Raw genomic sequence first — 131093 nt, forward strand, 5'->3', positions numbered from 1 at the left:
AGGCCCTGGGGACTGTTTTACAACTGATTATTTTCAGGGATTTTATTTCCCATTATAAAGATGCTGGAGTTCAGTCCTAACCAAGCAGTTAATTTTCAGTTACTGGTTGTATGACTGCTTTTCTCTACATGTCCAAAAGCGTAATATATTGCAGGCTGAGCATGCCTGCAAAGAAAAATACAATATCCAAAGGAGCTGTGACAGTGCCCTTGCATCAGTAAGTAAATGATGATACAAGACTCCCACTAAATAGATATGTTTCTTGTACAGGCCAGTGATGAGATGGAACTTGCTGTATGCCAGAAATACTTGCCCATGTGGAGGGATGTGCCTTGCTGTCCAGCCATGGACATCCCCATCCTCCCTGGTGCTTGTCAGAGCACCTCCCTGCCTATGAAATGTGGATTAAGCAGGACCTCCAGCACAAATGCCCTGGTTCAAGCACAGCAGTGGGAGATGGCTTATTGAGGAGAGCTGCACAGCATTACTAGCCCAGGCACAACATTTTTTTTTCTTGCTGCAGAAGACACTCCAAATAGGAAAGCAAAGGATGCAGACTTAAATACCCTTTTCTCAGACACCACCTATCTTGGAAGCCCTTCTTCCTTTAATGGTGGTTTGCATTAACAAATATGAGGTATCAGCTTAGTTTTCCTCACTTCATTTCTTGGCAAAGGGTAAACCACAGGGCTTTGCACTTCCAGGGTGTTTTCTCTTCCTTCATGTGGCAGAGTAAGCAACGTGCTACTGAATGAGTTGTTTGAAGTGAAATTCTGTGCTTATAAACTGCCCTTGCGTTCCTCAAAGACATTCAGTGGCTGCACAACACACCTTGTTATAGCCATACCTGACAACAAAATGACAGAAGGTGACATTTTTGACAATGACTTGTCAAAAAAAAAAAAAAAGTGGTCATAAAAAGATCACAGGTTTTGTCTGAAGTATATATCTCTGGGAAAAAGCTCCTTTTTGGTGCAAGACATTTTGAAGAAGTCTTTAAGTAGCAGCATCTTCATGATCTGCGTTGGGAGGCTCTGAACTCCAGATGTTGCTACAGGATCCCTTTGCCCAGCTAGGAGCTTCCGTACCTAGTAAATCCTAACTTTCTCCTTAAAAAGAGTTGGGAGTTTTGCAATGTACAGATTACATTGCATTTCCTGCCAAAAGTATAGACTTTAAGTTAGGTTTCAAAAGCCAATCCTCCGCAACTATTCTCCTTACCTTTCTTCAGTGCCTATTTTATCTTTTCTTAGTGTTCTGAGTTTTCACCTGAATGCATTTTGTTTATCTTAATAAAAGGCAGTTTAAATAAATGGTCCTGTTTCATCCATTGCTATGGTACCCATCAGGGAGATCAATAAATGAAGCAAATCTTACTAGAAATAAGAAGGCCAAGGAAAAAAATGTAGGTGAGTTTTGTAGTATCATTCACTCAGATAATGGCAGTCTGCAGTAATGTAGGCAAGAACAACAGTATCGACTTGTAATCCATTATGAACCAAGGTGTTAGCTTTGTTGCGTGGTCTTGTTTTCATTTTTTAAGACTTCCCGGTGGCTTTTAGTACTTTACATCTTCATTAAGGATTGCAAAAGCAAAGATCTTTGCTTACATTTAAAATACTTCCCCAGTGCTGTGATGAAGCACAGTCACTTGCTAATGGATTTCTGAATGCCATTTTCATTATAATATTTTTATAAGACCCCTCTCTTCCTCTATTATTACATTTGCTTTTGTAAAATGGTTGAGACTGCTCATCATGTACTTTAGGTCCTTTAAATATTGTTCCTGTTTACCATTATGGGAGGGAGTTGGTGTTTTATTTATATAAGAATAAAGCCATAATCCAGTTTGTATTTGGCAGCTAAGTGCGTTTATGCAGCACCTACATTTATCCCCAGGATGGATAATAGGCCATCCTCCTTCAGTATGAATCAGTCAGGCAGTTAACTTTAAACTATATACATGTAATATTGGCTGAAGCATTAGTCAATGCAGTCTTTATATTTGTAAGTGTCCAGGAATTCCATAATGCCATGAAAGTAAACTCAGCTGCATAGGATAAGTGGTGTTATTTAGGGGAGACGAAGTATCGACAGCTTGACCATCTCAAGCGTGACTGCGTAGTCTGTCTATGAGCAAAGGGAGGATGGAGTGAGTGCTGCAGTGGCCCTGCCCGTGTAGAGACACCTGCTAAGAGGTGGCTCCTGTCTGGAGCAGCTGCTGATGGCTAAGCAGCTGCTAAGCTGCAGTTGTCTTAGTTAAGGAAATTTTGGGTTGCTCCCTGTCCCCAGGTGTGAAGGTCTCATACTCAGACCTCCTTGCTGGTCTGGAGGCCTTGGTATAGAAGCTGCCCTTTATTTAATGAATTAACCCCATAGGCCTGACTACAGTCCAGCAGGACTCCACCAGCCCAAAAGCCCTTCCTGGGGCTGCTTTGCTCCAGTGTCTTTAGGCAGCCCTGCAACTCGCAGGATGGGGGCTGACAGTCCAAACCTCTCTGATCCACGCAACGGCCAGGAGGTGGGAACAACTCCTCCACCTCTGCTGGTGACTTGGCAAGGAGACATCTGACTTCTTGGTGGCTCCTCTAAGGTGTCATAGAATCATAGAATGCTTTGGGTTGGAAGGGACCTCTAGAGACCATCCAGCCCAACCCCCCTGCAGTGAGCAGGGACAGCTTTAACCAGATCAGGGTGCTCACAGCCCCGTCCAACCTGACCTGGAATGTTTCCAGGGATGGGGCATCTGCCACCTCTCTGGGCAACCTGTGCCAGTGTTTCACCACCCTCACTGTAAAAAATTTCTTTCTTATGTCTAGTCTAAATTTATTCTTCTTTAGTTTAAATCCATTATTCCTTGTTCTGTCACAACAGGCCTTGCTAAAAAGATTCTCCCCATCCTTCCTGTAAGCTCCCTTTAAGCATGGAAAGGCTGCAATAAGGTCTCCCCGCAGCCTTCTCTTCTCCAGGCTGAACAACCCCAACTCTCTCAGCCTGGCCTCATAGGAGAGGGGCTCCAGCCCTCGGATCATTTTTGTGGCCCTCTTCTGGACCCGCTCCAACAGGTCCATGTCCTTCTTGTGCTGAGGGCTCCAGAGCTGGATGCAGTACTCCAGATGAGGTCAACATTCCCCTTTTTCCAGTCAGCAGTCCACTACCCCTCTCTTCACTTGAAAATACAGTGTTAGATTCTCTCCTGATCTATATCAAAATGAAGTGGGAAGGCAATCATTCTGGTTATAACACTAATATGTCAACAGCAGGCTCTCTGTCACCGTCCTCTATTGCAGTCATCTTTCTTGACTTAATTTCATGGAAGGCAGAGCTGACTTTTGTTCCCTGGATATAGTTCTCCAAGTTTATGTCAATAGAGAAGCGCTTGTACTTCAAGTAAGAATAATCTAAAATGAATGTGGTTCCTGGCTGCACAGAATACTGAGCAACCCTATGAAGAATGACTGTTGTAAATATCAGTAATGTTGAGTTAAGATACAGTGTTATTACAGAGTTTTTGCGACATATTTTTACTAGTGTTTTTCAGTTATTCCTGCCCTAGTATGTCAACAAGCTGACTTAGTGGTTCAGGATTTGCTCCAATGGGTAGAATTCAAGGAAAGAGAAGCAATTCTTGAGCTTGATGAGCGTTATATTCTGCCTTAATGCATCTTTCAACTGATCTGTCAGAAATGTTTCAGACCTATTAATCCTGAAAATCTTCTTTCAGTTCATCTGTATGATTTGCGCTGATAGCTCTCCTCTCTTGGAGCAATGATAATAATGCTTTATAGAACTCCTGCATAGTTAAAAGCAGATGCTACCCTTATGAGGGTGACGAATCCCACATGTTGAATGTGCCAAAGCAAGGACAAAAGGCCCAGAACCTTGAGCCCAAGGGCTGCTCATAGGCAAAAGGAGACTGAAAAACAGCAACAGAGGCTGTCTGATGACAGCACTGGTAGCACTTCCTTTCTAACAGTCTCCGCTTGCATTATCTGTTGAAGCTGATTCTTTTTATGAAGGGATGGGGGTGGAGAGGTTTGACTGGTATACTGTCTCCAGGAGTTTTTATGGCAGCTAGGACGATGAGCATAGGGTTCAGCTAGAGCTGGTTAGGTGCCATTGCAATGCAAACAAACTGAATGCAACCCCGAGCAATTCCAGGTGGGGAATCCCGGTGCCAGCTCCAAAGGGTGGGTGGTGGGCATCATGAGCACAGTGAACCTGGAAGCTGAAGGGACCTGGAAAATACCCGATCAGTGCAATGTTACCAATCTGCTGAGCAAGTGAAAGAAATGAAGAGGGCAGAAAGGCAGGGGGAGACAAAGTACACACTAGAAGGCTGATTTTTCTTATGCTAAATATTGCCCACCTTGTTGAACTCTCATTCCTACTGTGATCTGATCTGGTCTTTTGTTTGTTTGATATTCCCGTCGTGTCGTGTGTTGCGTCTCCCCCCCCCCCCCCCCCCCCCCTTCTTCATACACTTCTGTCCAACTTGTGCTACTTGACCATTTGTAGACACCTTGAACTTGATGTAGTCCCACTGAGGCAGTTGGCTTCATCCTAGACATCAGAGAACTGGAAAGCACTGCGTATTTTGAAGGCATTTTCCTCCTGTGTTCTTGATGGGAGGATGATTTTCTGATGTTTGACAAAAGCCAGTTGGTTCTTAACCTGGAATTCAAGGCTAAGACACATTTCAAAAGCATTACTGAGATACTAAGTGTCCAGACCAGAGACAAAGACAATAGAGCATTAGAAGCAGCAGAGCTAGAAAATTCATATTTACTGAAAGTGGTGCTGGCTTTTAGTAGCTCTGGATGTGTGGGAATGTGTTCTGGTGAGACAGCATGAGAGGAGATTGGAATTCAAACTGTTCATCTTTAGGTTGGCCAGCTCAGACTGGGTCAAGATTTATTTGCTGATGTAAATAGCTTCTAGAAAGAGACAGAAAGGTATTAGCATCTGTCAGCACTGGTAAATTGTATAAATGAGTTGTGGGTGCAACAATTTATAATGGTTTTTGACTGCAGTCTGTTGTTCTTCAGCAGAAAGAGTAAGAATAGAGACTAAATGACCGTCGGTGCATGCCAAGGACTTTATAAGACCCGGATGGGCTTGAGACTCATAACTCTGATGCTTACTCCAGAGCCAGAGCTGGAGGAGATCTCATAGACCTGTGGTGCCAGGTCTCCCCAGACAGGCAGCGATTCTCACCTCCACAAGCTGCCTTTGTTTCCAAACTCTTCCTGCCAATGGATTTCGTTGGAGAATCTGCCCTTATTTCCATAAAATGTAGCTGGCTCCTTTATAAAAGTCAAATGTAATTTATGACAGGGCAGAACAGGCTGTTCAGATGAGCTAGGCAAGCTGGACCATGTCCCACGCAATACACAACTGCCTGTGTTTTTTATTAACCACACCAGAATGCCTTCTTTACCAGTTTAATAAGCACATGTTAGTTAAACAGACATAATTCTTGAGGCACTGTAGGAAGTAAAAATGTAAAAGTATCTTTTTGCCAAGCATTTGTTCCAAAGAAATCTGCTGTTCAATAAAGACTGCCTGTTCTTGGCTCTTCTGCTGCCTCCAGACTGGCTCAGAGGCGTGTGTATGTGTTTGGCAGAGGGGAGAGCAGTTTCTTCAAAAGCTGGTGTGGCCGTAGGTCAGTTCATTCCGTGTGGGGAGCCAGAGCCAGGATGGAAGCGTTGGTGTGACATTTTTGCTACAAAGCCATGCTATACCTATTTCAACAGTTAGTCTGTAAACATCTTGGAGCTGGTGGTATTGCACAAACCGTAGGCATGACTCTTCTGCCTCAGTAGTCTCACAAGCAGTGCCATAGCCATGGGCGACCTGATTTCAGTGACAGCAGGGAATGAAGTGGCTCCATGTCTTCCCCTCTCTGGAGGGGATGGAGCTGCTCAGACTTGCAGCAGTAATCCTGTCGTGAGACAGGAATGCGTGCTACAGCAGCCTGGCCTAATAGCGGGGTTAATGCCCGCTTTGTGGCATTCCCTTTTCCCTTCCTTCCTCCTGCACCTGCCTCTGTAAATTCCTGCTCCAGCGAAGAATTGTCAAGATTAGAGCCTTTGTTTAGAGCACTCAGATGCAAATCTTTTCTTTGCAAAGTTGAGCGCCTAACTTACTGTCCTCAAAAGGGTAGTTATTTTGTGTTTGTCTTATAATACCACCTAGAGGCCTTAGTTGACTTTGGGTTGATAAATGCTCAGCTTTTTCTGAAAATTGCAGTCTTTAAGGCTTTTCTTTAACTGGATGCTCCAGAAATGAAAGCCACAGGAAGATGAGTCACACAGGAGTTGTGGTGTTTTCTTCCCAGCAGACATCAGAGCAGTTTCACCAGTATTACCGAGCTGTGCAAACTTCTCAGAACAGGGATTACTTTTTCTGCAGGGATTGCTTTTTCTGCAGTGGCGACTTCCCAAATGTTCTGGTCCAGATGTGACTGACTTCAAAAATAAGAGGCAACATGGCCATTGCACCGCTCTGGCTACTCCTCCTGTATGGTTCAGAGTCAAAGACTTTGTGAAGGCAATCTACCCAAGTATTAAGTTTGAGGGTATCTCATGTAAGTATCAGAAAACCTAAATGGAGAATGAAAATGTGCCAAAGTGGTGGATCAAGATGTACAGAAGAGTATGGAGCACTCTTCTAGAGAGTACTCTTGCAGGGTAGCCAGCAGCAGAAAGTGGGACCGTTCCCTACCGTGCCACGGGGGAGTCACCTGCTTAGCTGATGCTGTGGTTTCAGCCCTCAACTGTAGCTCTTTCACGCCAGGGCACCATGGTGCCATGCTCAGGCTCAAGCGGCTCCTGTAGAAATGAGCTCCCTTCTGGTATTTCTTCTTAATGTGTTAGGAAGTGGGACAGGTTTTCTGTAAGCAGTGAGGAATGGTGCTCTCCTATTCTACCTGTGATTCCTTGAGCTGGCATGCTTTGTTTTGAAGTGTGAGAATAACTGTAACACTTGATTTACTCAAAGGTCTTGTTTTTAATACACACACCTGCTTTTCACCAAGAGGAAAGAAGTTTTTTACTCTGTGCTCTAAACCCATGCCTAAAATTAGACCTCAACTCCCCATACTCCACGAAACAAACAAAAAAAAATCTACAGTCAGTACAGAAAATGGAATTAAATTGTTAACAAACAATACAAGGGCTCTTAGATAATACAAACAGTAATACTAACTTTAAAAAAAAAATACTGTCTTTAACAGAATATTGTCTTAACTACCTCTAACGGGCTCTGGTGTTTAGTTGTACATCTTCCAGCTCCTGCAACAAGATGGGCAGGGCTACTATTAATAACGGCAGTGGAAGGAATATGTTGGGTCTCACAGGGAAAACGATTATGTGCTCACATACCAAAGACTGCATCAAGCATACAGGTAAGGTAAGACAAGCCAGGCTTGCTGTGGGAGCAAACTTGCAAGTGCTTCACAGTTGGGTAATGCTTCATGTTATATTTCTGGATGCTGTTTCCTAAGTTTTAGCATATTAAAACCCAGGGGGAGGAGGGACAGGAGGCAGGTAGGAATAGTCTTGAGCTTCCCCCCAGTGTGAGTGATCACTGAAGATGAATTTTTCAGAGCTGCTGCCTGGAGGGGTTGGTAGCCAGAGGAGGGGGCTCACTACAATGTGGACACCCCACCAGAGGTGATGGAAACACTTTGCCAGTGGGCTCCACCATCAACTGTGGGGCTGGAGAGGAATCTGAAGCTTGGAAATAATAGGATCCACTGCAGCTGGGCAATGGGTCCTAGTCTTATGGACCCCAGTGACCCTCTTTGACTGCCAGATCACCTGTTTTCCCAGCCGCTTTCCCCGCCTCTTTCCATACTCTCTTCTGTAAGTGACTCTCACTCCCACCCACTCCATCTCCTCCTTCTTACCACAGCCTCAGTGTACGCCATCTCCTCTCGCCATGTGTCCCCTCATCCTCCTGAGGCAAAAAGGCTGTTGCTGCCCATCTCCAGGTTGCTCCATCTCAGGTGATGCAGAGGCCACCCTCTCCAGGATGCTCCTGCCCCATCTCTCCCAGCCTTCTGCTTCGGCAAAACCAAACTGTGTGGTCAAGAGGTCTCCTGACCACCACAGGGATCCCTGGCTGGATTTTTAGAGCTGTCAGAAGGTGGTGAGGTGCTACAGCTTCCCAAACAAGTGGCAATAAATTCTTTTGGTTTTTTGGTTTTGGTTTTTTTTTTTTTTCCTTAAGGTACCCAAAATCAGTGGCAGTGTAACCTCTGAAACAATCCCAAAATTTGGCTTTAGCCAGAAACTTGCCACTGAATTCTTTAGTCCATATCATTATATTTTTGCAAATGCTATAAACAAAAGCAAACCAGTCCTTATAATGATATTTATGTGACACCAGACCTGCTTTACAGTTAGTCTGAAACCCTTTACAGTAGGTACAGAAGTGTTTTGATTCACATGCATTTGTATATAAATACATAGTGCTGTATCTTTGTAGGGAGTATCCAAAAATTAGTCAATTATAGTTGTGTTTTTTTTTTTTCCCAATTGTTCTATGGCCCTCTAATTGAGGACAGCCTTCTTTAAAGAAATGTTCACATACACCACCCACCAAACAAACCTTTTTCAGTGCCTGTAGCCTTCAGCATTACATATGAGATCATTCACTAAACAGTTTAAAGACTGGGTTTTGTCAATTTTCAGAGGCATTTAGCATCAGCACAGCCCATTGGTGTCAACACCTTGGGATTGAGGCCTTAAATGAAAACAACCAAGGAAAGAAAGACTGTGTCTTCAGTTTCTTTATTTGAAGTATAACATTTTTAAGATCAAAGCTAACCTATTCTGTGTGAACTCCTCTACAGAATCTCAGCTCAGGAATGCAAAAGCAGGATTATTATTTTATTTTTTAAGTATCTCAGCAGGATTTCTGTGCATCTTCTTGAAGTGCCTTATACTGCAGAACAGCCTGAGCTCCTGTTCCGGCACCTTTTCTCTAATGCTTTGTTGAGTGCTGCTGTACGCAGCCTGGGATGATTCAGGGTTTAATGTTTGGTCCTTTCCCCACGGAGTTGCAGGGGTGGTGGGAAAGGCTTCCTCAGGGAGCCACGGCGCGAGTGGTGCGGTGGGCAGCGCAGGCAGCATCGCGGCGCACTGCCTGCAACCGCCAGCCATTCTGGTGGGCTGCGTGATGCCGAATGCACAGTGGCACGCACAAGGGGCGTTGGTTGAAAGTCTGGTCCCCAGAGTGCGCTCACTCACTCTTCCCAGAGCTGCAATACTGGCTCAGAAATACTGCTTGGGTCACACTTTGCATATGCATTTTCTCTAAGTGTTTTCATCTTATGAAGAGATGCTTTGTATAGCCAATGCAAATTGCATATCCATCTTCCTCCAGGAACAGAAGGAGAAAATAGAATAAGGCATTGGGTGTTTGCTTTGGCTTCTAGCGCAAAGTGTAAGTGGCTACCATAGCAATGTGAAGCAGATTTTAATATTGCCTGTTGTTTAGCAGATAATCAACAATGGCAAACGTTGCTGTTTCATGTACAAGGCAGCATGAGGAGCTGATGAAAGTAGGAGATGGAGACATCTTAGATGATGGCAGTGGTAAGCTCTGCTGTAAACATTGAGCTAGATGCTCAAAGTAGCTTGAGCCTTACTTAGGTAACAGCTTTTCAGTCCCTGCAGAGCAGGGATGCAGCTCAGAGGCCGCAGCTGCAAGTCTGAATGAGACAGTGAAGGCAAAAGTATCCAGCACAAATCAGATCACAAGCATCTCATTCGGAGTTTCTCAGCTGAATGCATTTGGGGGGGGAAATAATACAAGATGGCTATGCTGGAGGCTGCAGTGGCACTGCTACATTATTCAGATGAGCGGCTTGCAGAATTTCTTGGCTCCTTTCTACCTTTTATCCTTGGGAATAGCGTTCTCGATGAACCTTTTGGTTTATTAATGTTCATCATTATCTAAATTGCTTTTTGTCTTTCAGTTATCACTGCCTTTTCTTGTAGGCGGTGTTCACAGGAACTTCTTCCAGGGAGAGAAAAATGATGATTAACCCTTTGTTTGCCTTTCCATCTTCTCTTGATTTTAATAAGACAGGAAAGGCAAAAATCTGAGACATCTGTTGTTTCTTTCAGCCATTTCCACAGAGACATTAGATAGTATTTCAAGCACTCAACTGACAAAACAACTCACCTTGTGAGAACACTCCTATTTATTATACTGTTGCATTGCACTAGTTTTGTACAATGTAGGGAATATTTTTTTTTGTGAGACTTCCTCTGTTTTTTGCATTAAAGCAGTATTTTCACATAGTTTTATGGTATTTTATTATATATGAGTAATGATATTCTTGATATTAGAATGGGAAGGAAGTTAGTTAAAAAGAATACAATTATTCCAAATAATATTCTGATCAGACCCAGAGATGTGGTTAATGCATGATTTGCCATCTACTTTAACTAACGAGCCTTAACATACAATCAGTGTACAAATACAGACCATTGGCAGAGTAAGAATAAGATATATACCACTTCTGTTGATAGAGGTAGTGAGAAGATAATATATACTACTTGTGGCGATAGAAATAGTATATATTCTCATCCAAGGAGTAGAGTAAACTTCACTTTGTTAAAATGGGGTGAACAAGAATAATTTTAAGGCCAAGGTGGTTACCAAAAACTAATTTTAGTGTGGCAAGCAGGATTTTTAACCCCAGTGTTCACTCTAAGGAGATCTTGTATGGCCTGTTTCGATAGGGAAGACACAGTGGAGTGGTCTATTGGCTAAAACACTCCATGGGGCCTGGCTGGGCAGTCATGGGTGGGTGTGCTGCCCCACGAGGTCTTTCTCCATTTTCATTATCTGTCATTCTCAGTTTCAGACTCTAGCGGGAACTCACAACCTCTTGCTGTATATTTTAAATGCCTGTAACACTGAGAAGCTACAGGGCAAACCCCAGCTCCAGGTGAGCCATGCCGCAAGTTCATTGGGGTGGCTGAGGGCTCGCAGGAACGAGTTGCTCTGTGTAGGCTCCAAGAGCAGGGAGTCATCTTAAATGTTAACAAACACTTCGGGCCAAATTCAGTCCCAGTACAACTCCACTGCAAACAGTTTTTTCTCTTCTCCTTTATGAACTTCTTGGAATTTCTTGTGCAAGATTCATTACCCAATTTTTTAATCTCTGTTTATAGTGTTGCCAGTAACAGCGCTTGAGTGACCTGTAGGAGCTGCCCTGTGGTACAGCAGATCAGCAAAATGAAGAGTGCTGCAAAGGATATATTTCTTTGGTACCTGATGATGAACAGCTGGGCAAGTGGGAGAAGTTCATCTGATATTTTTATGGAAGTAAATTTGCTTACTACTTGGTCCCTTCTGCCTTGTTGAAGGACTTCCAGAAATGCTGGTTAACCTGGTGAGAATCCTTATGGCGACTCTGAGCTTTGTCTCTGTCCCTAAATTCTTACAAAGATCCAATTTTCTACTGGCATGAATTGATAGAGCTCCACAGCATACAATAATGCTATGGTGATTTTTATCAGCAAAATACCTGGCATAATTATCTTAGTGTAGCAACTGTGGTCAAGTGGTGTAATGTAATCCAACACCATCTAAAGAATGCATGTGACAGCTTTGTTTTGCAAGAAGGGAGGAGAAGGACTTGCTGGAAAGGAGAGCCCAAATGCCCTTTAATTCAAGGAACTAGCATCTGACCCTAATTATGTAGTGAAAATGGAGGTAGTGCAAGCACCAGAAAATGGACAAGTCTGGAACAGGAACAAAAGCATCAACTGCTGTTGAGCTGTATGCAAAGTTCAACACAGAGAGAGAGAGAGAGACAAAGTGGCTCCAGTTGCACATAAATACTTGATGGAAAGTGTGTTGAGGAAGCAGGGCAATGGGTTATTTCTCATAAACTGCAAAATTGCTTAATATAAGTGAAATGAATTGCCCTTCCTGTAGAAATTAATTATGAAGGCAACTTTACAGAACAGCATAATAAAGATGTAGGCAAAATAACAGTGGCATTGAATTCAAAAGCTATGCATAATGAATGGTCTATTAACATTCCTATGATCAGTTCCAAGAGACCTTGACTGTTGCATAGTAACATACTTAAGTTTCTAACTAACTGATTTTATTATTTAATTTGACATGATGTTAGTTGTTTATCAAAGAACAAGGTCTAAAATAGCACTGTGAGCTCCAGGAATAACTTACCTCAGAATAACTTCTTGTATTTGGTGATGCTTCATTAGATTTCAGTGTGTTCTTTCCCTAAGATTTCTCCCATGATAAACATCTGTCCACACTGAAATCTGATTATGTCTGTGTTTCATAAGGAAATCATGAACACAGAGATACTTGATCCTACATGGCTAAGATTTATTTTTTTTCACCCAATCTGATAGAACATCCCTTCTTCCAAGGAAAAAAAAAAGGCTTCCTTGCTATTGTCATTTGTCATCACGTAACACATTGCAATTGTTTAAAGATATCAGAGTAGGGACTATTGGGAGTAAATGTTGTTAAAGTATTTGCAGATGAGCAATATGCAGACCAGATACCTGTTAATAGGCAATTTATGAAATTTACAGAGTGCTGATAAGACTGTGTGGAGTAAATTCTCCTACAGTGGGGAACATCAGATTCTCTTTCAAGCAGATATGTTCACATGCAGTCTTACCAGCTCATCCCTCCTCTTTGCAGAATACCATAGAAGAAAGAGCACCCAACCAGAGGCATCAGTGGAGGGAGACTGTCTTTCACAGACTGGTTGAGGTTGGAAGGAACATCTGGGGGTCATCTTGTCCATCCTCCCTGCTCAAGCAGGGCCACCTAGAACCAGTTGCCTGTGACCATACCCAGATGGCTTTTGAGTATCTCCAAGGATGGAGATTCCACAACCTCTCTAGGCAACCTGTGCCAGTGCTTGGCCACCCTCACAGTGAAAAAGTGTTTCCTGGTGTTCAGAGGGAACCTCCTGTGTTCCAGTTTGTGCCTGTTGCCTCTTGTCCTGTCACTAGACACCACTGGAAGAAGTCTGGCTTCATCCTCTTTGCACCCTCCCTTCAGGTATTTATACACATTGATGAGGTCCCCCCAGGCCTTCTCTTCTGCAGGCCAAACAGTCCCAGCTCTCCCAGCCTTCCCTCATGTGTGAGGTACTCCAGTCCCCTAATTGCCTCACAGGCCCTTGGCTGAACTCTCTCTTTTGTATGTAAAAAAAACCCCAAACCAATAACACTTCAGAATCAATAACTGATTGCCAAACTGTGCAAAATTTTCCATCTGAAACCAAGGGAATTAATTTGGGAACTGTAAGAGGGACTGCCAGCTCTTGGGCTGCAGAGCTGTTACTGGCAGAGCTACTGTAGTTTGTGTTTTTAATGACTCAGGTCACTGGTGTAACATCTACAGCAAAAAAATACATTACAACTGCTTTAAAGAAGTGATATGGTGCCTCAGTCAGCGGCCTATTCCTCCCTTCAAACTGGACAAAACAACTCTTGGATATTCAGAGGGAATACAGCAATGTAGTTTCTAAGAAGAAACAGGACACATGAAAATATTTCTTGCAAGGACATTCCCCTACAAACCCTCTTCTCCGCTCTGGCAGCCCATTTTATCCAAAGAGCTACAGAATAAACCAGAGCAGAACCCTAGAGGAGCACATACCAGCCACTGTAACAACTGGTGAAGCACACCCTCCCCAGTGTGATACTGGTGGAACCGGGTCCCCCACCTTAGGAAAGAGGTCTGGAGAGCAACTCAGTTTCTAGCTTTCCAAGAGCGTGATATTTGTCTCTGCCAGGCTGGAAGCAAAGGATATCTCATATTTTGCTGGTAGGAACATACTGAATCACTTCTGAGCTATTTGTTATCTCTAAATATGTGTCCTTGCATGCGTTGGCAGGTGCTCACATCTCAGCTGGTGAAACCCACCACCTGTCTCTGCTTGCAGACAGAGGAAGCACCTATTTCAACCAAATTATATGAGGTGAGCATCCATAAAGTACGATGTACTGCTATGAAGGGCGGGTAGATATAATTTGCCTAGTTATATTTTACAGTTGCAAATTTCATATGCAGGGTTGTTAATTATGGTATAATTAGAGCATTTTAAAATGCCATGTTAAATACTTAATCTTCTTCTGATTTATTCTCCAATCAGTTTGTGCCTTTTTTTGTACAAATAGACATGTTTGCCATCCTAGATGGGGACAACTAGAAAAGACCATGCCAGTGTCTCTAATCAAATGGTTAAGTTTTTCAAATGAATCCATATTATCTGGGGTTTTTATTTTTAATCATACTTACACTCCAGTTTGAATGTGTGTTGATTAGTTAGTTGTCATCTTAGGGAAACAAGAAGTGCTTATATTTACCCAGATATATTATGCTAGTCATTATTCAGCACTGATTGGTTTGATGGAAAAATATACATTACCTCAGCAGATAAGCTGCTTAGTCTTATTCGTGTTAATTATATACTCAAATAGCTATTGCCATTTCATTTTTTTTTTTAAAGTTTATTAATAGTTGTTTATCTGTGCAGGGATTATGTACTTTATTCTTCCTTGTCCCTCCTTTCCCCCCACTCAGAACATGTCTGCTCTGAAAGTGGTAAACATCTGGCTGTAGTCATGCCCTGAGGGTAACTTCAAGCCTGTAGTCACAGCTGTTTCCACAAGGCAGCTCTCCTCAACAGGAGGATGACGAATCCTCAAGAGTTAATTTAGGCTTTGCAGGGACTGGTGGATGCCACTGCTTCAGAAGAGAACGCTCTTCCCTCCCAGCCAGAGGAGGTCCACTGCTCCCTTCTTTGCCATTTGCTGTTGGGGTTTTATTTACATGAGAGGTAAGATTGTCTTTGCGTCCATTAAAAGGTCTGAGTAACTTTTAGCCCAAATGAGGAATAGGAATATGCGCATCCTAGCATGGATAACAACTATATCAAATTTCTGACTGTAGTGACCATTTGATAAGGTACCAGACTCTTCAATTCTGCATGCACAATTATGTGCGGTGTTCTGTTAAATAGCTAATTTATGAGAAAAAAAAAAAAATATTCTATAAAGATGAATAGATAAGGTTCACAATCTACTGTCTCTAGATGATTTCAGTCCAAAACCACTCATTCACAAGATCATTGTTTCGAATTCCTAGCTCTTCACTCTAAATTCTAAGAATTTAGGAGTTATGTGAATAATCACTAGCATTTGCTTCGGTTTGTCATTTTGCGATATTTTGAACTTGCAGAGTCCATCTGTGCGAATACTCATCAAAGTCCAATCCAAGAGCAGAACAGGCATAAAGCACGTTCTTCACCGTGAAAAAAAAATTGCAAAAATTATATGCAAGCTAGTTATTAGTAAAATTCTGCACAGGTACAACAGTCCGAGTTACACACAGGTGTTGGGAACAGTTTGTTTTCATCAGCTTCAAGCATTAGTGAAAACAACAGGGGGTGTCCAACATCCCACTGAGCTCTATCCCAAGGGAAGACAAAGAAAGTTAAACCTCTCAGTATATTTATTTATCTTCCATTTTCTATATGATTTTCCTATTTTATATGGTTGTTGGCTACTGTGAAATTGAGAATATCAGCCAGATTCTCATCCATTGCAGCTCCGAGTTCTTTGTCACTTGTTTTTCTCTTACTTTTTGATATGGCCCCAGCTGCACGGTTTCCTTCATGCTGTCTGCTGTGAATATCTTTTCCTACTCACCTCAGCATCTATTCCTGTAGGTATTACAAAGGAATGTCTCCAGAGCAGAGGATACAGTGAAAACAATGATTCCTTTAATTTTTTGCTATTTTAGTAGCTCCTTACAACTAAACTATGAACATTTTTCTTGTTCCACCCTGTGCACTGGTTATTTGACTGCAGATGTATTCTGATGCAGATGGGTGTGATGTTTATAAAGATCTCTCATAAGACTGAAGCCACTTTAATAATGGATATTGATCTTAGGCAAATTCTGAATGCGCTTTTTCCCCCCCTTTAGCTTTTGTTCATCTTTATTATGTTTGTTTGTGAGGATACTGGTAACCTCTGATCATAAAAAGTGCAGGAATGCTACATCAGTTTTAACAAGCAACATAAGTAATATAAGGTTTAACAAGTAAGTATTTGTATTGTTTGTCTGCACACAGCTTAAACAGACGGGGGACAGCCCTGGTGAAAAGGCATACATGTATATATATTAAATATGTCAAGAGCAGTCACAAGTCAGCAAAAAGCTGCAGTCGGCAAAATGAAAATTTGGAAACATTCCAAAAGATGGTGAGGAAATGCCTCCCAAAATATTATCAAAAACTGATAGTAGCAGGAAGAAATGAGCAATGAAAGTCCCAAACTATCTTGTGATTATTTCACATATGGCCACAAAAGAAACTGCCTCTCTGGGAATGGCATCATTGTTTGTAAGTGCCTAGCTCTTTGGCACCGCCCCTCCTATTCTCCCTGGGTGCAAACATAAGACCTGATATGTTGTTAAATCAGCAGGCTCAGGGACAGGCTTGTGAGTGGTCTGTCTGCAAGAGTTTGAGCCTATCTTCCTTATCACCTGCTCTTTCACTTGCATATTGGCACCAACTCTTCTGGAAATCCTACGGAAGAAATGACCAGCTGCACCGCGCGGGGCAGCTGCCGGCGGGTGAGAGGCAGCGCACAGAGCCCGACAGGCAAATGGAAGGGTGGCAGCCACGTTTTGTTTTGAAGGTAACACCTGGAGCTGCTGCCCTCCACTACTGTTGCGCAGAGATGCTGCCCTGGATGCTGCACCTAGGTTGTGACCCTTCGTTTATGGGTGCCGCTCTGCATTCACTCCAGGAGCTGCAGAGCCGTGCCTAGACCCCATTTCCACGGGTGAGCCTACACGGGCCTGTCCAGCGCTCAGGGAGCAGCAGACGCAAAGAATAAATCTGTCCTGCTGCAAGGAGAATAACAACAACAAAAGGGTTTGAACAAATGTGCCAGAATGTTATTTCCAATAGAGCTTATAAACATAATCATCTGTGAACAACAGGGGGTGGGAGCAGAGACATGGGAAGACTGAATCATCCCTCAAAACACAGGGCTCTGCAAACCCAAGTATCTGGTTTGGATTACTATGCAGAGAGATTCAGCGGGAAGAGGTATTGCTGTTCAGCTCTAGTTTTCTCTCCCATCCTTCTCAGAGCTTAGTCAGAGTCCATCACCAGCTCCTGGGTACACGTGGACCTGCCTGGAGATGTAAAATTGCCCGCAAAGAGTTGGAAAGGTTACAGGGGAGGCCTCTTGTGAAGTTTGCCTTGGTGTGGATGATGGGAACTGGAGACAGGGAGGGGTGGGAGTGGTACCTTTGCTCTCGGTCCTGTCACCTACACAGATTATCAGAAGCGCAGACTCTTACAGGTCACCTAGACCTGACAGAAACTTCTGAAGGTTTCATCTTCCCACTTCTTTATAGCTTACTCCAGTGCTTCCACTAATAAAACATTTTTTAACACCTAACCTGTCTCCTCTCTTACAGTTTAAACCCTGCACTAATTATCCATTCTCCTCTTCAGTGGTTACTGGGGACAGTTTATTAACAACTTTGTGATAGTCCTTCACTGATATCAAGACCTTCATTGTTCTTTCCCTGGGTTTTCTCTACAGAAAAGAATCCCCGCAAACACATCCTTTATTTCTTCTTGCTGGCCCAGGTTACATTTAGAACTGATCACTCTCATCGCAGGCTCTCTGCAGACTCTCCCCAACAGGTCTGTGTTTCTATTCGGCACATGGTAGTGGGAGCTGGCATGCTATTCTGTCTGATGTCTCACCAGAGCCAAGCACAGCAGGAAGAAACCGCAGTGTGTCTTATGTACTTATTCAGTTTCCAGATTTTGTCTTTTTTCACAGCCACATATTACCTTCATTTACTCAAACTTCCAGAAATGATGCACTTATTGTACTGATGCATTTGATTATCACTTTTTATGTGTAGCATAAGAGAGCATTGTGTAGAATGATACCCAGCTGAAATCATTGCTCCACTTGGGCAAGAGCTGAATTTCAATCCCACTTTCTACAGTGCTTCCTGCCTTCCCCATGTCTGTCTTCAATTTTCCTACCAAGTATCATTTGTGATTCTCATAACTTTGCACAGTCTGCGAAAAAGCTGTCCCAGGTCTTGGAAGAACAGGCACATATGGGTGAAACCTAAAGATATGGTGAATCAATCTGTATTTTCCTTGCAGAAGGACATGGATTATCCATGACATGCCATCCACTGACATGGATTATCCAGCAGAAAGTGATTCTGTCCTTGATTTTTTTTCCCAACACTGGTACCGACTGTGTACCAGACAAGTTTTCAGATACCTTTAGTCTTAGCCTTCCCATTTAACAAAGATAAAACAGTTTTCTTGAAATGCTATCACTAGAAGCTGGTTAGGTATGTTCAAAGTACAACATTGCTTTTCTTTGATAGAGGAAGCAATTGATACTCGATCCCTATTTAAACATTGTAAAATCCCATGTCGGGTGCTTGTATTGCCTGCTCAGGCCTTTTATGATCTTAACGGTTTACGGCACCAGCTATCAAATCGCAATGTAGACATTATACTACATAGAAACAGGCATTAGGGACTAACTCTTATTTAAAATAACCCTGAAACAATGAACTGAATTCACGATCCAGGGAAACATTTCTGGGGATGCTAAATCCTTAGAGCACAGGGGGATCCATTAGCAAATTTAGTAACGGAGTTAATTTTTCTGTTGTCTGCTAGCTTAGAAAAAGAAAAGCAACACTTGATTAACAATTGATTAATATCTTTGAGGAATAATGTTGTAGTTGCACCCACCCTACTACTGCAACCAAAAGGGTCTGCGACAAGGACGTCCTTGGTTTAAATGCTTACTTTTCAAGGTATTGTAACTCGATGTAGGTCTAAGTAAATAATAACAATAAGAATAATGATGAAGCCGCAATATAGAAATCATGGAAGGGAATTCTTTTGTCAGGGCCATACTACTTTAATTTGAATAAATAAATAAAATAATGGAAGAATCGGCTTACTGTCTCTGCAGATATCAAAGAGATTTTATGCCCTGTTCTGGCTGCGTACAACAGACAGAACATTGTTGCAAGATGAAGATGTCCGGTGTCTTGGCACGGTGCAGGGGTAAGCAACCCTACAATGACTCTTTTGAAAATCCTGTTATTGCGCTGCATGAAAGAAATTGGTTTGGAAACGGAGGGGGCTGATATTAGCAATGGGAAGAGGGGCTTGGAAGGAGACCTGCGGCTGAAGGGAAGCCAACAGGCAGCCCAAGAAAGCACACTAAGAAGTAAAACACTGGCAAAGCTGCTCTGCCTTAAAGTGGGGACTATTAGAAACCAAGGTCAGCCCAGAACTCTAAGGACCTAAATAGGACCTCTGTGTTCCTTCAAATGGAGGCATTTATTGATGTGTGACTTTATTTGTAGTTTTTACGTTCAGCTTCTGGTTACAGACACAGATTCTGGTTGACTCTTCCACTAGGCTGAAAAGCCTTGAAGTATTGAGGATTTTCTCCTGTGAAATTAACATAATCAAATAATTTGTTTCCTTATTGCTCAATTAAAAAAAAAATCAAAGGTTTGAGGTCTCTCATTGCAAAGCAGTCTCCTCAAACCTTAGGTCATTTTTTTTTCTCTCCTGCTTTCTCCACAAATGTCTCTGTACCATCTTTTGAAGAACTGGATACAGTAACTTTATTTCGGTCCTGTCAGTGTCATAGAAGAAATTTTTTCTCTGCTGTCAGCGTACATCCCATTCTTTTGCTGCAGCACCTTACTGGCAGCACATATGTAATTACTTGCACTTTGCCTCCCACTTCCTTTACAGAGCCTTCGCTTTCCAAGACGATTTCCCATTCTTCGCATATGACTCCACCTCTAGGAGCATGAATTTCTAACTTTGTATTTGGTACAGTTAAATGCGTTTTGTGCTGACTAGTTCAAGATAAGTTGACTAGCTTATGAACTTTGCCTTACGTGAGCCTACCGTGCTTATGAGACACCAGTATAGCTCACATGGATCTCCTGGCTTCTTTCCAGGGCGCTACACGTGTTATTAACTACTTCTAGGACAGATAATGCTGTAAAGCATCAATATGGAGTCTCTTCAGGTTCTAGCTGTTTACTAGGTCAAGACGAGAAGACTAGAGGATGCAGGCTGGGGGAAGGAGGCAGGAGGACTGAGCAACTCTTTTTAGTGAGGTCTTTCTCCTTTCCTTCCCAGGTATTTCTAACTAATGTTGCTATGTCTGTGGCAACGCTGTGTTTTCTGACCTGCCTGCCACGGTGAACGATGGGCGTTTGCCAAAGGAGGGAGGGAGGCGCAGGAATTGTACCTTTGCCCATACAAATCTGAAGGCAGCTGCCTCTCAGCTGACCGCCACTGAAGCTCAGCAAAAAACAGAGGCAGAAACAAATTCCGCAGTGCACTCAGTGTCAGCCTTGGGATAAGCCGGGTAAGGTAACCATTTTAATAGAGAGATCATCACTGGATCCCCTCCTTTTTCACGCAGGGATCACCAGAGAACAGCAGCGAGAAGAACCGTGTTCTTCTGAGATGAACAGAGGGGTCCCTGCCAAAGCCCTCCGGCCTTATGTTGTTCCAAAGTTGCAATTAAGTGCTGGACACTGGAACTGGCGCGCAGTTGTTTCCCTCGAATCCTTGCAAACAGTAATGCGACCCTCCAGTTCTTTTTTCTTTAAAAACCTTTTAGCTTGCTTTGTACCAGGGTACTCAAATAGCAGTTTTATGTCCTCCCACCACTCCTCCGGTCAGCGCACGGACCCTAACCGGCAAGCCGCCCCACACAAATTGCGCAGAGGGGTTATTAAGAATGCAGGCACCCGCGGCCGTGCGGGGAGCGGTGCGGGAGGGCGGTTCCCGGCTGGCGGGGACCCGAGGGGACCCCTGCCCGGCGGGCTGGAGGCAAGGCCGGCCGCGGCCCGGCGTGGTGCGTGATGGCGGCCGCTGCCCCGACCAGGCCCAGGGGGTTCCGAGGACCCCTGCGTCCTCCGGCCGCTGCTGGGGGGTCCCCTCCTGCCCCCTCGCCAACAACCAGAGCGGCCCTGCAAGCGCGGGGCGCGGGCGGGGGGGCCCCGGGGCCCCGAGCCGGCGTGCGGGCGGGCCGCCCCCGCCTGCCAGCCGGTGCCCGCCCGGGGCCGGGGTGCCGGCGTGCCCGCACCCTCGCACATGCTCACTGGGACGCCGCGGGAGTCTGGGCATGTGCAGAGCGGAGCGGGCCGCTCGCCGCGCCCGCCGCGCCCCGGGGCTGCGGCCGCCGCCGCCCGCCCGCCCGCCGCAGGTGAAGCCGCGCTAGGTGTGGCGGAGCGGGGCCGCCGGCGGGGCAGGATGAACAGCTCGGACGAGGAGAAGCAGCTGGAGCTGCTCGCCAGCCTGAAGGACCAAGGTAGGGGCGGGCGGCGCCGCCGCCGCCTCCGGCGCTGGGGAGAGCGGCTCCCCCGCCGCTGCGGGCCCGGGCTCGGCCGGCGGGAGGCGGCGGGAGGCGAGGGCTCGGCGGCGGCCGGGGCGGGCGCGGCCTGCGGGGGCGGCTGCGGCCTGGGCGTCCCCCGGCCCGGTCGGGTGCCCTCTGGTTCCCAGGCCCCTTTCTCTGCCCACGCAGAGAAGGAAAAAAAAACCCCAAAACACCTTAGCAGGATAAATCGGGGGAGTGAAGCGCTGCGGCTGGCCCCCTTGCCGGTGCCCGTCCCAGCTGCCTCGCCGCGCCTCCCCGCAGGTGCTCGCGGCGGGCGCTGGGTGAGCGCGGGCGTCGCGGCGGCCGATGGCGGGCTGGGGCGAGGGCCGGAGCCTGAGGCGTCGCAGCACATGGGCCGGCGCTGCTGGCGCTGCTGGCGCTGCTGTCAACCCAGACCTTCCCGCCCGGCATTCATTCCGCCGGCGTGCTGGTGACGGGTGCACGGCTCAAGGCTGGCCTTGATCCCCCGGCCGGCGGTACCGGTGAGCCGGGATGTCTGGCCGTCTCCAAGCGGTGAACGGCCATCTGCCTTGCTGTCGCTCTGTGGAGCTGAGCTTCGCATGGAGCTCCTGGCTGAGCCTAAGCTGGCGTCACGTCCCGTCTCCCGCTCTGCGTTGCCGAATCCGACACTAACCCAAGCCATTAAACACCCTCCATCCCGCGCCCCGTCGCTGTGCAAACTTCCCGCCGATAGCCTGGGGCTCGCCCTGATATGCCATAAGTTTCTGTAGAGCCTTTGTAGTTCCAGTGTAAATGAAAGGAAGCGCTTCTCCTGGGCTGGTTTGGTTCCCTGTGTGAGTCACTCGGTGCTTTTGTGGAAAAGTCCAGTACTCCAGTTTTGTAGATGTTCAGCATCATGAGTGCATAGTTTGGCTCAGAAACTAAAACATTGTAATATCTCATCTTTTGTAAGAAGGGGCATGGAAAAGAGCTTGGATGCTCAAAAGGCAGCGCATTTTTTAACTCCCCTGGTCAGTCTATCCCCAAGGCAGGTTGGTCCAGCAAAGTTTCTGCCTTGGTTAAATAGGTAGGCAACGTTTGAAGAACCAGCATTACCAGCTCTTTGAATTGTGGACATCTGCTTGTGAGCATGCATCAAGTGATCAGTGTACCTGTCCTGTAAGGCACTGTTCTTGGTGGATGTTCGTCCCCAAACGTAGGAGTTGTAGTATGTTGTTGTGAGGCTAAGAAATGTTTTTGTAATTGTATGGCTGGTGAGAAAGTTGTTTTACATGGGCAAGAAGTTATCCAGTGGAGAACTTTTGAAAATACTCTTCTATATGCTGTTTTGTATCTAAAACAATGCAAAATTATGGTAGAACACCACAGTTAAATTAGTAGTTAATTATGTTAATTGACAATTCTGAGGTGCCCAAAGTAAAGAGTCCAAGTGATGAAAAGGTAATGAGATGCATAAAATTATCCTAACAGTAATGACCTAAATATTGTTACTGTAGGTAAGTAAATTTGCCTTCTCTTTATATACTGTAAGTTTGAATATATAGTTTCTCCTCCGTTCTTATTGATAACAAAACAAGACTATTTTAGATACTAACAACTTGCCTCAAGTAATTTTAGGATGCTCTGTTAAACAGAGGCATCATGAAAAGAGGAGGAAAAAAAAGTCTCCTCTTTTTCCTCTTTACTGCTTCCAGATGTAGATAGCAGTAGTACTTTGGGCATAAATGCAGTTGGTGGAAGGGTCAGCTGTCGCTGAATATTTGGGGTAATGGGTGTACATACTTTTCGGGAGTTCTATCGTTATTGCGTTCAAAGTGGCATATGGCTTCAGATTACTGTAACGTTATGGTCTGTAGTCAGATTTCTGAAAAACACCCTTTGATTTGAAGGGGTTTCAGAGAACATTTGTTCAGTAGCCCTTGCTTGGTTACTCTTTCAGCACGTGTTTTTCTAGTCTTGAGAAACTTGCCTGACACCAGGTAACTAAACTGTCTGAGAAGTGATCCAAAAGGTGTAGGGGGGAAGTCCACCTACCAAACAGCAGCCTACATGGCTGATAGCTGTCATGTTTCAACTACTGCTTATACTTTCCCTAAACAAGGTCAGTAGATTGAACCTGAGGTACGCGTTTCATAGCTGCACGGTCAATTCTCAGTGGCAGCTGTGATGCTGACTGGTATCTGGGCAAATTCCCTTGGCTGTTTGGCAGAGCTCTGAATGGCGACAGGGACTCTGAAGCTGACGGTGTGCAAGATAAGCTTATCTTTCACCCATGCTGAATTTTCCAAGTCCTGTGTGTTAGGCTCAGATACCTGATACTGATCATTCTTCAGCTTGCTCCATTACCAAGTTGAAGGTGAGCATCACGAAGAAACACGATCTCTGTATTGATGATATTTAGGACTTAGAAGTATTGTTTGAGTTTTAATCCTGTGAATACCTTTCTGAGGTGGCTTGGTTAGATAAAGCAGATCTTGTATGAATATTAGTATTACCTAACTGTACTCTGAAGTGATATTTCCAGCAGTGGACATTTCTGTTCAACTGGCCCTTATAATCCCTATGGGTAAGACTTAAGATTGAAACAAAACAAAATCAAGTGGGCAAAACCTTGCGTTATTAATGGTTGGTTGTAGAACCCGAGGAACCGTAGCAAACCGGCTAACAGCTGCATGGTGGCAGGGGTTGGTTACCTGCCTGGAAGATTGCCTTGTTTGTCTTTGCCTTTATTGACACTGCTGGTACTTTGCCCTTAAAGACAGAGTCATCTTCCGCTGTGGTCACTTCTTTGTTCAGTTGAAGACAGGAGTCAGCAAGCAAAACATCTGGAGTTATAACCAAAACATCTGGAGTTGTAAACTAGTTAAAATTACACTTCAGCTGCCACTGTCATAGTCACATTTCTGGTCACTTTGCTAAATTACAGTGGTTAACAACGTTTAGTGTACGTGTAGTTAACAGTAGTTTATATTGCCTGGATTTTCTTCATCAGTTTTAAAGGTCTTAGCTTGCTCTCAGTTTTTTGACTGGATTCAATGAAATGTGATAATTTCCAGTCTCTAGTCCCAAGAGTTTTTTTTTTTTTTAAAAAAAGATCTATTTGATGTCTTAAAAAAAAAAGTGCCAGAAACTTTGAATAAGGGAATACCGTGTTATCTTCTAAAGAACAGACTGCCAATCTGGCATATCTCAGAGTAGTACTTTTCAAGTATATGCTATTGACAAGCTCTTAATGTGATTTGACAAATTTATTCTCCTTTGTGGCAGAGGGGTAATTTTTATGGCCAGAGGAATTCCTTTGTTTAGGGTAGGATATCTTGCTGGCTGCTGCATTCCCCTCTGTAGTCATCTGCTCTATAGGTTATTTTTTCCCCCCATGTACTTGTGTGTGTGAGTGTTCACACACAGCAGTCATCATTCCCCAGCAGAACCCATCCTGCTTGAATGTTTTCTTCATTTATTAGAGTTTAAAAATGTTTCCCACTTTAGCTTCTTGTGTTGAACCGTATCTGTTTTTCAGAAACTTGTGAAGGCAAATCTTTCAGTGTGAGCTTAGTGGTTGGGCTTTATCAGGCAGTGGGGTATTTAATTTCCCTGTCCAGTTTCCAGGAAGCTGTAAGGTTGCAGCATACAGATTTAGGGTCTCATTGAAAAAATTCTTTGTACACACTTTTGCAGGTTTGAGTAAAATCAAAGCGTGTGAGAACACAGATGCAGGATCTGATGTACAGTATTTGTACTTAAGGCTTACCTTTTTATACTTACACACATGATTTTTATTTGTTTATTTTTTTTAAGGACTGTTTGGTAATTGAATCTTGTATGCATCAGCTAGTGCAACTGATATGTGACCAAAAGCTTGGTTGGGCCATGTAAGCTTTAGGCCTAATAATAGGCAATAGACTCAAGATTTGGAGTCACTGTAAAGTAATGGGTATAATGCCATCACATACATTCACCTTTACACAAGCCCATAAGGGCTTATTCCTCAGCTCCATCTCTCCTTCGTGGAGGCCCAGGGGATGTTAAAAATGCTGCCCAGGCATCAGTTTGAGGTAGTTCACACATGGCTGGTGCTGCTGGTGCCATACCCTGTCCTGTTGAAACAGAGATTGCCTGGGTTTAGCAAAAGGAATCTCTGAGCCTAAAATGGGCAACAAGAGAAAAACTGAGCCCTTTTGACTGTTTTTTGTACTCTTGACAGCATTTCACAGGTCTTGTGCACACTGTGCTTGTAGGGAGACCGCTGCTATTTGAGAGGTGGTTTGTACAACAGACTTGGTCTGACTCTTGCTATTCCAAGTACGCTGGGATGAGGAGGGTGGTGGCAGCCGTCCCATTAAAGCTTCTGGTGCAGTGTTGCTGTCAGGGGTAATTCTCTCTCTAATGATATATCCGAACCTGCAGAAAGCCAGGTGTTAGTTTACTTCTACCAACAAAAAATTACTTCCTTAGGATAGCTTGTTTCATCTGGAGCAAAGGACTTCTTGCACTGTAAGCTCTTTCTCTTGCCTGTACCAGCAAAGACATGCCTGGTAGTCTAGAAGAATAAATAGTGGAATGACACTTGCTTCCTTTGACAGCTCTACTTACTTTTTGATTAAATAAGTAGGTTTGAAATGCTGAAGTGGCATTGCTCATTAATTTGGCATGGAAGGGCTCTTGATCTACTTGAAGGCCACCCTGGTTTACAATATAAAAGCTGAAGTATATGCATGTAGCATTTTTAAGGTTGTTTTTTTAATTTGTATTTTTAATATACAGCTTTAGAAAAGGGGTTGATGAATTTTTTAATAAAAAGGGTAGGAAGAGTCTCACCACCTCACTCTGTGTAAATGAAGGTGTCTTTTCTGTTGTTCACCATGAATTATAGTCATTATATAATTTTACCCTTATGACCTTGTTTTACTAATAAGTGCTTTTTAGCCATAATAAGTATCTAATATATAAAACATCTAATTTAGATAATGCATATCTTCTGTTAGCAAATCCAGGTTCAGGAGACACAGGTTCACAACTAAAAATCAAAAGACCAAGATATAATTAAAAGAGCTTCTGTATACAAAGTTACCTGCTTAATTTAATACAGAGAAAGTGCATTGATACATGTTGACAGGACAGTCCCTTCTGGCCAACTGAGCCGAGGAGTGAGTAGGTGGTGAATGAGCATGGTCAAGTTATGAAGGAACATGCTGTGTTCACTCATGTTGGCTATTTTGCGGTTTGACTGTTGTACAGTAAGAGCAGGGTTGGCTGGGAATATATTTTGGGTGGGTTAAGAGCTATAGCCCAAAATATTCTTTTCTCCTTTTTCCAGCTTTTTTCTCTCCTTAGTCTTGAAGTGGTAGTGTTGCCCTCATACTGCATGAAGATAGCCTGAAGCAAAGAAACGTGATTTGTATCCTGATAGACTGCTTATATAATACTGCTGTACAGCAGGAATAATTCTATTAAGTATAACTGTAAGTTAGCGTCAGACAGCGACAGTATCTCAAGAGGTCTCATACGTATTTGTTATAGTTCTTCAGGATTCGCTGGAGGCTAATGAGTACAACGTAGGCATTTTACTATCAATATATGCTACAGTATTGATTCTTTGAGAAAATTATGTATCATTCTGGAATTTTAGTAGCACCTTTAGTAAAGCATCTTCACTTGTTTGTTTCATTCATCACTAATTTATTGGAAAGAGCTATCTTTATTCAAGGGTAACTTATATATAGCATGATCTGATTGAGTCAAGGTGAGATGTAAGAAGTTTTGAGATGCTCAGGTACCGTTGTCGTGTATGTTGTGTGAGAACCTTCGTAGGTTAAGGAGAAAAAAATAGTTCTGTCTCTCAGAGAAGGTTAAAGGATGTCCTCGTACAACAGGATTATGGCTTGACAATCTATAAATGAGTGATAACGGTACCTCCTAACCTACCAAAGGGGTTTTAAGGCTCAGTGATCTATATGAGATCTGGAACATGTAAAGTGTTGCCTAGCGCTGCTGGTATTAATTGTTCTAGGGTAGTTTTAGAGCAAAGAGATCACTGTCAGCTTTATGCCGTTTAGTGTGTCAGTGAAAGTTATGTAGAATCTTGACTTTTTTTGAGGTGGCCTCAAAACTTCAGTGTACATAAAACACTTGAAAAATTTTGTATAAAAACTTCCCAATACCGCCGCCCCTAATGTTCAAAAAAAGAAAAAAAATCCACCAACTTTCCAGTCACACTTCATAACTTCTAAGTCAACTTCTGCCTTTGCAGAGAATCTGATATACAGCAGAAAATGTGTGTAGTCTTCTTTTTAGTTATTATTTCTGTTTCCAGGCCTGATAAAACCAGCAGTTTCTTTGTTAGATTTAGTGTTTAATAAATCCTTATCCAAAAATCTGAATGATGGGATCTATATGGGAGCATCATCTAGAGGTTGCCATCCATGAAGAACAATCTTATTTTAAGATACCAGATCTTTACTACATATTAGCTGCATTGAAGGAAGAACTAATAGTTTTGCAATGACAATAAGGGGGTGGGCACGGTAAAAAGGCACTGAAGAAAGGTGCTGTGTGAGCGCAGCATGGAGTAGCTGGTGATTTTGTGTTTGCATTCCATGACGAATGTGCGGTGGATTGCCCTCCACAGTAAAAGAGGGAAAGGCTGCCCTGAACAGTTTAATTTCCAGTCTCACACAGGTGAGCCCTTACTGGGGATTGCTGGAGCGTTGTGTAAGTTCGTATCCTTGTTTTTTGGTAACTTGTTCTGGTATCCATGTCTTAAGGGCTGATGATTCAGAGTTTTCAGTTCACAGAGCATGTGAGGAGAGCTGTCAAGGGTGGGGCAAATCTATATTTAAATTTTTCAGTCATTTATGAAGTATTGAATAGCAAGTATGAGTTTGCCTTAAAGGCGAGCAAACACTAGCAGTTTTCAAGTATGAAGAAGCTTGAATTGTATCTGTTGATACAGTTTTCATTCCTTTTCTTGCATCTGGATGCTACAAATTTCTTCCCTTGTTTTCCTAAAGGCTTAGAAGTGGAACAGTGATCAAGAGGCATAGCTTTTACGTTCTTATGTAGGAAATATTGCTGCACTTTAGGTGCCCTTTCTTAGAGCAACTGCATCAGCGTGGTTTCTTCCCTGCTCATCTACCTTTGTTTTTTTCTGCTTCTTGAGCATGGGAGGTGGGTAGGGGTCTCAGGTAGGTAAGGAGAAGTGGGGACAAAGTAAAGGGATGAATTTGAGGTTTTTACATCTGAGGTACTTTGGTGCTGCTGCTGAGAGTAATAGGCATGCTGAAAACAAGCAGAACAGTGATGCTGTGGACCTAGCTTTCAGGAGTGAGGTGAATTAGTTTTATTTCAACAGCTTTTTAAACACTGGGGAGGGGGGAGATGAGCGATGCCACAAGAGTTCAGAGTGTAACTTTATTTGTAAGAGCTAGTAGGTTTTCAGGTGGCTAATCTACCAGACTCTACATATTTATGTCTTCAGATGTAAGGTAAGACATGTTAAGTTTAAGATGAAACTCCAACATCTCTGCTATCATCAGCTGAAAACTATATATTCATACCCTTTATCCAGTTTTAATTAAGTTGGCTTGAAATAACACCTGTATGCTAGTGTAGCTTCTATTAGGTACAAGAAAAATATTTGAGGAGATACTGAGGGGCTGCAATAAGATGTAGAGTAATGTCAACAGCCCTCTCATTTTATTCTTTTAGTATGCATCTTAAAGACTGAAAAATGTTTCTTTAAGGTTGGGAGGTGTGTTTGGCTTCTTTCTAGTGACAGTAAAATTTCTATGGTCTCAAAGGGACCCTATGGGACACACTGAAAGAACAATAGAATTGGGAAGTTGGGGGAATGATGGCATGTCCCTAAAGTAGTCAAATAAAAAGTTTAAGAAGGGCACACAAAAATACACAGTAAACTGGAAGCTTAATTGGTAGCTGATCGATTGTTTCTGCATATTATTTACTGGTTTGAAACAATGGACTTCCAGCATCCTGGAGGTTGATGCCTTCCCTGCTGATCCCTGCAGCTGAGCTCTTGTGTGATCTTGGGTAAATCATACCATCTTTTCATGTCTCCACTGTGGAGTTTAAAGAAAGGAGTCTCTCATAGGACTCTTGTTGGAAGAAAATGTTAATAAATAAATAAATAAATAAAGGTGCTCAGCTACTCTGGAGGTACATACGTGTAGCAGTATTGCATTAACCATGCTTTCTAGCATTGATCTGTAACCTGAGCCAGTGTGGGTTTAAAATGGTGACTGCAAGCCAGTACATTCACCTTGTAATTTTTGAACTCAATCAATAAGGTTGTTTAACTCTCCATTGATCAAAAATTGATTGTTTTGGGGGCCACCATCTTTTTCAGACACTTTCCAATTACTTCAATTCTAAAAGGATATCCAGTTCATCCATAGGCTATTAATGAAGTTTATGACCCATGTTATTTAAGAAGTCTATGTAGATAGCCAGAAGAGCTTTAAAATGAATGAAATGGAGAACTAATTTGAGTAAAGGAGGTGCTGCAATATTAACTTCTTACTTTTTTCTTTTTTTCTTGTATAGCTATTGGTGAATATGAAGAGCTTAGAGCAGAGAATAAGAAAACGAAAGAGGAGGTTTGTATCTATTGATTATTTCTTTAATACTGAAATGCTAAATATCAGAATATCCTATTGTCTGTGGGAGGTTCTTGTCTGCTTTTGTGAGCTCAGCCGATTACATACAACAGTGTCACTCATAAGTACTACTTGTATACCTATATGTATTAAGTAGCAATGAATGCAACTCCCAACAGCTACTCTAGCTGTCCCACTCCAGAAAAGTTGCTATAAATTTATATATGTATATATATTTTAAATGATTGCTGCTATAGCCAGTTTGCATATGGTTACAATGTGAGCGTAGACCAACTCAAGTGTTTAGATATTCTTAGGAAAACTTGTTTCTCTTTGATCTAAATCTTGTTTTATTACAACTTGGTTTGCACAGTGGAACGTGCTGAAAAGAAAATAGACAACTCCTCCCCTCACCCAGCTCTTCTGAAAATTCAGAATGTAGGAATATGATTTCTGGAGGTATTTGAAGTCTTTCTTCCCGCCACATCCCCCCCCCCCCCCCCCAAAAAAAAAACCCCAACTTTTAATAGGAGAGCAAGATGTCTTATCTCAACTTGCAGAATGGTACTGCAGCATAGAACAGATTTGCAGCATATCACATATCCTTCTGTGAAATCTGTGTGCCTGTCCAACTTGAAAAGAGGCTTTGAACGTATGAGCTGAACTTCATACATTACTGCAGGCTTCATTTTTTACTGTTCAGAGATACTCGAGTAAGAAATAATGACCGCTTTCTAGGTTGTTCATTGTAATTATGATATGTTGTGTTCCTAGTAGTGAAATGAAGCACATTCAGTAAAGCAGCTCTTCCCACCTGGGACTCTTGTTCATTCAACACACCTGCTTTCTGTGAGGAAGCCAACAGGAACAGAGAACTCTCGGAGATTTGATGGCAGTGTTGGGTTGCGTAAATACGTGTCAATGTGCAAAAGGTTTTTAGCAGATACCCGCCAAAAGAAACTGTGGCCAGTAAAAGCCTCTTACCAGTTCTAGATGGTGAGGAAGGCAGAGAAGTCAGTGCTACACTGTATTGTAAACAGAAAAGTCTCCTTTCTCCAGTATTAGCGAGCTGAAGATGCAAGAAACATGTTAGTTTTCAAATAATTTAGCTTTTTGTGAAGTCATTTCTGAAGGGTTGCGTTTAGTCCAGTTGTTACAAACGTTGCAATTCAAGGCTGTATTGGGAAGACCTTGTCCTTAACTACTTTCTCATTATTAAGGAAAACTTGAAGCTTATCTTTACATTATGCTTCAGCAATGATTATGTGTATTTCCACGGACCTCAGCATATTGTGCTTCACTCCCTCTTACCCACTGACCTTCTTGTCTTTTTTACTGTGCTTGTTGCTGTATTCCCGTTCTGCTGTCCTACACCAGAGCCTCAGATATACCAGGAAATCTGTCCTCTTATTTTTGCTATTCGGAAGACTGTGGCAGTTCATCTCCTAGTGCTCAGAAGAAAAGGAAGATGAAACTGAATTAGACCAAGAGTCCGTGTAGCCCGGTATCCCATCTCTGGCAACAACAGAGAGGGAGAAGTGTAACAGCATGTGTAACAGCTCCACGGAGTACTCCTCTAGTCTCCAAACCACTTGCAGCCTGGGGACTTCCTCAGCTGCATGTGGTTTCCATGTGTGCTGCCCTCCACAGCTCTCTCGCTTGAATTTATCCGCTCTCCTCCCCCAAAAGCCCACGCTGATTGTTGGCTTCCATCATACGTGAGTAGTTCCACACCAGGACTGTTGACTGCATGAAAAATGGGCTCCCCAGCTTTGCCCTGAACCCAGGTCCTGCTAGCTTTGGAGTTTCTTCAACAAAGCTTTGTTTAGGTTGGGGAGTGGGGCGAATGAGGAGGCTTTACTTGAGCTGCATTTTTGTTTAGAAAATTCTTTTCTGCAAAGGCAATTCCAAAGAAAACTTTTGTTGCCAAAATTGAGGTGAAATGAGATGTTCTGAGATTGTTTCTTGCCTTCTGCTCTTCTTTCTTCCTTGCTTCTCTCTCTCACAAGACTTCTTTCCTATAACTGCATATCTCTAGCCGCTTCTGTGTGTTTCTTCTGAAGGTTGATATGATGTTTTTCAGAATACTTGCATAACAACTGAAAATCCTTCAACCCTGAGCATATGGGGATTACATCCCCAGTCGGGCAAATTAGTGAAGCATGTGCTCAGGGTTGGAGGATTTTCAGTTGTTATGCAAGTATTCTCCATCCAAGAACCTCCATCCTGCAAATTGGTGTGCTTGTGTAAGCAGTCCTGCTTAATTGTTTAAGTGCTTGGACTCAAGTGGTTAAGTGTGAGGCCCTAAGTGCATTTCTGCTACAAAAAAAAGAATCTGCTGATACAGGGTTCATGGTTATGTTTGCTTACAGTGCCAATACTGGAAGAAACTATTCCTCGTGTTATTGCAGGGCTGGGTGATCCTGAAAGCTCGTTAGCGTGTCTCTAACTTGGTATCTTAGTTTATGCTTTGCAGGATCAAACCGGATATTGGAGAAGTATAGCACAGGCTATTTCTGCCTGTGGGTCTGGAAAGTTGTGAGTGACTTCTGTGCCAGTTTCTGCCACTGTCTGTCAGTATGAGTGTAAGCAAATGGCTTCCTCTGTATCAATTGTGGTCACATAAATGCATCGATAAGAGGAAGAGAAGAGAGAATTAATTTTTTTAGAAAAAGATTTGCAGATTATTTGTGGAAAGTACCACACAGGAGTTAGATAGTAGTCTGTATGTATGTGCTTTTGACACACTCAGTGGAATTTTTTTCTAAGTCACCAGTACACTTGTATGGCTCTGAAACATGAGCTGTGTCATGGAGAAATGATCCTAGTTTATATTAGAAACATGGAACTTGGTGCGTAACAGGCAGCTAACTGTAAGATGTAATTTTAATTTTTGAAAATTTATGCTCTTTGTTCCGTATTTTTTCTTAGGATTAGAAAGTAAATTGACTTTTATGTATGTTACTTTGTTCAAAGCACTGCTGTTTAAAAGGATGCTAATAGCCATGAAAATTCAGGAGCGAAATATAAGATCTTTGATCCGCAGTGTCTCTTCCTCATTGCCTTTCTAAACTGTCAATTTGGAGACCTCTGGTGGGGTCTCTGACAAAATTGGTGCAGGCATATTTTTTTATTAGTATTTTTAAATACTTTCAAAAATGGGAGCCAAATGACATTGGCAGATTTCTTCTCTTAGGTCATCCTTTTAATGCAAGTAGCTGACTAAACATGCATACCAGTCCCCCCAAAATAGATAACTAACGTTCAGTTGCACGCAAGCGTAGATAACTTAATATGCGGTTCTGACGTATTCAGAGTCAGATCATGAATAAATATTTGACTACTTGCTAATCAGACAGAAATGACTCTGAACGCTGGTTTTGACAGTGTTTTGTCATGCTGCCAAGTAGGGGAAAAAAAAAAGCAAGACAGCTTTCCAAAACAGTAGGTGTAATACTGTATCTCTGATATATCATTCATGATGTTTGCTCTGTTAAAGCACACGTATAGGGTGGATTATATGTTTTGTCACCAAATGGGAATGGAGAAGGTATTCTGCCTTGATGACATCCTCATTCTTTCTGTAGTAGAATATAGCAAATGTCATAGGATGCTTTTGAGAGCTGTACCAAACTCATAATTTTAGAACAAGCATTAAATCTGCATAAATTTCACAATCTGTGTAAATGGGAATGAGTGTATCTTGTGTTGCCTAGCAATGGCTTAATTGACTATATGGCCACTACGTGAACTTCTTGCATCTTAATATCTGGACTGAACAATCTCCTTCTTGTTTTTGCCCTTTGAAGGCCTTTACTGAAGTCACTAGGAGCTTATGTGCAAAGTAGTTGGCAAAAAAGAAGCCTGTTAGCGTAGACAAGAAACCCAGGCCTCCCTGGAATCAGTGGCATAGAGTCATTAGGCTGGTGGGAGCGGGTGTGCGGAGACCTGCGTATCCAGAGGCTTCCAGGTGGTTGTGTGCATCGACTTCCCAGCATCACGTTGTAGTGTTAGGTTTCCGTGATGGCATGGTGCTATCCTGGTATTGTGCTGACTTCAAGTACAGGCCAAGTTCACGTACTGCTATTCACCTTGCTATATATGCAATATTTGGTTGAACACTGATCTTTGACACATACGTGATTTACTTGTAAGTAGTCCACATACCAGTTTTCTGTGCTGGAAATGAAAGTGTTGCCTCGTATCTTGTGTACCTAGAAGGCAAAACTCTGAAATTGAGTGGGATTGGCAAAGCTCCTGAACTTGCTCCTGCAAAGATGAAAAATCATAAGGAGTTGTTCACAAAATGAATTTTGGAAATGGAACTGTTATTTGTTTCTAAAAATACAGATGCAATGTCTTTTTATTGCCAAGAAATTATCATTGACTCCTGTAGCTAGTTCAGGACTGGAGTGGGAATATTGTCTATTACCTTTGGTTTTTATTGGGATAACAGTGCTGTAAATATTAGATTAAAAATACAGTAAATAAAATGGTTTAAATTCTTACTTTCCTCTGCAGAGAAGCTGGAACTTTTAACAAAATAAAGTTAAAAACAGAAAAATGACTGATAATCCAGGAGTTACCGACTTTTTTTTTTTTTTTTTCATTTGAGGGTACTCTTGAGTGTGGAGCTATCTGTTAATACTGACAAGAGGAGACTTCGTAAATACTTGAAAGCTGTTTATCCTTAACAAGTGCATGCACTTGAATGTGAAAAGTGAACTGAGGATTTTATAGTAATGTTATGCTATTTGCCTTTTAACATTTAGGATTAGTGATATTCTTGTCAATTAACAATTCTACTGTATATGCCTCAAATTGCTTTTTTGAAAAGTGAGGTGGTTGTGAATTTTGAAGGTTTCCGTGCAGCTTTTAGAGAGCAGCTAACACTTATAAATTTTGATATTTTTAAACTTTCCTGTTTTAAAGGTAAGGTCAATTTATTTTAAGGGGTGACAATGTCTTTTATTATGAAACTGAATTGCTTTACATGAATATTTTGTTTGCATAACTTTCCAGTTTGAAACACTGCAAGTAGTTAAAGACAATCTCAACTTTTCCTAATTCTTAGCTAAATTGGAGACAAACTAGGTTTTTTTGGTAGGACTTGTAACAGCTCTGCTTGCAAGGGTTTGATTGCAAGACAAAAGGCAAAGTGCTTTCCATTGATCATTTCAGCAACAGCAACAATCTCCCGCTCTCCTTTTCTTCCTGCTCTTTCATTCTGAAGCACAGTAGCAGCGAAAGGAAAATACTCAGAAAGCTGCAACTGGGAGCAGGAATTGCTCTGCAGAGACCCAAACCTACAGACCCTGATTGTGCAGAGAAACATGCGTAGCTATCAGGAGAATAGTCAGCTTGCCGTGGTCCAAATGGAGCTCTCTCTGCAAATAGCACTCAAGGTGAAGTGGAATAGGTCATTTAACTTCTCCTTGTGCTGCACAGGGAAAGCTGTTATGCCTTACAGCATGTTGCTAGAGGATTTCAAAAGGAGCTTTTCCTACCATTGGGATAGGGAGTGTACCGCATCCTCTCCATCAAGATTTCCATCAGTAGGAAAGTGTCTTGTTGACTTCCACAGGCAACAGATCAGATCCTTGAAACGCTAATCTTCCTGGTTTTTAAACTGAGCATTAAAAGTGCTTGCTCACTTAATGTGCAGTGGGCTGAAAGCTTGCAGCATGCAGAAAAATCCGTGGGTGAAGTATGCCAGTGTGGTTACAGTGTCTCTCTTGTAAAATACGGAGAGGCAGCAGCTCACGCTGATCCCCCTTTTGCAGCACAGCTGTGCTCTGCAGGAACAATCAGAAATTCTTTCTGCGTCTTTTACTGCCTTCTGTTCTTAGACTGCACTTCTGTCAGTAAGGTAAGGCAAATTTTTGCTGAGGAAACTGAGAGGGAGGGCAGCAAGCAGCAAGATAGATGTAGAGATTCCCCTTCCCCACCTCTCCCGTGCAAGATTCTCTAACCAGCTTCTTTGTTAACAGGGCCAGATGAAACAGTGAGTCCTCATCTGGTGCCGCTTGCTCGCCATGTCTTGCTCCTTCTGCAGCTCTTCCTTGTTCCAGAGACCTTTACAGCAGCCAGCAACCGACCTGTCCCCCATACTCGGCTGCTGTCCTTTGCCTCATCACCCCAGTGCTACAAGAAGAGAGATTGCTTGTTGAATGCAGCTCCTTTTGCTCCTACAGATAGCCATCAGCAGCGGCTTCCAAAGCCTGCGTGGAGGCTGCCCCTGAGGTGACACCGATGGCATCTTCTCCTTGCCCAAGAGCAGATCCTTCTTTGGGCCTCATCCAAGGTCCTCCGGAGCTCGTAGAAGGGCTCTGTTGAATTTGGCTGCCTTTGAATCAGGCTCTCCCCCTTCTTTTTACTTAACAGCAGGCTCCCTTCCCAGTTAACTCAAAGGGGGTCCTCGTGGAAAAACTGAAAATCGAGCAAAATAATTTCAGGGTTTTTTTCCCAGTTCTGTGCCAATGACCGGTATCCTTGTAATTACAGTTACACTGTCAGGAGCTCAGCCACACAGATCTCTTCCAGAAGTTAACTCACAGTCTTATGTTGATTTATTACTGTGAACATACACAGCCGCATGTGAGGAAGGATGTCTGGTACGCCGTGTGTGTAAGACACGTTGTGTGCCAGTTGTACTTCCCCCTGTGTCATGTGTTTTTCACAGTGTGGTTAATCACTGACTGCATCTCTTGTGAAGTTTCCTCATTTCTTTGAGTTCTCTCATTTGCTTATAGAAGGGGTTTTCTTAGAGATTTAACATCTGTTTTATTCTTTCTCTTTGAAGACACCTTTCCATCATAAGGTCGGTGATTGCAGCCCCGTGTAGTATTAGCATTAACCCCAAAATTAATAAAACTGGGGTGATGGGAAAGACTCAAAGTACAAAACTGTGTGTCTTCCCCTCTTCAAGGCTGAAGCTTTGCTCGTGATGTTATAAAACTGAACAGTATGTCTGTGTTTATTGGCTTTGAGGTTTTCCTTGCACATGGTAGGTATAGAAATGTAGGCCTCTCTTCCAAGTCTATTTGTGTTAAAGAAACTAGACTTAAAGCACATTCTTGACATACAAAGTATTGCTTTTACTGTTCTGTGGAACATGGATAACTGTTTATATCAGTTTTGGATAATGTGGCTCTTCTAAAATATTTTCAGAGTAGCTCTGAATTGGAACCTAAAATCAAGCACAACTTGCCAGTTTGGCTAGGAAATACTCTGGGTAATGAATTTTTTATGTATAGTGTCCATTGATCTTACATGACTGACAGCAAAAAGAAATGATGCTTTGACAGGCTTCTGTACATTATTGTGCCGGCAATTGATCTGTGTTGATTTTGCATGTTGTGACTGACTGCTAATTAAATAACTGGGATCAGTGTTTCATTTCAATTTTCTCTTTTCCTACAGTGTGACAAAATCAAGCAAGAACGAGATGAGGCTGTCAGAAAACTGGAGGAGTTTCAGAAAAGTAAGTTGATAATGTTAGTGGGAATTTTTTGGTATAGAGAGTTATGAACATCACTGTGCATACTCTACAGCAGTGTTAATGCTGGGATTTGGGTCCACTTGCTGTTTCTTCTCCAAAGCCTTGTTTTATGGAGTTAATCCAGTGAGAATTTGACCATTATCAGACTAACTGCTGTCACAGCATTTATACGCTCCAACACAGGTAGCCATTCTTAAGGTGCAAAGTGGTGAAAATACAGTGATAACAAACGTGGCTCTATCTCACCTGGATTCTGCAAGTGACTTTTAGAATGATACATGCTTGGATTGAATGGGATTTGACCCTATTGCTAAGATTTGCTAATAATAATAATAATAATAATAATAATGGTAATTTTTTCATGAAGAATGAGCCAAATTACTGTAAGCATAGACACACCAATAAAGGTTTTTAGGATGAACTGCTGTCTCTTGATAATTTTTGGAGCAAGTTCTGTCTTGTCTGGTCTATGAGAATGTCAATATTCAGTTTTACACTTTTATGGTAATGGTTCTATTGAAACTATACGGTGCCTGGAAGCAACAAAGCACATCTAATGGGAGTGGAAGTATCCTAGTGGAATAGCTCCTTAGAAGAGACAATTACAATAGGATTGTGGTCTGTTATGTCTGGTTTGTGCCACTATGGTGAACTGCACAACAAAGCATCAGAAATGTGGATGAAGTTAATGCAGGAGAAGGAAATCACATGGCCTGTACTTTTGTGTGACTGTGTTAATAGAGGAATTTGCTCACTTCTATTTTATAATTGTTCATGTGATACAATTATGGAAAATAATCTGAAATCAACAGGAATCATCTACTGCCTTAAATGATCTTCGATAACTGTTCTGTGAGGCAAGAATGTTCTCTAAGAAGTCTAATTCCTCTGGAAAAAATTGCAGCCAGTTTTGTTTTTGTTATGATACAAGGAATACCAAGAGTGTGGCAGAAAATGTCAAGTAGTTAAGACTTAAAATTTGAAGTAATATTTGATGTTGTAAAATTTTATAGGTTTCTTTTATCTTCCTTTCACATTTTTAAAGGACATACCTTGTAAACATAGTGATAAAATGCCAGGAATATTAGGATTTTAAGGCAATAATAGAGCCCATTATTTAAACGACAATATAAAAGGCAATTATATTGATGAAGAGCTACATCGGCTTTGTGTCTGTGAATAAACTTGGCCTGTACTCAGCTTCTATTTGTTCTCCTGGCATAAACACATATTGTGTGTGATTCCAGTTTAATGGGGCCCCGTTTGTATGCCAAGCAGCTGCATTTTAGGCCCTATTGCGTGATTTCATAGCTCTCTGAAAATTGGTTCTATTGAGCACAAGAGATAGAAGGTGGTGGTGGGGGGGAAAGCTTCAACACACAATCATTTCTTTTCAATTGGAGCCAGCAAGGTTGATGACAACATGACCATTGTGTTATAATGATAAGACCACTAAGGATCTGTACCTCTCATCAAGGCTTTCACACAACAGCAGATACAATTTAATTCACTGCTCTGTCAGCAGTGCTGATACCATTATGCCGTCTGTCTCCACAGTTATAATCACTGTCCTCCGAGAAATGCAGTTGAAATGATCTTGAGCAGTCAAAGAAACTCTCAATTAAGGCTGCCACTTCCAATGTGTCAGATTGTGTCTTATGCACTTGGTACAATTTTCACTTCCAATCCTGTTTATTTACAATGTCTACCAGTAATTATGCTTAACATGTCATTTAGTGAGGGTGCCCCTGCCAAGGAGATTGTTGGGTGCTGCAGTACCATTGAGTGGGAGTTTCTCGCAGTCAATGCCATCAGCGGCTTTTAGTCCCTGATGGGATGCAGTAGTAATGTTGATAATGCAAGTATCGTGCTCATCAAGTCATAATTAGATGCCACTCAAATGTGCCACTTGTAATAACAGTGTTGATTCATGTTTTCTCGGTGACTGCAACTACTAATTAGTTAAGTGGTTTTTGGTTGGCCTGCATTTGCTGCGGATTATTATTACCCCTGAAAAAAACTGTCAAGGTTAGAGATGTTTCAGTCCACTTAGTGCTGCTTTATGAATTTTAATATTGACATAATAAGAACTTTGGACAGACTTAGGAAATAATATATTTTTGTATTTAATTTGGAAAGATTTTTTTTCCCCTGAGTTAATCATAATTGCAGGTTAATTAAGTTTAAATGAACCAAGAGTAATCCCTAGTTCTGCCATGTGAGCCCAATCCTTGTTTCCTAACTTTAGCCTTGCTCGAGGCCATTAGGTTCCTGTCTGTAAAATGGGAGCAGCTCTGTCTCCACTGCTGTGTCATCCCACCCAAAGCATTTCATTTCTCCCAATTCCCAGAGCTAGGTAGAATAAAAACAGAAGAGATATGGACATGTACTACCTGGAGCTTTTCCTCTCTCAAATTAAATGTAGCAGCTGGTGTGGCATGCTTGGAGCAGATAATTTCTTCAAAGCCAGAAAAAATGGAAATAAAAAGACAAGCAGGGAAGCAGGTGTGGTTGCTCTGCTATTAGAGGACTTTGTGCAGATATAGTTTTTGGACCAAGATTTCCCAGTACTCTGCCCTACTCTTTTTTTTTGGCTGCTCATACTTTGTAGAACTTGTTTCTTGCATGCAGCTACTGATTTGACAGCAAACTCCAATGTATTGCTGGTTTCCTGTGTTATTTATGAAAACGTTAGTTAATATTGACTATGTATCAGTAAATCTGCGTAAATGACACTTGTTAACAGCCCGCTTTTTTCTATCCTAAAGTCCTGTTTTGTAGTCATTAAGATGACCTCTGGGTATCAAAGAGAACTTAACTATCTGTCCTCAGTTTTTAGACAAAAGTCTTGGAAGAGGGCAGGTGGGACTTTCTACCCAGTAGTTTTTAAAGTTTATCTTCATGAAAATGAAAGGAGATACTAGAAAAAGCCCTCCATATTTACACTATATTCTTCCAGCCTTCTTCCTGCTCCAAAGTATTGTGCAGCTGCAAACAGTCATTTCTGCACATTGAATTCCTGACACTGGCCTGAAGAGGAATCTGCGCCATGACATGACTTGCAGAATTAGGGTCCAGGCTGCTGCTTAGGATGACTAAGGGTGCCAGGAGCCAAGGAGGAGCAAGGAGGAGTTGTGTCAATGAGCAGGGTGCTAGCCTGAGAAATGGCAAACTATTGCTGGGTTTTCTGCTTTGCTCCAGATCCCCTGTGCAACCTGAAGCTTGTCACTTAGAAGATGACTTTCAACACTAGTTAAGTACCTACGTACTGCTGGAAGTTGAGAGGAATTGCAAGCCGAAATGCATCTGTGCTTTTAAATGTCCTCTAACTCACGTTGGTATCCTATGTTAGAAAATAAGATTTGTAACAAAATAATATTTGTTCCATAACTTTTTGGTCACTCTAGGAATATTGCGTATCTTCGATACAGTGATGTGTACCCACTGTGGTAATAGGGATCCTGTAAGTGCAAAGGACAGATGTGTCTCTTGCTCTTCCAGCTGTGACATCAATTACAGTAGCACAGACATGTATTTCAGATGCAGTTAGGCAGCTCGCTCTTGGCCCTGGTCTCACAGAAGATTGTGCGTGTCCATGTGTGGTGTGTGCTGGTGTCTGAATCTGTGTCGGACTGTGAAGGTGGGGTGTGAGACCACAGTGCTTGTTTTAGGGCATGCTCAAGCACAGAGAGACTTCAAATAAGAAATGGTTCAGATGTTACAGCCATGTAGTAATACAGAACTTGGGTTGTTCAGCCGGGTTAGCTCAGTTGGTTAGAGCATGGTGCTAATAACACCAAGTTCACGGGTTCAATCCCTGCTTACTGCAGGGGGGTTGGGCTCGATGATCTCTCAAGGTCCCTTCCAACCTAAAGCATTCTATGATTCTATCTGAGGTTGTCAAAAACCGGGTAGTGCAGGCAGTGTTGAGTTTCCATCAGGATTGCATCCATCAGGGTGTATCCCAGCTGCTGCAGCTAGCGCTGAAGCTGATGGGGCAGAACTGGAAGAAGGAACTGTGCTGTGCTAATGATTTGACTTCAGTGGAATATGTGCTGTAGGAGGCACTATAAATATGGAGGCTTTGGTCACTGAACTCCTTTCTCCATTTCCTAGTAAACTTGCCCCAGGCCTGTGCCATGTGTCCATCCTGCAGCTCTTCTTGTACAGTGTGTTTAGCAAGTGTGATGATACTTAAAATACCATATAAACCTGAAGACCGGAAGGTGAAAATAATCTTTGTAAGACACCTGAGTTAATCTTGCTGTTTAAAAGCATCGAGGTTCCAATCTTCTGAAAATGGCGTCCATACCAAGAGGATTATGATGGCAATCTGAAGGGACAATCCTCGTGGTCTGACTCTGATTCCTCAAGTGTCAATGAAATAAAGATGGTGAATGACGATGGTCAGGGAGGCTCCTGCTGGCCTTCTACTTCCATAAGCTTATGCTCAGTTCTCCAGTTCCCCCTCTAATGCTGCAGAGATAGCTTGAGAGAGTTGCCTAAAGCAATGAACCAGATATTCAATGTTCTGAACAGTTCCCATCCATGGAGATTATCTAAGTACTTACTTCCCTGTATTTGAAGTGCTTGCGTAGAAAGGTAACAAAAAAAGATGTAATATTTCTGATCATGGGATGCATGTGTCAAATGCATGTGTCATGCAGGAAAATACTGGCTAATTTTTAAACTTTTCCCCTAGTTTCTCACATGGTTATTGAGGAAGTAAACTGTATTCAGAACCATCTTGAAATTGAGAAGACGTGCCGTGAAAGTGCTGAGGCTTTGGCTTCTAAGGTGAGAAGAATTATGGTGATTCTGTTTCATCTGATTTCTTTTTTTTTTTTAAACTTGTGATTGTATAGATGTCCCATATATATTTTCATATAATCTTGCAGATCTGTGAAGTTGTTTTGAAGTGGCAAAAACTATAAGTCATATGTGAGATGCAAAATACAATTCCTTTAAAGAAAAAAATATCCGTTTTAATTTAGTTTGTATTTTGGAAAAGTAAGTCATGGACCAGCATCTTGATATCTGTTTTTTATATGCATTTAGGTTAAATGGAAAACAAGTTTTAGAACTGTCCTGTGTGAGATATAAAACAATAATGAGCATTTCAGTGTCTAAATCAAATGGAAAAAGTCAACCACTGCATTACATTTCAAGTGATTGTTTATGAAAGCAAAGCGAGGGCAGGGGAAAGGTGACCTCTGCTGCTCTGTTGATTGCGTCTAGTCTGATGAATTTAGCAAGTGTGTAATTTTCTATATTCCATCTCATCAGAAGTGCATTATTATTAAAGAATGTTTTTATCTCTCTGTTATATATTTTTGGTTGTGTAAAATGCATCTGAGCCACTTCATCAGAAAATGGATTACAGCAATTTTGAACCAAATTTCATTAGCAATGCTGACTGCCTTTTTTTTTTCTTTTCTTTTTTTTTTTTCCCCTCCCCATCCCCTGCCCAAAGTACATCCTTAGATATGGTAAAAATCACACCAGCAAGAAATCACTTTAATTTAGATGCATTAGCAATGTACTTTCTGGAGGTATTTACTTAATTGTTTGCATAATGACACTATATTAGAATTCATAAGATAGACAATCAGCATATAAGTAAGAAAATGAACGTATTTATGCAACTTTTCTTCTTCTTTGCACTTTTCCTGTAATGCACGTACAGGGGCAGTTCAAAGATTAGCTTTACCCCATGGGGCTGCTTTGCCAAAGCTGATTTATTTGTTGCTGTGAGCTGACTAAATAAGGTTCCTTACATCACCCTTCCCTCTTGCTCAGTTTCATTCTTTGGGAATGAGATGAAGAAGTTCTTGAGTAAATCTCCTGTAGTTGGGGGGCTGAGGGAAGGGGGGATCAAAGATGTTTGCTTAGGTAAAACTTCAGGGTCAGCCTAACTGTTCAGTGTATGTTTTATTTCAAGGTAAATATTGGACTTCTGAAGTGCATGTTGACTTCAACATGTTATACATCATTAGTAGAAAATTGAGCCTCATTCTTAGACCTGAATGCAGGGAGTACTTGGCTGGTGGGTGGGCAGTCACCCCAGCATATGCCTGAATAGCACTGAGACTGTGCTGAGCTTGCTGAGAGCTGCTGGCATGGGGTATCTAGATGCAGCACAGTGAAAGAAATGGTAGGAGTGAAACATTTGCAGCAATCCCTGTTGTTCACTTTTTCCTGGCACCTTGGTCAAGACAGAGAGGCATTACAGAACCTCTTCTGTACCATCCACCAACCAGGCATGTGTTTAAGCATCCAACCCAGAGTGATTTCTGACTTGTGGTTTGACCCATAAAGGATTGGTTTATGATACGGCTTTCATCTTACGTATATTGACTCTACAGTAATAATTCCTGAGAATTTAAAATAATTCAAAAGAATTTTGAGGTAACTCTGCCATGACTGGGAGTATAGTAGTTGTGGTGTTTGTACTTTATAAGCAAAATAAGGGCATAGGAGGAGGTAAGAGTTTTTATTTGACCAATTGATAAAGCTGGCAAAACCAGATGAGATTTCAGGAACACAGGCCCTTCTTCAGGTCATCCAGTTAGGGCTCCTCTTAATGCTGGTACATGCTTAAGGGTAGGGAGCTGAAGCAGCTATCACCAAGAATGTGTAGCATTAAGTAAGCTTGATAGGTGATTTGATTTGATTTAAACCTACACAGGGTATTTATTCGTCAGAAGTACCAGAGAGGAAAGAAGGGCATGGATGAAGCATCATGTTGAATTGAAGCCTCCTCAGAGGAGAAGGAGGACAAGCTTCCCATCTTCAGACCATGTTAATGTTGGAGTATTTAATCTGCTGTCACTTTGTCTTCTTTGTTTGATAGATCTTTTAATAAGGGAGAAAAAAAAAACAGTTGACTTTTTAAGCTGCTGTGCAAGAAAAAAAAAGACTAACTAGCTTCTTACTGTTTGTGCTTCTCAACTTTCAGCTGAACAAAGAAAATAAGACCTTGAAAAGAATTAGTATGCTTTATATGGCAAAACTGGGCCCAGAAATTATCACTGAAGAGATTAACATTGATGAAGATGATTCATCCACAGATACAGAAGCTAACTCTGGATCATGCAATTCTATGCATTGTCAGCAGCAAATAAAAGGTGAGTGTTGTTGCTGAGCCTACACCATCATACAATGCAAAAGTTGTCTAAAGAATGGCAGTATTGGTTTGGACCAGAGATCCGTCTGGCTTCGAGTCATGCTTCTGAGAGTGGTCATCAAAGGATTTCCAGGAAAGACTGTAAGAATGTGGTAGGCTTGTAGTGATGCTGTGTAATGTATATGGTGTATATACAGCCTGCAAAGTAGGTTACAATGCAATAGGAAAATGAGATCTGCACAGCTAAGAGAATTCAGTGTCACTGAGTCGGTAAAAGAAATATTTCCTCAGATCCTTAACAAAGTAAAAGTTAAGCAGAAGGACAAGGTCACCTTGGTATTACTTCAACTGCAATGTCACTATTTCAAAGCTTGTAAGCAGGACTCTCCGTTTCTATTTCCATTAGGTACCTTTGTATGCGCAAACTTCATTCATATTCCAGAGCTATTACCAAACAGCACCTTAAAAAGGGACTGTTGTACTGGGTAAAACAGCAAAGCTTGGGAATGTGGATATACATTAATAAGAGAAATATGTGCTTTTTTAAGAAATTTCTGGTTCTTTTTTGAGAGGCAGTTCGTATTTCTGTAATGTAAAATCTGCCTTCCTTTGTCGTCTGTGATGAAGTCATTGTGATTCTGTATGCATTCCAAAAAAGGGGAATGCCCACATTCTGCATTTGGTGACAGAGAGAGAGATTAAGTGGTTCACTTTTTAAAAAAAAGCTTTCAGTTTTTTCTGATAGTAAGTTACAATAGCAAATGATGTCTAAGTACAGCTGTCCTGAACTTTCAGCCTGACCTTGTTAATTGTTTTCTGTTTGAATGCAGCAGCCTCAATGAAGTGGTACAAAGTATCACTGAGAAAAAAGAACAAGTGTTGTAAAAATGCTTTAAAAAAATCCAACCCAAGAAATAAAATGTCATAGTACCCTTCTATAATAAGCAGTTTTCCATCCTATAGATGTAGGAGAAGAGGCAGAGAACAGTGTGATGCACACCATGCAACCCATCTGAATTGGAAATAAGGCTCTGTAGTTCCTCCTGTCTTTTATTGGAGAAAGATGTCAAGGATACATTTAAAGAGAGCAAAGACTCTGGCTGTAGATCAGAGGAGAACATGGTTAGGAGGCTGGCAGGGTCAAGTTAGAGAAATATTTTAGAAAGGCTCTGATGCATATGCTTTCTGTCTTGACAAAGAATTCATTAAAGAACGAAATGTGGCATGTTGTAAAGGATTTAGAACTCCTGGCTTCTGCTCCTCTCTCTGGCCTTATTATTAAATGTTAATGACCTTGCTTTTACAAGTGCTGAGTATTTTTAAAAGCACTGGCATCCCTTTTGCTATAGGAGAAGATATTCCATCCCTGTGCCGGGAGAGAAGTGTGTGTGTGTGTGTATGGTAGCAGAGTGATCTGGCGACATGGACCAAAAGGCAGAATCAGGGCTGTGTCCCTAGCCTAAGCCAAGCTGCATGGTGTTTGTCTTAAGGGGAAAATCTGAAGTTACATCTTGGTTTACCTGCTAAGTGAAAGACCATATGCAATGAAAGAGGTGTTTGCAAGACTCCCCTTAATTCCTTGTGGTGTTGCCCAAGGTGAAATCTGATCTTCTGTGCATGTTTATGATCCCAAACATTTGTGTTTTGTGTTGGGGATCTTGGAAGTCTTTTAGCCTTCTCACCATTCAACAAAATATTGGATGTTTCTTGGAATGATTCCTTCCCTCCCACCACTTTTCTGTAAGGATATACAAATAAGGCAGTACAGTCTGAGGCTCTTTGATTAACACCCTCTCGTTTATTAAAGGGATAAAATTTTGTCTCTCAGATAGCAAAATAAGAGGAAGGTATCTCCTACATTAGGGAAAGGTGATAGTAAAGCTGTAGTTCCTAATGGAAGTGTCGAGTGGTCTCAGAGCAGTACCTGAAATTCATTTCTAGGTTTTGGGTTTTCTTTTTAGCTGTCCTTTTGGCTATAACAAGAACTGAAAACTCAACTGTGTTGGTCAAGTAGCTTAGTGCACACCCTGTATCTGAAAAGAAACATTTCTTGTACACATTTATAAAGATTTAGGTATATGGATATGCTTTCTTCTCTGGATAATGAGGTTGATATACGATCGTAAGACCTGACTTAATCCAGTTACCATAAATTTCAGTGATACTTTTTTCCCCATTAATTTCACTGGAAAGCACAAATCCATAAAACAGACAATTTGGTTCAAGAATCTTCTGGGAAAACAGGTCTTTTTGTTTACTTTAGAATGTGTGTGCCTTTAATTTGGAGAAAAATAAATCTGAGGCTCCTGAATTGGGAGGGGTGGGGGCTGGGGTAGAATCAACGTTTTCAAGATGTGAGACCAAACAGAATGACATCCAGCATGTCATCATCATCTGCGATTGATTAGCAACAATTTTCTCAACTTGTGGCTGGTATTCAACGAACAGCAGTGCTATGAAATACTGGAAGCAGGTGGGGAATGAGAGCACTTACTGAAAGCTAATATATATCAATAAATTTATATTTTTGTGGTGTTATGTTAACCTAAACCTTGATATATTATGTATGCAAACTGATCTCCTGTTAAGAAGTGATTATAATCAAATGTTTTATTCTGTTGTGAATTTAATTTATTTCATATTTTGATAATTAAGGAACAAAAATTCTGAGGGGAAAATTACAAGCATTAGCTCTTCATCAGTAAAGGTTATATTCTGACTCTGTTCACAATAATGTTACAAAGACTATAAATTGGCAGCTGTTCAGGACAATTTCTTCAGTGAAAACCTCCCAAGTATTAACTGCCTGTTGTTTTGTTTATTTCCCTTGTGACAAGAACTCATGATCCAAAAAGAATTGAAGTGCATTAATTTGTTTTAAAGGACGCCTATTAAAAATTGCTTTCTGCTACCTCCGTACTAGAGTCTCTGTGATGTGACAGTCTCCTGAGTAGGACTAAGGATACTCTGTGGTGGCAGGATTGGCCCTGTCGTAGCAGGAAATGAATCATTCAGAATGCAAATAAAGACAGCAGTACTGAACAAGGCAGCTTACCTCAATAGAGTAAATCTGAAACTGTGGCCCAGTTATAGATCTGTTACTTGACACTTATGCGAAGTTCCTAAATTATTGAGGATGTACCTTGAATACAACTGATGCTTTGTATGCAGTTCAGGTGTTTCATACTCTATTGTACTTGCATTGCTATGACATTTCCTTTGTTGTTTTCTTCCAAGAATAAAATATATTTTTCATTTCCTTCCTCAAACTATAGAGCTGCGAGATCAAATCATATCTGTTCATGAGGAAAAGAAGACCCTAACCATTGAACTGGAAAACCTGAGGTGCAAACTTGTAGAAGTAATTGAAGAAGTATGTATTGTACCATGGAAGGCGAGACCGCATTAGCGTGTAGTCAGTACTTTTTGTATCTAATTTTGCTAAAAACACTCAGTTGTGAAGTTAATTGAATACTACCTAATCGCAAGTCCTGCCAGCCTGCCCATATGATGGAGCACTTAGGGCATATGCCTAGAAGGGTCCTTCTACGTCAGAGTGCATGCAGTCTGCTACTGTTGCTGGCACATGACTTTTCACGATCTGTTCTAATGCCCATATTACTACTCTCATCTCCCCTTCCTGACAGCCCCTCACCCATCACAGCCTGCAGAGTTTTTTTGGATTTCCTTAAACCTGTGGATGTGCAAGAAATACTTTTGGAGAATGTCCAGTTTAATCACTGGTGCTACTTCATTGAGCATATCCTTGAGTTTAGCCATTGGCGGTGCCCTGTCATGGCAATTAGACCAGCAAATTGGCTTTTTGAGCCAGCAGAGTTTCATTCCTGCTTGAAAACTGGATAAGCCATGTACTGATGCAAATCAGGACTTAGTGGCTCTTCCTGTCTATGCAACACTTGGATTCAGAAAGACACAGCTGACAGCTCTTGGACAATAAACAGAGCCCAGGAAAAAAACCAAAACAGCAGCCTGACTATATTAAAATGCAAACAGTCAAGGGCAAGCTAGTAACTTTTCAACCAAGTGCTCATCCTGAAAGGTTCCAAAGATGTTATATTTGCAGCTGTGACTTCTATGTGCCATGCAAACGGGCTATGGGAGCCCCATGTGAAGGATTAGTTCACAACCCTTTAATGCCATCTGTTATGGGGTCTGTAAGTTGGGGTAAAAATGCTTTCCATCCCACTGGAAACCCTAAGATCAAGGCAAACCTAAGAAACAGAATTACTGAAAGCAAAATATTGCTTGCATTATGTCTTGCTATACGCCTTATGCCACTAACTAAAATACTCTTATTGTTGATTTCTTCTTTATACTTTTCTAGGTGAATAAATTGAAAGAAGAAAAGGCTGTTTTGACAACAGAAGTTAATAGGCAGCAAAAACTGTTGGAGAAATGTAACAGAGGTGTGTGGTCTCAGCAGGTTCTCTAACAGTTTGCTACATCCTTTGCAGAAGCTTCAGAGCTTTTATGTTGTGGTACAAAGAGCAGGTTACAGAACAGTAACCGTGGTCCAGATCTGACACTTGGCCTCGTTGCTGCAGGCACTGCATAAACACATGGACTATTCTAGACTATCTCTACTCCGGGAAAATGTGACAGGGTAAAGAGCAGGTTGAATGTGAGAATAGAAAAAACTTTCTGCTCTGTGGCACAAGTGGCAAACTAGGGCAAGACGACAGTCCTTCACAGAGATGGAGTTTGAACCTTAATCTCCTGTTTTCCAAAATCATTACGTCAGCCTTCCTTTTAGTTGGGACACAGCTAGTAATTTTGAATATCTAGAGACCTGGGAGCAACTTGTGTTTTTGTTCAGAGGGTGGTGAGGAAAAAGCAAGAGTACTGGGAATGAGGTAAATAGGATTTCCAAGTTATGGAAGGAAAGCAGGGACTTTACTGGAAAGAGATGAGAGGTAAAACCAGGGCAGGGAAAGTCTAAAAAGAGATACGTCTCAGAAAAGGAAAGCTTTTGCTTGATGAAGGCAAGTGCTTCCATGTCAGAAACAGTTGACCCAAAAGAAGTTTAGAGGGGAGGGGAAAGATTTTAGTGCCTTGGATTATTGTACCCTTTTCTCTTGTTGCTTATTCAGCCTTGTAAAATTAAAAATTGTTTGGTTAAAAGTCTCGTTGGCTGTTTCACATTTTCCTGAAGTGGAAGACAAGGGGTCTGGCCAAGCTACAGTAGAGCATATCCTGTAAGCTTCCATGAAGTGTTCATCTCTTACCTCTTCCATGTCTCTGCATTGCTTAAGCCTATGACGGGCAGTACTTGAAGGCTCTTAAAACACCAAACTTCAGATAGGTTGATTAGATCAGCTTGAAGAAGCTTTTGAGGGGATAGTGTGGCAGATGAAAAGTTTCTGAAATGTTCTTCTTTTGATCATGCTTAGAAAAAAGAAAACCCCTTGTTTTACATTTGCCTGTTTTCCAGGAAGGAGGAGTTATACCAGGCTATGCACAGGCAACATAAAGCAAGCTACCTAAGTATCCGTTCAGTACCTACTATATTCTGTGTCTATGCGGCACTGTCTTGGAGCTGTGTAATCAATACATTTCAGTCAGAGTTGTTGAATTTATCTTAAATCTTTCTAAGTGTGTGGGTGGTTTGTTGGGGTTTTTTTGTTTGTTTGGTTGGTTTTTTTTAAGTTAACATTGTTTTGAGAATCGGGTGGGCTGGGATTTGTATTCTGCTGTCTAAAGTACTGCTTACTGTAGGTAGGTTTAAAAACTGTTATGCTTGTCTCCAAAAAAGCAAGAAATTTGTGTACGACAGTGTTAGAAATCCAGTATCATCACCCTGCCAACTAGTCGTCAGCCAGTAAGAGCTAAAGCTTATCAAGAGAATGCAAGCATAAGAATAAATGATACTTGAGTACTTCTAAATGGTGCTTGCTGTCCTGAGTTGAGGCCTGTTCAGAATGGTTTGGGGAAGCATGCCCCATGGTTCGCTTTAGCCACCCATACGAGCCTCGCTTTTGTGAACACAATTTAAATACAGGCAACACAAAATTGCGCTGCTTTCTTCTTGAGGCTTCTTTAAATCTCCATTGTAAAGGGACACATCAACCCCCACTCAAACCAGATAGGCAAATACAGGTGCCTCCAAAATAACGTAGTAATCTTTGGTAGATTCAGCAAGGCTCTCTTGCAGCTTTGGTAGCTTACACCCAAAGAGGCAAAATATGATCTGTGCTACATGATGCCTGTTACTGGAGATTTTGAGTCTGGGCAGGAGGAGTATTACTCTATTCAGAAAATCAGTAATTGTACATATATATAGCGAGGTTTAGAGCAAAGAGGACAACTATTGCAAAGCGGACTGTATATGGAAATGTAAAAGTAGGTTACATCTTCATTCAAGGATTCATGGTACTGGGGAATAACAGCTTATCTGGGTAAATCAGTCAGTACTTTCTTCTTACTTTGATCCATTCCACTTTTACTTTTGATCTTGTTTTATTCTTATAAACAGTGTCTGTGCTGGCAGTAGAGGAATACGAAGAGCTTCATGTAAACTTTGAACTGGAAAAGAACCTGCGGAAGAAAGCAGAGTCATTTGCACAAGAGGTGAGTAATCAAGAAAAAGGGATCTTGTAAAATGAAGACATTGCAACTGGGCAAAAACTACCGGCTTAGATGACTTGATTTCAATTCCCAGCTCTCGTACAAAAGATGTCTTTCAATATCCACATACTACTTAGCTAACATCTGTACTTCATCCGTAAAATGGGTTTACTATTTCAACAGCATTTATAAAGCACTTCAGAATTATCCATGCAGTCTTACCTCTTTCCCCTTCTAAAGCGAGGCTTTAAATTTATAATGGGCTTAGTCAGCCACAACATTTCAATGTGGTATATGTAGTGGTTGGATCTAGGAAGGATTAGCTGCCTTTGTAGTGATTAATTTGAAGCACTGTGTTTTTCCTGAAAAAAATCTGTGAACTCAGAAAAAAAGTGTTGCAAAATACAATCTTAGTTGAGCTTTGTGCAAGTTTGGCTGCTATTTAACATATGCCTTTCGAATAACTACTGCAGGGAGGATTCAAGCGGAAAAAAAATTGTTTCCATTTTCTAGAAAAGGTATAAAGTCCCAAAGAGGAAAATGAGTTACTGGGTAGCATTATGGAGTGGATGGTGGTTGCTCTGATGGCTTGTGACTGGCAATGTTTGCCTGAGAAAATGCTGACAAACTCTTTCATTCTGTTGATAGACCAAAGCCCTATAAAATCATGAGTTTATTTTTGTTTTGTTTTTTCTCTCATGTGCTTTTTCTGTTTGCACTCTGGATTTTGAGAGCTCTGCACTTGGGTTATATTTTCAAGCTTTTCTATCCCAAGCCATGCCTCAATATTTTCTTTATTATAAGTTGGGCTTCCTAAGTAATCATTTTTCATGGAGGTCAGCTTTAAAGAAAACCAATATATATCAAAATTACATGAGTCATCAGTACTGAAATACTGTAAATAAGGGAAACATCTGATGTGAAGTGTATTTTAGATTTTGAAACCATGGCTGCCAGCAAGCAGATGTTTAGTCTTCAGGAAGTCAGCTTTGTCTGAATAGACAGCTCTTTTGCTTTTTGTCTTTGCTGCTGCTGTTTCTCTCTCTCTCAAAAAATTTAAAAAAACAAATGTATTTTATAACTCCTGTGCATCTAACTGCATTCAGTCAGTGATTGTAAGCAAGGACATATATACGTTTTGAACCTGTATAGAAAACAGTGAATATGCTTACTGTGTTCTGTTAATCTTGTGGGGTTTTGCTGGGTATTTGAGTGTTTTGGATATGAACAGAACCATGTAGCAACGTTTTAAATGAAACAATTTGAGAGGGGTTTGAGAGAAACTGTAAACAAATTTGAAAATCTGGAAGCTGGGGTGAGGAAGTAGACCCAGATGTTGCTTGCACTCACGCTCTCGTGTCTGAGAACGTGCTCTCTGTGCCGTGTACAAAGGTTGGAGACCTTCAGGGCACCTGGTCCAAGGGTACTGGTTCTCTTTCTCCTCGTTCCACCTTCTGCCACTCTTTCCTGCTCTTTCCTTTGCAAGGTCACCCTGTTAACCCTTTGGGAAACCCCTTGAAGGAGCTAACTTGGCAGAAACCTACTAACTTCTAGGTACAGATCAATTTCTCTTTCTGTCAACAGGAAAATCTGCATTTAGGTAACAGGGTTGGGTGCTCACCCTAAAGGAGGAAAGTATTTGCAAGTTCAAGTGTATTAAGCTTTGGTAGATCCTTTTTCATTCATACAGGTATATGGTATAACCTAGCTTTAGATAAACTCCTGCTTATCAGTTCCACTACTGAAGCTTTAATCATTCGATGAGTCAACTTGTAATTGAAGTAAATTTAAATTTATATAGCTTGTATGTATATATATACGTACCTGCAGTCTCCTGCCTATTGTTGTCAGTATCTCTGCCACGTGTTGAAAACGTAACTGTACTTCAGGCAAAGGTAAAGCAGCTGACACATTTTCCCCCCAAAGGAATAAGATGCGATAGAAATGAATATTATTTACCAATTATTAAAATGTCCTGTTAACTCCCAAATTTTAAGTGTAGAGACGGACTTTTCAGCATGCTGTTAGAGTCAAGAGATGTGGGAGAGAAATCACTTGAGGAGTGATTTCTGAAATCAGAGACTGCACTTGCAGCCTCTTCCAAACCCCGCTTTTACAGAGCTTTCTGGGATTGAGCCCAAATTCCTCTGCTGAGAAGAACTGGACACCTCCTTTTGCCATGGCTTCAGTGCTGTTGGGCTATTTACATTTTGATCAAAGGTTCACTGTGGTTTTTCAGAAATAAAAGTGAGATCTGCAAATTCCATTCAAATTTATTAAACATAGAGGCATTTATTAGCAACCAAAAGTTTTTAAACAAAATAATACCTATGTTTATTAAGTATTCATCTGGATTTTTTCAAGACTGTTACCAGTATGTGCTATAAAATGTTACCTTCTTGCAACTATTTTTAAATTTTAGGATACCTGGCTTTGTTCATTACCCATACTTTTATGATAGCTGTATTAATAATGCACTTTTTTTTTTCAAACCTCCTGAGACAGTACAGGCATTATTTTTTTATTAGCTGTGTTTGGCTGTAATATCTGCAGGACAGATTTTTTCAGAAAACAAATTTCTAAGAATGTTAAGCGTGTTCTTTTAGCATGCATTATTACAGTATCTATCTTACATCTCATACTGTTGCTTTGCTTTATCTTCTAAAGTACAGAACAATTATGTGCTTCTATTCATTATCTGACAACAGAAGATTGTATGTAAAGGTCTTGCATCTCTTAGAAATGAGTAATTTATAAATGTGTAGTTAAGCTGGTTTTCACATCATAAAAGAGTATTATTTGATACTCTGGGCCCAGAATGTTGCTTCTGTTTAGATTCATAACTGTAATATTCAGGCAGCTATACATTTTGAAAGAGGATATTTAAAGTACTTTTTGTATTTGAATAACAAGCTGACAGGCAAGCTATTAAGTACACTGCCAAAGAAATGCTGATTTTTTGCAAACAAGTACTTTCTGCTTGTTTTTTGTCATTATTCAGCTGTTGTCTTTTCCAAAAATATGGGCCCCTGTTGCTGCCGATTGACAATGTAGCTCTTTAGATGAGCCTTTTCATTCCATGAAGTTCTCCAGTCCAAAATGGAGTCATTACAACAGTGAGCTTCAGGCCTGCATTAGTCTTTCCTTTGTGTACCTACTTCTCTTCATTTTGTATCATGCTATTCAGAAGGATTTTTAGAAAGTTTTTTAAAATGCAGGAGCATGTGATGACAAAGGCATTGCTCATTTGTGTTTGGGGAACTAGTAGCATTTCAAATTACTTTAAAAATCTGTTATCATTGGCCCAGTTTCACACTGATGGTGTCCCTTGAGTGACCTGAGACTTTAGAGACACAGGCTCTGGCCCACAACTGCATCCACAACAGCAATGCTGTATGCTTGGGTGAGGTTGTATGAGCGTCCTCTCGCATGGATCATGCCTCAAGGTCACAGCTGTGTTTTGAGAGATGAGGTTTCTAGGATGTGCTTACAGGAGCTGTTTGGATTACGCTAAGGATGTACAGGGATTTTCTGCTTTCTCTTTCTTTCATCAGCCACATGTTTTCTCTGTCCCTATAAAGTGTTTCTTGAAAAAACAAAAAACTTGCTGGATTTTTGCTTGAGTTTTGCAGAAGCCACAACGGTTGGTTGTGATAAGCTGTGCAGTGTTGAGACAAGGAGTGCGTTTGAGTAGAGGGCAACACCGTTTATTCAGTGCTTTGTGCTTGACTTGTCTAGAGCACTTTGAGAAAGGAAGTAGGCTCTGAGTAACATGGGTATCACTGCAGCACCATGGCGTAGACTTTAGAGTGGCACATCTTAGTGTTTCGTATTATTGTTTATGACCTCTCAAACAGCCTAGATGTGTCTTTTAGCTCACTGAAATATGGATTTACTGCCTGTGGAGGGGCTTGTTTGGTGGTGGGCACGTTGTCTTTCTAAGGGGCTGAGGTATCTGAAGCTTGCCTTGACGGGGGGAGTTGGCCCATGTATTCAGATGAACCCCTTTCTCCATAGCATGGCTTCATCTTGTAGCTTTGCCCTCCTGGTGTTGCGTTGCAGCTCTGATGGGAGGAGACCAGATGAGCGACTGGCACGGGCTGCTTTTGAAGGGATGCTCTTTGCGTTCTGCCCTTCTGACAAGCGAGGAGGATATGCCACAGAACGTGAGCAATTGGGAGTGCAGGTGTGAGAGAGAATGGGTGGGTGAGCGTGTGTGCAGAAGCGAACACAGATGGGGCAGAGGAAAGAGAAGGAGCAAGAGAGGGAGGGAGCAAGCACGTACGTATAGGAGTGAGCGAACACTTGAAAATCAGAGCTTTTGATTAAAAAAAAAAATCCAATACAGCTTTAATTATAGTCATGCTGCTGGCACCACCATAATATATATTTAATTAATCAAAAATGATCCAACTTCAAACATTAGAATTCATGCTCTTTAGAGGTTCTAAAGAAACTGAGTAAATATTGTCAGCCGTGGTGTGGAGAGGGGGAAGGAAAAAGAAAAAGGGTTTGAAGTGAATCACAATCCATTGTGAAAGGTACAGGAATCTGCATAAAAGAACTAAATAAATAGAGTGTGTAAGGGGTGGGGGCATGGAAAAATCTGTACCTACCTGAATAAAACAGGGGTTGTTAACACAGGAATCTTGGCAAGCTTAACCAGAATTCTAGTGTCATGTTTTAAGAGACACTAAGATCTCTCAGCTCTTTGTGGAGCAGTTTATAAGAAAACAAAGGAAGGCAGAGAGTATCTTGAAGGCCATTGCAATAATATAGAGGCTAGCCCTGAAAAGCACTCTTCCACAAAGATGAGCAAAATACAATACATACAGCCAAAGCAAGCCAAAAGGGGAGGAACACAATGAGAGAAGTAAATTGAAAGTCTTAGCGATGTAAAAATCCCAGGAGTTTAACAAAATAATCTGGCATAAATGGTTTATTAAGCATACATCCTGCCTTGCAACAATATTTTGTAAAGTGAGCAGTTTATTACTGTCGTGTGTGCTGGCATGGAGACAACCCCTGCACCTAAAGTTACTCTGGAAGCCTCCTGGCGAAGAGGCAGTGTGCTCTCAAAGTTAGCACTGAGCTGTTGTTTTCTGCCCTCTGTACCTTAGATAAATAGAAATGAAGTGTCAAATGCTGAGCACGTTTGTTGGGGTTCCTCTCACTTTTGAGGCTAGCATAGGCTTTTTCTCAAAACACACAACTGGAAAAAAATAAAGAGTTTCCCAAATGTTTATGGTTATCTGTGAAATAGTTTGCAGTTTGAGCGGTTGAAAGGCTGCGTTCAAAGGAACTGTGATCCAGGTGGATTAAAAAAAAAAAAAGCGAATCTGTAATGTGCATCATTCATCTTGACTTCCCCCTAATTCTCAATACTTACACATGCATTAAAACAGCATACTATACCTATGTCTGTGTTTCTGAGTAACTATTACACAACAACATGTTTGCATTTAATTTGTTTACCTCAAAATGCCGCCATCCCGTACCTGGGCCAGTGCACAGCTGACATTACTTAATATGGGACTGAATCTTCCCTTACTGCAAAATAAAAGGTTGCTATCATTTTATAAGATTTAGGAAAAATTTTTGTCACTCTTAACAGATGTCTGCACTACTCATGAGGTTGTGTGCAATGGATTTGGTTATCTTGATGACCTGAGCTCCCAAAGAACTCTTCGTCAGATGCATTTGTGACCTTTTGGATTAATTTGTGAGGACTTTTGCATTAATGTGGTACATCTGTGAGTGGATACCACAAAACCAGCACTCATGGAGCAGCTCTGTGCTTATAAGTACCACACTCTGTGCATTACCAAGGATAGTTCAACAGAAACTGGTATCTGAAGATAATTAATTTGCAGTCCAGCTCACTGAACTGGAAATAATCATAGAATTGTTTAGGCTGGAAAAGATCTTTAAGATCATGAAGTCCAACCGTTAACCTAACACTGCCAAGTCCACCACTAAACCATGTCCCTAAGCACCACACCTACACATCTTCTAGATACCTCCAGGGATGGGGACTCCACCACTTCCCTGGGCAGCCTGTTCCAATGCTTGACAACCCTTTCAGTGAAGAAATTTTTCCTGATATCCAGTCTAAACCTGCCATGGCGCAGCTTAAGCCCATTTCCTCTCATCCTATCGCTAACTACATGAGAGAAGAGACCAACACCCACCTCACTACACCCTCCTTTCAGGCAGTTGTAGAGAGCGATAAGGTCTCCCCTCAGCCTCCTCTTCTCCAGGCTGAACAACCCCAGTTCCCTCAGCCGCTCCCCATCAGCCCTGAGCTCCAGACCCTTCACCAGCTCTGTTGCCCTTCTCTGGACACGCTCCAGCACCTCAATGTCTTTCTTGTATTGAGGGGCCTGAAACTGAACACAGTATTTGAGGTGCAGCCTCACCAGCGCCGAGTACAGGGGGACAATCACCTCCCTGCTCCTGCTGGCCACACCATTCCGGATACAAAATAATAATTAAAGAGATGTGGTAAGTGGTTACCTGAGCTTGAATGTTACCGCTCTTGAAACGTGATGCAACACTAACATGTTTCGTCAAGCTTTTCCCCAAGAACAGGCCCGTGAAATAGTAACAGATGTATGCTCTAGGAAACTCTTTGGTCTCTCTCTCTGCGTCCGTCCCCGTCCCGTCCCCCCCTTCTCTTTTTTTTGTTCAGGCAATTAATCTGTTGAGGAAAAAAGTGACGAGGTTTCCTACTTTTTCATGTGATCTGTTTCTGAATATATTAGATAGTGTCTAAATGCTGTAAGACTGTGAGTGTTATAGAAGGTATCACTATACTTCTACCATGATGAAAAGAAAACTGTTAACTGTAGGAAACAAAGAAATAAGTAACAATAGAGATATTTTTTTTCCCCCTTTATTTTGGGCCCTGGGCAGTTATGCCTTGTAAGCAAAGAATGAGTGCTGTGGTTTGACAAACCCTTTTGTACAGAACGGGCTATTAAAATAAATAATAGTGTGTTTTTAAGGAAGTCACAGTGCTGGTGGGGATTCAGTTTTCTCACACTCAGAATACATGCTCCAGGCACCTCTGTGGTGAGAAGCAAATGGTGGACAAGAGGTAGGGTTAACTCACCTACTCCAGTTCCCCCATTCTGAGTAAATTAGACCTCTTTAGCCACAAAACTTACTAATGCTACATCTTGTAGCTCTTTAGAAATACTCCCTTCAGAAGTTGTCTGGGAATTAGCTAAATAACTAAAGCAACTGTATTGTATCTTTATTGGTCTAAAATTGATGCAGGTCAAAAACTATTAACCATAAAATATTATCAATCGTCTGGAGAGTGGGGAGTGACTGCAGCTGTCCCATTACTGTACATACGCCTGTTTTCATGATCGTGTTGCTCAGTTTTCTGTGGCAGTTTGAAAATCCAACTAGGGTTAGTCTTTGGCTCCTCTGAAAGAAGAAGTCTATGAAGGTCACAACACATTGCCAGAAATGCATTGCTCTGGTTTTCCATACTTCATGTGGGGTTTTTTTTGTTAAAGAGAGTCTCGTCCTGTGCCCTCCCTGCCCTTGATATGTGCTGTTTGGGTAACTTTCTGTCTGACATCATGCGACAGTTACTTTCTATAGAAGCAGTTCCCAGGCGGGGAAGAATATGAGCACCAGACACAAAATTTTCAGATCAGAGTAATGCCACGTGCACTTAAAATTAAGCTTGTGCTGAAGTAAGTTTTCTGGATTGTGTCCTAACTGCAGATTCCATTTATTTGTTGTAGCTTTTTTCCTGAGCAGCACTTCAGACACCTATGAACCCACTAAACCACAAGAGATTTGTAACTTATATGAGGTTGATATCATTGCTTGATGCGCACCATTGAGCCTGAGTGTAGAGAGAGCATTTCTAGGTCAATGTCCAAACTATGGGTGCATTTCTTAATGTGTTTTAATAAGATACATCTGCTTCTCAACTCCTCTATCAAAAAAACCCACTAGCCATTGTTTCCTGCTGTAATATTTATATGCAGTGAAGCTCACAAGCCCAGGTATCTTTGATAATACAGTACAGTTAAGCAGTTACAAAGTTAGAGTATATTTTTTTTTCCCCCCCCTGATTAGCCATTGAACTAAAATCCTCATCTGGATTTTAAACTGAGTTCTTCCTGAATTTCAAACCACTTAGTGCATTGTCAAGCTGTAATCAGACAAGATCTCTTTGTCCCCCCATCACATAAAATCCTTCAAACAGCCTGTTCTTTTGGGGAGATACAAGTACCTCGGACCCTACCTCTCCTGGGACTTATTTCAGGTCTGAACACAAGCCTGTAAGGCTCCAGGGTACACATAATGCAAAAGACATCACCTCCTGTAAGTGATGACAACTGTAAATGAGTTGTTTACCACTCCGTAAGGATGATTTCTCACTAGGATGTGGAGGGGATGGAGCAGTGCTGCCCAGGATTGAAATCAGAGCCAACTGCTCAGTTGACTGATCTTCTCTTTTCTGTTTGAGACTTCTGAAGTTTGACTCTGCCTTGCTATGTACCTTTTGTTACTTTATTCATAGTGGGTAGCATTTGTCAGTGATTTTTATTTTGCTTTATGCAACCAGTGATTACCTTATTATAACAGTGCTGCTGTATTGAGAGATTCTACCCCCTTCAAACTGTAGCTAAGACAAAGAAGTTATTGCACATAGTGAGTACCCAAACGATGCATAGAAGGAAATGTAGCAACATATGGATGTTAAAGCATTTCCTTTGGCCTCATTTTGCTCCTGGTAGAGGAGTTAGTTGGAAAGCATCCAGTTATACCCTGAACGCTACTTGACTGAGGATCGAAGTTCCCAGGGACTTGACACTAACAGAGTTGCTTTCTAACTTTTTTAATGAGGAAGAATTCCTTTTTCAGCTCTGGTGTAAACAAAAAACAGCTGCAGTGAACGCTCTGTAGGGTAATGGTTAGAGCAGGCGTCTGAGAATGAGGTGTGGCCCCATTAAGGTCAAGGGAGAAACTTCTATTATTGTCAGGATTTCACCCCCTTCTCTTTCCCTCTTCCCAATTCTTGTGCAAACTCTGCTGATGTAAAGTGGCCAGGTCCCAGATTTTCTGCACTTGGGAGCTTCTGTTTTTAAACTCAGGGCGGAAAGATACGAGTTGGTTTGCACAACACTTAGAGATTTTTTAAATTAAAATGATAGGTGTAAACAAACTATTGTCTTTTGTGATCTGCCTTTAGTTGCAGTTATCGTTTCAGTAGATTCCTTCAGCATCCACTTACATTTCTAGCACTGATTGGGATACTCTGCAGATAATTGTCTAGCAGGTGGCAAAGTCGGAACTAATCCATCAATTGCTTAAATTCCACCTAGTCCAAATAATCCTGTTAGTAGCTGTTTTGCCCTTTCAGCAGTCACTTTAATTAATATTCAGGCTTGCGCAGGCAGTCAGGTTTCTGCCCTGCTGAAGCAGGACTTGATTGTTTTAATTTTAAATTAGAATTAATTTCTATTTAATTCTCTAATGGTCTTTTTTGTCCCATGTCAAACACACAGAGCAACCTCTCAAAAACTTGCAATCAGTTCATCACTAGCTCTCTTTTCGGCTTTATCTGCTGCAACCATCTTGTCTAGTTTTGTCTCTTCCATTTGGAATATGCTGGTACTTCAAGGACGTGTGTGTAAGTAACTTCTGAAATGGATGGGACTCTCCATAAGAAATTGATTCCCATGTATCTGATTGCAGCATTAAGTTGTGAGCAACAATGTTTTTGTGCTGGAGAAGACACTTTGACATATATTGTAAGCAGGGACATATTTGCCGTGTCATGAAATTAATTTAGAAAGCTAATTCAAAATGCAGGACTTCATGTGAAAACTTCTGAATGAAAAGGTTTTCACCCAGTTCTTCAAGAGGATTTTTTTTCATTTTGTTGCAGAGGAGCATGAAACAAAGTGAATACGAATTTTCTACGTTCAGTGAAGTATCTGCTCAAGTTGAAGAAATCAAGTTGCTCTACTTGATTTCTTCTTGTTTTGGCAGCTTTCTGCTCCCTCAGGCTGGAACAACTCTGTTCTGTTGGTTTTAGTGGCAGAAACTCAGGGAACAAAAATCTGGAATTATCACCTCAAACTGTTTTTCAGATTAAAAAAAAATGAAACCCAAGTTTTCCACTTTGCTTTGAAAGTTCACAGTACTACAATGTTTGCTAAAGGTAGCTTCTAGAGAGATGTTGTTTCTGTCAAGGTTAAATAACTTTTGACTGACTTAACAGGAAAGCAGGAGGCTTTGAGACAGTATTGAGTTCTTCAGCAGTGATTTAGAAGCCTTTCTGAAGTATGATGTCTCAAAAGATGCTGTTTCTTTTAAGAAGATAAAATGTTAATCAAACAGATGAGTTGTGATACAAAGGCAAACCTTTATGGCTTGGGGTGGGTAGCTTTGATTCTGAACTTCTCTCGCCTTTGAATTCTTTTTGCCACAGCCCTACTAGTGTAAGGTAATGCAAGCATAATTGGTTTGACTGGCAGAATTCTGGGACAAGGAGCTGATGTCCAGTGCACATTTGTACCATGCCACAGTGGCCTGTGTATTGTCATAAATTTGTTTTTGTTTGTTTTATAACAAAGTATAGTACTAGAGCCTGTATTCATTGTTTCCTCTTCATTGAATACTTCCAGTCCTTTATTGCCTACCCCCATGGCACAGCTTTGCCCAATGAAGTGTTCATTGTAGGTTTTATTAGTATTAAGGCTGCATCAGTTGAGTCTTCTTGGCACACGGGGTCAAGCAGGCTGCGTTGTGAGTTAAAAGTTCAGCACGGTCAGCAGGCTTCTCACTCTCTATGTACAGCTAGAGAGAGTTGCTTGCTAAGAAGACTCAGTTGAAGTGTCCCTGCAAAGCACTGGGTGGATGCTTGCCATGAATCTGCATCAGCTGATATTTCTTTAAAATCCAGTTGTATTAAAAAAAAAAAAAAATCACATAGCACTGCAGCAGCATGGGATGGGAAGAAACCATATGTTGTATCTGTAGATTTTGGTTTGTGAATAAACCTCGTGGAACTTTTGTATTTCTAATACTTTATTCTTAAAATATCTTCTTGCTTTCGCTGTGCTATACAACAGTGTTTTCACAGTCTGAGGGCATGTCTGCATTCTCAGGCTGTTCTCTGTTCTCCTGCCATCAGCGGCATGCTTCGCTGACCTGTGCACACTCATCTGAAACCTCAGCGTGACCCGGTCCCTATTTCTGCTGTAAGCATAGGCGCAGCTGGCTTTGTCAAGAGTGGAAGCCCCTGTTGCCTGGGGGCAACCCTCTACCTGAAAGAGATGTCAAGATGCAGAATAAATTTACTAGGAATTTTTTTTTGACAGGAAGCAATCTTTCTTTCCCCAAGTTCCTAAACTGTCTGGAAGGAGCAGATCTCTCTTATGGAAACTGTATGTGCTAACAGCCTCCACACCTCTTAGGTGAAGCCTAGAGAAATGTGTGATTTTTTTTTCGGTGTCAAGTCTCTAGACTATTTGATTTTTTTTTTCCCCCTAATGTATGCATTCCCCACATCAAAAAAATAACTGGGGGAGAGGAAAGAACACAAGGATCAGGACTAAAAGGCTGAAATTGCCCTGAAATGCCTTTTCCCGGGGCAAGTGCATACACTGATTACACAAACATGGGCTGAAATTAATCTCCTGAAGACTCTTCATCCTTCACATATCCAGGTAACCCTCAAATAAGCAGGCGTTACACCAAGACTTGCAGATGTGTTTGAGGAGGTAGCCTGTGACTTCATAGACATTTTTTCCTCCACCTAGAGTTCTTTTAATCTCTGCAGACCTCCCAGAACAGGGATCAAATTGTTCCCATTTCCAGGAGACAAAATTCAGAGATGCATTTAAACTCTGAATGCTGCCAACACGTGGGTAATTGAGGTGTAGCCGTGGGTGGTTCTCTCAGCAAACACCTGGTTCCTTTCAGTGTGAGCTTAGCTCTTGTAAATTTTACTCTCAAACTTCCTTTCCCCTTCCTTCTCACCTTCTTCCTTGCTATCCCTACCACATTAACACAATGTTAATTTCCTCATTTTCTTTGCAATTGCTGTTTTTCCCAGGATAGCATTAGACTGTGCTTAACTATTGTTTTTGTTGGGGGTGGGTTTTGTTTTGGCAGATGTTTATTGAACAAAACAAGATGAAAAGGCAAAGTCAGTTGCTTCTGCAAAATTCTGCTCCTGATCAACAGCTTTTGAAGGCTTTGGATGACAATGCTAAGCTAACCCACACATTAGAAGAAGAGAGGCTTCAACACCAACAAAAGGTAAAACAGGATTACATTTCATCTCATGCAGAAGTCTCTGAAAGCCTCCTGAATTTAAGGAGTGTCATGTATTTGTTATGTTCAGAATTATTTGAGATCTTGTCCTCCATAAGAGTTCACACTCTGAAAACTAAATGTAAGAGAAGATTGTGATTCCCTTCTTCTGGGTCACTGGTAAGACATGAGTACAAAACCTGAAGGTTTGTCAGCCTGAAGGCTGTGGTTTACGTAAGTATTTTATTCTGGATGCCAGTAAAGTGCCATTACAAGCATTAAGTCAAGTTCCATCAAGTGAAGAAGAGATGACAGGAGAATATTTTGGACGTTGAGTAATATAAAGGGTATGTTGGGGAGGATAAGCTAAGAAGACCAGGAGGTGAGAGGTAGGCAGTTCACATTAGTAGTCTGGTCACTTGCTAAAGAAATGCATGGGGAAGAGCCAGACATACTGGAGCAGGGAAATGTTAGGTGAATGCTGCAGAGTGGTGTGATAGGATCTAAAGTGCTAGGTTCTAAACAAATACATTCTTTGAAACTGGACTAGATCAATTTCTAACTGGGAGAAATCACCATTGCTTCACTTGAAAGCCTGAAAACGAGTTTTCCCTTAGCTGTGAGGCCTGTTCTTAAAACTCTGGTAAAAGAGTAATGCTAGGAATAGGTAGACAGTTCCTGTACTTTCATCAGTGCAGCAATACTAAGACTATATGTAATCTCACATGCTTCTGAATGAGTATTTTGGAAGAATAATTGCCAGTTCTTAGAAAACCTCTGCGTCTTTGGGTCCTTGAAGTCTAGAGCAAAACATACATATTTAGGGAGTTGGGAAGCGATTGCTACTCTGCAGCTGAATGCTGCCTCTAAACCTGATGTTCCATAATTCACCCACTGGCATCTGCATGAGTTGAGACAAGGGAGTTTAAATAACCAACCTGTCAGTGGAAGCAGTCAGTAAGAGAACAAAAATGTCAATGTTCGCGTGCTTCAAATGAAGAAACGTTCTGAAATTCATTTCTAATTATGTGATAGAAACTCTATAAAAAGAAAAAGGGAACATCTTATAGCTTAATTACTTTGAAGCTAAAGACATATTCTAAAGGAGAGATGAAACAAGTTAGGATCATAATAGAAAATTCTGACATCTCTCAGAAAAATCTGTCCAGCTCTTATTCAAAAATTGTCTTCTTTCTGGGACTTGTAGTTCACTCCTATGCTATAACATCATGTTTTCAGGAATAACTGTGCCTACTGGGTTATTTGTCAAAAGGAAGAACAGAAAATACCTTTTATTGTAATGAATGCTATTGTTTGCCAACTGCAGATCAAAGAATTGGAAGAGCAGCTAGAGAATCAAGCACTGCATAAGGAGATTAGTCGTCTTAAACAGCAACTAGAACTTTTGGAAGAAGATAAAAAGGAACTAGAGCTTAAGTGTCAGAGCTCAGAAGAAAAAGCTAGAGACCTAAAGCATTCAGGTAAAATAATGTAATAACTTTCATGTTAGAGGTACAGCTGGGGGGGTGTGAGTGGTGCACGTCTGATAGAATCATGCATGTTATGTTTGAGACCCCAGAAGCAACAGCTTTTGTGTAGCTGAGATCCAGACCTGTGCTTCACAAGACAAAGTACAGCAACTGCCTTCAACCACAGAACAGTCGTGTCCAGAATGCGTGTGAAAGAATAACCTTGTAAAACTTTTGTAAGGTATAAAAATACTGTTGTTAGATTGCCCTGAGTCTTACGGGTGGATATATACATGTGAATGGGTTTCTATGTGAAAGACACAATCCTTTGTATTCAGGCAAAATGTATCCTCTTACCTAGTTTTAAAAATAAATAAAATGGGATAACTCTGCTCTTTTTTTTTTTTTTTTGCAAAGATGCACAGTGATTTATCAGACTGTGGACTCTACATTGCATGAATTGTACAAAAACATTCCATAATTATCAAGCTACCCAACCCTTTAATAGTCTTGTAATAGAAGACACCAGTGAAAATAAAGACATGATTTAGCCCTTCATATTGACATGTGAGAAAACAATTTCTGTTGATGTGAGAGTGTATGGGGGGGTGTTTCCTTTTTTTTTTTTAAACAGATATTTAAAAGGTAAGTACTGCCTTCAGAGCCCTGCAAAGGGAGTTAGCCAAACAAATCTGGTGGGCTTTTATGGCTCATGTGCATGAGAATTATACATCTAAATTTCTTCCTTGTAGTCAAATATTTTCTTCCATGTGAAGTGACTGAAAGGAAAGAATCAGTCTTGCTAGCTACTGTGTGTGTCTGCCTCTAAGATTTAAACTAACACCGAAAGAATAGAAGCAGAAAAGATTCACAGAATATTTAGGAGGGAACAACTGTTGCAGTGCAGATGTTCATAGAGTTATTGTTATCAGGATGGTGCCTGGCTTGTCTGCAGCATCCTGTCTGTTGAATGAGGAAATTTCTGACCTAATGCTCTTTATTTAAAATTGCTTTTAAAAAGGGTCCCTGGTGTGTGTGGCCTCACTATAGGGAATGTGGAGTATGGCTGGTTAAGTATTTGCATGTGCCTTTGCTTTCAGTCCTTGTTCGCTCAAGGCCTAAGCAGGTGCTGGTTTTAAGTAGGATATCTGGTCAGAGAACCATTTGAGCCCCCGCCAGAGGAGGCCAAAGTCCGTATCTTTAGTTAAGATTCCATGTATAGCCATGCTTTTCTGAAACATATCCTTAAGAGCAGGATTATCTTTAAGCTTGTTAGCAGTCTTGCTTGGAAGAACTGCTTTGTGTTAGAGTTTTACATTACCCAGCCTTAAAAATACGCCCAGGTAGCATATGAGTTCTTTTCAGCTGCCTTGGAAAAGATCTAACCCTCACAGCAGATTCTTTCTTTCCAGGCTTGTTTGTCCTTCAGAAGGACATTTAGAGTCATCGAATTTAAAGTCATGGAGTTGATTCCCCCCCCCCCCCCCCCCCCCCGCCCTTTTTAAATTTAAAAGTAAATGTTAAAGATGGTAATTTTAATTTGAATCCATCATTACGAGAACAAAGAACCATATCCACTTTGGAAATCATATTCTGTGCTTCTGCCATAATTCCTACTGTATTCAGAACAATTGCTAACAATTTTTGTAACTAAAAGAAATTTAAGACTTTTTTTTCTCTGTTTCTGCCCTTCCCCATTTGACAACATTTCAATTGCAGAGAAGTAATTTCCACATTTTAGATCTGACACAAAACCAGGAAAGAATCCATTCTGCCTGCCACCCAGTTTTGACCATTTTTATGGGGAAAACCCACAATATCAGCAAGACAGAGATAAGTCTGGAAACTGAAATTGTTTCTTACTTTCATCTCTTGTTAGTTCATTCTCAAATGCAACCTCAAATAGACCGTCGCAGGAATGTGATAAACTTTTTGCTGCTCTATAATTTTACATGAAGAATCCTGTATGAGAGAGAGTGTAATTTTAATTTCAAAAGTAACTCAAGTTGGAGGTCACCGGTTTAATGAGAATCCTGTGCATCTAGGACATTGTTCTTGGTAGAAAATGTTGCCAAAAATAGGACTTCCTAGCAGCTGTGTGGTTTAGTCTTGTTTGTTTTTTAGATAATTAGTAGCTTTTTTGCTTAAACCATCAGAATTGGGTTTTAGAGCAAATGTGAGAAACCAAGAACTCACTCTAGTTTGTTTTATTGCTCTTGCACAGTTGCTGAACTTCAAAAACGAATACAGCAGTCTGAAAATCCTGCACCACCTCCTCCACCGCCACCCCCTCCTCCTCTTCCTCCTCCCCCTCCTCCTAACCCTATACGGTAAGTGCTTAAACCAAGGGTCGCAGCATTAATGCTTTGCTGAAGCAGAATACATTACATGAGCTTGCATCCAAGCAGGAAGTGTATCTTTAAAGAAAAAAAGGCTTTCTCCATCTGTCTTGGGCTCTTTACCAGCAGGACACGCTCTGTGCCCCACCTGCCAACAGACTAACACCCTGACAAATTCTGAACGGTGTCTGCCTTGCCAAGCCTAACGAATTGTCTGGACTGTGACTTTGGAGGAGGAGGGATACCTGTCTCCTCTAAATTTAGGAGATTATTTTTTTCTGTTCACCTTATAGCTGTAATTACAGACTTGTGAAATGCTTGTCTGAATCTACTGCTAAGAAAACCCCTTTGAACCAAAGGTTATGCTGGATTACTGTGTGTCCCTTCCTGTTGGATACTGGTGATGAAAATGCAGACTCCATTGAGTTCCCACAATTGCTTTCATAAGTTAAACAGAAAAAAAAACCCCACCCAGAAAATCCCCACCCCATCATCATGCAGTTTTGGGCAAAATTATCAAAATTAAGCCTGATTTTTGCAAAGGACTGTAAAAGAGCCTGACCAATATATGATGTATCAGGCATTAGACCCAAATTAATTAACTAAGCCCTAAAGTGTGCTTAGTTAATTTTAGGAATGCAGCTAATCTTCATGTTGTCTGCTTGGTTTTAAAAATAAATGGACTTCGATGACACTTTCTAACCTTCTGTAATAGAAATTACATGCAGGAGTCTTGTTAACCGCTGTGTTAAATGTATGAATAGAGATGATGAGTAGGGAGAATGCATCCCTTTGTGCATCTTGCTTTGTTTATAGAAACCTAAACTAAACACGTTCTGAACAATTGTGTTTGGTCTTGTGCTCCTTTTACATCCGTTAACTTATTTGGCTTGCTTGCTTCTTTCTCACTAATGTGTAGCATGAATTAACTGCGGGGGGTGTTGTGGGTTTTTTTTTGTTTTGTTTAGTTTAAGTTTGTGCCCTTTATTGTTATGGAATAGATAACACTATTCATTTTAAGCCCTGTAGTAGCTAAATCAGAGTATTTCCTTCAGGCACGGTGACGTTTATGTGCGTAGAGGTTGTTTCAGGGCCTGGGCACTGGATGCTGCTTTTTTCTGGGACAGAGTTTTGACCCTTTATGTCAGGGAGGTCGCTGCTCCATAAGGAGCAATGTTCAGTAGGGAGCGATAGGCCCCACTGACGCATCAGATGTGCATAGGAGCTTATACTTGGGCTTTAAGGTGTATCATTTCCTTGCCTGGATTTTTATGTTTTGACTATAGTGAAGGGATAATTATTTGACACTGTAAGAAGATTACAAACTTGGACTTGGTGAGGAGATACTGATCACCATATTTAAATGTCCTCTGGAAAATAATACTTCAATATCTACAGCTCTTCCTTCCTTCTGTTATGCCAGAGCAGCTTCAATTTGTCATGTGTCACAATGAGACACTGTCTTTTAATATTCAAATCTTGGAGTGTTTTGATTTGTGCCTAATGTCTGTTAAAAAGAAATAAATTTCTCTGGTGTATTTTGATGGGAGGCATTGTGGGGGGTAATTCAGTACATACATCTGCATTCAAGAACTGTTAAATGAGTCTTTTGTAAGTAGCTGTATAATCAGGTATAAGTAAGCTGTTTCTGTGTCATGTTCAAGTTCATTCTAACAGTGTGTAATACCGGACAGAATGACAATCTGCAGTTTCATTTTCCCCAAAGGTCTCTCATGTCAATGATTCGCAAGAGATCTCACTCCAACACCAGCGTGAGCAAGAAGGAGAAACCTCCTCAGCAGGAGTCAGGTATGGCTCATTCTTTCTCAAGTCATGCTATTTATTCACTAGGTACTGGAGGTAAAGCTACTGCAAATGAACTGTTGGTACACATAGTGATGCAAATACTTATAACTGTCAACGTTAACAACTGCTACGCATGTCCCAGCATATTCATGTACCTTGCAGTCCAGAAATGTGATTGCAGCCCAGTCATATGTGCTCCAAGATAGGAGTTGGTATCTTCGGCATTGTAGCTTTGGTACTGCAAGCTTCCTTGAGATCTCTAGAAAATTTGCGTAGCTCTCGTAGCCATCTATGCCCCCACAACTGAGCTGGTGATCAGGATCCAATTTATTTTTTCCACCTGGATTTTAGTATGAACAATCTTTGAGGCTGTGGATCAGAAACCTTAAGGGTAGACCTAGCACTTGCTGTAACTGAAAAAAAGTTCTTGTCTTCCTAATTCTGGCTCTCATGCTTATCAGATATGTCACTGAGCTGATTTCATTCACCAATGTGGCAGAAAAAAATTATCTTTTGGTTTTTTCCCCCTTGGGGAGAGGGTGGTCATGTCTATTGTAGGCTCATGGAAGGACCTGACAAGATAAGCTCTTAGCTGGGTATGGTGATGTGCCGGGTGAGATTGATGGGGAGAAGAGGATGGTTTAATTTAGGCCCCGTGCTGTTACACTGACTCGGTGCAGCTTGTCGAGTTGCACCCTGGCAGTTTGGAACTGCCTGTAGTAGTTGCGCTGTAGCAGTGTTGAGAGGCTCAGCCTATGCCTCTGCACTGGAGACGCTACAGCCGCAGTTACAGTTTGTCTAGGGCTTTGCACTTCCACAGGTTATCTGGAAGAGGCAGAAGAACAAACCCAACAGGCATTAAGCTGAGAACAGGTTATACACAGGATAATACAGGGAAGTTTCCAACTTCCAAATGGCTTCTTGTTTGTGATTTCTTCCGTCCAGAGCCTCTCTGCAGAGCTAGTTTGTTAAATGCTTCGGTTTTCATCCGTCAATTTATATCTTATGAAATTACCACTCAGAGTTGACTGTTAATGCTAATCCTTTAATAATACTGAAAACCTAAAACAAAACAGAGTCTTGCACTAAGGTGGCTCTGCGTGCAAAGTAACGGCTGAAATTGCATTTTATTGTTGTTAATGGAAGCTGGGAACTTAGTAGGTTGAGAACAGGAGTTAAGTACAGATTTACAAATGAACATGAGTGCCTGAAGAGTCAGAGCTAGTCAGACAAGTGTTGCCAGTTAAATAACCAAGGTTTTCCTCGCTGTTTCTCTCTTCCCTCTGAAACAGCAGGAGTTTGTTTGCAGTGAATTGCTTAACTCAGTTGCTGCCACTCTAAACAAAGAAGGGGGCTGCGAAGGGAACCCGGCTGAAATTATAGGTATAGGATATAACTGCTAAAGAAAAAATGGCTGTTAGCAGACTATAATGGTATGTAAGCATGGCTGGATTGTTGGATGGAGCCAACAGGCAGGAAGTGAGGGAAAGGAGGTATTACCTCTCCCATTTTTCAGGTGAGGAACTGAGGAATGGGGTAACTTGGGCAGGTCCCTGGGGGAATCTTTGGGAACTGGTTACCAGTCTGAGAGAAGTAAGGTTGTTGGTCTGGGTGCAATAATTAGAGAAGTGACCTTGTACTGACATCTCTGATGAAGAGTCAATCTTATTTTTCAGTAAAAGTTCAATTATGTTGCCTTCATTTATCAAGTTTCCTTACCTTGAGGCATCCTAGATGTTTTGATTACACCTTTTTGTTGAGACTGTTACAAACAGTGATTGCAGGAAATACTATGAAATTCACTATAAGTTCTCTACACCTCATTTTTTCATTATTTATTAGCAAACTTTAACAGTTCTGACCTTTCTTCAATCACATATAGACTGCTTCTTCTCTTAATAGTTGAGCTGTTCTTAAAATGAAAATAAAAAAGGGGGAAAGTTCTTTCTTGATCTAGTTGTTATATCCAACTTGAGGCTTGTTTTGACCCTTGTTAAGGACTTAGAATGAGTGGTTTCTATCCCATACCACCAATTAAGCTTTTATATTTGAAACAGCCTGTTTGTGAAATTAAAGCCTGACATTAAATCGGCTTACAATACAGAAACTGCATTTCTATGAATCATCAATAGTACCCTGACAAGTGAGAGAGCAAAAGTCTATTTAAAATTCCTGTTACATAAGGTACAACGTTGCAGCTTTGAAAAATGTCAACCGCATTTCTCCATGTATTTGCTTTAAGTAGTCTTTCTTTTTTTCCCTCTTTGGTGTGGCACGTTAAGTGTCTTTTGTTACATTATCCAGAACACTGATAAGTTCACAGGTGTTGTTTAGGTTCATCACACAGCCTCCCGTTTCATCTGAATATTTTGCAGTCCTGATACTGAATTTTTTGAAAATCAGCAGGTTCCTTTCTTGGTGTTTAAGTTTTGCCCTTCAACTTGGTACAGTATTCTTTAACGGTGTGGTTTTGGTTCAGTCTGAGATGTTGGTGTATCATTCCAGCAAGGTTCTTAAACCCATGTTTATATACAAGACACATTTGGTAGTCCTGTAATGGGCTGCATATAGGCCTCGCCGTGGGGCATTATCAACTTGTCCTGTGTCGATGAAGCTGTGGAAATTTCTGCTGAGGCACAGTGAAGAGATACAGTAGAAGTGAGGCTGTATTCTTCAGTCCTTGGTGCTTCAGCCTGTAGCACCGAGCTTTTGCAATTCCCAAACAGGAGCTTTGCATTTTTCAGGATCTGGGCCCTGCTTCTGTCCAAACTTCTGCAGGCACTGTGGTTTGACATTTGTGAAGTCCATGGCTGGATCCTCAATGTGTGCAGATTGGCGTTTTATCCTTGAAGAGCTTGTGACAGTTTAGCTGATAGCAAACATCGCTAATAGTGTTGAATCCAGAAACTAGAATTCCTGATAACTAGAGATGAGGTTGCTGATTTCTGCTACCATCTAGAAAGAGGGAACAACTTTTAGATGTACGCAGTGTAAGGTAAAGTGCCTCTTTGTGGTGGGGAAAATTAAGGGTAAGATAGTGGTCCTGTAAGAAAGACCCTGTGAACAGTCCACTTACGAGGAGAAAAATAAGCCTATGTATTTATGCTTATCATTCACATTTTTAATCAAACTGAGAAAAAGCATGGATTTGGATAGTACATGAGCAATACGCATGACACATACACGCAGGAAGAACTACTGCAGGGGGTATAACTAAGAACATTGTATATGCAAATGCCATTTCATCGTTAAAACTAATTTATGATTATGGTAACCGGCTATATATGGCAAGCAAGCTGTTTAGGAGGCTGTTTAACATATTTTTCTCTTTGGACTATTTCTCTGTAGTTCATATCTGGACAGTGATATGCTTTTTGATTTTTGGAACAGGTGAAGAAGTTACGGACCTGAAGAGACAAGCTGTTGAAGAAATGATGGACAGAATTAAAAAGGGAGTTCATCTGAGACCAGTCAACCAGTCAAGCAGACCTAAAACAAAGGTTTGGAATAAATAGCAGAGCCATAATATTAGCTAAGTACAGTAATTTACACTGAAAATAAATCAGGCTTTCTGTAAAACATTCAAAAGAATACATTTGCCTCACTCACCTCATTTGCTTTGCTTGATTTTGAATAAAATGAATTAGAGCAGCATATATCTGAGGAACAGAAAAAGAAGTGAAGCCAACAGTAAGTAAATAGAAGCCCAGTTTCTTTGACACAGAAAAGAATTGAAAGCAAGCATCTTGTAAACAAACAGCTACTAAGAAACTAAAAGCACAGAGGGAATAACTGAATTGAGTGAAGGGGGTGATCAAGAAGTAGACTGTATTTAGCAGTATTTCTTCCTTTTATGCAACACTTAGCACTAATACATGAATGTGGCTACTATGAAATATTGCGTACCGTCTTCACAAAAGCATAATCTTTCTTTATGTATAGGCTGTGATTCACTGTGTTACGAGCAAAGACTCTTCCCTTCATCTGTATAAGAAAGTAGATTGAACGTTAGCCATGTGCCCATGAGAGAGGAGAGCGGAGGAACATAATACAACTGCACGCCTGTGCAGTAGACCCTTGTGCGACGTCTATTGTCAAGTACAAAGTCTGTCACGGTCCATTTCACGTGTTTTTTAACATGCATGTGTTGTGTTTGTTTACAGCCAGAAACACCAAAGCCCTCTGAAAGTGCAATGAAAGAATTAAAAGGGATCCTGGTAAGAAAACTTGCAGTTTATGTTTCCTTTTTTTAATTCTCATTGAGCTGACGGGGCCTTCTGTGCAAAAGACCTGAGGATTTGAAAGTTCTACATTAGTGTTTTGGTTTGAAGCTGTAGAGCAGTTTTGGAGTGAATCCCCCGATTTCACTTTTGACTTTGGTCCCACTGAAACTTTGGTTTTGGGCTTGCTAACGAATTTATTTTGGAGAAAACTAGCCTGTTAACTCTGCTCTGGATTTGTATGTTCCTGCCACTAGAGGGGATGTTATGGTCTGCACCTGCCATAGACCCTTTGGAAACTTTCCAAGTACTCACACTGGGGATGCTTAGGGAGGGAGAGGCAGCTGAATAAATCTAGTCCAAAGTAAAGCCCCTGAACTGCACGTACAGTAGATGTAGGGTTCTCAGCATCAACTGCTCTGAACTCCTGCTCTCTGCTGAGGCACCAAATTTCTTGTTAGCATAGACATAGCCTAAATGGAGCAAGAGGTCTCTAGTCTGTCTACATTTATATGTAGAGAAAGTTGATTCTGAATAGGTGTGCACATACCTGTTTGTCACTGCATAAAAACATTAGGCTTGTGTTTGGTCCTGCTCAGAGCAATGCGCTATTTGCTGCTGGTCTGTCCTTTACTCGTATATTGTATTGCTTATTTAACCGGTTGTTTCTTTTGCACAAGTGCTAAAATTGTATCAATCAGTCAGAAGGAGCTGCAGTTCTTGCTCCCTGACTTCTGTGACCCTGAAGCTTTTAAACTTGAAGTGCAAATTTGGCACATCAGGTGAAATTTTGCCTTTGTAAGGTGAAATACGGTGAAATTCTGCCCATATCGAAATAAATGCTTCACATCCACTCCACAGAAGGTAAGGCTAATCATTCTAATCATCCATGATAGCGCCTAAACAGCCCTTATAAAAATAACTTCAGTATTGTGTTGGGTGATGCAAGATAGTACAGCAGAGTATAGCCACAGCCTGTGCTGTGATTTAAGATCACGAGTGTGGCACCAATGATGTGTTAAACTTGCTGTTCTCCAGTCACATGAGAACAGGGGAAGAAGGGAAGAAATGATCTAGAGAGCTCCCAGACCTTAATGCTGAGCTCTAATTAGAGGGACACATAATTAACTGTGGAGGTAAATAGAAAAGGAATAAAATGCAACACAGAGATTATGTTTTACACAGAACTCCGTAAGTATATAAATAGTTTGATGTAGTGTGCTGTTTGGACCAGTGAGGGTTGGACTCAATGATCCTGCCGAAGGTCCTTTCGTTTTCTAATAGCTGTTTTATTTCTTTGACACTGTATCACTGACATCAGGGGAGACTTGATTATGTACTTCAGAGGGAGCAGAAAGAAACCTACAGTCACTGTACTTCTGTATCTAGCTTGTTGGTTTTGAGCCCTTCAGGATATTTGTAGTGTAAGACAAACTGCATAAAATACAATTCCAGTCTATTCTTGAGACCAATCATTATGCACAGTCAGACAACAAACATGGGGGTGGGATGTGATGGAGTAAACATTTGTTGTTATTATGCTAATTATGCATTTCATGTAGACCTCCATATAATTGTTACAAACAAAACACATTTATGTTCTGTAAATTGCAGAGTTTGAGTGACTCCATTGCTCAAGTTGCTTTTGTATGTTTATGTTTGTACAGATCTGGAGCATACTACTCATTAATAATATACCTGCTCAGTTAAATTTCAGATAGTTGCCAAAGAAAATATTTTAACTTTTGGGGGTGTGTGTGAAGAATTAGAGTTACTTTGCTGGGATCCTGAAAGTAGCACAGCTTTTGCAACTTGTGATGCCATTTTCTTTTGGCATTTGCTATTTCTGATCAGAAGATACATGCTTATCAACAAAAGATGTTAAGAATATGTCATTTATGCTCTGGAAAAATGCTCCTGGGGGTTCCTAAAGATGGCAAGACTCAGAGGGAGAATGAAATAGTACATGGGTCCCAAATTTTAAGTTGCATCATAAACATTTTTGGGAAATTGTACAATCAAGTGGGTGGTGATCCAGTAACTGACTCTTCTCAGTTGGGAAATGCATGCAGTATGCACTATGTATATGTTAAAATTCCTGTGGAAAACTTTGGGAGGTTTCAGGCTTTGATTAAAGCCTTTCCCCCCCCCCACCCCCACCCCGCCACCTTAAGAAAAGTGCTGCTGGACTCGCAGCTTTGCTGATACCAAATAATAACCTTGGCAGAAGGAAGTAATCGCATGCATTCTATTGTGTATGTATAAACAAACTGTTTCAACTTGAGATCTAACTCTGTGTGTAAGAGAAACCATGAAGCATGTGGACATAGGGTCAGGTTTATGGCAGATCAACTACATTATAGGATATAATAACATGCTGCAGTTGCAGCTAGTACTTACTGACTTCTGCAGATATGTGTCCACACCAGGATGCAGCAACACAGTACCACACTAAAATATAAAATACGCTGGAGCAGTAAAATATGGATCTTTGGCTTTTTGCTAACAGAGGTTAATCAGGGGCATGGTATTGCACTAACAGTTTTCATAGAATCACAGAATAGTTTGGGTTGGAAGGGACCTTTAAACGTCACCTAGTCCAACCCCCCTGCAATGAGCAGGGACATCTTCAACTTGATCAGATCACTCAGAGCCCCGTGCAGCCTGACCTTGAAGGTTTCCAGGGATGGGGCATCTACCACCTCTCTGGGCAGCCTGTGCCAGTGTCTCACTGCCCTCATCATAGAAAATGTCTTCCTTACATCTACTCTAAATCTACCCTCCTTTAGCTTAAAGCCATTACCCCTTGTTCTATCATTATAAGCCCTGCTAAAGAGTTTGTTCCTGTCTTTCTTATAAACCCCCTTTAAGTACTGAAAGGCTGCAATAAGGTCTCCCCAGAGCTTTCTTCTCCACGCTAAACAACCCCAACTCTCTCAGCCTTTCTTCATAGGAGAGGTGTTCCATACCTCTGATCATTTTTGTGGCCCTCTTCTAGACAGGACCCTCACTCCAAGAGGTCCATGTCTTTCCTGTGCTGAGGGCCCCAGAGCTGGATGCAGGGCTCCAGGTAAGGTCTCTCCAGAGGGGCAGAATCCCCTCCCTCGAACTGCTGGCCACACTGCTTTTGATGCAGCCCAGGATACAGTTGGCTTTCTGGGCTGTGAGCGCCATTGCCAGCTCATGTCCAGCTTTTCATCCACCAGTACCCCCAAGTCCTTCTCCGCAGGGCTGCTCTCAATCCCCTCATCCCCCAGCCTGTATTGATACCGGGGGTTGCCCCGTCCCAGGTGCAGGACTTTGCACTTGGCCTTGTTGAACCTCATGAGGTTCACACAGGCCCACCTCTCCAGCTTGTCCAGGTCCCTTTGGATGACATCTCGTCCTTCTGGCATGTCAACCATACCACTCAGCTCGGTGCTGTCTGCAAACTTGCTGAGGGTGCACTCAATCCCATTGTCCATGTCATTGATGAAGATACTGAACAGCACTGGTCCCAGTACAGACCCCTGAGGGACACCACTTATCACCGATCTCCATCTGGACATTGAGCCATTGACCACTACCCTCTGGATGTGACCATCCAACCAATTCCTCCTCCACGAACAGCCCACCCATCAAATCTGTAACTCTCCAATTTAGAGAGAAGGATGTTATGGGGGACCGTGTCAAGACCTCACAGAAGTCCCAATAGATGACAGCTGTAGCTCTTCCCTTGTCCACTGATGTAGTCGCTCCATCACAGAAGGCCACCAGTTTGGTCAGGCAGGACTTGCCCTTGGTGAAGCCATGCTGGCTGTCTCGAATCACCTCCCTGGCCTCCATGTGCCTTAGCATAGCTTCTAGGAGGATCTCTTCCATGATCTTCCCAGGCACGGAGGTGAGGCTGACAGGTCGGTAGTTGCCAGCATCCTCCTTTCTACCCTTTTTAAAACCGGGTGCAATGTTTCCCTTTTTCCAGTCACCAGGGACTTCACCTGACTGCCATGGCTTTTCAAATATCATGGAGAGTGGCTTGGCAACTGCATCAGCCGATTCCCTCAGGACTCTGGGGTGCATCTCATCAGCTCCCATAGACTTTTGTATGTTCAGGTGCCTCAGGTGGTCATGAACCTGATCTTCTCTGTCAGTGGGAGGGACTTTGCTCCCCCAGTCCCCATGTTGCAGCCCATGCACTCAAGAGGTGTGGGAAGAGAGCTTGCCAGTGAAGACTGAGGCAAAGAAGTTGTTGAGTCTTTCCTCATCTGCTGTTACCAGTTTGCCAGTCTTGCTCATCGGGAGGGTACGCTTTCTTTGGCCTTCCTTTTCTGGCTGACATGCCTGTAGAGCCCTCCTTACTATTCTTTGTGTCCCTTGCCACGTTCAGCTCCAGCTGCGCCTCAGCCTTCCTGACCCCATCCCTACAAAACCAGGCAGCATCCCTGTACTCTTCCCAGGACACCTGTCCCTGCTTCCACTGCCTGTGCAGTTCCTTCTTGCCCTTTAGTTTGACCAGCAGGTCTTGACTCACCCATGCCAGTCTCTTGCCTGCCTTTCCTGATTTCTTACACCTGGGTATCGAGACCTCTTGCGCTCTGTGGAAAGCATCCTTAAGGATCTGCCAGCTCTGTTCTGTTGTCCCTGAGGGCAGTTTCCCAGGGGGTCCTATTGACTAACTCCTTGAAGAACTGGAAGTTTGCTTTCCTAAAATTCAGGGTCCTGACTTTCCTCTTTGCCTGACCCATATCCCTCAGGACTGTGAACTCCACCAGTGCATGATCACTGCAGCCCAGGCTGCCTCCAATCTTGATGTCACCGATTAGGTCACTTGTGTTGGTGACCAACAGGTCCGGTATCGCATCCTCTCTGGTAGGGCTGTCTGTGTCCTGGCTTAAGAAGTTATCCTCAGTGCACTCCAGGAGTCTCCTGGATTGCCTGTAGCTCACCATGCTCCTTTTGCAGTGGATATTGGGGTGCTTGAAGTCCCCCAGCAGGACAAGAGCCTGTGAGCATGATGTCTCTTGGAGCTGGAGTAAGAAGGCTTCATCAGCAGGCTCCCCTTGATCGGGCAGCCTGCACTAGACACCAGCCACAAGGTTCCCTTTGCTGCCTCGGTCTCTGATTCTTACCCATAAGCTTTCAACCTGCTCGTGGCTATTCTTCAGAGACAGCTCTTCACACTGTCCGTTCCTCAAGATGGATGAGATTTTTAAGATCCTTTAAACCCTCTAATGTGTGGGTAAGTATGGTTAATCCCTACATTAGGAAATCCAAGTAAAGGGAGAAGTGGTGAGCCAAGCCCCGCATGCTCTCTGTTGCACTAAAGGGAGAGCTTCGCACGCTGGTCTAGAACTGCAGTTGCTTTTCTGCAGTTTAAAAGGTTCTCACGTTGGGCATATGGGATGTTTGGCAAGGCATAATATGTCCTCAGAATGCTTTTCATGCCTATTTCTTGCCGTAGGAAACATTGAACAAATCCACTAGTTCCCGAAGCTTGAAGTCCCTTGAAACAGACAGCAGTGAAACAGAGCTGGAGCGAGTTCTGCGACGCCGGAAAGTGACCACTGACCAGGACAGTGGCAGTAAGTGCCTGGACTCCTCCGCAGTCCTCTTCCTCTCCCTGCATTAAGTGACTCTCAAAGCCTTACTCTCCCTTCCAGACCATTGCCATTTCAGCCCTTACGGAGAACTCTGCTTACTTCTACAGTGGCTCACTTCCCCGTTGCACCTGTCGCTTTTCATCCCCATTTTCCCCTAGAGATGCCTCTGTCAGGGTTTTCTGCGCACACAGCCATATGTACACAGGTTCCTCTGTCCTGCCTGGAGCTCAGACATTGTTATTGGGGTTAATAGCCTGAGCCTACTGTGACAATACTCTTGAAAGTAATGGTAACCAGAGAAATGAGCGTTTAGGACTAACGTTTTGAATTAACCTCTTCTGCAGAGCAAGGGTCTGCAGTTTTTAAGCTATGCCTTACTGTCATCATCTGTAAGAAACTGTTGGTGTTCTTCCTGGTTAGAAACACAGTCTGTGCAAGTGTCAGTCCATGCCATAGTCAATGCTGATGTGGCTGGTTCTAGCGTCACTGTATGGTTTTAGCTTGGACTTTGTAGGTAGACAGTTCACTGACTACTCATTAGATGAGAACAGGCTTTTTTGTCATTGGGCTGGCTCTCACTCCAGCTGTGCTTCAGGCTGGGAGAGCACTGGCAAGCTGTGACTGGGTAGTGCTGCGTGCGCAGAAGGCAAGGGGATTGAGTGCACAACTGAGTCAACAGAGCAAGCCCTGCTTGTGGTACAAGAAAGGGTGAATCTTGGCAGGGAGCTGCAAATACGGTATTTTTATACTCTCCATGCACTGGATTCCGTTCGTTAAAATTCCATTTTGATTTCTGCAATTAGCTTGAATTTTGCTGTGCTTATGTGTTGTTTCTAGACCAGTCCATCCGGATAACAGAAGCATTAAACTTTCTTTGGGTTTTAGGTCCCACTGGAATCTTGGCCACATCAGAGTCAAAATCTCTGCCTGTGCTAGGTCTGGGAGCCAGTGCCGCACAAACAGCGTTGAACAAGAAAGATCTGGAGACAGAATTCAGTTCCAAAGTACCTGACTCAGGTCCTGTCTCTAACGAGCTTCAGGCTGTCATGGGCTCCAAGCCTACATTACAGTAAGTACAATATGGATTTCTAGATATATTTTAGTATCAGATCTGTTTAGCTGGTGTATTTTGAAAGTGATTTAATATCAATTTTGGTTAACAGGATAAATGTACAGTCTGCAGCTGTTTACCACTGACTCTTCAAATAATTTGCAGTCTCACATGGAGGTAGAAATCAAATTCTCTGTACTAAAGTTCTTCTTCTGTAAAATCTATGAACATTCTTAAAAAAAAAAATTCATTTTCTCTGCCAAAAATAGAACTTAAGAGTTTTCAAGGAATAGCAAGGTTGAGGTTTTTTTCCATATCCTGAAGAGCGATGATAGTTATATAGTCAACTCTTGATTTTAAAAAAAAAAGGCATTTCTAGCACAATATTTTAAGAAATGGAATCATGTGAGTCATATTGGTCTGTATGCAGGTGTGCAGGGCAGTTTCTGTTGGACCAAAACAAGTCCTGAATATTACTTTTCAGTGTTCGTGGATAAAAATTCTGAATTACCTTCAAATCTCAAGGTTAAGATTCTTAAAAAAAAAAAAAAAAAATAGTTAGTGCTGCATTCGCACAGATGGGCAGAAGAGTCTTTCATCACAACAGATTGAAGACCCAAGGTGTCAGTTAAGCATCAAAGAGTTAAACCTGCTTCAGAAATACTTATTTCAGACAGATCCCATGGAGGATTGGTTTGTTTTACAACAATACCAAGCTCCTTTTGAAATTAGGCTATGCACTTGCTTCAGTTCCCTTGCCAGGTTGTTTGTCAGTTTGTCACTTCAAGAAAAGGAAACAGATGAGACAAATCAGATCGGCAGAATATTGTAATCATGGCCAATTAAACCTCTGATTTACTGCTCTATCAGTTAAAAAATACCACCAGTACCAATTGAAGCAAGTCTCCATTGCTTGGTTCAAAGGAGTAAGTCATGACAAATGAGCTGGAAATTCAGTTTGCATCTATTTTTATGAACTGATATTTACTTCACTCTCCTGCAGGTACTTTTATCATTTATCTTTGAATGGATAAAGAGCCCGTTTTCCTTTTGTGCTCTACAGTTTTATTTAATTCGCACCGAGTTTTAAAAGCAGAATGCCTTTTCCAATCGTGTGTATTTCCCCTTTTATTTCATTTAAGTATCCTTAGAAGAAAGATAATCTTCATTTTAATTCAATTAGAAAGATGAAGATTTGTTCAACAGTTAATTTGACATGAATAACGCCATTGCGTTTTCTTGAACTGCCACCCTGACAGAAAGGTGAGGTTGTTCCTGAAAAATGCTGTTTGTAGTTTGTGGATTTCTACAATTTTGAACAGATAACCTTAATCAGAAAATACAGCAACTCCTGCCACCTTTTGTCTACCTTTATTCCACCAAACTAAGTGGAAATTGCATTTACAAGAAAGGAAATGAAATAATTGCAGGCCCCAAGGTCTCACAGAATGCCTGGTGAATTGACAGTGAAAAGGATCTTGTGTTGACAGTCACAGTTGTTATGTGTTATAAAAGCATATGTGAAGCTCAATTTATTTCTCAGCTTGCCTATTCAGTGACATCCTAAAAGACACATTTCACTTCAATTTATCTGTTTAAAGCATTAAAACAAATGTGGTGGGCCAGATTCCTTAGTGCTGCAGGGCTTCTTTGCACCAAGTCACTGGTGTAAACCTGCTTAATTGGAAAGGCTCATCGTTGAGGATGGTTTTCCAGCGAGAGAGAAGGTGCTGGGGCCCTCATACTCTCCTGCTGCTGGGCTGGCAGGGAGGAGCAGAAATAATCTGGATGCTTCACACCATGCTGAAGTGCAATTACTTTTCTTTTTCCTCCTGGGTACCGTTTGCAGCAAAGGTTGGTAGAAGCAGCCTCCCGACTCCAAGGTGTGTAAGCGCTGTTTTGAAACAGGGCTGATGTGAAGCAGACATCAGAAGGAAGTTCATTTGTCTGACAGATCTGACAACTTGGCTCTGTAATTAGGCAGTTTTCTGGGCTTCCTTGGGTACATCTATACTAGTGGTTTAGTTTGGATCAGCGGAGCGCTTCTGAAGCAAATCTCCCTGTTGTCCCCACTTGCTATGCTTCAGTTTGTATTCTTGAGTGGTCTTCGTGCTTAGACTGGATCCCTGGATTCATTGGATGGGTGAAACTAAACCAGAAGACGTGATCCAGCCTTTAATGGCTGGCCCGGGGGCCACACGAGAGCTAGTTCAGCGAATAACCCCCCTGAAACGTGTGTTACGAGAGCATCGGTCTGAAGCACAGGCTCTTTCCCCTTACAGGTCTGCTCCTGTTGCACCCCACTATTTCCTAAAGTAGACCTTGTTAACTAAACAAACAGTACAATGACAAAGGCATACAAAAGATTTATCGTGGCTCTTCTCCTTACCTCCTTATACCTGAGGTAAAAGGATGCAGCTGTCTCAGCATTTGCAACTCCTTGCAATCTGACAAAGGTGTGACCTGCTCCGGCTGTTTGCAGCAGCCAAGCAAACCTTTTGCAGCACAGTAGAGGGCTGCATGTCTCATCGTTACCTGGTGTCTCTTGCAGCGCAGTGTTTATTCTTTTTTCTTCACCTAGATTTGAATGTACAGCTTCCTATAGAAAACCTTAGGAGTAGTTGTGCACGCGGTGCTTCTCTTTGCTGCACCATCCATTTGCTAAGGTTTGTAATCTGAAGAAGGAGGTAATACTTACAGGCGTTTAAATGCGAACAGCCCTATTCATCGTTCTTTATTCACGTTGAGTAACAGTTGAGCACACCTGTTCTCAGGGAGGAAGAAGGTCACGCCTTTGAAAAAGACCCAGGCTTGAAAATGTATCTGTGAACAATACGTAGCAGAAGTCAGCTCATTGAGTAAAATCCTGGCTCCTCCCCGCCCCCAAGTCAGTGAGGATCTAACCTAAATACTAACAGCGTAAGGAATTTCAGTCTTTGGTGCAAGTAGGACTCACAATATGGTTATTCCTGTGGTTAAGTGTTTCCAAAGCGCTGGCCTCCAGCTGAATCGGCTGGGCCACTCGTGTGAGTTGCCAAAGGAGGGATTGTGGAAAGGGGCCGTAACCTCAGCACATACAGGTTGATTCTGAAATTTCCCTGTAGTCAAACGAAGTGATGATAGCTCAGGGAAATTAATTCAGAAGAAAAATGTGGGTTTCGAACCACTAGGTGAGGCGTTACTTCAGTGCAGAAGATTGTTAGAAGGGTCTGAAGCCGTTAAGCAGATGATTTGGAATGTGCAAACTTTTGCTGCGGTGGTGCTGAGGGGGAAGACATCAATAATGTGTGTCCTATTGAGAACTGAGGCCTTACCTCAGTATTCAGGTAACTTCCTCTGCAAATCTCTTCCCGAATGTTTAACCCAGCGTGAGTGTAATTCTGTGACAATTGCTTAGAAGAGAATAGGTGACAATTTAGTTCCTCTGGGAGCCCGGAGAGTTCCTGTGACTCCCTGCAGTGTGCAGCACAGAAGGGAAAGGTGTGTCTGGCTCTGCCCCTGGGTTTTGGGGGATTTTTTTTTTTTTTTTCCTAGCACTTGGTAAACATTTTGTTTCTGGGCAGCAGAGGTCTCTGCTAACAGAGTGAACCACAGAGAGGGTTAGTCTTAATCTGATGATTTTATACAATTAAAGGATTTGTCCTCCTTCTCCTGGCTGTAATCTTAGTACCCTTGAATCATCTACCAGCTCTGCGGGAAGCAGCTCAGCCTCAGCTAGACAGAACTGCAAAGGTTTTCCAGTGCAGCTTGAACATGGGCAATTTAGTTTGAACAACAAATGAAGAAAACAATGGGATGTTCTGGAAGTTTGAGGTCTCCTCCATTTTAACTGTTTGAAAAGCTACTGTCACAGTAGCTTAGTGTAGTAGTAGCTCTTGGACTGTACTTTTTGCGTGCAGTGCAGGTAGAAGCTCGCCAAGAGTCTTCATGTAAATGAATTTGCCAATCGTTTTGAGCATTTTCAAAAGAGCACCTAAAAATGGGAACAATTTCCTATGGCTTGATCCAGCATACTGAAGATTGTCTGCAGTTCCCTTCTGCTTGCTGCTATGTTGAGCAGCTCTCTGCTCAGCTGGATTTAGCAGGGGCGTTCCTGAAATGGAGGTGGTTTCTTGCACTTCCTTTGCAGCTGGCTAGTACCGGTACTGTCAGAGGAGGGAACCAAGAGACTAAATCACTGGTGTCACCGTTTGTATTCCCTGTAATTTCCTTCTGACAAATACTGTAGTGTGATGGAATTTTTTGTTCGTTGAAGACTTTCAAGACTTGGAATCGGTGTATTTTTTACTATTGTTCAGTATTAGCCTTTGGTCCTGTCTGTCGAATTCCCCTGCCTTCTTAAAAATACTTGAAATATTTAATGAACACATCTATGGCTTTTATTCTCAGTAAAAGTTTTTGACTGAGGATAAAATTGACTCGCCTCTTGTGGTCTGGCACGCAAGAGACGGGCCACGGTGGCACTCTGCCAAGCTAAGACCTGCTCCCCTGTACAGCCTGACACCGTGGGCTGGTTAGCGCGGGTCAGAGGCAGGACGCCGAGCTGCTGTTACTTGGCAAACCCTCCAAGTAGGGTAGTTTGGAAAGGAGGTGGTGGTTGGACCATGAACTTTGTTGCACAAGTGATGTTTGTCCTCAGTTATGGGGATCTTGTAGGAAAATGGGAATGCTGGGGTCAGGGTGGGCGGTAGTTAGGCAAATAGCAAGCTGTCATTGACATGCAGGCATGGGTTTTAAGTGTTATAAAGAAGCAACTGGTGGTGACCAACTGTCAAATTAGCTTAATGCTTCAAATCTCATCTTTTGGGGAGTAAGGAATAGCACCTGTGGAGTGTTATTTTGGTTTTCAAAGCAATTTTGCTTTGAAGAGAGATGACAGCTAGTTCAGCGTCCTAGATTAAGGGAGCTCGCTGAAAGACAAAGTGTACTGATTTGATGCCACATTACGTGTTGGCTTTTGCAGCAGAAATGACTTCACTCGTACCAGCTCAGATTCCGGGCAGAGTCTCTACATGGAGTCTATCATGCTTATACTGTGTACTTACAAACCCAGTCTTGGCTGGAATAGATTTTTGCCAATATTTTCTAAATATGCTGTAAAAACCATGGATTTTCCTACAGTGTTTTCCTTGATTGGTTTCCTTTAGGCTTCTGCTTTTACGTAGTGTTAGGAAACGGAATGGGACTTCATCCAATAAAATTTTCCATGATATTTACATAAAATTCTGGTTTCTAATGGAAACCTATTACAATGATTTCATGAATCGAGCACTGAGCAAGGTTAAATAATACCAAGGTTATAATATTAACCAGAGGAAACAAAGAGAATCCGAGTCTCAGTTGACAATCCGATCCTTAGTTTGTCCTTTTGTACTCCTACTGTAAATTATTGACAAAGGGCACGGCGGTACTAGTTCACAGACGGCCCGTCAGGCGTAACCCTTTATTTTTACATCTTCGGTAGCTTCTGTAACTATATAAATGGAATATATTGCTTTTCATACTCTTGTATCACAAGCAGTCCTTCTCAGTACTGCATGGGACTTTGCGTATTCCATACGATTAATCTTAAATGCATTTGGCATCTAAATCTGGGTTTCTCAGTGTGCATTTTATGTGTTTAGTCATAAAAATATGTGCAGACTTACGAACAATTATGTATGAATGAGTACAATAGAACTAGGTTCTCAATCTCTGGCTTAAATATATAGTTGGACAAATAACAGGAATACTGATAGCAACATTAACAGTCTTAATGAGGGAAGAGCTTTGCATAGAGCTAAATGCAAATACCTTGGCTGGACAAATTTGTAATTGTTCAAAACTGTGGCTAACTCTATGTGTACTAATTGCTTTTCCCAGCTTTATATGTAGCAGCAAAACCTGTTTTTTGAAAGGGAGGACCAAAATTACTTTCATTCTTGCACTGAAACTTTATTATGCCTGCATTCTGCTCCTGACAAACTATTGAAAATGAGCTATGAATACCTGATAAATAGGGTTAATAATTTTTAACAATACCTCGGCTGTAACAGCAGCACTGTCAGGCTGGTGCTGCAACAGCGTAAAGGATTTGAAGGAGGGAATGCTAGTACAACGAAGTCTGAATAGTAATTCTTATTTTTATGCTTGAAACGCTGATTTAATCACAGGTTTTCTCCATTAAACTACTTTATATCGACATCTTTCATTTTTCTGTCCTTTGAAGGTGGTAAATATGATTGCCGTTTTATCCATTTTTGTTATAAATGAAACAGACTTCAGAGCGTTTGGCTGTGCATCAGTTGTTGGAATGCTGCCATACACTAATGCAGACTCCCCACTGTGAGCCCAGTGAAGAATTATACTTTGATTCACCAGATTGTATTAAATAGTCCAGCTGTTGGGATTTGAAAGATAGTTACCTCCAAAGTGAAATAAAAATGAACTTGGCATTTATGGCTTTGACCATTTTTATAGTGTTGGGCAATCAGCTTTTCAGAGGTAGCACTTTTTAAAATAACCCTCTTCTGGTTACGCCGCTTTAAAAAGTTTAATTTGCTGTAACATTCAAAATACCCCACCTTGTATTTTCTGGAATGATTGGCAACTTCTGCATAAAATAAGCATTATTTTCCTTATGAAATCACTAGCTTCCGATGATAATCAAATGAGTCTGAAACTGTATCAATTAGCACCAATTTCTGCATTAATTAACTTATACCGAAGTTCTAATGTTAGAGACAATTCTCATAATTAAAGCTTGAACATGGAATTTCATTCGCTATATCCAGTGCTTCCGCAGCAAGCCGAGTAAATTCTTTCTGAAATGGAAAGTGCAACAACTGTTGTTTCTGTGGTTATTTATTTGTTTTTAACCTGTACATTTACTCTCTCCCCCTCAGGTGGGAGCCAGCACATTCTCTGCCCCGCGCTCTAATTGTTGAGTGGGGTGACCTCTTTTTTCTTTGTCACTTTCTCTAGGACAAAGACTGTCACAATAAAGGGCAGTTCATAGCAGATGGATCCACTAGCTGAATTTCTTTCTCTGGCCTCCAGTTGAATCTACTTTTTCCTTTCAAGGGTGTTGTCTTAGCAGTACGGAAGGCTGTTCCTTATGAGTAAGCACGAAAAATTAAAAAAAAAGAGAAGAGAAAAAACAAAAAGGCTCTGGACTAGCAAATGCGGTTGCATTCAGCAGCTCCGCGGTTAGGCTTCCCAGGGGAGTGGGGCCACACACCCACTGGGGCGTGTAGGGCCTTCCTGCACCAAGGATTTTTGCATCTCTCGGGCTTGGTGGTCGTAGCGGCGTCGGTGCGGACACCTCTGCGGCGTTCACACCGCTGCGTAAGGCCCTGCCTAAAGACGGCCGAGCACCCACGTGCGAGTGCCCTCACTAAGCGCGCCTGGGAGGCTCAGGAGGGCCGGCTGGGGAGGTCCAAGCGCATGCTGCGAGCTGCCCGTCTGCCACACAGCAGCCTTAGGACGGCGCGGGAAACGCCCCGATCTGCCACTTGTTCGGGTTGTGCTTTCCCGGTGTTTGCCTCGTTCTCTGCTGGCGCATTCTCGCTGATCTAAGGATTTGCCTGCACGTTTTCAACGCTAGTACAAAGCTTTTGAATATAGACAAGTGCTTTTAGGGTTTATAGCATGATGCCAGCCTCGACAAAATAACCCTGGTGTCTCTGACCTTTCCTTCCTCTCTCCCCGCTCAGAGGGCTTTTTATCTGCAAGAATCCCTGCACTGCAAGCAATCAAGACGTAACCCCATTTCTGCAGCGCAGGCTGCACGTCTACCGCCCTCTGTATTTCAGCAAATCCAGCAGGTCAATGTTCAGGGAGCGTTTGCACTTGCTCGCGGCGAGACCACGAGCAGCCTCTCGGTGGAAAACCTGGTTACGCTGCCTCTGCCTCCCCGTCCCACGGCAGAGTGTAGGACAGGGACAGCCGGCGCAAGCTGCTCTGGGGTGCGGGTGTGGGGAAGGCGGCACGTTCTCCGGTCAGGCTGCAGGGCTGCTAGCCCACAGACTGCGGGAACTGCTGGCATTTTCTCGGGGTGCAACTGCTCTCTTGGACATGGGGGAACCTAAAACCAGCTCCGAGAGGAGCAGAGAGAAGCAAAACTCTTAAGACTTTAAACTGATTCTTTCAATAGTCTGAGGATTTTTTTCAGTGCTTTCTAAGTTTGTTTTTCCTGTTAAATATCTTCCATTGCTAGCTTAACAAATGATTCAGGAGAGGTAACGTGACTGTTGCATTTTGTGAACCACTATCTGTGCGTAACAGCTGTAAATCTAGAAATCTGTTTGCTAGCTTAGTACACCTGTCCTGGTCATATGTGCTACTACTAATTGAAACGCTTTTCTGTGTATTTATATTCTTTCTCCTAAATATGTGAACTGTTATCTGTATTCATATATTTATTCTTGTTCCTTTAGATCAACTAGTCGCACAGAATTTACAAGAAAAGCTTCTAGCAGTGAAAAAGAGACAGAATCCATTGTAGTTTTAGATCCTGTTTCCACCAGCGGCGATCAGATGTCTGAAAACACGCTGAATCAGGACAAAATGAAAGAAGAAAAAAGCAAGCTGCTGCATAAAGAAACTAATGCTGAGAAAATAAAAGAAACAGACAGTTCTAACTGTTAATTGTTGTTCTGACAGGCTGTAAGTTTAGGGAATCGTTATCTGGACATGTAAATTGCTTAGGTGTGTTACTAGACTATGGTCTGAACTCCAAACTGTTTTCAATAATATAGATTGAAATGGTCTTTTGTATGCAGTTTTGTTACATGCATTAAAGTGTTAAATACCTATGTATCACTCAAAATCCCTTTTCCATTTTAATTTGCCAGGTGTGGTTAATATTTTCCTAGATATTGTCAGCTACCTTTTCTTTAAAACTGTTTTTGAAAAGGCTTTTTTAATTACTCTTTTGTTGAGAAGATACCTTGCTACAGGTCCATTCTGAAGCTTGCCAGAAGCCCCTTGCATCCCTCTGGAACTGGACAGGTTTGGGTTAGGCCCTGTGAAGGTGATTACACGCACATCACCTTTAGTATGGGGGGTATTACTAATAATTAAAAGAATCAGGTTTTCGACACATTGCTTTAAAATTATTTTGATATCTACTTAAACCAAGATCTCGTAGGTCTCCTGACTGCTGTCTCCACACACGTTCCTTTGAGGAAATTAAAAGCACAAGCATAACATTTCCGTTTCAGATTCCCCAGTGGACAGCCAGCGCAAAGACTGAAAAGCAGAGGCAGTGCAGCATGTCATTTTGGTACCAAGGCTTTTGGTTAACGACAGCCAAAGTCAGAAGTTTGTGGGTTGGGACTGGTGCTCTCGTTTGGATGAAAAGCTTTGCAAAGGAGGACTTAGGTCCTGGGTTTTGTTTCAGTGTTACACAGCAAAGTCTAGAACTGCTGCAAATGCAGTCTGTATTTGCTGCTGCAAAAAATAAAGTGACATTGGGATTACATTTGGGATTCAGTCATTCTAGGATTGCAGGTTATTTGGAATCAACATTTTGAGAACTCCCAGCTGAAACCTCGCAGCACTAACAAATAAGGCTTCGCTTTGAACCTGGTACGCGCTGGTGGCATTAATTTCTGTATTAGATAACACTTGCGATGTGTGTATTCGATGACACAAATCCCAGTTTCCCTCAGCCCTTATTTCCTATGAAGACAGTGAGATAGGTACATAATTGATTTGCTCCACTGCCAATTCACATTCCATTGTAGTCTCTTTTTGAATTCAACACAGGATCTCATTCTTTTATAGTGAACGAACAAATGTAATCAGGGATTTACCTAGAGATCGGTGTAACTGAAATTGGGTGGTCAAGTACTTGAATGCACTTGGATTATTTTTTATTTAATGATTTGAAACAGTGCTAGTATTGAAGGATGAATGTTCTGAGTTTGTTGGTTTGGCTCTGCATGCAACTGTCTGGTGCTTTTCCTAAAAATAAACTGATAGCAACGAGTGTGGTAGTTTCACATCTTTTTTGGTGTTTTTTGCATGTTTGCTAAGAAAAACTTGGACTCGATCTAGTTACTGAACTACATATATTCCTAAACTTGGGGAAATTTGTCTCTCATTGATAGCTTCGTTTCTGGGGGGCGGTTGGTTCTGGTGGTTAATTTTTTACTTGGGTATCTGTTACACTGAATTTAAAATGCAACGTTTTATATATGTATTTTTCCTCCAATTACTGCTGCTGTATTATACATTCAAATTTCCAAATTATACGAAACCCAGACGTTTTTTAAGAAGCATTTCTTTTACTTAGACTGTTTGTTACCTAGGACATAAATTATTTATTTATCTTTTCACTGTTGCTTATTAAAAAGACTCCTGACAAGTTTCCCAGACCTTGTGAAATTGACTGGTTATTCCCTGCCTCCAACTGAAGCAAGCTTCCTAGTGATGCCAATTACAGCTTTGTGCCCTACATTTGGGGTTTGCGCTGATGCACTTGTATTGATAGCTAGCTAGAACTGGAGCAAAATCGCCCTCGTAGGCTAGATCCAAGAGCAGCACTGAGGGGGTGTGGGGGGATGGAGCAGCATAACAGTCAAGGCCTTTGTTTTTTGTAATTTTTTTTTTTTTTACTGTTTGTCAATAGCTTGCTCTTTGTATGGAGAGAGATTTCGACTTTCCCAAAACAAACATTTAGTTTTGGACTTAACACAGAGGTATTTGTTTCGTCAATTTGTAAATACAGCACAGAATTTTGTGGTATTTTCAAACTATAGCCACTGCTCAGTTAACTCAGTTTCAGCTGAAAGCCATGGTCTCCTGGGAAAAGAGAAGCTAGTATCTGAATGCTTTTAAAAATGTTTAGCTAAAGTGCTTGAAAATACATGAATTAAGGAATAGTTAATACGTGAGTTTCTTACTAGGATGGGGTTTTTTTCAGAAATTTATCCAAAAGTTCATGTTGACAACCTAGGTCAGTGTGCTGTTCTCCGGGAGCTGAGCAGGCAGGCTGCGAACCTGCAGGGCTGGCTGAGGGAGCTGCGGAGGCAACGAATCCTGCTTTGGGGGAGGAGGTACATCAGAAAGTTGTTTTTCTGGCGGTGATTCTTCAGCAAAAGCAATAAATTCCAGATTTGCTTCACCTGAAATAGAAAACAGAAACTCATGTTTGCTGTAATCTGGTTTCTTGTAAAGTTCTCTGGTGTGCTCCGATTTTTTTTAAAATGCCAGGTGATGCTTACAAGAGTCTCTAAAACACGTTTAAAAGCCTGGTCCTTAGAAACAAAGGAGCAACAGCGCTGCACTTTGATTGCAGGGTGAGGGCATGGTGCACGGCAGCTTGAGCTGGGCTGTTTATTGCATTCCCTTCTTGGCTAATCATCTCACCTTGCTGCCCTTCCTCTGAGCACCCATCTTCCTCTGCACCGCTGCTCTTGCAACAGCGGCCGTCGGCTGACGGTGCCTCTTCTCTGCCCTGGCCTTTAACCACTTTGTGTAAGCCCGTGCTGCTCCTGTAACCAACGCTTCGCCTCTCTTCTTGCTGCTATTTTTCCTAAATCTGCGGCCCTCCTTCCCAAATCACACCACCTAATCCCCTGTTTTGCCACATACACGATGCCTGCCCCATCGCTGAGTATGGCTCAGCTATACGTGACCTTTTCAGGAAAGGGATGGCCCAGCCCGATTTGGCTCGCAAGCAGTTCACACGTGCCTTCCAGGGGCTGAAACACAGCGTCGGCATTGGGGCTGCGCCTAGGCAAAGCCAACCGCGCAGCCCAAATGGACTCGTAGGGAGAGGGGCCAAGGCAGCAGCAGAGCCGAGGGCGCCGGCTGTTTCGGTGCCCCCGGGCCCCGCTGCGTGCCCCGGTCAGCCACTGCTGGGGGCTCCGGGTGGCTCGGTGTCGCCTCCCGCGATGAGCTGCTGACGGAGCGCTCCGCTTCGCGGCTCTCCAGTGTATTCCCCAGCCCGCAGCCCAGCCAAATGAAGAGTTTGGTATGCAGCTCAGCCCATCTCAATATTTCCCCGCTGTTGATTTAGTTATTGGATTTTATTTCTGCCAAGCGATTAACGGCTTCGGGAATTGTTGCTATTTCATTTTATGAGATACAGGTTTAAATATTTGCCAAACTCGAGCTCTTTGTTTAGACTATACCATTTGAATAGGGACTATATTAACATTGCTGAGGCAGTTAAAGTTCATAGCTCTGTGTAATTATCTGTCCTGTTTTTGAAAAAGGCATTCTGTGAAACTACTGTCTTAGCAAAAAAAAGCATTTCTGTCTACGTTTCTATTTTTTACAGTGATTATATATGAGCAAGGGGGAGACTTCGAAAACTCAGAGTATTTTCAATACAATTTTTTTTTTAAATAAGAATTTTGTTCTGTAGTGTGCATGTCAAGTGCTGCTATCCCATGTATAGAAGATTGAAGATGATTAGAAACAAGAGGGTAAAATGACTTAATTCTCCTTAATTTTTCTTTTTCTTAGGCATAATAAATTCTTGCAAACCCTTTCCTTCCTTTCTTCCTCTCCTTGTCTCTCTGCCTCCCCTTCAGACTGTACGCCTTTATTCTGCCTTGATTGATACCTGAACAAGTGAGAAGTGGTTCTAATGAACTGTTAAGCATTTAACAGTGTAGAGTATAGTGTAAAAAGAAGATGCAGATCCTGAAATGCAGGCAGATGCATACAAGTGGCTAAGCCTGAATGTGCATAGTCAACTTGGGTTTTTCTTGGGTTTTATTTAGCGCTTACCCATGCGATTGTAGCCTTCCAAACACATTTTGCTGGAAACGTAACACACAAAAGGGGGTTGTGAAATGAAGTTTTGTTAGCAATATATGTTTAGGGGCTTGAGGGAGGTGGGGTATTTGGCCTAAAATTCCGTTTTGGCAGCTTTTTGGCGTGTTATATGCCTGGGTTTTGTTTTGTTCTTTTTGCACTGTGGGCTTCAAGACTCCAACCAATTAATTCTGGAAAAAAGCTTAATGTAGGCTACTCCTCAAGAAGGGGTCTATTTTAACATTCAGTAAACAGATAATCCATTAGGACAACAATATACATTGTGGCAAGTGCTATCCTAGGTTTTTTTTGTCAGCGCTTATTTATAGTCTTTTGATTTCGCTTCCCTCCTGTGGTGCAGTTTCAATCATTCTCCCTCCAATCTTTGTTCTCGTATTCATTGCAAGCTGAAAACAAAGTAAGAAAGAAGCTCATACGTAGCGTTCTATTCTTGGCCAGTTCTTCCTCTATAGCAAGAAGGCGGTTGTATTTGGTCACCCTTTCTCCGCGGGAAAGACCTCCCAACTTGATAAACCTGGCACCCAGTCCAACAGCCTTAAACGAGAAAGTGCATATTTTAAAACTACACGGTTTGGGAAGTGAAGTCATTCTTAATTATTAAACATGGTATCCTACTTCTAATTTAACACTCTTATCTTTCTACAGATAAAAACCCTCCTTTAAATAGAAATAAAATCTCTTAGTGAAAGATTTGTCGGATGCAAACAATAATTTTCACTGGCGTATGAAATGAAATTTTATTTGCAAATGTAGCTTTAATACAAAAAGACTAAATATATTAGTGTTAAGAATTTTTGCCTAAAATATTATTACTACTCAGAAATGTTTTAAGTAACTCACATTTTTTTTTTATAAACTGATGCAACCAAATAGATCATACACACTTTTGAATATACTCCCTGCTTTGGCAAATTTCCTGTGTGTGCTCTTTAAACTCAAAGATTAACTCTCTGTGGGGGAAAGAAGAAACTCTCCAGAAAAAGCCCATTTTGTAAACCGTTATTTCTTTCTCACGCAGAAACAGGCTTTCTCCTTAAAAAATAGTTCATGTTAAAAGCAGTGTTCTGGCAATTCTGCAATTGAACAGCTTTCAATACTTACCAGATCCACAAGGCTATCATCAGAAGATTCTCCATCTGGACTTCCTAATATGGTAATATGTCTTTGACCTATATATAACGGGAGTGTAAAACCTTCATTAGTGTATATTTTATATATTTGACACAGAAATTGTTTGGACTTTTCATTCTTTTTTACCTTTGGGCTATCTAAGCTTAAGTACAAACAGGAGTAAAACCAATGAAACCCATCTCATAAAGGTGTAAACTGTAATAGTTTGCTACATTAACATTACGTTTTATTTTCAGCACGGTTAAGGGAGTATCTAACATCCTGTCCTAATTTCTGTCTCTAGCTGATCTGTCTGGTAGTGTATTCTACAGGCTAGGAGGCTGTTCTATTTATTTTAAACGTGCTCCTTACTATAGTAATGATTTTTCTTCACTATAAAAAAGAGTTTACCATCATGACTGAATGAAATCTTTGAAGCTGCTATTCACTCTCTTTGATATAGTGATTCTGGGCTTTTTGAAGGAGTAAGGAAGGAACTTAGATATATTAAATTTGTCCATCCACTCCTTGGATATAAAAATGCATAAAGAAAAATTGGTACAAATCTTACATGTGAAACTGCAATAGTTCTTAGTACTGTCACCACAAACGTTCGATAATGTGTAGTCAATAATCTATGTAGACTGCAATTTTAAACATTTTGGACTTGTTTGCATTTCTTAATTATGAATTAGTCAAAATCCAGATTACTCAACTATATCTTTTTTTATTTTGTTTAATTCTGATATCTAACTGTATGTCACTTAGCTGCAGTGTCAAAGGGCACCCACATTCAAAGCATCCACAGTGTATTAATTTACTATAGTTGAAGCCTTGAATGCTGTTTTAAGCTCCTGGGCAGAGATCTGTGAATCAAAACATGAATTTTAATTTCTTCTGACAAGCGCTTTCTAAATTAGAAGTGGCAATAATTAAATAAAAAGACGTAATATTTACAGGTGTAGCAACACTATTTATTGACTTGTAGGGTTTGAAAGTCAGCCTTTCCACCCCCCCTACTCACCGTCTAGAAGTCCAGTAAGTTCTATGAGGTCTGATACCTTGGTTTGGTTAATATATTTTAGCACAACACCACTGCATGTTGGTATGTTTATGCTTTGGTCAATTTTAAGTTTGGAAATATATGTGGCAGCATCTTCAGCAATCAGGTAACATTTGGAACCAAGAGCACAACATATGTTATTCCATTGTTGTCTGTCCTGCATAAACAATCAAGTAAATAACTGGAGTTTAAAAAACTAAACAGAATGAAAACCCTAACTGAGGAGGTAAAAATTAAAAAAAAAGAAAACAAACCTAAAAATTTGCATTTAATCCTAAAGATACCTCATATAAACATATTATATTTTATACTGTATTTTAAGTCTGTATACCTAAGAAAAATATACCACCAGAATTTTGCTTAGATTTTAAGATTTTGCTAGAAAACATAAATTCTAATCTGGAATTAATCAAAGCTAGTTGCACACAAGTATAGTTTAAAATATTTCAAATTAAATTAACTGTAGGAGTTTGCTATTTCGATTTCCTTCCTGAGATTTATTTAGTTTTAATGGAATATAAAATAATTTTCTACTGTGTTCTTCAGAGGACTCATTCTTGTGTTAATATTTTCAGTGTCATAATATTTGTTTGAATATAAAATAATGAAACAGGAGGCAGTCATAGACTCAATGACACTTATCAAGACAGGATGTTCAGAGCTGTAAGACTGACCCATAAGGAACAGCAGAATACAACGCTCTCTTTCCAGCAAAGCTCCATTTTTTTTTAAGGTCTTTGTTTCTTGATTTTAATGCATTGTCCACATGGTACTGAGATTTAAGGATAAATAAAGGACAAGGATATATAAATAATTTAAAAGAATAAATTTACAAATTAATTTGATTTCTTTGTGTCCACAGAATACGAAGTTTTCACGTTAAAAACATTACTTTTCTAGTTAATAATTCTGCCAGTAATAATTCTTGGTCTGCGGATCAGACAAGCTTTTGCAGCTATATATTTGCAATCTGTGTAAGGGTCCCTTTCTACAAGGATTTCAAGCCTATATGTAAGTGAAAATGAAGTTTTTGACACCTGAACAAATGTTTAAACTTAAGCACTAAAGTGGTCTGCTGCCTGGCAATGAGTTGTTGAATTGGTACTGGAGCTAATCCTCAAGGACCTAATTATCTGTGGCAAAGATGTGGTGTGGGTAAACTTTGTACATTTGGGGGGGGGGGGGGGGAGGAGGAGGAGAGAGAGGCACGTCCCTTGACAGTATTCTATTTCAAACTGTACTTCACTATCTGTTGTAATTCTCCTGCAGATTTTCATATTGCAAATACGTTTCTTCTCAAGAATTCTCAAGGAAGTTTGCAGCCCTGGCAGGAGTGGGGAATAAACTGGTGTTTTGGAACATGGGTAATTCAGAGAGTCAGACTGAAACAGTGCAGGGAGCCAAGGCTAACTAGAGTGAGGTAACAGTAAACACAGATATTCAAAAAATTAACTTTTAAAGTTCCAGATAAGAACAGAATCAGATGGATTTTGCAGTTCATCTGTTTTAGAATTATTGATTCAGGCACTGGGCAGATTCACAAAGACAACATCACTTTGCTCCCCCCTTCAATCACGGTCTTCATGTTTTGTTCATGAAAACAAACCCCATATATTTATTTTAGAGAAGATAAAGTGTGCAATTCGACAGCAAGAACAAATTTTTATTAAGTCGTGCAATTGCAGAATCTAGGTCTACAATTGTAGGTTCTGCTACAATTATCTTTTTTGTAATACATGGAAACTTAACCTTGTGTATAAATCCTAATATTTAATCTGTTTCTTTCATCCATCTATAACTTGATAACATACTTAACGGTATTCTATTTTATTGTTGTAATCTATTGGCCACACTAAATTAACTCCTTTAACTTTGATCACAGTGGTAAATACATGGTATCTTACTACTACTTTGAAAATTCTGCCGAGCAATGCTGCCAGTGATGGGTTTGTTCTGGCTTTGGGTACAAATCTCAATCATAAAGAAGAGCAGCAATAATTTTTTTTGCCTGATTCTAAGGAATATATAACTATGTCCAAATTTTTAGCTTATATAATATAATATAATATAATTTATATATCACTTGAATTTTATAATTAGATTTTATAATTTGAATTATTTGTTTACATAAGAAGGAAAATGTATATGTTTAGCAAGTAGAATCAGAAAAAAAAAAAAATCTTGTAATTCTTTAAAATACTTGTACTGACCATATTCTGTTCATGCCAGGATTATTTTCTGTCAGGAATTATGTCAAAAGTATAGAAAAATTCAGTTATTGTCAATTACAGATACGCAAATGAATTGATACATCCATTTTTAGAGTAATATTTTTGTGCCTAAAGACTCTGAAAACAGAAGCTTCATATTTTATGTTTGTAAAAATGTGAAAAGTTCAATGATATGCCACTTAACAGTATTATCATTTTTTCAAGGACTGTGCTGTGGTATCTTACCTCTTTTCTTAAGGGATCTATTAATGCAATAATAAAAGGAAATTTATTAATCAGTTCCACATACATGTCAACCATTTCATCAGGACTTTTGAACGTTCCAGTGAGTATTTCATATTTTCCTTTAACCTAGAAAGTAAAGTGAAAACCATAAAAGATAAGGAAGTTTATGCTTTAAAAACCAGAGTACTAACGTAAGCATGCAGATCTTGTGACAGCAGTATCTCTATTAAGGCAGTGGATTGCTTGTTCTTCCAAGAACAGATTCACTTGTCTACTTTATACCTAAGTGGTCAGCACATTGTTATAGAAAACTCTGCTTAAAGTAACAGTGGTTCCAGTGGGCTCATGCCAAAGTCTCTGAAAGATGCCACTGCCAACATGAGGGAGATCTATTTCAGCATTTTCTAGGCAACACTACCAGTTTTACACAACTTTATGATACAGTTAGTGATACTTGACATTTTTAATAAATCTTGCATGAAAAATCTCACTTTTAACTTCCAAAAAAGGTTAATTTTTTGTCCTCATTTTCATAAAGAAAATATTGCTGGGGGAAAGAAGTCCACCCTCAGTGCTCAAAAACAAGATACTGCCTTTCCTTGCCTCTTTCCCCTTTCAAAAAAAAAAAAAAAGACTAGTTTAAAACTAGTCTCATCATTATGGGAAGCACAGACTGCAGCGTACAAGGATTATTAAGGGCACACTGTCAAACAGTGCCAGAATACCCACTGCTTTATTGACTTTTAACAGTTCAATAACAGAAAGTTACAGAATTACTAATAATTCATTGGTTAAGATTTTGCTCATTCTGGTATAGGATGCAGATACAACAAATTGTCAGGAAAGCAACTGCTTTCACAAAGGATACTAATAATGGAATGTTTGACAGTATAGTACACCCAAATACACAAAATCTCATGAGATATTAAACAGAATAGGAAGTTTCTTTTTCTGCTTAGAAAGAAAACTGATTGGTCTTGGAACAAGGGGCAAGAACTTTAAGACTTCAGCTGCAAATAAATAAACTTTGTCAAATAAAAATCTTGAAAAATAAGAATTAAAAAATGAATGTTGATCACAGTGGAATGTATGTTAGTGGGTATACACACATACCATAGTAAAAATACACAGAAAGGTCAAGGTAGTTTGAAGAAAACAACAGATGTAGTGTAATAGAATGGAGAAATAAGCATCTAGTGGTGTGAAGGAATTACAGAAGTATACTTGTGTAAATAATTTGTTGTTCTTCACCCTTGAAAGCAAGGTGGATAGAAGATAATTATTTCATTTATACCTTGTGGTGAAATGAAAAAAAAAAACCACCAGGATTTCCTTCTTAATACTTTAACTCAAAATTGTCTGAGGTGTAATGTGAAGTGAAGATGTTTTGTTAAATAAAGCATGTAGTACGTGCTTGCCCATTAAAACAGTTTGCTGTATTTGACACAGACCGATCTGAAAAATCTTATTAAATAAATAGAGAAAAGGAAGAAACCTGGCTGACGCAGGCAGACTTATGCCATTTGAATGATAAAAGTTAAATCATGAAAGTAACAGAGATTCCTGTAGGCAGGACACAAGCTGTAATGGGGTCTGCCTTAGTCTGGCGAGCCTTATTCCGCGCAAGGTGCACCACCAGTACGCTCGTACAGCTGCGGAGAAGGGAATCGTGCATTCTCACTGCTCCTGCTGCATCAAGCTACCAGAAGGATGCCTGCATGTCTCATCCCCTTGCACTCACAATCCAATAACATATCTGCTACACTTGTAGGACTGATTCAACCATAATTTATAAATGCAGAGACAATTCTTTTGGTTCGCTTGATTGTTACCTTAAAAAATGGAGTTAGAAGCTTCTAGGTGAGTTTGCAATGTAATAATAAATAATGTTAACAAATAGCTACATTCCTTTTAAAAAAACAACAAAACACATATTGAAAATAACTTACATAATCCATTAATTCATGAGCAGCACAATTTATTGCTAAGTATATGTCTGTTCCTAGCTCCAGACCTATATTGTTGCAAGCTGTTTGCATTAGGAGTAGCGGTTGTTCTAGATTGTCGCATTCCATTATTAGGCAACCTAAGTGTGACATTCTTTTTAAGACTTGTGGCTGAAAGTAAAACAAAAATAATCACTTTCTTTACACACGTGTATATCTATATAAATATACTACTTTTATATATATATTTTCACTGTCATTTCAGTCTGCAGTCACCAAATCTCTTCTCAGAAATCGCATTAGCAACTTTAAGGACAATTCTCTATGAATGAGGGGTAACCAAGTGCTGATGAGTAGACAGCTAATAATCCTTGGAAATATGTCTAGTCATGTAGTTCTTGCTCTTATATGGCCAGTACTGGTTTACAAAAAGATTTTAAAGGCACCCTAAACCACTGAGTTGTCATGGATGCGAAATAAAAGTTTCCGGTGCTGTGGACTATCCCTTTGCCACAAAAACATATTCTCTCTCCACTTTTAAACAGCTTTTACTCATTTCTCCTCAAGTACAACTTTGATATTGCTTCTATGGCGTGTTCAGGAAACACTAGAATCTTCCCAAACTTCTAGAAGGAACAAATTTCATAGAGGGGAAATACCTCTAGCACAGCTGCCTCAGGAACAGTGTTCCTGGACACGAGCCACAAACAGAGTTGCACTGAGCAAGTATGTCACATGTCCTTTTGTTTTCAGGTTTTTTTGTAGCTGTGCACTATTGTGAGTGCTGACCTTTAGGTACTGGTTCGTATCTGCCATTATCTATAACCTCAAACAGGAACTGGGAACGTAACGCAGCATGATTAAGAGGGGAGTTATGCTCCCAGAGTTAGGGAACAGCACAATCTGCAAGTCTTAGAGGTGATAGTTTTATGGCCTACATGATCAAAAGGGCATGTTCTCTGCTGGTGCTACAGGCCTGCAAAATGCTCATTTGGATAATTTACCAGAATTTCTACATGAGAAAAATGACCAGATTCCAAAAGAATTTCCCCCTTTCCGTTATTGTTCCACAGGATGGGAAGGTATAGTCAGAAGAATCCAAATTATGCAAAATATGAGCATTTAGAATATTTAAAAGTCTTGCCTTGACCTTTCCAAAATGGTAATGTAGATTAATGTTTCATTTCTTAAGAACATTTTGGTTCCCTGCTGCTGTTAATACCTTGCTGAAGGTTTAAAATGGAAATCTCTTTTCTTACCGGAGCTTTCTTCCCTGTATTACGGGCTCTGCCTTTCTTACCATCTGCTAGTTGAGGACTGGACTGTTGGGAGGGAAAGAAGAAAGAAATCAATTCCATGGGAAAGTCCAAAAGTGACAGAGACACCTCAGAATCAAAAAAAAAAAAAAAAAAAAAAGAGTTGACTGAGTTTTGGTCAAAAGAGATTGCAAATACTTAAGTTAGGAAACAGCTTCTGTTTTGTCTTGACTACTATCAGCAACTATCCAGTTTTATTTTGTGGTTGTAACTCATTTTAAATGTTTATTTCTATGTGGGCATCACCCCAACCATCGCTTGTTTTTCAAAAGATTCCCACCTAGCCTATCAAAAATACAGGGGATCTTAGAAATGAGAATCTAGACTCTATACTTGGAGAAATCCAACCTCGCTTTGCAAAAAGCGTATGCACACACTGAGACTGATATACCACTACAGTAATAGTACCCTGAAAAATACATGCTGCGTGTGTGTGAGACTTAGCAAGATCAGAACCATATATTGTATATTCACTGTGGTACCATTCACTCCCAGCGTACTTCTTCAGGTAAACAGAAAAGTCTTACTATGCTTAGAACAATGTTTCATTCTATCTTCCTTAATTTAGTATCACCAAATGGCCAATGTTTTATTCATCTGTCAGAGAAACACATCTTCTATTCTGTGCCATAAGACTAAACCTCATAACAGGCTACATGTTCTATGTTTAAGCTTAAAAAGACAATAGTAGTAGAAAGACCAAATGAAGTACATCACATTATTAGTACACATTTTTACTGTACCGCTTTGCCTGGAGGCTCCAACAGTCTCATCATTTCTTTCTGAATATCCAGAACTCTTTCTATGCCCTGAAATTAAACAACAGCAATCTTCAAAAGAAAGATAATTTTTTTTATTTTAGCAGCTTAAGTCAGAAAAGAGAGAACAGTTATTCTAAATGCAGATCTTAAGTCTTTGTTAAAAAAACCTATTCTACACTTCCTTAGCACAATCCTCCCCACCCCCAAAATGCAGTCAGGTGTCCAATGATAAAAGGGTTAGTAGCGCTGGAATGAACAGGAATATTTGATTATGCTGCTGAATGGGATGGCAAGAAAAGCAGTCTCTTCTTCCCCAAAAGGAACACTTCCCAAATCCAACAAGTAAGCAATATCTGGGTCTGCACAATAGCTGAGAAGTGGGAAGATGATAATCACTGTTCGCAACTGTGACTCTATCTAAGACCTCCTAACTAGAAACTCTGACAAAACTGAGTGTATTTACCTTTAGAACATTTCCAGGAAGCAGGGGAAAAAACGCTGTCTTAATTTGAAACATTGGGGAATGGAGGAACGCTCCAATTAAATGAATTGCTTTTAACGCAAGAGTCTCTTTCCTTTTCAGCTGAGTTAGTAGAAGTTTAATGCTAACTTCGTAAATCACATTTCAGATTTTCTTAAACTGTGCCAGTAAAGGAATACTGAAGGGGGCAGAAGTCAGTCACAGCTGACAACACATCAACACAGGACAGGACGAATGGCTACGTTTTTTGCACTGCAGCAAACAGCTTGCTACTCTCCCATGAGCACTAGGAGGCATTGTGTCTTTGAAAGGTACAGAATTAGCAACCTTATTAAGAGCTCTTGGTGACAATTATAAAAAGTTAAAGGAAAAGGAAAAAGAAAGAGAATCGAGCTCAGCTATTTGTTCAGGTCACCAGCATACAAAGTAGAAATCACAGCCCTAATGTAGGCATCTTGTGCAGATACATTCTTTAATGCAACACATGGCTAAACAAAGAGAGGGTTGATCCAGTCTGTCTCATCCATCCTTCTTGCCCCTTGAATAGATTTTGTTCTGCTTTGTATTCCCTTCTATCTTCACAATTTCATTTTTAAAGCAATTTATTCCCAAAGATTTTATGCTTTCCTGTGAATTCATTACAAGTTTTGTTGTTTTGTATGCTCGCTCAATCAACTGATACTATTTATAATCCACTAATGTAAAATTACATTCTAAACAAATTTAAAATCTCTTCTTGTTATGTAACACAATTCCCCTACATCTTCTTCAATGGACTGAGTTTTTCCTCTATACTAACACATACTTTTAACTTGAAATCTTCATGTATCTTCTTTTAAATCTTCATCTATTTACTTCTTTTAACGTTCCTTGTGTTAGAATTCTGCACTAACAATTGTTAAAATTTTGGCCTTGCAAGTAAACAGAAAATGAAAAATATAGTTTGTAAGGACTATATTGAAAAGATCTATATAATTATGTATGTATATAGTACATATGTGCAGTCTATAGAATATGTTTATAAAACCGAAAATGAAACAGTACCTGTTTGCGTGATAACTGAACTGGTGGTATAAGCATAACTTCTTTCACTAATTTCAGTTTTGCAGGTGAAAATTTTTCACAGTTCAACAGAGTAACCATTGGGAGTGGCAGAGTAATTTCTTTAGGTGAATCCTGTAATTGGGAGTACATGTGAAAATAAAAATGTTAAAAATCAGGATAATTTCTTGCATATTTTCATTATGGCACAGGGTTCAAAGACTGCTACAGACAATGGTCTTAAGGGTGTATTCTGTGAGGTATAATTAACACCACTGTCACGAGGGACTACTGGCTTCAGAATTCTAGAATAACTGTGATAACTGGCATAAAATAAACACAGTGACAAAAGTCGCATGTACCTGATTACATTTCAGCAGTGCAATATGTAAGTACAATGGGATATGGCTAATGGTGGCACCAGCCTTAGCTATAGCAAGTGATGTTCCCCCAATGGCTGAGCTGCCACAAAGCACTGCTTCAACAGGTTCTGCCGGTGGGATCATTCTCTCTGCAGCTGCCACCTTCTTCCCTACAAGACAGAAAGTAGTAGCTAAGTATTTTCTTGGTTTAAAATGTGTGCTTATGTATCACATTTATACGAGTAAATATGATATTGTCATTTCAGTATGTACTCAATGTATTACAAAAGAATCAGTTCTTTTTTTTAAACTTAATCTTGTCATTTTTTCTGTATGAAATGACCTTACAAGTAACCAAAGTATCTGTCCTCGCTCTGGCATCAAATGTATTTCAAATCAATTTCTTTTAGGTATCTCTCAGCCACAGAAATCTGCATTTTTATTTATCTATGTTTATACTCAGTAATGTCATATCATTTTTCAGGTTCCTTTCATAAGCATGATTTCAATATCCTTTACTGTCCTCCTTATATGCTCAGCTTTTGCATAAACAACTTGGAAGATTACATTATAAGCTGATTGGGAGTACACGTACTTGATTTCTTCTAATAATAAGTGTGAAAAAAATGTAGGCCTATTACAGTTGTATTTTCCAATGAGAAAACAGATCTTTTAAATATTCCAGATGCAGTCTTGTTAAATTTTCAAAAGAACTTGTTACCCTTTCAGATACAGTAGCGTAACTTTTGCCAAAATGCTTGAAAAACGGCAGTTCCCAGTATCATATTTATTGCCTACAGTGCTTACATGAACTTGTACAGTAATCACCCATGTGAAGCTGAAATAAGCGGTCTGAATCGCAAGAAACATATGCATTGGGGACTTTGTTGTAAGTCTGACCAACTACTTTAGTGCCTAATAGGAGTGTCATACAAGTTTTAATTTCAATAAAATATAAATAATTTGTGATATTTTATGATGAAATGTTCTTAATAGGACCTTAATTGGATATGCAGATTAGATTATACACCATTGGCATGCTATACATAGATTCAATACCTCTTACATTGAGGATGAAGAGCTACACACATAGACACTAGTAATCAAGTACTGAGCAACTCTGATGAACTGCAGTGTTTTGCAGAGATTCTTTCCACTACACTACTTTGTAACCTGCATAAATTACAACATAGATGCTATGTCTGAAAGTACCTGCTACTGGAAGGCACCATCTGTTACTAGGCTCCTGTAACAACAAGTAGCTTTATAATCTTTGGCTCCTAATAGGTATTGATTCTAATAATATGAGTCAATGTCACAATCAAATATAAAGAAAACACAATTAGTGAAAACAAGTCATATATGGATCAGCAGAAGCTTGACTAACACTATAATATACAACATGATGATATCTGTGTGGACCTGACAACTGCAGACATTACATTTCAGGTCAAAGGTGAACTTACAGTGCACACATCTAACATACTAATTGGGAGGTTTTACTGACAGTATATGACAGATGAAACTAAACTGATAAGGAAATAATAATTTGCCAAAATTTTCTACCCTTCCAATAAATGATAACAAGCCTTTTTTTTCTGAGAGTAATGCATATATGGAGGTAACATATGGTGATTTCTTCCTTTGGGGTTTTTTTTTTGGCCATGTAGACTTACCCTGTTTCTCTACTCTCACACCATTTTTTCCTTTAGTAGTGTTGTTTGCTTACTTCTTTTTACTCTGTACTGCCCATCATTCCCATTTCATCTCCTTCCTTCTTTCTCTTTCGCTTTTTACCTTATTCCTTCCTTTTCTCAGTAAGCAAGAAACTTCCCTTCATCCCTTTTTCCATTCTTTTCAACTTCTACCTTAATTCTAGGTCCACTTCCCTGTTCAATTCTATTATCTTTTCTTTCCTTATCATTTTCATTTTTATTCTTCATTTGCATCCTCCTCCACTCTTACTCCTCACTCTGAAGAGTAATAACCTCTAAGCCAAATGTAAAACAAAGGCAGAAACTCTGTTCAACCAATGCACATGAATGATGAGAAAATTCTATTTTCCCCTTCTCATTTCTGCAGTAGAAACTGCTGTGATCAGAAGGAAGATTTTGGACAGAGTAACCAAACCCTTTAAATATGAGACACTGTGTGATGTGTTCTGAAGTATTCAGTGTTCACAGAATACTTCAGAATGTATTTAAGCACCTTTATCAATATCTGTGTTGCAGAAAATATTAAAATCAAATAAACCAGAACCTGGTTTTGCTGCTTTTTTTTTCCCAGGTAGTGCTGTTGCTGATGGAGTGGATGAAGTAAGTGCAAGAGTGGCTGCTGCTTCTTCTTCTTCTTCTTGCTTTTGAATTTCTTTTTTTTCTTCTGCCTTTTTTGTGAAGTATTCACTGAGGGAAAAGGCATAAAGATTAGCAGCTCAGAATATTGTTAGACACATGACAAGTAGACACAGGATACAGGCTAAAGAACATGCTAAGAGATGGATTAAGGACCTCTATTTGAGCTTCTTCCATAGACTCATTGTGTGAAGCCAGAGAAGTCAATAAATTACATTATTTTGTGGTAGTAATCTGCAGCATCGGTTGAACAAAAAGAACCACAAGCAAGTATTATAAACCTTAACACATGCTTTTCAAATCACACTGGTTTGAAAGTCAGCTCTGTGCAGACAATCTTAGTGTGAAGGATATATTTGCTTTGCATGGGTAGTAACACATCCTGTCATAACTTCATGACATAGAACAGCTTGGCCTAGGTTGCTAATTCAATAGGTCAGCTGTACACTGGTTATTTAAGTGGCTGCAAGCTCAGAAATGGATGAATTTCAATTACATGCACAAAGTGGAAACTGCATACATGGGTCACAGTCACCCAATTCAGGCAAACTGAGTACCTAAGATATATAAAGTAGGCTTAACAATGCATTAGAATCTTCACTTCCACTTCAGTTGCCGAATTTCTTTCCACTTGAGTCCTTATTCCCTTCATCAAGGTTTCCCCAAAGCTAATCCACACCAGAAGGCAATTAGGTCTGTTTGCTACAGTCTGTGTGAAGTGTGGCAGCCCAACCACTACTGCTACAGCCAAGTGTCATTCCCCTCAGTGATACAGCTGAAAGAAACACGTCCAACTCCAGAAGAGGATGACAGGCCATATTACTGCTTCCAGGGTGAAGAAAGCCATAATTGCTGCCAGGTAGCTCCTCCAATGTTACCGTAAAAATACATTCAGATACTTCTGTGATGCTTTTACCTTACACCTTTTTTTCTTATAAAAAACAGACATATTTCTTTGAATGGAAAAATATGGCCATTCTTTTTTACTTCGGGATGCTCCCAAGAAGAAATATTTGTATGAAAAAATAAACATGGATGTTTACTAAAGAAACCATGTTTCCAAAGAAACTAATTGCCCCAAGTAAGAAGCCTTTTGGAGTAGCTTGCTCAGAAAGACTCCAGCAGAACCTGAAAACTGTATGTATCTACATGTTTTCTGTGGATCAGCTCAGTGCAGAAGACACTCACACAGGCCTTTCATACCACTTTGTTCGACAGTGCAATGAGCTGAAGTAGAGTTGCAGTCTGAAAAAACATCTCCACTCAATTAAACCGGCACTGAAGGAGTTTCTTAAACAGAGCCTTTGACTTACGAACGTGTTCAGGCATTTTTTAGTTAGAGACCCTTATTTTTGTATCCCATGTATGAAACCATGTAAAAAAACCAGCATGATTTTCATATCATAATTATGAAAAAAAGCAGGAGATCATATAGTGCAATGTATCCAAGATAGACATCACATCCTAAAAATATTAAAAAAATAATACTTGAAAACACTGACTATTCTGTATGTTTTTTTCATTTACAATATGAATTAACGGTCTATAGTTCAAATGCAATAATCTGCAAGACCTACCCAAGCATCTTATCAACTTTACACTGGTCAGTAGGCTTCAAGTCTCTTAACATTGTGTTCAGTGACTCATTCACCCATTCCACAGCAGTGTTAACAGCGTCATTTCTTTCTTTCTCATCAGCTTCAGTTGTTTCACATAAAGCATTTTCAGGTATTTGAGAATGAGAAGACATTACAGTGGAACAAATCCTCTACAAAAAAAGGTAAAAAGGCTTAAAACACTATCTAATTTCTAACTTTGAAATGTTACTTGAAAGACTAAGAAGTGTATGTCCTTACCAACTCTACAGGTACCTATCTCCAAACCTACTGTTTGCTCCACTTATCTTTTTTCATCCAGCACCTTCTTCCTAGTCTCTTATACTTTGGTAATCACAGACATTATTCAAGTTTCTTTACCTAAATTCCAACTATTTAGGCAAAAAGCTCCTGACAAATCTGCTTTATACGTATCTTTTGTTATCAGAACAGAATGGAGTTATTTTAAAGACCATACAGTCATTATGACATCTTTTATTGCAGCTGTTGGTAGCCTGTTGTACCACAATTCATCAGCATTCATGCTTAATGCCATCCCTCATGATCACTTACATTTTGTCTTACTTAGGTAATTTAAACATATCTTTCTGTACTGCTGAAGGATAAATGATTCTTAAGAAAATTCACTTAATGAAGACATCATTTACAAATATCACAGTTGCCTGCATTAAAAGCATTAACTTTACATACTATGAATATCTATGAAATTATATTTAATTCAAGAATGAAATGAACCATCGTTTAACTGAGGGAAAGTATAAATAATTACTCCAAAATAGCTAGAGTTGCAAAGACAGTATCTTACACATTTCAGGTTGGAGAAGAGATGGCAATGCACCACCAATTTTGCATTGCAGGTTCTAGATGGATATGTTTGACTTTATCACCCACATCAGCCTACTAGCTCAGTGTAAAAAAGTGCCTTCACCTATACTGTGTTTTTCACCTGTATTATATTTTTCTGGAACACTGTCATACAAACAGAAATATAAGGAACTGAAAATAAAAAACAGAAAAATGTAAAATGAAAATGAACTTACAGGGCTAGATATGGGGTGTAAGGACAAGCTACATGATCATTAAGACAGACAAAAATCTAATATACAAAGATGCACTGTCACATCCTACTCATAAAGACAAGTATTGTCTAATTAATGGAAAACAAACTTTTTATAGTTGCTGCCATTGTCTCACTTTTCATGACAGTTTTTTTATTAAGTTATAACACTGTTTACTCAACTGCTGAATCACAGGGATTCATATCCTTTCATTAAAGATGGAAAATAAAATGTTCCTTACGATGCGAGTAGACTAGTACCTCTCCCTGATATTGTCTTACTAAAATAAACAAAACAGGAAGAAGCAGCTCATACCTTCTCATAGTTTTTAACTGTACAGTATATTTCCACTTCTAATGTTGGCTGACCAACTCCATCAAGAACTTTTCTTCCAACTAATCTGCATATTACTGGAGCTTTTGAAAATTTAGAAAAGTAGTTAGCCTTAAATGAAAGAGAAAGAACTTCATTAAAAGTCAGTTTCTATGCAATGAGGTTTTTATTCCATTAAATATATTTAAATCAAATCCACCATTGAGCAAATCCATTTATACATCCCAGTATTCAAAATATTTCCATTACACTGCACATTTACTTCTATATTATCTGCTTAAGAATGCGATTCCAGGGAACAGATCCAACTCACATCTAGCATGGAAGTCCAAAGATACATCCAGGTTAGACGAACATGTGTTTTATTTGGCAAAGTTAGTGATGAGTATCAAAATCTCCTTAATCCTCCTAGAAAATAGGCATTTGTCCAAAGCTTACTTGGCTTTACACTGAATAACAAAAATAGTCATCGTACTACTCGTGCTACTCATGAAACTCATTTCTGTTAGAATTCACAAAGTCTCCACCTCCCCCATTCAGTGAGTTGCTATAAAATAATGATTTTGTCCGCAGAAAAGATCTTGAAAAAATACATGTCTCCTCTCTCATAAGGAGAGAAGAAAGACCGTGGACAGGAAAAACTCTTAGAAATACATACAGAACTCTACTAGATCCTAATCTTACATTAAAATTGCTGTAGCATGCGTTCATTAACAAGTAGTTATTAAGCTTTGAAATAATATTGTAATTTTTTTCCCTAAAAAAAATACTAGAAGCAATCTTTAACCAAAATCTTCCTGCTCAGAAAAAGTTCTCATGTGAAATGCTACGCATAAAATTTTGTACGTGCTGCAGACAGGGAAAAACGAGAAGTATTTTTGGAATATACTTCTCGCTTATAGAAAGTACTTGATGTCCTAAATACCTAATAATGTTTCAAGGTTGTTTCATCAAAGACATATGTACAGTGGCTCACGTGTCTCAACACTCAACTGATGCAATATTAAAGATCTTCATAACAGAAGATTTAATCTGGAAGGAAGAGAAGCTTGTCAGCAAGCTCCTTACTAACAACGATAACTGCTCCTTTTGTAGACTCCTCTCTTACAGAACATAGTTGGTGTAAGGTTATTTAACACAATGACCAAACTGTCCTAATTAGAAGTGGTTTTTTGGCTGGACAGAACTTGAGCTAACAAGGCTGGCACAATTTTAAGGAATAGCGGGTATGCCACACCTGGTAACAGGACACAAGGCGACTGATGTAGCTAGGGATCACTACTCCACGGGAAATCTGGGATTTTAGGTTAGCAAGCGTTGACCCTGTGAGAAATGTGAAAACCTAGACTTCTGGCAGGCAGAGTTCTCTTACTTATTCCAACATGATCTTTAATGGGCCTGTTGAACTGCCATCATCCAACTATGAGAATATATATTCAGGGCTCTGTCCCTACTTAATGAACACCAATGTTGCTTTAAAAAAAGGACTAAGTTGCTACCTGAGGTTTACTACATACTTCCTTAATAGTTTCATTCTTTCATCTGTTATCAGAAATAGTCACCAAACTGTGACTTACCAAATGGGAAAACTAGGAAACACTTATAGAATCATAGAATGATTTAGGTTGGAAAAGACCCTTAAGGTCATCCAGTCCAACCATTAACCTACACTACCAAGTCTACTCTAAGCCAGTCAAGGGTAGACTAGACTAAACCATGTCCCGAAGTGCCACATCTACCTGTTTTTTGAACACTTCCAGGGATGGTGACTCCACCACCTCTCTGGGCAGCCTGTTCCAATTCTTGACCACCCTTTCTGTAAAGAAATTTTTCCTAATTTCCAGTCTAAACCTCCCCTGGCGCAGCTTAAGCCCATTTCCTCTCGTCCTAATAGAATCATAGAATCGTTTAGGTTGGAAAAGACCAAGCTACATAGGAGAGGAACACGTCAAACGCCAAGCAAAGCCAGAACAGGTGTACCAGTTCTAGTCCCTTCCACTGGTGACGTCAAAACACTTGGAGATGGGAGACGGTGTGAGATGTAATGAAATGTTTCATTTCCACAGCCACTTTCACATCAAAGAACACCTTAGAAATTACTTTTTTCAAGAGTTGCTCGCTATTGTAGGGTTGGCAATACCAGTATCACCACTAAGAGAGGTTTCATTAGGACTACCGTCTACAATATTTTGCCAACTGGGAACGGACAAAATCAGTCTTATTCTTCACACTTCCACTGACGCCTAGTTGCTTTTCCGGAACAGCTGCAGCATGAACAGCACCCAGTGTCTTGCTGCCACTGGCCCAAGACATCACCGTGCCGAGCAGCAGTTTTATGAGGGACGTGCATCTGGGCCCTCCCAAGGCAACGTACTCTGGTTTTGTGTTGAGACGAGCAACCAGCACGGGACAGAACGCCCCGCTGCTGCGGAAATGCATTTGGCCCGGCGTCAAAGTGCCACCGGTCACAAACACAAAACCATCGCAGGCCTTGCCCGAGGCGGCAGGAAATTATTTAAGCTTAATTTTAGAGACGTCGAGTTGCTCCCATCAACCTCTCGGTTTACCAAGCCCTTGGGGCGGGCAAGCAGCAGCGGGGCGGACGGCACCCCCTTGCCTGAGGGCAAGCAGGGAGCCCGGCGCCCACGGCGGGCAGGCGGAGCGGGCCGCGGGAAGGCCCGGCGCGGCGGGCACCCACGGCTGCCTCGGGGAGCGCCACGCAGCCGCTGGCCGCCTCCCCCCACGCCGCTCCTTGCCGCCGAAGGGGGGCCAGGAAGGCCCCCGCTCGCCGAGCAGAGCCCCCTCCGGCCCCGCAGGCTCTCCCTCAGGAGGAGCCGGGGCGGGCGGCGGCCGCCTGCGCGCTGCTTCCCCTCCCCGCGCTACCAGCTCCCCGTAGAGATCGGCGGGGCGCTGGGGGAAGAGGGCGTTGAGCGCCTCCTCCATCCGCTCGGGCACCCGGTGGCCTCGGTAGTAGTCCGCCGCCTCCTGCCGCGGCCCCCGCGGCCGCTGCCGCCGCCGCCCGCCGGGCTCCATGGCGGGGCTGGGGGGCGGCAGGCCGCGCCGGCTGCTAGGCCACGGCCGCCCGCGCTCTCGCGAGAGCCGCGCCCGCCGCTGCCCCGGGCGGGAGGCCCGGCCCCTCGGGAGCGGCCCCTCGGGCTGCCGCAGGCACGGCCCGGGCCGCGGCCCTCGGTAAAGGGCGCGCAGCTGCCACAGAGCCGCCAGCGAGCACCCTGGCCCTGGTGCGGCGCCGGGCCGGGCCCGGTTGGAGGGGCGAGGGGCGGTCGGTTTGGTTTTCTGAACGCCGTGCGGTGTTGGCGCTGCCCTCAGAGGCTGCTTACGGCCTTCCAAGTCGGAGTGCCTCGAGCAGGTACTCTTTAGTTCTAAAAGTCTCTGAACAACAAAATTGTGTAAGATTATCGTCCTGAAAGAGAGACAGATTATGGTTTGTGAAATGTCTAGTGAGGAGAGCGCTGCAAAATGCCCCAGTAACTCTACTTCTGCGTTTAAAAGCCCTTCACTTTCAATGAAAAGAAACGTTTCGCAACCTAAATGATCATTTTTAGTCTGCAATTTCCTACAAAAACTTTCACTTTGTTATGCTGTTCATTGGTAATTTTGTTGAAGTAACTGAAAATGGAGATACTTAAAAAGCTGTTAGCTGCACACTTCCTCAGCTCTAAAATCAATATGTGTAGACCTTTGCTCATTGTGCGTTCGCTTCTCTAGGTTGGGTGATAATGAAGAAAAATCCCTACTGAATCATTTTCTTTTCCTTTCACATCCTGCAGAAATAGTATGGTACTTCTCCGGAGAGTTAAACCCTCTTCTCTTAAGCTGCATCCTCTGAAGAAGTTTCCAAACTGACACTACCCCTTCCTTGAGGAGAGCGGGCAGCGAATACCTCATTAGATTTTCCTGGTTCAGAACAGGTTAGCGCGGTGGGCGGCTGCTCCCTTGGGTACGTTGCTGCTCAGGAGGGGCTTGCGCAGTCGGTGGGCTGGCTGGCGGTAGTGGAGTAGTCCCAGTACTATGTTGCGTGCATGTGCTTAGCCCAGAAAGCTCTGGTTTAATTAAATGTTCCTGGAAAAGCAGACTTCTGGAGGTAATGGTACTGGTGTGGTTCTCTGAGAGCATCATCGTACGCTAGATAATACAACCTGATGCGAGAGCTGTACCTTCTGATGCACTTCAAGTGCCTCTAGATCAGTTTCCCACCTTCTGCCTTTTAAAGCGCTCTAAATAAAGTGCATCGTGGAGAAGCAGCTTCATGTATTGTGCTATGGGTATTGATCAACCATCTGGGAAAAGAAACTTGTCAGCTTCGCCTTTAGGAAAGCAATGAGCTGAAGCAGATTCATACTCAGTTTATTTAATAACCTTGCACCCTTTTTTTAATAAACTATTTGAAATACTAGTAAGGGCTCCACTCAAGTATTTACCATTCTTGGTTCATGATCAAGTGAATGTTACATGAATTATCTATATGGCCATGTAATTTCCATTAACAGTAATAGTAATTGTAAGCATGTAGAAAGAGGATGGCTTATCCTATGATCCTACCTCTTATGAAGTAGTTAACTGATTAAGGTTAGGATACTGCAAGCCACTTCATGCCATCAATGAACCCTCTGCAACCCCATTATCTTCATTAGGCTTGTGTGGGTGTAATTAATTGGTGTTTAGTTAACAGTTGTGTTGAATGAAAAGAATTTAGTTCTATTTCCCTTAGTTTTATTGGCCCCATGGTGCTAACAGGCTAAAGTGTAATTAAAAACTCTCTAATCAAAGTATATGCAGCAAGCCCCCAAGGAACAAACCCGGTGAGGAAAAGCCTGTGATTGGTGTGACTCTGGCCTTTGAGAAATGAGCAGGTACAAATTACACCCTATAGAATCTATAGTAGTTCTTTTTTTGTTTTTAAACAATGAAGATGCTTCACTTACATCAACATGTACATTTAAAGTGTACAAAACCAGCTGTATAAGCTTGCAGTCATCACTTAGGGCTGTCCAGTAACGCCATATTTTGATGTCTTCTCAACAGATTTTTCTCCCAAAATCTTTTAGATCATATGGTATTTTGGGTGGATAGAGAAACGGGTCTTGTGTTCATTTCAAGAGCAGCTGTATATAAGTTTTTATCACCTCTTGCCTTTACTATAACTCTTGTGCCAGGAAATAAATTATGATCAGCTATTCTTCATTTATGATACTGTATTGTGTGCATTCCCTTTTTCGTAAGATGCTTTGTATCTCACTTCAGTATTTATATGTGGTGCTAATCTGGGGCACTCTAAAACCAAGTATAATATGGCATGCTTAAGTGTTGCATAAAGAATTTGCTTTTTGCTGTTCTAAAATGTTGCTTTAAAGATATAAACTTGCCCCTTAAATCAATTAAGATCATGGTCTCACTGCCATCTGTGTTCTTGTAGGATTTCACAGAAGAGTAATGTGTGCTCATTCCACTGACAGGGTCTTCTTTGAAGTCAAGTCTGAGTACATAAAAACTGCATGACATTTCCAATAAAATCAGGATTGCCTTTTTAGCTTGGTGATACAAATACTCTTGTACAAGTACATTAGTGTTTTTGAGGCATTTTAATTTATTAAATAAAATAGGCTTTTTAATTTTTTTCTTTTCACACCTAGAAAGCTTCTGTAGTGTTTCTTTTAATTCTTAATATTCTGTATTCTATAAAGGATAAACTCCGGTAACAAAGCTAAATATAACTTCATGTACAAGAGTAAACAAAAGCTTTGGTCCTAGGACGCGACAGAACATAACATTTAGATTGGGCTTTGAGTCTAGATAAAACACTTCCAAGAACTTGAGTAATATATGTATATATGTACTGGATATTTGGAAATTTCTAGTAATTATTTAGGTCTTTTTTTTCCCCCTTCTAGCATTATTATTTTAATTTCCAGAGTACTCATGTAAGAGTTCATTTGCCTTGAGTAATCATTCTCCGCTCCAATGGTTACTTCAAGTTGAGTGGGTTTTAGTACCAATTTCTTTCTAAAGTTTGAGGATTCTTCCTGTGGGTCTGTTCAGCTCCTGCTGTGCGAGGGTGAGCCTAGCCTTCTCCAAAGGAGCCTGCTGAACTGAAATGTGAGAGCTGATAGGCTTTGATTTATCATTCTAATGCTAAAGGTGATTTGGAACGCATGGTATTTAAAGACAAGTTTTTGAGATGATTTTTGAGTTTACGGAAGATTGTCCTCAAATTTCTGTGATATAACTGGTTTTTATAGTGTGTAGATTTTTTTAATGTAATGCATGGGTTATTGATGAATGCTAGGTTTAGTCTCGGGTATCAGGAGTTTACTACATGATTTCTGTGTGTGTGCATTTTGAAGTAACTTAGGAGCTCTAAGGCATTATTGAAGCCTACCTTGTTCAGGGACCCTGACATGATGCATTATAGGGATTTTTGTCAGTAAATTGTCAATACCATACTCTGAAATATTAGTACGCTTACAAATATATAGTCGGAATGTTATCAGTCTTTGTGAAATTCATAATAAATTAATTTCATTTATAAAAATATTTTCTATGACATGAAAATAAAAATGTGTCCTCATACATCAGTTACTGCATATGAGGTATTGATGTAATTTCAAAGATGATGTGGCCACATGGCCATCCATAACACATTTGCAATTTATACAAACCAGCAATCAAACTCAGGGATGAACAGAAAGTTAGAAAAGTGGAAACATGTTCTCAAGTTTTCTAGTTCTGAGGCTGGGTAATTACTGCTAAAGAAAAACTTCTTTGGAATTTATTCTTCATCATCATCTCTTTATTTTATGGTCAGAATGATTTTCTTGATGTTCTAGTTTGAACCTGCAGTTCAAACAGCAGACAGAAAAAGTAATGGATTAGTTAGAAGGGGATTACACTTTTGCACTTTTCTGACCTGTTTGTTGAAATGAGCTACCTTTCTGAAAAGAGTGATCTGATATCTTTTTAAAGGTTCTGAGCACTAAGCCACCTTTTTGTTTTTGTACATCTTTCCATTTATTACTCTCACTATAAAGAATTTTGCAGAAGATTTTTTTGAACCTAAATTTTTTCAGCTTCACCCTTCAGGCTTTGCGTCTTCTTTCCTTTTATATTGGATTCGAACCCCCCTAAATTTGCTCAACTATTTGAGAAGCAGTACTTGCAGTTCCAAATACAGAAACTCTGGAGTGGTTGGAAGCAATCTGTAGGTTATCTGTTACTGGGTAGCAGATCAAGGGCTTACATGACTGAGAAGCGAAACCTGACTAGTGCAGATGGACTGGTGATCTGTGGCATACATGAAAAATAAGTTTGAAATCCAAGTTACTTACAAGTATATAATAGCTGAAGTGAACATTGCAATGAGTGAAGAATAGTGTTAACTGAGTTCTCAAGTCCTGTAACTTGCTGACAGATTTTAAGAGAAGCCTTTCTGTTTCTTTCCAGGAGAAGTGAAGCTGGTAGCAGAGGGGTTTAAGGAGTTCAAATAAAAAGGTAATTTTTGCATTACCATTGAGAATTGGGGCTTTCCTGCATCCTGTGATTTTTTTGCTTAAACACATTTTTTAGGACAAACTGAGTAGGGAAGAATGGCATTTTTTTTTCCCCATGGTGTATCTCCTGATTTTTACAGCCTTAATCACTTGGGGCATGTCTTGAACTTTTAACCTTCTTTCCCCAGCACTGATGCTGTGAATAATGGACTCTCCTGCTTGACACATAACTAGATTGCAGTTCAAAGTGGATGTCACAAACACTATTGCACCATCTGGAGCAAAAGCTTGACTATCGTTTTGGGATAAGCCCATAAGATTCTATGAATTTATAACTGACTTCCTTTTTTTCCATTGCACTAATTTAGGTTTCTTTAACTCAAAAATATGTGGGTGCCTCCTGTTGCTGGTATTTTTTGCACAAACCCCCAAAATTTTCAGATCTTGTATGAAAGTCATATTACATTTATAACCACTTTGATCCTACTTTTTGCTATAAATAATATTTAAATAGTTCCTCTGAGGCTAGGGAAATGCTGCGTGAATTGTGGAGATAAAATTCTCTATTTTCCCTTACTTCCATTGTTATCTTTAATAGTTTTCTTCAGTTCAACACTCAGTTTAAAAAAAAAAAAGGAAAAGGAAATACTGGTCCTACATATTCTTAAAAAAAATATGCACGTTTTTGAAGCTGGATGTGATTGTAAACTGAAAGCTTTTCAGAGTATGACTTCTGGAGAATACATAATATTCACAGTTCCATATAAGACACTCAGCCATACATTTGAATAATATCCAGCTGATGCAATGAAATATACCTTATTTTGAAGGAAAAGAATCTGTTGACTGGCCTTACTGTTTGGGGGTGTATTCATCCACAAAATACTGTTTTTATAAATTTTGTGTACTGACAGACATTTATTAAGAGCTAGTTGTGTGGCTTGTCTCAAACAGCAGATTTTGAGTGAGCTTGAACACCTTTGACTTCCACTGAAAGTTGATGAGACTTGTAAATCCATAGCATTTCTTACAGAATAGCTTGAAATCAAAAAGGCCTGCGAACATGAGGTCAGTCTGGTGGGTTTGAAGCATTTGGAAAAGATGTGACTATTGGAGAAATAGTCGGGCATTGTGCATTTGCACAGAGGGTATTAGTTCAGATTTCAAATATCCCTATTTTCTAAAATTAAGCATTGGCTGATGCAGACATAGAGATAGTGACTGTTTCTAATACAAAACCTCCCTTTCTTTTCTTCTTTAAACATTGATAAACACATTTCAAGAATTAAATGCATGGGGGCAAATGTAGAAGTACTCTATTTCTGAATGTGACTTGTTTTTGGAAAATATTTTTGGTTCTATGTAATGATTGAGAAATATACCAAACAAGCAAGGTAGTTAACATGATGATGTTTAGAAGAAAATGCTGTTAAATATTAACCCGATATTTGAGATTCCTAGAGCACAAGGATACAGCTCTCAAATGAGTTTTCACAAAACTTAATCTTTCTTTCTTGAAGATATACTATGATGTAAATTACAGAATCACAGTTATTTAGGTTGGAAGTGACCTTGAGATCACCTACTCCATCTCCCCTGCTCAAGCAGGGTCAGCTCGAGCAGGTTGCCCAGGACCATGTCCAGTCAGGTTTTGAATATCTCCCCAGAGGGAGACTCTGCGACCTCCCTGGGCAACCTGTTCCAGTGTTTGATCATGCTCACAGCAGGAAACATACTCTTGCATTACACTGAATATACTATCTTTTAATTATGCCCACTGCCTCTTGTTTTGCCAGTGGGCACTACGGAGAGGACTCTGGCTTCCTCCTCTTCATTCCCTCCCATCAGGTACTTCTACACATTGATGAGAGCCCCCTGAGCCTTCTCTTCTCTGGGCTGAAGAGTTCCAGCTGTCTCAGCTTCTCCTATTATGAAAGACACTCCAGTCCCTTAACCATCTTTGTGCCCTGCTCAGGACTCACTCCAGTAAGTCGGTATCTTTCTCGCATTAATTGCACTGCTGGAAATTCCATAGCCATGTTTGGTTATGGTGTATTTGATTATGTTAGCGTAAGGAAGATTATGGTTTGATGAAGTATAACTGGAACTGTGTTTAGGAATAGAACTCAGTGTCATAGACTCGAAATTTCTGTCAGGACTTGTATGTTTATTAAAAAACATGCATGTTATCCACTGAAAGTATTGCCTACTTGCTGTTTATTGCACTGATAGAAATGTAGCTTTAACTGTGATACAGGAAGGACTGCTGCTTTTTAGTCTTCATTTCTTATAAATAGCTACTGGAAGCAACAGGAGGGGAGGAACTGATAGAATTTTTTGTCAGAAAACCCTCTAGAGCTGGAGGAAAATAGTGTATTTGCAATTGTACATTTTGTGAAACATACCTGAAACAGTGGGAAGGATGGTATGTAAAACTCATCAGGCTTCAACCAGAAAGCAGTCAGTATACCTAATGTGTCCAAACATCCATCATAAAAATCACCGCTTTCCTCAGCAAGGAAAGAGGATATATTTATTGTCAACTGCTGATGTCTAGTAATCAAGCCAAGAGTAGTGCAAAACCTTTACATTTTTTGACTGTACCAGTTTATTAATACTCAGTTACTGGCTCCATTCATAGGGAGGGAAGCAGTCAATCACACACAACGTAAAACATTCTGGCAGTGCAAGCTGTGTATAAGTAAATAATACAACAAAATTATTTTGAGAAGTGCTTACTATCGCTCTACTTTAAAGTTAAATGGTATCCTAGCACTTACAAGCTTAAATTCACAAAGGACTATGGGATCATCTGCTCTTGACCTCCTCTGTACACCAAGCACTGCATTGTTTTTTGAATATGATCTACAAGTTGAAAGGTTTTTAGGCTTTAATTTGAGATGAATTGCTGCCTGCTTGCAGCAAAATATCTTAATAAACAGCATAGCTCTTAATTAGCAATTTTGTGTTTTAATTCTACCCATATTCTGTGAGCATTGACTGTAACAAGCAAGAAGAGAGCATAGGAACATCTTAAATTCCCTGGCTACTTGTCAGAAGATAGTAGAGCTTTTCTTTTGTGTTTCCTACTTACAAATGGTCATTTTTTCAGGACTACCATGAAGTGTTTGTGAAGCTACTGCACTAGTCTGCCCTGTAATGGGAGTTCATTCAAAGGCCATGTTGTTTCAGGACAAGCATTAGTAGCAATTACCACTTCCAGCTTTTCTCTAGAAGTGTGAGTTTTTGTCAAGGGCTCCAGAGTCAGACGGCTAGCTTAAGCTTCAGACACAAAGAGAGATCAGTTATTCTCAGTTTCCTGTGTCACAGTTCTTGATGTTGACGTTTTAGATAGAATTTCCACTATTTTTGACAAACAGTTTGTGGGACTGTGTATTTGAAAAAATGGAGCATATTGCAATTATTGAGTTTTCAAACTATACTTGTGAAAAGAGTAAGCGGAAATGGTATTTCACACATCTGCTGAATCCTTTTACTTCACTGCTGTAAAACTTTATATCATGCAGCAAAAGCTTTAAAGTAATTCTGAGTAAGTTACATAATGGACTTTAGAAATCACTGCTTACTTTAATTGGATGCCTATACTGTAATTCATTCAGCTTATCAGGGAACAAACCCTGCTGCATGTAGCTCTGTATAACAAAACGTAACCATGAATTTAGTTCTAATATAGTAGTTCAGTTTCTGAAATATTCAGTGTATAAACAACCTGTGTATCTGTTTCTCTACTTCATGTAATTAAACCAGTGTAAGTCTGGTTCAGTTATATTGCAAGGTTGGAGCCTGGATCTCTCCAGATATTTTATTAGTCACACTGATTTGGGTGCTTGTAATCTTGTGATACTCCATAAAACAGCCATCATGTAGTTGCCTGTGTTGGAGTTCTTTACCAAAGAATAAGGAATTTCCCTATGGTGGTTCCTCAGCAACTCAGCATATGAATAGCTTGTAGTGATCCAGTTCTCCATTCTTCTCTCAAAACTCTAAGAAGCTTCCAAAAACTATTTATTCATGATAGAATTTATGGTAAACAGATTTGATGGTTATGACTTTGTGATGGTGTACTATTAGTGACAGTGCATATGTAATATAGAAAAAAAGTGATTTGGAAAATGATAAAGGATGAGGTTTTGTGCAGTTTTTCTGATTTTGCTCTGAGTAAATTTTTACAAGTGTGGGCTTTTTCTTATTTTTACTGTCAGTCAAATAAATGGAGATCTTGATTTCATACAAAATCTCTAGAGCCTACACACTTTAGTGATAAAAAGCATGATGTCTTTGGGTGCACTCTTGAATTGCTCATCAGTGCGTAACATCACGTGTTTGTTAGAAGTGACAGCATGTGTTTCAGATGAAGAACTGAATTAAATACTGGCCGGACTATTTCTGTTATTTTAATTGTATTTAGATTCAGAGTGTGATATTTAGATGGCCTTTTCTTGGTATAGCATTTTTCTACCAGCTGTCACTTCATAAAGCTACAGAGCACAAAACATGGCCTTGTTTGAATATTTGGCAAGTCACTGTTGCTAGCAAGTGACTAAATCAGAAGGGCATTAAACTCGCAGCACTATTCACTAACTCCACTGACTTTTTCAAGCCATTCCAGGCTTTCCCTCAGCATCTTCTGTATACAGACAATAGTCTAAAATTAAAAATTAATTGCTTTAGTTTGGTTTCTAAGAAATGGAATAGGAAGTGGCAAAAATGCAAAAGAGGTGATTATATAATATTGTCCTTCAAAGCTGAAGTAAATTACATACAAATCCAAAGTAAATGAAAGAAATACGTCCTCACGTAAATTGGTGTGTCTATCTTGTTTAGCTTCTTAAAACATGGAAATATAAAATATGCTGAAAATGGTGCTTATAAAGCAAGATCGTCCAGGAGAGCTGGCCACTGCAAACTTGCTATATATACACAGATACATTCATATACAGGAGCTGCTTCTTTTTTGCCTCCTTGTTCTTGAACTTAGCACTAAGAGCTTTCAATTGCTCTGACATTTTCAGCCAAGGAAGTAATAGTTGGCTGAGCAGTATTCTACAGGCAATTATCTTATCTGATCGTTGGAGCAATCCCCACTAGAAAGGAACCAATACGATCAAGTTAAACCATTACAGAAAGGCAAGAGAAACAGAGGGAGGAACAAATAGAGGAAAAAGGGGCTCATCTCATTAGCGGGTGCCTGTGCTGCAGGGTTCAGAACAGCAGACAATGAAGTTAGCCGGTAAGACAAAGCTGTGGAGTTGCCTCCTGTAGCTGTTGACAGGTCTGAATCCTCTCTTCCAGAGCCTATTGTGGCTATAGTGCGGGGCACCTGCAGAAAATGTGCCAAAACCAGGCAGGGAGCACAGCTTTTCAATAAGCTGTCACCTCTCTCTCCCTTCACCCACCCCTCGAGTTCCCAGCGGGAGAGGAGAAGCCATGCTGAAGAACTAGACTGGAAAATAGTCATGTGATGGGAAAAGGGGTCAGATACAGACACCTTACTGTTACCAACTTTCTGAGTCCTGTATGATTCAGCTTTCTGGGCAGTTCCTAAAGAGCATTTATTCTTTTTGCTAATACTGCTTTTAAGCTAATGACCTCTAAGAAACTGCGTCGTTGGGATAGGCAAGTTACCACATGATTATTGCCAGCAAATACATTTTTTTAATATTTATCTCTTCCTATTTCTGCTCTAGAAAGAAACATACGGATTTTGTTTTCGTTAATTCACTGGTAAACAATGATTTGAATACTGCCAAAATTAGCTGTTCACTTGCTCTTGCAGGTGAGTCAAAAGATCAAGCCAGGCTTCCTACATGGATTTCTAGACTTGGTATTGTGCTTTAAAAGTCTATATTTAGAAGTCCGTGTTGTTTTAATGTTTCTAGAGTTTCCTTGAAGGCTACACATAGTTGTTTAAAAAGAGAATGAAAGCACTTGTGTATACACCCACACACAGAGTGAGAACTTACATGATACAATCTATAGATCCCAAAGCATTTACAAAGGAGAGGGTTTTACCCATGCTGTGAACAGACAGTCCTTGTGTGTGTGAGCATATTCATGTGTACCATGTGCGTGCGTAACATTATTTTCATTTTCTCTGTGTGTACAAATCTTGTTATTGTGTATGCGTATTATTATTAGTGCAGAGGTCCTGGAGTCCCAATCAGACCTTTGTATACTAGGCATAGCACAAACATAAGACAGAAGTTTCTTGAAAAGAAACTGCACAGTTTAACAACGGTTGCATCTGCACTGTGGGGTGGAGGTATGTCCTGGTGTAGCCTTGTTCTGGCTTTTTGGATACAAACTTTGCCACATCTCAGAATGGGAGATTTCTAAGGCATCTGATGTAGTCTGAAGGTGTGGTCTTCTGGTTTTCCCTGTCAGGTGATGGACAGAAGTGCAGTGCTTCTCCTTTTGTGCTGAGGTCAGGGTTGAGGGGGAAGTTTGGCTTATTTAACAAACTGAACAAACAGGGATAAGGTGCATAGCCAAGTTTCTTTTTTGCCTCCTGATATAGCATTTACAATGGCTTGGAAACAGTCAGGGACCAGAACCTCTGGGTATGCCAATGTGTGAGAAAATGACAATACTGTTATTCCAGTTTCTAATACGTGGATCTGAGAAAGAGGATAACATTCCATTGGCTGCAGAGCAAGTCTGGTGAGTTATGTTTTGAACCACTATCTTCATTCAGCACCTTCATCCCAAGTACCTTATGTGGAAGATCTATTTTAATCTCTTACTACTTTTGTACTTTATTTTAGAAGGCATAAGTGATAGTCCGTGCAGCTACAATGTAATGGAATGATTTCCTAACAAATGAAAAAATCTTTTATTTCGTGGTCAGAGTGTTGCTGGTAACATATGGCTGTTATAGATTGGGGGAGCAAATTCCAAACCCTGTGGTAATATAGTCTTTACCTGGCCTAAGGAAACAGCCCCAGTGCTATGTTTTGTAGCTTCCATTGGTAGAAGAAGGAGCTTATGGGTTCAAAGGAAATAAAAGGAGCATGGATTGGGGCGTGTTCATGGGAAGTAGACATAAAATATCTGAGGACTGTGAGGACACCCTTCCAAGTCATGTCCAGTTCTTTATTAAAAAGTATGTTTGTAATTATTTCATTTTCTTGTGTCTCATCACCAAAATACTGTGCCCGGATTTTGGTCAAGTATTGATAAATTATGGAAACTCTTCAGTTAAAGAACCTGCAGAAAAAATTGAGTACTAATAAAGTGTCTCAAGGCTGTGTACTCTTCTATATGGATAACTAACTTTTCACACATAAATTGCTGCCAGTGGAGACTTAATTAATGTAGGTTGTTAATATGCCTGAGTGGTATTTTTTGATAATCTTCTATCAAAGGTAATGTGCAATGATTAAAGAAATTATAAGGAAAGAGAAGGACAGAATATTCTTAGACGTTCATCTTTTTACATTGCTGTAACATTCGGTAGCTCCGGCAAAGGGTTGCAGGCTTACTGGATTAGGTTCCTATTCTTGGATGTAGCAGAAAAGAACAAAAATACAATGAATACACTTAGAACAATCAGATGAATATGTGATTGTGTATCTCTGTTCCAGTGGGTTATGCATACTTTCCCTTTCAGATGTCCCCTGAGGCATGTTGCAGGTAAGATTGCATTTAGCTGTTTGTTCACTCACCAACACACTCCCCAAAAGGCAAGAGTTTGTGTCTGATTGTTTAAGACCTTGCTTCTGCTTTGAACATGTCTAGTTCCCTTGGAAAAACATTCTCTACATCCCCATCCCCCTTTAGAGAAAACAAGTGAACTATTCATGCAAAAAAGTGTGTGTGTGGTTGGGAGAGTGGGGGGGTGTGCAATGCCACCGACAGACCCTATTGAAATGCATTGGCTGTTCATTTACATTCACACTTTTTTTAATAAAAATGTTAACTAATGATGTTAAATGCTTTGCCAAAGGTCCTGGCGGGTCAGTTGCCGAAGTGCCATTTCTGCCTAATTAGGGCTCTTGTGGCAGCCCAGGGGCCTCCTGATGCAGTGGGTGACAAGCCGGGAGCTGACAGCTTCAATCGGCTCCAACAGGAAGGTTGGGCTGGTCATGTTTTCTAACTCAGCCAGGTGTTAGCTGAATGTAGGGGGGGTCTTGGCCAGACCTGAGCATTCGTTTGATCTTCCTTTCTTTCACTTGCTCTATTTTGAGCTCTTCCCTTTGCCTGTCCCATCTTGTGTCAAGGTCAAGAATGAGCTTGACTAAATCAGCAATTTCATTTATCTCTGGGAGATCATTAGCAGTCCTTCTCCCTCCCCTCCCCAAATAAACCTTAGGCACTGGTGCAGAAACAGCACTGGTTCCAGAAACCAAGCACTGGGCAGTCCAGATACGAAAAGAAGGAATAAATGCAGATCCTTCCATAAATAAAATCTTTTCTGCTTCTCTGTTGCAAACCTGTTCCTTATTATTAATGTATATTAAATATCTCCATCAAAACACCCTGAGTAACCCTCAAAACCATAAAATGCTTCCACAGTCACAAAAAAAGCCTAGAACATGTTTAAAATTTTATTTCATCACTACTGTAGTAAAAATATTTTCTTAAAAACAACAAGAAAAACAGAATAAAGTTTTCCTTTGACCTCACCTGTTTCTTAGTAGCACACTGACCATATTCATATGTGGCCACATGCTTTTGATAGTTGGCCAGTTTTAGGTGTCTTGACAGCTGACAACCTTACAATGGGATCTGCAGCGTGTTGGGGAATTGGCTTTTTTAATGGATATCTTCACTTGGTTAATCAATAGCACTTTGACTTCAGCTGAGTTATGCTAGTTTATGTTAACTGAGAAAATAGGCCTTAAAACATAAAAACATTGCTGACCGTTGTATACATAACTCAGGATTTCAAAATGCTTTACCAAGGAATGGCACAAAGCATTAGGCTGATCAAGGTTGAAATAATTTACTAGATTTCTTTAATCTAAGATGAATCTAGTTGTCAGAGGATGTTCTGGTTTTTGGATCTTACAACTAGATTTCAGACTTCTTCGTTTAAGCTGATGAACTTAATTGTTCCCTATTTACATAAAAGTCACTATGTGCAGGAATTGCCTTATCCTCTATGGAATGAAACCACTGCTGAAGTAAAAGGTAGCAGTTGGATAATAACAGAGAACTGGTTAATAATACTCAATAATATTAAGGACAGGAAACAATAAAGGAAATTATATCACTTGATAGCTGATAGGGTGTGAATTTTTTTTTTTTTAAACAGGAAGACTATAATAGGAAACAGTTGCAAAACAGTTGCATCCTTTCTTATTAATGATGTTAAACACTTTTTTTTTCCCCCCCTTATCTCTGATCCAAAAGACAACTCAAAAGAAATTCAGCTCTGGAGAAAACAAATACTCTTCTGTTGTATTCAGCAAAATTATAGCTATGAAACAGTAGAAAATTGGAACGGACAGCTGAGAAGCAGTTATACTTTATGAGAGCAAGAATAATTGGAGTGGAATTCCATTCCAATATTTTACTAAAAATTAATTTTCAGTGAGAACAACTATTACAGCAGCAAGCCATTCCAAATAGGAAGACCTAAAAGTGTGTTTCATAGTTTGTTAAGACAATATTCCTATCTTTCAAAAGAGATTACTATCGAAATAGGAAGGTAATGGTGGGACATGGTGTTTCTTTCAGGTGAAAATTTAACTAGAAAATATAAAGAATTGCATTAGTCAATATCTTGCCTGATCTACTTTCTGGCTCTATAGTGTACATCTGATTTTCATTACATTGTCATAAAAAGAACTTGGCATGCAGGATGGTTGCTGGCTAGGTGGCAAGCCCACAGGGTAATTTCCAGAGGGGATGTTTTTTTCTTTTGATATGATTTTTTTGAAAAAGTAGTTTTTCCTTGTATTATGAATGTAGAGCTTTTTGTTGATACTTGGAGTCAAAGAGCGTGAAGCAGAATGCTTGCTCTTTCTGCATTACTAATTTCCTGCAGTCTAAAAGAATTCTAGCCTTCTTTTACTAATGTTGACTGTTTTTGGAAAGTTAGTGACAATGACAGTACACAGACTTTTTGCCAGATATTTGCAATGGAACGTTATGATTATGCAAATGTGCACTGGTAATACCAAAAATACCAATTACCAGTTTGATAATACCAAACCATAATTTTCTGCGTTCTGTCCTCTATCTTCATATGTAGTTTGACTTGGTGTCTACTGTCATAAAGTGTGCAGATCCTCAGCAGGTTTCAGAAATGCACTTATGTCTGAAAGAGTAGGTAATTGGTTTCTGTTGCATGCTGAAAAACTCTATTTGCTGTTCATGTTATAACATACAAATCAGTTATTGAAAAAATGTACAAATCAAACATACATTTTTAACATCTTAAAGTGCAGTTCCCGGAAAGGTGAAGCTGCAATGAGAAGTTATTCAAATGATGAAAACAGTTATAAAATGCAGAACACCGTGAAGGTAATGCTGGGTTTTTTAAAGACAGGTACTGAAATCTGTCTCCCTGTTTTACTGTAGCCACATATTGCAGCACATCAAATAGCCTAAAATGTACAATTCATGAATCTTAAGATGGGTATGTGGGGAGGACAAGGCTGCTCGACAAGCATATTTCCTCTGCTCTGTACTGTTCTGGGAATATGCCCAGAAACCCATGCTGCAGTAGCTTACTCCAAACTATGTAAGGTTGTGTTAACTTGCAGCATACCTCAATCCAAGCATCCTGCCTTGCAGTTTTATCTTCATGAAGTGGACAGAGTGAATTGAACCAAGGACAGAGAATCAGGTTTTGCTCTGAATTTCCTCTCTATTTATAAGATTCAGAAATGTTTCTTCACCAGTTTACTCCTTAAGCATAAAATGCTTATAAATATTTCTGTTGCAAAAGTTTAGTTGCTTCCTTTCTTTGTGACTAGCTAGTTCATGTGTGTATTGTTCTGAGAAGTTCTTTCGTTATTTCTTATTGATTGTTGTAATTTTTCTAGTTTTGGTTTTTTTTCACGGAGGAAGAATAAACCCCTTTATTGAAGTGTTTTGTATACGAATCTTCAAGAAAGTTATGGTCGATTTACTCAGTCTGACCAACAACAGGAAGAAAAGACATGCACAGATAGGAAGAATTCTGCTCTTCTGCAGAAATCTGCACTGCTCGGAGCAATTGCTCTCACTCCCACAAGGTAGATCTGAGTGTTGCTCAGAACTGGGACTTATTTTAGACTATAGCTCTCTGTTAGGAGTAGTCATGACCCTGGAGATACAGTGTGTTAGCACTCCTTCCTGCTCTCACTGACTTGCGCGTTAGAGGAAGGTAGTGCCAGTTACCTTCTTAATAGAGCCTTTTTAATTCTTTTGCAGTTTACGGCAGGAGCAAACTGTAAGGCCTGATCAATGACCAATGAATCCAGTGAAGATTCACCCACTGACCTGCAGTTATCAATGATTCAAGGCTTTAATGATTCTGTATTTTTCCACTCTTTTCATATTTTCCATCTTTTATTTCTATCTTCATATCAGATCAGTAGAATCCATCTGTTAAAGCTACATACAGTGATGTGAGGTCTGAAAAGGTCAGGAGCAAAACAGATTTCTTTCCTCCAGATGGAAGCTTTAAAACAACAGGGAATAATTACATATAAATGGAAGAATGCTCAGGTAACTGATCGGATTTTATCTGCCTGATCCTTGCATGATGCGAATAGAAGATCGACCTGTCCCTGAACTCTCTTGGCAGCTTCATGGAATGACTTAAACGAGATCAGCTAAAACGATTATACTAGATGGGTTTTAGTGATTAGTCAAACCAATTTATCAGCTTGTTTCTCATTGGTACTTTCATTCCACCACGATACACAGGCTGACTTTACAGACTGGCTGCATCTTGTTGACAAAACAGTTTAAAATTTTGGAGGCACAGCTTTTGAGTTTAATTTATAAGTTGCTTCATAAAATACCTATGCATGTGACATGCATGTTGTGGTATATCAGCAGCAGGCAGTCATTGAGTTAAGCTGCTGGAATTCTTCTTGGCTTCTTAAGAATAATTTTTTGGCAATGTTATGTTAAGATGTTAGAACGCTAACACTGAAACAGACTGAAGCCTTCCAAGCTCAAAAAACCATCCATTGTAGTAAAGACAGAGTTAAACAGAGAAAATCTGTAATAAAATCAGTCTATATATTCCCACCCTGATCTTGAGTATCTGGAGAGATGAGAATGAAAAACCCAGAGTGCTTTATTATGTTCATCTAAACTTTAGGGGGTCTGTTGAGGAAAGAGGATATTCCAGCTGAACATAATAGAGCAAATTCCAGAATGATTAGAGACTGTGATGTCTAATTAATTAGCTTTTGTGGTAGTTAATTAAGTGGTCAAGAGTAGTATGTGAGGCAATAAAGTCTGCTTCTAGCATTTAGCAGAGCCAAAGGTTATTTATAGGGTATCGATAGTGATGTAATTCTATTGTATTGCAAAACTTGCATAGAAAGATGTTCATTAATACGGTTTAAGATTTGTAACATTTTTAAACATGAGAGTAACAGTTAAGCCCATGGAAAAATCTTGTAGTGAATACTTGGGCAAAATTACTATCTATAGACCCATGTCCTAAATTACTCTTGCAGATATCCATCCCCGGGGTTTAAAATTCTACTTCCCATCAGTAAAATGAGCAGGACATAGCCCAAAGGCAGAAAAAACTTTTGCCTCATAAGGAACAAAGATGGGAATTTTCTGCTATTTTTAGTAGCTTTCATGTAATATATAAAAATAATGATTAAAAAAGTGAACAGGCTTATCTCTAGGATTGCTTCTTACATTTCTGAATCTAAACTTCTGGGGTTTTTTATTGATTCCCTGATGTTTAAAGTTGCAAAGGCAATAATGTAAGATTGCTTGGGATATCACTGTAAAATCCTTGACATAGATTTTAAATTTCTTGCATGCATTCATTAAGCTGAAAACACTGAATGTTACTGGTAGCAATTTAGATGTCACTGTTGACTATTCACTGTTGATTAGCTATCTTTCAGTTTTTACTTTTGTGGGATGATAGCATGAAGACTGCATAACTTCATGCAAGTGCCATCTTACTTGACAGCAGGATTGGGTACTGGTAAACAGTCCTGGCAGCTAAGTTCAGTCTTCTTACGAATAAATGGAAAGAGGGAGATTCTGACTTAGGTGTCCTTCATCCTTAATCTTCCTGGGGACAGCCAGCTCAGATACCTAAGGCCCCCTCCTCTCTCCAGAAGGGTCGCTTGTGTGTAGAACAACAGATTGCACCAGCGTTTAGTGTCTTCACGTTTGAACCTGTATGAAGTGTGCAGCCATCATGTTGCTAGGACCCAATCGTGAGTGGGCTGAGTACGCGCACTTTGCCAGCCCACATATGATGCTATAATGCTAGCTTGCTTAATAGGGTTGCACATCAGACAGCAGACTTGGGTCCCGCAGGGACAGAAGGCGGAGGTCTACAGGGAGAAGAAACAGGAAGACATGAAGTGGGTGGAAAGAGCAAATCAGGTGTCCGTCACCCTACAATGACTTGTATGGAAAGGGTAAGTGCTAATAGGTGTTACCAATCCCATACCTTTTCCATACAAACACTTTCACAAGTATGTGTGGTTTTTCCCTATCTCTATCCAATACAGAAACTGCACAATGTTCCCTTTTCACTTATCTGTCTTTTTATTGAGATCTTCTGCAGCTTGTGGTAATACATTTCTTTTCTTTCTTCTTTTTCTAATATTCACAGTTAAAGACTTGTACTGTATCTCCAAACCTTTCTGATAGATTCCATAGAGAAGAAAATGATTCAGGGGAAAAATCTTTGAATGCATTTTTTGAAAAATATTAGGACTAAAGCTACCTTAAAACTCCCTGCAGATTTAATGAGACTGCCTGTTAAATTTTCTGGGTATAGAAGAATAATGTGCTAAACAAAATCCCTGCAATCATACCTTGGTTGCCTATCTTTTTTTTTCTTTTAAACTTCAGAATAAATGAAAAATTGATCTGTATGGTCACTGAAACATTAAATTGTCTTATCTGTCACTTGTTCAACATTGGCTTCTTAAAAGGGAAAACAACAATCACAATCAGCAGTTTCTCAGTGCCTAGAAGAAAATAGAAGCTATAAATGGACAGATGAATTATGTGCTTCCAGTGGTTTTCAAGGGAAGCATTTACTGAGGGAGAAAATTGTTTTAATCTTATAACAACTAAGGAGTGTAGAGTTTGTAAAAACATGGAACACCTACACATAAACTTAATTTTTGTTGCATAGGAACATATACAAAGTGGCTTTCAACAAAAATGGTTGGGGAAACAAGCTCTTTCATTGTTTGGTATGCTATTTTATATCTTTAACAAATCTCTGAAGCACTCGGAAACCTAAACACAGTGGGCTGGTTGAGTGTTCAGCCTTTACAGTATTAAAAAAATTAGGAGTGAATCTTCTTTTAAAATGGAAATAAGTATACATTTGAGTCATGTGGTGTGTATCCTTTCTTTCCTTCTTTTCCTCCACTCTTTCAAAATAATAGGAGGAAGCTAGAATCAAACCCAGACAAAGAGCAGACTCTGCATTCTTGTTTTTCATTTCCCTGTCCTGTGTCTATTTCTAGATGTTGCTAAGGATCCATTGAACCGAAATACAGAATTGCAAACCTTCCAGTAGGAGGCATGGATATCCTCTTTCTTTGATTAATTAATCCTGGCCATTAAAGCACCCTCTCCATCCTTTTTTTCCTCTTGTCCAGCTGTTTCACATTCAATAGCAGAATGAAACGGAATACATTTTGGGGAGGGAAAAAATCTGAAAGCTTT

General features: G+C 40.6%; 2 protein-coding genes across 2 annotated transcripts; one reads left to right on the forward strand and one right to left on the reverse strand.

Moving 5' to 3' along the window:
- Nucleotides 1-30046: 30046 nt before the first annotated feature.
- SHTN1 (shootin 1) lies at nt 30047-88692 on the forward strand. The gene is made up of 16 exons (XM_075717740.1): nt 30047-30091; nt 37514-37574; nt 42295-42389; nt 44551-44719; nt 47994-48091; nt 49064-49145; nt 51212-51306; nt 63460-63606; nt 64928-65081; nt 67294-67399; nt 69135-69217; nt 72605-72714; nt 73378-73431; nt 78875-78995; nt 79899-80082; nt 88482-88692. The coding sequence occupies exons 3-16, from the start codon at nt 42303-42305 to the stop codon at nt 88690-88692; spliced, it is 1701 nt and encodes a 566-aa protein (XP_075573855.1). The 5' UTR covers nt 30047-30091; nt 37514-37574; nt 42295-42302.
- A 2310-nt stretch (nt 88693-91002) lies between these two features.
- ENO4 (enolase 4) lies at nt 91003-118276 on the reverse strand. The gene is made up of 15 exons (XM_075717900.1): nt 118220-118276; nt 111616-112122; nt 108715-108843; nt 107303-107493; nt 105634-105776; nt 103375-103544; nt 103016-103147; nt 101473-101538; nt 100673-100735; nt 99417-99584; nt 97468-97593; nt 94973-95168; nt 93940-94007; nt 93255-93372; nt 91003-91175 (listed from the first exon to the last, which is right to left on the reverse strand). The coding sequence occupies exons 1-15, from the start codon at nt 118274-118276 to the stop codon at nt 91003-91005; spliced, it is 2307 nt and encodes a 768-aa protein (XP_075574015.1).
- Nucleotides 118277-131093: the final 12817 nt, after the last annotated feature.

Source organism: Pelecanus crispus, chromosome 10 (assembly GCF_030463565.1).
Source record: "Pelecanus crispus isolate bPelCri1 chromosome 10, bPelCri1.pri, whole genome shotgun sequence".
Classification (NCBI taxonomy): domain Eukaryota; kingdom Metazoa; phylum Chordata; class Aves; order Pelecaniformes; family Pelecanidae; genus Pelecanus; species Pelecanus crispus.

What these genes read in the sequence shown, in the direction of transcription:
- SHTN1 (XM_075717740.1), top strand. Translation starts at nt 42,303, where the DNA reads ATGGTTATTGAGGAAGTAAACTGTATTCAGAACCATCTTGAAATTGAG. An exon ending in CAGAGTCATTTGCACAAGAG is followed by an intron (nt 51,307 to 63,459) that starts GTGAGTAATCAA and finishes TTGTTTTGGCAG; the next exon opens with ATGTTTATTGAACAAAACAA. An exon ending in TAGAGACCTAAAGCATTCAG is followed by an intron (nt 65,082 to 67,293) that starts GTAAAATAATGT and finishes GCTCTTGCACAG; the next exon opens with TTGCTGAACTTCAAAAACGA.
- ENO4 (XM_075717900.1), bottom strand. Translation starts at nt 118,276, where the DNA reads ATGGCTATGGAATTTCCAGCAGTGCAATTAATGCGAGAAAGATACCGA. An exon ending in CCGATCTCTACGGGGAGCTG is followed by an intron (nt 108,844 to 111,615) that starts GTAGCGCGGGGA and finishes CTTTCATTTAAG; the next exon opens with GCTAACTACTTTTCTAAATT. An exon ending in TTCAGTTATCACGCAAACAG is followed by an intron (nt 101,539 to 103,015) that starts GTACTGTTTCAT and finishes GTTTAATTTCAG; the next exon opens with GGCATAGAAAGAGTTCTGGA.